Source organism: Fringilla coelebs (assembly GCF_963513975.1).
Source record: "Fringilla coelebs genome assembly, chromosome: 18".
Lineage (NCBI taxonomy): Eukaryota > Metazoa > Chordata > Aves > Passeriformes > Fringillidae > Fringilla > Fringilla coelebs.
In genome coordinates, this window is record NC_140044.1 from 15,102,977 (window position 1) to 15,242,896 (window position 139,920).

General features: G+C 43.0%; 2 protein-coding genes across 12 annotated transcripts in view; one reads left to right on the forward strand and one right to left on the reverse strand.

Moving 5' to 3' along the window:
- The first annotated feature begins 1,572 nt into the window (after positions 1–1,572).
- NDRG3 (NDRG family member 3) lies at positions 1,573–69,277 on the forward strand. Of its 4 annotated transcripts, XM_084217937.1 has the most exons (17): positions 1,573–1,631; positions 33,704–33,808; positions 40,654–40,689; positions 56,904–57,009; positions 57,696–57,816; positions 58,304–58,366; positions 58,707–58,767; positions 60,331–60,417; positions 60,943–60,999; positions 62,170–62,273; positions 62,662–62,727; positions 63,179–63,230; positions 64,533–64,580; positions 65,234–65,269; positions 65,360–65,411; positions 67,212–67,250; positions 67,751–69,277. In XM_084217937.1, exons 2-17 carry the CDS (start codon positions 33,752–33,754, stop codon positions 67,927–67,929), a joined length of 1,164 nt encoding a protein of 387 aa, XP_084074063.1. In that variant the 5' UTR covers positions 1,573–1,631; positions 33,704–33,751; the 3' UTR covers positions 67,930–69,277. The 4 variants fall into 4 exon arrangements, with proteins under 4 accessions (XP_084074063.1, XP_084074061.1, XP_084074064.1 ...); XM_084217935.1 differs by having other exon boundaries at positions 65,234–65,411; XM_084217938.1 differs by lacking the exon at positions 67,212–67,250.
- Positions 69,278–75,916: 6,639 nt separating this feature from the next.
- Positions 75,917–139,920, reverse strand: part of PHF20 (PHD finger protein 20) — a 70,038-nt gene continuing 6,034 nt past the window's right edge. For 4 of the 8 annotated variants that reach the window (XM_084218074.1, XM_084218075.1, XM_084218076.1 and 1 more), the window contains 19 exons: positions 138,278–138,326; positions 132,125–132,239; positions 126,050–126,221; positions 125,750–125,834; positions 124,957–125,036; positions 121,136–121,523; positions 120,639–120,746; positions 119,438–119,614; positions 118,455–118,628; positions 111,226–111,504; positions 102,729–102,908; positions 99,082–99,180; positions 97,372–97,533; positions 94,972–95,141; positions 89,777–89,876; positions 84,844–85,039; positions 82,021–82,420; positions 80,013–80,196; positions 75,917–78,582 (listed from right to left, as the gene is read on the reverse strand). In XM_084218074.1, coding sequence (XP_084074200.1) covers positions 78,440–78,582; positions 80,013–80,196; positions 82,021–82,420; positions 84,844–85,039; positions 89,777–89,876; positions 94,972–95,141; positions 97,372–97,533; positions 99,082–99,180; positions 102,729–102,908; positions 111,226–111,504; positions 118,455–118,628; positions 119,438–119,614; positions 120,639–120,746; positions 121,136–121,523; positions 124,957–125,036; positions 125,750–125,834; positions 126,050–126,221; positions 132,125–132,207 — 3,180 coding nt within the window. In that variant the 5' untranslated portion in view covers positions 132,208–132,239; positions 138,278–138,326 and the 3' untranslated portion in view covers positions 75,917–78,439. Of the gene's footprint in view, positions 78,583–80,012; positions 80,197–82,020; positions 82,421–84,843; positions 85,040–89,776; positions 89,877–94,971; positions 95,142–97,371; positions 97,534–99,081; positions 99,181–102,728; positions 102,909–111,225; positions 111,505–118,448; positions 118,629–119,437; positions 119,615–120,638; positions 120,747–121,135; positions 121,524–124,956; positions 125,037–125,749; positions 125,835–126,049; positions 126,222–132,124; positions 132,240–138,277; positions 138,327–139,920 lie in introns of all 8 variants that reach the window. The other 4 variants (XM_084218078.1, XM_084218080.1, XM_084218079.1 and 1 more) reach the window with 4 other exon arrangements.

Genomic DNA, 139,920 nt, shown 5'->3' on the forward strand with positions numbered 1-139,920 from the left:
TGTCCAATTAGAATAAGGTTGGTGGGTTGTAATACAGATTGTAGGGGTCTGCCCAAGGGACAAGCTACTTAAAAGCCAAGGTCCATTCTGAGCCAAGCTGAGAAGGCACAGCTGGAGACGGGCACCTTCCTGTTAGTGAGGCAGGGAGGAGGGCACTGGGCTGAGCCGGAGTGGGCCTTCCAAGGGTGGGGTGGGGCTCCCAGGTGAGTCTGGCCAGGGCCATTCAGGCGTCCATGTGAAAAATGCCAATCACTTGTTTTTAAAATTTTAAAGGTTTAATAGTAATAAAATGGCTATAAAAATAGTAATACAATTAGAGTAATAATAATTTGGACAATTTGAATTAGGACAATATGAGACAAAAAAACCAAAGAGTTACAGACGTCCGGGTACCTTTTTCTGGGCAGCACAAGCCCGAAAAAGGACACCCGTTAACAAGGGATTAACCCTTAAAAACAACAGCCTGTTGCATATTCATACACTTCATACATGATGCATAAATCCCATTCAAATAAAGGATTCGGTCTGGTCATCGTCGCCTTCTTCCTCCTAATCCTAACAGCGCCTTCGAGGCGGGAAGAAGTTCGTTTCTTCTGATAAGAGGGCAATAAATTATTTTTCTCGGAAAGATTCAGGTGTCCTGTGGCTGCCAGCTCGCTGCAAGTCCTTTCTTTAAAAAAAGTATCTTACATAGCATAGTTTCTATTTTAACATTTTGTTAAAACCCAAAACTATATTTAACACACTACTTAAGAGAATTAATACAGCATTACTTTCTAACACAACACATATAATATTCATTTTAATATTTGCGAAAAGCCAATCGTAAGATACGCATTTTTCACAGGTACGCTCAGCTCCACCACGGGCCTGTCTCAGCCAGTACGTTCGGGGACTGGCTGGTACCCAGTGATCACTTCGTGCACACTTCTGAAGAGGGAGCTCAAAGAAAATGCCGATGCTCGTAGGGAGGCGCAGTCAATACAGCTGGTGGAGGCTGCCTGAACTGCTGTTTACTCCAAGACTTGTTCAAGGGCAAAGACCACAGGGTGGCACCAGAAACCAGGGCGCAGGCTAGGTTTGGGAAATACCTCGATCCTAAATATGTAGGGTAAAGCCCTACCGAGGGTAAAGCGAAAGGCCCTGGGAATGCCACACTACTCCGGGAAGGGAGTGCTTCCACTTGGAGACGTTCCTAGAAAGGGGGAAAGGCAGCAGGAGGTGGAGGACAGCAGGCGCCCGCCTCGGAGCGCTGTCAGACTGGCAGCGAGCTTGCTGTGGGACGGGTACGGCTGCGGCCCTCGAGCGGGGACGGAGGGACAGCCGCGCTCACACCAGGCCACCCTATCGATCCACGGCAGCCCCGGCGCGGTCCCGACAAGCCCCAGCGGCACGGCTCCGCCCGCGGTGCCCTCACGGCCGGCGCGGGGCCGGGCCGGGCCCGGCGGGCGCGCACAGCGGGATGGTGCCATCTGCCGGCGGGAGGGGGAGGCTGCAAGAGGCGCCGCCCGAGGGCAGTGAGGGGCGGCGCCATGTTGTTTGTAGTCCCGACCCCGCGCAGAGGCGGCTTCCGCGCAGGCGCAGAGGGCTCTGTGCCGCGACGGGCGGAGTGCGGTGGTGCCGCGGTCCAGGTGAGTCCCAGGCCAGCCCCCACGGGATTGCCCCCGCACCCGCGGGACCCCGCGGAACCGCTGCGGCTCCGGGACGCGCGGCTGCTCCCGGGCAGCAGGTGCCACGCGGCAGCGGCGGGCGGGCCGGAGTCAATGGCAGCCGCGCCCGCGGGCGCTGTGTGTCCCGCCGCGCCCCTGCGCCGGCGGGGTGATTTCACCGCGAGGGGGATCGGTGCCGCCGCCGTCCCCGCCGAGACGCGCCGCTGAGCGGGGGCGCTCAGCGCGGCCCGGCTCCGCTGTGGGGTGCCGGCCGGGAGACCCGCTCCCCCCGCAGGAGTGGGAAATGATCCTCGTCACACCGGGCTGCGCTGGGAGTGGGGGAAACGCCTCGGAAGTGCCCGAGGTTATTACGGAGATGGTTTTTTCATGTAAATAACGGACGGGAGTGCGTCGGGCGTTCTGCTTTCTCTCGTTTATAGCTTTTCTTTTTGGTATTCAGATCTCAGAATTCTAGTTTGTATTATTTAGTTCGGACAACGCAAACTGGGTGTTTATCTTTAATTCGGCCCAGCCTTGTAGGGATGTGAATGGGAAAGGAATAGCTTTTGAAGATTTTCGTTGGCTTGATGCATCATGTCTCTTTTTTCTGTTTAATGAATATTTTGGTTTTGGTGTAAGTCACAAGGAGTAATTAAAGACGTCTCGAAATCAGAGGCTTGTGCTGTCTTAAGGAGCATCATTATAAAGGGCCCTACAGAAGATGGGGTGTTACAAAACGAGCGAGGCCGGGAGCCCTGTCCCGGCGGCTCGGGGCGCCGCCTCGCAGTGTGGCATGGCCGAGGGAGAGCCTGGGGTCTGCACCGTGCTCTGGTGCCTCGCAAGGAGGTTGGAGCCGGTGTGCGATAGTGTCGTGATAAAGTACAGTCACAGCATGAATTGCTGTGAGGTTGTGACTTGGTCACGCGCCTGTTTGCTCCAGAGAACAGGAACTGTCTGGGAAGGATCCAGGGGGTTTTGTCTGGGAAGTCCAGAAGAGTTTTTGTGTTGGAATACCGAGGTGATGGGAAGATGGGGGTTACAAGTGGAGAAGAATGGAATACAAGTAGGTAAGGCTGGGTTGGACAGGGCTCGGAGCAGACTGGTCTAGTGGAAGATGTCCCTGCCCATGTCAGGTGGGTTGGTATTGAGTGAGCTTTAAGGTCCCTCCCAACGCAGGCCATTCTATAAGAATCTGGTTCTGCTGTGTGTGTCAGGCATGCTTGTGAGTGTCCCATGTTCAGAGGTCTTGGAGGCTCATTGCTCATTGCTTTAGCTTCTGCTTTGCCTTGTCTGTTGTCTAGAAACAACATTTGTCTTCCAAATGATGGAGTCTGGCAAACCAGGTGCAACAGCAGTGTGTCAGTCTGTGGGGAAAAAGCAGAAAGGTGATGTAGAGTGAGGGAGCTCAATTTAAAATTAGCATGAAAGTTTTCTAGCACAATAATTTCCTTGGGCTGGGTGAGCAGAGCTTACCAGATGTCTTGCTTCTTGAACTGGGGTGGAGTCCTGAAGAAGCAAAGTGATCAGTAGGATTCATTTGGATTATGGGCCACTGGACTTGGAATTGTTGAGGGGGCTCGAGAGGGGCAATGGCTGTTCCAATTTCAATTATTTGTTTGGGATTTTGAGCCTTATGTGGCACACAAAGCACTGTGTCTTAGGGCAGCAGCTTCATGTGCCTTATATTTGCCTTGTATCAAGATGTTTGTAAAGTTAGAAGCTGGAAATATTACACAATGAAAATTAAACAATATTATACAATTAAAATTATACAACTGCTTGAAGCAGCATTATTGAAGCCTGTAACTATGTTCCTAGCTACTCATTCTGCATCTGAGGTTAAAAATTAATTGAAATTAATAAATGGGTTTGATTTGGATTTTTCTGATCTCTCCTTCAGAAACCCTCCAGTGCTCCCATTTGCAGCTCTTATTTCACATTTGTCATACACAGTCCTCAGTGTTTTCCATTGGAAAGTATAAGTGTAGTGGTACCTTTAGATTTCAGAAGTTTTATTACATACAACATGTATTATGATTCCTTAAAGATATACTAGAAAATCTTTGTAGAGATACTTTTGAGACTTCTTTTTTAAACATTCCTTTGTTGTATGCTCAAGGTAAGCATTACGGCAAAGTAGTAACATATAAGTATTTCAGTGAGAAGCACAAAAAAATATAATTGTAGTATAGTTTAAGGATGAAAATAAAAACAAAAAAGAAAGCAATTCAGCTTTAAATTTTGGGGGGGATTTTTTTTATGCGTAAGAAGAGACTAGGGGTTTTAATTTTTAATTGCTTCATTTTAATTCTCACAAACAGTATCTTACTTTCTTCCTGGAAAATGGCAAAGCCAAACCCTCAGTTCTGTTTCCATGGGCAGTGCTAACACCATAACCCTGAGCAGAGCTTATTTTGTGCTCATCGTGTCAGCTGTGTCTTGGATAAAAGTAAATATGTCTGTGCTGCTCATGTGGGGCACTGTGCAGGGCTGGCTCAGGCTATTGAAGTCTGTGAATATTATGGCCTGGTTTAACCTATGGTGGTTTCAGGAGCAGAGGAGTGGTTTGGTAGCTTCCTTGTGTAATGTTGAAGACAGTGGTCCTGATAGGTGTCTCAGTACTCCTCAGTGGTTTCATATTTATGTGAATATAGTTTGGAAGGAATAATAAAATCCTGTATTGCTTTTCTCTGGGAATTCTCAGTATTCTGGCCAGTCCAATCAATTATTAAGCAGAGCAGTTGTAATGTGGTCCTGCTGTGGAAAGGTCTGGGTGACTGTGCCTACTTCTGTGCAAAGCAGAATCAATGAGAGACTTAAATAACCTCACTTGGTTTTCAGTTCTGCTCTTGTAAATTCTGAATTATAAATGGAATTTGCTGGATTTTTAATGATCTTACTGATCACTCACCATTTTCTATCTGGTCATATCCCATTGTATTCTGTGACTGGTATAGCCCCATTTATTATGGTAATCCAGTGGGTGCTGTGGGAAGCATGGAAGGTATAGCTCTGTTTTCATTTGGCTATTGTCCTCCAGACTTGGATGCATTTCTGTATTTACAATGGGCCTAGTTCCCCAAAGGGGTTTTCCTTATTTACATAATGTAAAACTAGGAGAGGTTATAAATGTAATGTTTAATTTTAAAGTAACCTTTACTATTTGGTCATGTATAAACCAGACTCTCTTTGTAGTTAGCAGATGGACTAAAGATTTGAAGCTACACTGTTTTTTCCCTCCACAAGAGCTGGAATTGTGGCTTTAACCTGTGTGTTTGAACAGAGAAGATAGGCAATCAGTTGCTTCCTTTTCATCTCTGCTTTGGTGATGAAGCTGTGTGTTACATCTTAAACTGATCAAAAGACTGGCTGCCATGCAAAAGGGGTGGTCACATATTCTAGCTCTGTCTTATACCACCTTCAGCATTTACTGGAGGTTTTCCTGATCCAGTTCAGTTTGCTGAATAATCAGAGTACTAATCCAGCCCCACTGTGTCCTCATCTCCCCAGAAGATCAGCTTTTGCCAGGTAAGTAAGCTGAGTGAGTTCAAAAAAGGTCTGAGGAGTACCAGAGACATACTTGATTTTTGTCATGTAAGAACACTGTTCTTTTCTAACAGTGACCAAAAAGAGAAGATCATAAGATCAGGATGTGTGATATAAACCTTTGACTGATGGCCCTCCTGTCTCTTGTCATTTGTAGGGCATCAAGAGGTAGATGTTGTTTGCTTTTATTTTGTTCATGATTAATGCATTTTTCTTCTGTGAACTAGCCCATGTCTCCCATCCACTTAAATGTAAGGCACTGCCACATCCCATGGGAGATTTTCCAGAGCACAGAATCAACTTGTAGGTGCTGACTATCTCTGTTTTGTTTTGAACTTGGCAGCTGCTGGCTTCATTTCCTATCTCTTAGCTGTTGTATTGTTTGGACACAGTGAAGAACTGATCTCAATTTACCTTCTCCATTCAGTTGATGATTTTACAGATTTCTGTTGTATGTCACTGCAGCAATCTCTGTTTCCAGGCAGAAGAACCCTAGCCTGATTGATTATTTCTCATTTGTATTTTCGAACCTTGTTTCCTTTTAAAAAATATTTTCCTTTCTGTTATGTTCTCTTGAAAGGAAGGAGCAGGCACTGCATCCAGGATTTAAGACGTAGCCATTCTATATTTTTATATGGTAGTTTTATTACTAATAATTTTCTAACATTATTTTTTCATGCATTGAATGACTTTGAACTGATGCTTTAATCAATCTGTTCTGACTCCAGCAAGATTTTCTGAATGTTAATGGTCAGTTTGGAGCACACCACTCTATATGTGAAATAAGGACAGTTTATCTTCAGACTGGAACTTTATTTGTGCTGAATTTAATCTGTTGTTTTATTTCTCCATTACTTCTCTCAGAGAGTTTTTCTGCAGCCTTCACCTAGCCTTTCTCTTTGTTCTCAGAATAGCTTGTATTCTCAGGAGACTTTCACTGCTCCTTGCCCCTTTTTCTGGACTTAATGAATACAGTGTATAGTAGAGTGCTGCAAAAGGCTCCTTGCAGTCTCTCTCCCTGGGAAAATTGACCACTTACACCCACCCTCTGTGGTCTGCTTTCAGCTGCGTGTTAGTCCAGGCAGGGGCTTTCCCACTCAGGGTTTTCTGAAGCTGTCTGGGTGTTGGCTGTGCAGCAGTTCCGCCTGTCCTGTGCCCCTCTGGCACTCCTGCTGCCCCTCAGCCTGCAGACAGCTCAGACTGAAAATGAGCCCAACAAATTACAAATTAATGCTGACTTAGTAGTGTTGTACTGGCAGATATATATCATATGGCCCTCAGGCAAGCCAGGGAAGATTTTTTTTTTCTCATTTTACAATGCATTTGGGCTTTATCCATTGGCTGACCTAAAGAAAGGCACAGAGTTTGGTGAAAATCTTCATGTGGATTAGCTCAGCCACATAATAAAACTATTACTTCCTGACACGTTTTAAGTAGTTAATTGGAAGCATTCATTATTGGGAAAAAAAAATCAGTGAGAGATTTTTTTAAATTACTTCTAGCAGTAGGTGAATGGAACGCTCAGTAGGTATTCCTTCCAATTCATGTTTATTAAACAGTCTGTGAGGTCACAGGTCAGTGAGTGGCCTCTGTGCTCCATCCCCACACAGGTGAGCATGGTCACACTGCTGTGAGGTCGCAGTGCCTGTGGAGGTCCAGGACTGCTTTGGAGTTGGGAGCAGAGCTGAGGGAGCGCCGGGCTGCTGGTTGGCAGAGAGGACATTGCTTTAAGAGGAGGGATATTATTCAGCATTTTAAACTGTATATCGTGCAATCACTGTAGCTGCTGCTCTGGTGTTGGAAGAAACATAAGGAAGGAGGTGTTGTGTAGAAAATTGTCCGTCACGATGTGGCGAGTCCTTGGCTTGCCTGTGTTAGCCTGTGGTGCTGGGCTGTAGCCTGGGTTGTCTGCCTGGCCATAATGTGACTTGATGGTGTTGGGCACCACACTAATTTGTGCTGCTGTGCTGTAGAACTGAATTATTGTAACTGAAGAGTTGGCATAATCTAGGGCTCTCAACTGATATTTTTCAGTTACTAATCTGTCATTCTCAAGATTTCAGCACAAATGTCTAAGTTGCAAAAGGGCTGGACTTTTCCAGCAGAGTGACTACAAAAGCACAGAGGTCTGTAGCTTTGTTTGTAGAAAAGAGTTAATGGAGTAGTTCAGGTCATCTCTGCCTAAGTGTCATTTTGTTTTTTCCCAGTGCCACACTGAAGAAAAGCAAGGCCTCCACCGCAGAGAGGAGCAGCGCTGTGGGCTGTGTACTGTAGTGATCCAGGTGTACCCCAGCCCGGGATTGCTGCCATATGTGGGGGGGGCCTTGACATAAGAGAGTAAAGGTTTAAAATATTCTTTTTGCCCCACTGAGCAGAACCATTGTCCAGGCATTCAATACCTTTTGGACACTTAATTTCTGTATTTATAACTGTTTTAGATAGACCTGGCGCTCATGGCTATCCTGCCCCTGGACTCAGTTGTGGGGTTGACCACAGGAGGCAGGAGCCAGAGACAAATTCCCTGTGATTTCAAGGGATCACAAAGTTTTTCTAAGCTTCTACTAAAATGCCCCAAACAACTCAAAGTATTTCCCTCTGCCAGCCAAGCTTCAGGAAGCACCTCCACATGTGGGCGAGCTCTGTTGCTCTCCAAAAGCTTTTTCTCTGATCTCTTCAGCAACAGTTCAAATCATAGAAAACATGAGCATTTCTCCCGTTTCCAGCATGCAAAAAAGTTATTGATGTGGAATTGCAAAGTGTGATGCTTGCAGTTGGAGAAACTTTTGAAAAAACTTAAGGCCAGGTTGGGTTGATTTTTGTTGTCCTGGTGTTTGAATATGTGCTTGTCTGGATGTATTGCATGTGGTCAGAGGATCTGTGACCAGACTCTTTGGTCACAGTAATTGCTGACTGATTTCTGTTTGGCTATGCTCCAAGGGAAGGAGCCATCTCAGGTCTCTCATGGTTACTCAGAGGTGTTACTTGCCTTAAAAGTAGTTGACTGTACTGCAGCACTCCCTGTCACTCAGCCAGTGTTCCAGTTCTCACCCCAGACCTGCAAGGAAGTTAAAAACCTTTGCTGATCTGATTTCCTTGGGGACTGTCCTGGTTCTTCTGAAATTCTGTGGTGGCATTCTGGGAAGCATAGAGGTGGAGGTGTAGGGATAAAAAATACTGTCATATTTGCTTCCCCCCCTCCCATATCTATACTTTGGCTGGTAACTGGAAGATTTTTTTTATGATTTAGTGTTTTAATTATTTGGCTGAATGATCTTAGAGGTCTTTTCCAGTCTTAAGGACATGCCACCTTTCTGGTCTCTCTCTGGCCTGAGATAGTCATACCAAAGTAGTAACAGAGACTTCTTGCACCTTTCTTAACCAAATGTTTTTAACTGGTTTTGGTTTTTTTTGTTTGGTTGGTTTCCTATTGATGTTGAGTATGTCTTCATTAATTCTTTGTAAATGCATAGGAATGTTGGCAACAGTTTCCGAATTTTAGGTAGCCTGACAGTCCTGTATCCAGGTATTTGAGCAGTTCTTGAAATCTGGAAAACAACAGTGTCAACACCAGGGCTGCCTGGTCACGTGTACTCCAGAGGCTTCAAAAGAATGATGAACGCATCAAGCCCTTTGGATAGTGATTGAGCTTACACTGTGAGAAATCGCTTTTGATGTGACATTTGGTAGTGATCACCTAAATGAAGTGTTCTCAAGGGGAATTCTAGGCCGCTATAATTATATGTATGCTACACTCAAACCAGTATAAAAATGTCTTTAAAACTATTTGCAGAGCTTGCCAGTTGGTTTCTCCAGGAGGGGGGTCCTGTGCCTGTTCCATGTGAATGCATTCCATTTCTGGCAGTGGTTTTAGGTGTTAGAAAATTATCTTTCCTTACTGAACATTGTTTAAGAAGTCTGTCATTCTGTCTTTTTTAAAAATTTAATTTATTATTATTACTATTATTATTATTAACTGTGATATCCTGAAGGGAGCAGGATTTCTGTAGGAATTCCAGCATCAGCAGTGAAGAGCGGATGAGAATGTGCAGTGCTGGGAGGTAACGCAGAAGCAGCTTTTGGGAAGAGCCAGTGAGCTGAGTGCTTGTGTCACTTGGGGCTGAGCTTCAGGAAATGTCCTCAAGAGCTGGTTTGATCCGGGGAAAAAACTTTCATCTTCTTTTTTCCTTGTTTAAAAACATGTTTTGTTGAAGTTGCAAAACAAGCCGAAGACAGCCTTCAAATGCCAGCTTTGGAAATTGTGCTGCAAGGATTTCTCAGACAGATGGAGGATACATTTACTGAGCATTTTATTATCTTTTTTTGTCAGTAGTAGAAGAGTAATGCAGGTTTTTCCTTGGGCCTTACAAAAGATAACTGCTTTTTTCACTCTTGACTTCAATTGTTTTATTTTTCTTTAATAAAGACAGGAGTTCCTCAACAATAAAAGTAATAAAACAGCCAGAGAAGCCTGTGCTCCCTTTAAAAAAAGGAAGAAATAACAAAGAGGATAAAGTCCCTTGTATGGAATAGTAAGCTTTGAAGAAATTCACAGTAGAATAGAAATATGAATTTTAAACTGTGTATAAATGTAGGAAAAATACACTACTTCAGTACTGTATGTCAGTCCTTCATTTTCATAAAATAAGAACTGTTTAGGCACATATTACTCAGCCATTTAGGGAGGTTTCCAGAATATGAATCCCTCTGCTTTCTCTCATTGGTAGATAGTAGTTCTTGGGGGGGAAAAATTAGAATGGCGTGAAATACATTGCACCAGAAAGCTTAATTTGTTATCTGAGCATTGTCTGAACTGAAAAGTGTTGTAATGCAGATATCTTGCCTTCCAATAGTTTTATTCACTGATGTGATATATTAATGTTTTCTCAGATCTCTAGTCTTCAACTGTTCTGGGCTATGGATTGGTTATAAACATGGCACTTATGCTGCTATTTTTGTCCTGTCTCCCTGTTGAAATGAACTGCTTATGCAGAAGCCATCATCAATCACCTTGTTGGCCTAAAAATTACTTAAGCAAATACAGTCTTTGTATTGTCAAAGCATTCAGTAAGGAAAAGCTCACAGAGTTTAAATCCTGATCTTTAAACATTTCATTAAGTGAAGTCTGAAGTATTTTTAGCCTATCACTAGACTCAAATTTTCTTTTGTGTTTTTAAGGAAACACCAAGATTTCTGAGCAGCAGTGATTCCAGGGTCTGGGACCTCAGCTTTCAAGACTGGCACTTAACCTTTCCATCCATCAAGGGACTTGTTCCATACCCTTGGTCTCTGCTTCCCTGCAGCAGGGTTCAATAATCTGAGTGGATCAGAGGTACAGGGAAAGCCAGGTTGGGGGGAGCAGAGGTCCCTCCCTCCTGTCGTCTTCTGGTGCCTCTGGACTCCTGGGTGTAGTTGCAGTAGGAGGGGGATTTATTTCTCTCGTCTGGCCAAGCAGACAAGGCCTGCAGTGGTTTCTGAGCAGCTATGAGAAAGTTCCATCCTTATTTTACTGGCATGCCTGTATACTCCTAATTTTTAAGAGATGAACAATCACATCTTACAATGACAGCTACTGCTTCTTCCTCTGAGCACCTGCATTAACACAGTCACCCCAAGCTGGTAAGAAGCTTGGTCAAGTGGTGCTGTGCTGCCTCTCTCCTGCAGCGGCTAGATGAAGAGCCATGACTTTTATTACTGCTGATTGCATAGCAGAAGGTAGAGAACAGCTTTCTGTAAGTGATGGTGAGGGTTCTGTTTTCCTCCAAACTGTCTGCAGAGGCATTGCAGAAGTAGCCTTGGAGCTTTTGCCTTTTTCTTGGTTTCTTCCCTGATTACGTCTTCATTTGGAGGAAAATCAAAACTTTTCATCTCTGAGGTGAATATTTAACAGGAGTGTGTCATGTGCCACTTTATTGAGTGGAAATTGTTGGTCCCTTCATTAAATGCAAAGTTATTTCACACTGACTCCAAAGATCCCAAGAGAAACAGGACTGCTTAATCCCAATGTGTGGTTTGGTGAAGGAATTTGGAAAAAAAATTGTGTTCCTGCTAAACAGAAGGTTCAGGTAGATCGAAGAAACTGATCTCTGTCTTCACTGTATTGAGTAATATTGATATGAGAAGCATTGCCTGAAGGGTCCAAGAAGACTAAGAGTACAGCCTAGAAAGAGATAATGAAGAAATTACTCAACTAAACCAGATAAAGCCATTGTTTTGAAAAGAAATGAATGCCTGAGCCTGTGGATGATTCCCTCTGCACCCTTTGTTTCATGAAAGCTCTTGGACAAGGAGAGGGGAGGGTAGGATTTCTCTGCAGTGGATGGATATGGATACTTTTTCTCTTTACAGCTTCTGGTGTAGCTCATACACAAATGGAGCAAATATACATAAAGGGCTAATTAAAAAAAAAGTTGTAGTCAACTTGAGGTCAAGAGAAAAGTATATGAGTGTTAGATTTAAAATTATGTAGTAAAATATTTTTAATGAAATTCCCAACTCTGGGAGGGATGGGGGAAGCAGGGCATTATGTCAAAGGTTGCATAAATATTTATGAAGGTTTGTGGCAGCATTAAGGCACACTTCCAAAGAGAAACTCTGATAGATCTCCCTGAGGAAGTCCTATAAAGCAGTAAAATCATATGAATAATCAACACTGGAGCTCATTATCAGCATAATCAGCAAACTCTTGAGTATAAGAGAACTAGAAAAGAGAGAGAGGTGATGAGAGAGCAAAGGCATGGGATTAGAAGAGAGAAGGAGACGTTAAACGTTTTAGGACTTTGCTCCTTGGAAGGAAGCCACTGGAAGGACAAAGGGAAGTAATAAAGCTTTATGAAAGGGTGACTGGTGCAGGAGGTGAGTGAAGAATAACTGGCATTTCTGAGACCATGAAGACTATTGGGACATCCAATAAAAATATAGCTATAAATTAGACAGATGGAAGATCTATTTTATACAGTGTTTTCACAATATTAACCATTGCCAGAGAATGATGTGGAAGCCAAAAAGAAAAGCACAGAGAAGTCAAAGTTAGAAACTGAAGACAAGTGACATTTTATTTGTATCAATAAAAATAAATTATCATAGTTAGCTTGAGGAAACATGAAAAAAATCCTGTGGCACTAAGTGATAAAGCAGCATTTTAAATTCGGCAGTGAAGTAATGCAGCTGGACACCAGCCCACACTGTATGTGTACAGTGATGAGCTCTGAATTGCTTTTCCAGTCCGAGGCAGAACTGGGGTTTATAATAGGCAGCTCTATCAGAATATTATCTCATTGTTTAGAAAAGCAAATTGAAGGTTAGATGCTAGTTTGATCACTAACAGTGATCAAACTAGGAAACAGTGGTGTGTAAGGTCACAGTGCAGCTGTGTTGGGAGTGCTGCATGAGTTTTAATCCCATCGCTCTCAAAGACCCAGTGAAACTGGGAGAGATTCTGAAAAGGCTGATGTGAATGATCAAAGGTGTGCAATGAATTCCTTGTAAAGAATGATAAATAGATCAAAGCTTTTCAGTTTCAAAAAAATGTCTTTGAAGAGGGTATGATGGAAGTACAGTCTTAGCAGCATGTCATGTATGTGAACCCATTATTCACTGTCTCTTTTGATAAAAAAATTTAGACCACCAAATGGAAATAGTGGGTTGCAGGCTCAAAACAAAATGAGATATTTCTAAAGTGGGAGCAGGACTTCCTTCTTTCTCTTTGGCATCAAGTCTTTAATCTGTTGGAACAATTCCCTGGATTTAAGCTGATTTATTCTGCAGTTAACACTTCATCAGAACGCTTTTCATGGGGCTTTGTAAGCTTAGCTCTAGAGCTCTGTGCACAAGAGAAATCCTTTCAAACAATGGTGTAGGTATATGCAGCCTGGCAGGCTAAAATGGGCCCTCTGATCAATTTTCATTGGGAAAATCAGTGCAACTTCTTAACAAAATATTATAGTAAAATTGCCTAGTAAAGTCAAATACAGTTCCTGCAGCTCAGGACATACAGCCTCACCTTGTGTCTGGTGTTTTCAGATTGTGGTTGGAGTATTAAAACGTCTGTGACAGCAAGACCTAATATACCCTCTTTGTCTGACCATTAACTGGGACGCTTTCTTACGCTGTGGTCATAGTTCCAGCTGCCTCTACTGCAGAAATAATATGACATTGAAAACAATGCTATTGCAACTGGTTGGTATTTTATATTGCTCCCCAGGAGTTAGAAGAGCAGGTGGTTTTGGATTCATGGCAACTGGATATGGCTTCAGTGTACAGGTACTATTTATTTGCAGTTTGTCACCTGTGTTTTGTTGTGTTTGCATATTTATTGGCAGAATTAATTTCTTGCAGTTTTAGGCTGATTTAGCTCCTTGCTAAACATTTCTTTACTGAATTATAAAGACTGACTTCACTAACTTAAACTCATAAACTACTCAAGTGAACTGTGTTTTTGAGTTGTGTTTAGTATCTGCTCCTGACCTGCAGAAGGGCATCTAGTCACAGAAGCATCATTATTTCCAGTTCATTAAATAAAAGCTGTATAATCTACAAATCCTTGAGCTGTCTGGGGTTTGAAGGCATAGGGAGTGGAGTGGTGCAGTTTGCTGGTATTGCTGAGCTAACCCCTCATGGTCACTTGCGGCCTCAAGAACCTTGTGTCTCCTTGGGGACATCTTGTTCCTGAGCAGGGCATGGCTTTGCCCAAGACTGAATCTGACTCTTGAGCTGCTGAGGAAATGTTTGGTGGTAAGGTGAGTTACTATCATTTTACTTTTAAAGTGTCATTGTTATTATGATCCAGAGTAATTGAATTTCTGAGGTTTCACAGATAACTAAATGTCCTGTGCTCTGTGGGTGCTTTCAGACCTCTCCACTAGTCAGCTAAAGCTCATTAGCTGAAATTGCTGTGGAGAAGGCTCAAAAGAGTACCCACTCTTTGGTTCCCTCATGGTGGCTTAAACAAATATGATACTCTTTACAATTGGGTTTGGCACCTGATTGTACCACAACTCACCTGACTCATACTGTCTTTCTTACATCTTCTGGTACGACTACCCTTCTTCAGAATATTTTAAATATATTCTGAGGATTTTTTTAGATACCCCAACTATAACATTGCAATACTGGACATGGGGTATGTAATACAGCTGCCATTTTCCAAAAGGATATGGCAATGAAGCTTGGAAAGAGAGGAAAAAAGAGTAATGTTGGAGTGAATTAAATCAATACACAAGTAACTAGGGCTTTCATTTTATGTCTTAGATGCCTGCATCAGCTTAAATTCTGCTTAAAGTTTAATATGGGAGAAATGTTCAAGTAATGTTATGGAAAGGAAATACTACACCAAGTAAAAGTATTTGATAATTTCTCTCCAGGTGAGTGTTGGCAACCCAGCCTGTCTCTAGAGAAGATTTTGTCAGGCTTTTTTAGGGTTGACGCTGGGGTTCTTATCCTTGCTGTTTGCCAAGGGCATTGGAAAGTTCCTTCTCTGGACAGCATGTGTGGGCAATGGGAGTTGTGACTGCTCAGAGCTGTTCAAATGGTCTGTCAGAGTTAGTTTTTGGTAAAATCTTCAGGGTATGTTACTTTATATTGCATATTTTGGGGGATTTTTGTAATAGTGGGGTGAAAGAGTATTCTGTATATAATAGGTCAAGCTCTTGATAATTTTTGTGACTCAAGGAAGGAGTCTCAATATTTCATGGGTGATTTCATGGGTGAGGCTGCCTTACTGTTTTTCTGCAGCACAAAGTGTGACAATAAATAAATTCTGTGTTCACAAGGAACAGCAGTGTTTCAGTGCACTGAAAAGAAGAAGGGGAAGAAGCTTCTACAAGACTCAGGAGAGACAGACACTGCCTGAAGTACAGGTGGATGTACGAGCAAAGGGGAGTTTTTGTCAGGTGCTCTTCTTTTGCCGTATCCTAGACATTTGCTCTTGAACTGAATCAGACTCATGATGCACTACTCAGATCTTGCACAGTTCTTCACAAGTTCTTTTTCTGCAAAGTATTGAACATTTTTCAGAGTTGGCAATCAATTTAATATTAAACCTGTTATTTTGATATATTAACATCTGCCCTGAAAAATTTACCAGGAAATTAATTTCTGCTCCAACTATGTCTTTAATGTGAAGTATCTGAGTTGACTCCTTATTCATTATAAAACAGTATTAGAAAGGGAATTTTTAAATTCTTCTGATGTGTTCATTTTCATTTTTCTTTTTATTCTGGCCTGTAATATTTTCAGGTTAAAAATCTCATTGATTATGCCATTTGCAGCAAAGGAAATTCCTGTTGGATAAAAGGAAACTACTTTTGCAGTGAGAATGGTATGTTATACTAGAATCTACATCCTTAGAGATTTTTAAATCTATAAGGACCTGAACAACTGGATCCAGCTTTGAAATTACTCTTGCTTGGAGAGTAATTGCTCCTCCAGAAATATCTTCCAGCCTTCATGGTTCTGCAATTGCATCCAGGTCCCATAAACAGAAACCTTTCCATGTTCCTGCTGTGCTGTCCTTACCTACAAAAGAGCTGTGAGCAGGCTTCTGAGAAACTTCCTCTTAATTCTTAATTGATGAGCTAGTTTTAGGCTTGGGTGTAGTCAGCTTTTCCCTTCACTGTTGCTTTGGTGTGGTGCATCCTCATCTCATGCTAATTTCTCGGGAATGAAATCAGGAATTGATCTATTGTAACCAAGTCCTTGTAAACATGGAGGGGTTAAACATGGAACCCATGTGATGGTCCACCAGGGTTCAGGACTGGAGGATTAGAACTAAATCAATTGTATTGAGATCTTCAGTTAGTTTTGAAAGTAAAATCTTTGTGTTTTAACATCTTCAGGGGTCTGTTTACAATAACTGCGTGTCCTAGTTGGCAGTTGCCCTTGGGATCATGGATTTCCATCGAAAGATATGTGATGTGAAACTCTGTTAAGCTTGTGAATGTTTGCTATATCCCAAATGTACCAAACTGAATTTCACTTAATAGGAACCACCTTAACTTGCACTGTTACTTCTTAATGAAAATTAAACTCTGAGTTGATCTAACCCATGGACTTCGGTGTGGAGAAGTTTGGGTGAGGAAAACAGAAGTTACTGCATTTACCTGGTAGATATTGCAAGCAAAAGCTATACAGATTCAAGCAAAAGTTACACAGATTCTAAAAACTGCTCTTTTTTTGGTATAAGTTGTTTACCCAGTTCAGTTCACACAGTAGATAGCTTTGGTTTCTGGTTTTGATCACTCAGATTTTAATGGGAATTGGTGTGGGGGTGAATGAGGAAATGGGGGGGAAAGAAGGATGGAGAAAAAGGGAAATAGAACTTCTGTTAGCATTTTAGGAAGGCAAAGGCTTGGATCTTAAAAATATAGGAGGATGTGCCTGCTGTACTTTTGCAGATGTCAGGCAGTAATGACCAGAGCTTTTGCAGGAAGAGCTTAACTCACAAGCAGCCAGAACCAAGAACATCCACTGGAAGTCTGTAGGGGGCAAATTTGGTTTGGGTGAACATGGAACCTGGTGAGTAGGTCAGTTTCCTCCTTAGGCCTGTCTGACAGAATTTGGGAGGACATGTTTGGTAGAGAGTGCCACCTGCCTTTGGCTCCCAGCTGCTTGCAGAAAAGCATTCCTAATTCTATGAAAAACATCACTTGCCTTCTAATGGTATTTTAGGTATTTGCTTTATATGCAGTTCTATAACTGACTTCAAACACAGGTCATTCTTATGAGTGATGTTTGGCTTAAGTAGCTGGTGTTTTCTGTCCTGTGTCTCTATTGTATTTATGCATGTGTTTGCAAACTGCCCCTGTAATTTGTAAAGGAGGATGCTTACAGTGGCTGAAGGAAAATGTGGTCCATTGCTGCATCACGGAATCACAGACTGCTTTAGGTTGATAGGGACCTCAAATATCTCATTTCAACCCCTGTGCCATGGGCAGGGATACCTTCCACTAGACCAGGTTGCTCAAAGCCCCATCCAGCCTGGCACTGAGCACTTCAAAGGGTGTTTCTACCCTCTGTGAAATATGACATTATTACCTGGTTTATCAAAAGGCTTCTATCCATTTCAGAAACTTACAACATGAATGTCCATGCTGATGTGTACTCAGGTATTCATTTACAGCCCTAGTTACTTGTTCCATAGAGCGCCATGAAGACTCTAGTGAGTTTGTGAATATATTTCCCTACCCTTTTGTGTGTGATCCTCAACTTAGACTGCAGGATTTGGAGGCAATTCCAGAGGTCACTGCCTGTCTGGTCCTCATTACATGAATTGGTTTTAGTGTTTATGTGACTGTCTGATAGGCTCTTTCAGCTCACTAAGCCAGCAGAAAGCCAGCCTGGCAAAAAGTCTGCATTACACCTGCTCATGTTGTAGTCAAGCATGCCAGACCCCAGGGCAGGGTTTGGGTCTTGGCTACAAGGGGATGGAGCAAAGGAGAGAGCTTCAGGGTCTGGGTTTTCTCTCAGAGGATGTGTGGTGACACTCTAGTTCCTCTATATGTCCTGAAATAATACCCTACAACAGGGCAACTCAAAGTAGCAAAATGAGAGTTCTGTCCTATGTTCTGTACACACTCTATCTAGATGGATTAGATTTATCATGCCCTGAAGCTAAGTGCAGGCCCCTGCATATCATCCAGCAGTGTCCTGAGCATGTACATTGTCTGCTCCCTGACACAGCTGAAGAGCTAATGCTGCCCAGACACATGGTTTCTTACAATCCAACCTCAAATTGAAATACTTGACAGATTAAGGAAGAAAAGATGGCACACAAGGAGCCTTTTTATCAGTCAGTTCACTCATCCAAGTGAAAGGTAGCCCTAGAAAACACACATGAGGGAGAGAGTAAAGAGATCTGATTTGCCATGTTACAGCATAATCATCAGCCTGGTGCAAGGAAAGGAGAGGTAGGAAGTTCTGTCTGGTGTAGGGAGGGAGGACAGGAGCATCCCTTTTGGCAGAAACTCACAATTGTTCTAAATGAATAATGAAATTACCTCCTGAATTGGTCCTGAATTGTCCGTCCTATATCCATTACTGTTTTTAACTGTGCTAAGTGAAGTTGCTTCTCCTGGCCAGCTGCCTCAGGAGGGACATGCAATTCAGCCTGATATAGACAAGGATGTTTTCTGCTTGGAAGATAATTCACAGACTGGAAATTATGGAAGGGACAGCTGTGTGGCAGTCACAAAGAGTCTGAAGTAATGGCACTGATACTTGAGAAGAGGTTGTCCTTCAATGACACAGGCTGGACCAAAAAGGAAAGAGCTTGTTCTGAGAAGCTCAAGGAGCAGTACTACACGTGTAAGAGGATTAATTTATTAATGAAGAAGAAGGGACAAAAAGCATGTAATAAAAATCTTATTTTAATAATTTGTTTTTCATACAATGTGGTCTTAAAATTTGTGTCAGTCCTGTGAATGCCCCTTTTGCAAGCAGCCTGCAGCTAGAGCAGATTAAGATAGTGAAACTGCATCCCAAGACTTATGTCTGTCTTCTATGTTTTTCGATACTCCTATTAACCATCAATATTTCATATTGAACAATATATATTTACTGTGATAAAACTTATGGACTCTGCCATGTCCACCATGGTGGATAACTTGAAATTGGAGCTCTTGAACTGTTTGATCAGCTTTTGCCTGGAAGTATACTACTTTCTGATGGCCAAAATTATTTTTTTCAAGTTTGAGTGAAGAAGAAAAGCTGCAAAGACACTTGAAGTGATTTAGATGTATATACATGTACTGCACAGCGAAAGGCTGTGAAGAAGCATTTGTGTCGTCTTAGCTGTTGAGGAGCAGAACTATTTGTTCTTCCTGAACTTTGCATGAGTCTGTGATGATTTTTAAGTTTGGTTTATCCAGCCTGCACATGTATTTGTGTGTGTGTGTGTGTATATATGCATTATACTGTTTGTGCCAAGACATCACCTTCACCAGTGAATACATTACTATGTTGGGTTTAGGTTGTACAATTTGTATATTTGAGTGGACATAAAGTTTAAATAAAAGTTACTCTACAAATATTTTCTTTTTATTCCAATATTTTTCTTCTGTCCCAGTAGCACCCCACACAAATGAACTAAAAAATATCAATCAAAATTGCATTCGAAAATATGAAAACAGGTCTAAATAATTCTTTGTTTAGCTATACAATAACTTAAATACTGGTATCTCACCGTAAGACAGCAAGAAGGCTCAGTTTGGTGGAATGGTTATATTATGGAATGGTTTGTGTTGAAAGGGCCCTTTAAGTCCACCTTCCACTAGACCAAGTTGTTCCAAGCCCCATCTAACCAGGCCTTGAGTCTCTGCAATTTAATGTATAGTAACCGGTGAAAATGCAATTTTTTCAGTAAGATAAATAAAATGCAAAATCAGCATTAAATTTCAGTAAATTGAAATGTGGTATTTAATGATAAAAATAATTATTCAAATCTCTTCTAAACCAATTTCCAATCCACCTTGCTCTGGAATGCTTTACTTTGCTCAATGCAATATATATTCACATTTGATTAATTTTTTTTCACTTAAAGTGTGAAAACGCAGTCGGTTAGTAGGAAGCATGGCTGAAATGAAGCAGAAACAAGCCTGAAAATAAAAGTGCAGAGGAAACTGAAGGATCTGGTGGAAAGCAGTCAGATTTCATCATAAGCTGCTTAAAAGCATGTTCCTGCTGAAGACATCATTTTCCCCACTTGCCGTTGGTGGGTGTGTGCTGGGGAGCAGTTGAGTTCAGCTACACATAGTGAGTGCTGAAGGGTGGGGGCACAGGACAGGGAGGAGATGTCAGGAGGAGGTGCTGTGGATGCCTTGATGGTGACAGTGCTGATTGTTTTGATTTGCATATACATCTAGCGAAAACCCTCAGGAGCCCTCACCGGTGCCTGGGTGGGACCTCCTGAACTACAGCACCGATGGAAGTAGTTAACCCAGTAGATGTGAAAGCATCTTGGAACAGATCCATTTGAATATGTCCTTCACCATGTAACTGGCTAGAAGGGCTCTGTGGTTTAGTCTGAGCTGTGTGAGCTCTGACACTGGCTAACACTGGTGTTGCTTTATTGTGATGCCACTGGCCAGGAAAGGACATAGAACATCATGTGAATAATGTGACTTGTCACTGCTACAGCTGGTCCGAAGCTGAGCAGATAAATGTGGCCATAACAGAAGCCAAATTTGGCTAGCCTGGTTTGTTATAGAGGTAAACAAGTCCCTGGGTAAGGCAATGATAGGTTGGATTGGAACTCGAGCTGGGGACCCCAGCCAATCCCATTCAGTGCTGAATGCAGATGTATCATTGGCCAGTGAGATCTTGACCAGTCAGGTGTTCAACTGCAGGAATTTTGAACCCCCTGTAAAAGGGCAGGTCCATCAACAAATCTTGGCTGTTGTCTCGTGACCTTTGGTGTGCTCAGTCCTGTGCCTGTCTCCGAAACTGCAATCGTAACATGGTAACGACTGGTTGAAGAGGTCCTGGTTTGGGGGGCAGAATTCTTGCCAAACTATGGTTGGTAAATTGGTTCCCCCTCTTCAGGAGGGTCAGTGTTTTCTACTGAGGCTTCCATGTGATCCATTGGAGCACTAAGGGCTTCTAAATGGTAGACTTCAGGAGGGGAAGATGAGTTTGGAATTAGCTTGCAAACCATGTGCTTGATTAGCCCAAAAACAATGCTAGCAACTACAATAACAATAACTAAAATAAGCAGTACTAAACCCACAGTTTTCAGAAGAGATCCCAACCAGCCCGAGAGTCCCCAGCATCTGAACAGTCCACTCAGCCAGTCGTCAGTTTCTCTCTTGATGTTGCTCACCATGGTTTTCATCTTGTCGATCGTGACATGGACGTTCTCTGCCTTTGATGACAGGTTGAGGCAGCAGAGACCTTCAAATTCTTCACAGCGATGGTTGTGCAGAAGGAGCAGATAGTCTATGGCTGCCCTATTCTGAATGGTGGCTTGCCTGGTAATTTCCTCGTCTGATAAGAGGTCACTCAGGGCAGTAGAAGTGAGGTTTGGCTGTTTTGCAACCCAGCATTCCAATCTGCCTAATTCCCCCATGCTTTTTGCTGCTGAGATCCACGTCAGAAGAACTGGGGTTAGAACAGGTTCGCTTAAGTCAGAGCAAAGGTTATTTGGTGTCACATCTGGTGGTGGACCAGCAGAAGTGGTCCTTGAAGCATCTGCTTCACTTAGAGAAATGTTGCTGCGCGCTTGGTCTTTTTTGCTTCCCTCATTCCCTTGGCCTGCTCTTTTTGTGTCTGTATGCCTGGCAGGCTGGCACTCCCCATTCAGTTTTTTTGTTGTCGTTGGCCCTCTGGGAGTGCTTGTAGTTCTCCTTCCCTGCTATTTCAAAATTCATCAAATTGCTTTTTCAGGGGACACTGGTTACTCCAGTGCCCAAGGTTATTGCAAAGCAGGCATGGCTTTGTGGGGTCAACCACTGCTGGTCTTCGCTGCTGCCCAGGGCATGTGTGCTGAGGGAGTGGGCACAGGGCTGGCAATTGCTGTGGTGGTCTTGGCAGCAGCTTTGTTCTGGTGTCTTCAGCTACACTCATCAGAGGCACTTTACTGTTACAAACTAGAAGCATATATTTTAGTGTAGGGGGGGTTCTAGAGGCAAGCTTAAAATTGCTGCTCAACACTGTTCATTTGCATTTGTAAATGCCATTCCCTCTAAAACTTCTTCCCTTGCATTCTCTTTTTTAACTTGGATTTCAATAGCTCTAGTTAACCGTTCTACAAATTTCAAAAAAGGCTCTGATGGTAGCTGTTTTATTTTACTATATGGCTCAAATGGGCCTTCAGGATGGAGGGTAAAGAAGGCTTTTTCAGCTGCGTCTTTGACCCTTTCAAGTGCCTCTACAGGAATAACTGCAACTTGGACTGGGGCCAAAGACCATTGGCCCTCACCGGAGACATGCTCAGTGGTAATTGGCAAGCCATTGGCATCTTTTCCTGTGTTTGGATCATCATGCAAGTCTGGGAGAACCTCTTTTAGCAGTTGTTTCCATGCTAATTCTCATAATTTGAATTGAGTAGAAGTCATGAGGCACGAACAAAGCTGTTTTAAATCATGTCTTACCCAGTTCGGCATTTAAAAGACCACGGAAGTATGGGCTATATGGGCCATATGCTTTGTTGTGCATTGCAGACATTTTTTATTATTTGTTGTGAAAAAACTCTTCAATTAGCAGTTGGGGCTCCTCCCCCTTGCCCTCCATGCTGATATGTAACAGGGGCGAATGAGAAAGTGGGGACCCTGTGGTGGGTCTGTGGTTCCCTGCTCCGTATCCTTTGAATTGGAGGCATTGGGATCACAGGTGCAGCTCCGGGGCCAAGCAGGGGGCGTGGCCCCACCGTGGGAACGCGGGGAGGGGGCGGGGCCACTGTGGGAACAGGGGCGGGGCCAGGGGCTGGCAGGGGGCAGGGATGCCCGGTGATGTCACTTTGGCAGACGCCCCCTGGGAGGGGTAGGGGCGGAGCTGAGGGAGGGTAGGTGTCATGAGTATCAGGGGGTGAAGGGTGAGGAAGGATTTTTGGGGTGCTGAGTAGGATCATGGGAAAGGGAAGACCAGTTAGGGCATGGTGCCACATGGCATCTTCCATTTTCTTGGCTCCCTGTGGACTGGGAGCCATTTTGGGGGTCACTGTTCTCTGAAAAGCTAACACGTGCTCTGGGTTTCTAAGCAGGGGACACGGGTATGGGGAGGGTTCCATGCGGTCTGGCCAGGACTTTGTGGACAGCTGAATTCAGGCATTTTAAGATGATCAGGGAGCCAGCTTCCCTGGGCATGAGCAGAGTCTGCTCTCTTTAAAATACCATGTTTTGGGGTACAGGGTTCAGAGCTGGGGGAGGGAGAAATAGGAAGAGCAGAGGACATTCTTGTTATTTGGCTTTTCCTTCACTTCCCTTTGCTTGAGTAAGGCTGATCAAACTTGTAAACTCTAAAATACAAATTTAGCTGAGGACGTGTCCCCAGACTTTCCCAAGGTTATCAATTCATGCCCTACTTTGTCCCAGAATTGGATATTGTGAACTTGTTCAGGAGAAATTTGTGGGAAGTGTATAAAAAGCCACCTTATAAACCGTTTCAATTTTCCCTTAGAAAATGTTTCATTTCTACTAACTAAAATTCCAACAATCTGATAATATACTCCTTTCTGTGCCGTGCTTAACTTAGAGCCCATTTTAGATGTAAAAGGCACAGCACAATCTCCCACTGACTGAAAACAAAACCAAATCAGCTACCGATTTCCAAGAACCATGGTTAAGAAAGGAAACACGCAGATCTTTAGCTCTGCACAGCGCAGGTGTCTGTACTGCTTTTAAAAGTGCCGCCGGCAGTGGCATGGAATTGGGATTGTTATAAATGAATTGGATCCGCAGCCAAATTAAAAAAAATTTGACAAACATTTATTAATTACAAATTGAAAAAAAATCTGCCACAGCCAAGACAGCGTCAGCTCCGGAAATTGGCGCTGGGTGAACCTGGATCCGACTGACAGAGTGCCAGCGTTTCCCTGGAGGTTCACCCAGATCGCTTTGTACTGCCCACTTATATCCCCTATATTCTCCCTGAGGCCTGAATAACACAGGATGTCCTTTGTGTTTGTTCATATGTAGAGTTTGAACATAGGGATGCAAAGATTCACTCACAGTGCTCCTACAGTCCTCTAGGTCCTTCCTGGATGTTCCTTTCACATGGATGGCTGAGTCCATACAGATGCAAAAGGCTTGCCTGATGTCTGTATGGCTGTCTTTCACATGTATTAGGGTGTTCTGAAGCCCGATGTAATCAGCTCCTGGCATCGCCTTCGTGAATGGCGGTGTTCATGGCCCGGGAGGCTCCTTTCATAAGCTAAAGACTTGATGTTATCTTTAGCGTGTTCCGAACTGCTTGAGTAGAAGTGAGACCTTGCTCCTGGCCGGAGTGTTCAAGGACATGTGGTGGATCAATGTAATATTTTATACATACATATATTCACTAACAGCATGAATTAATCACTCATATATAACAGGATGGACAGAGCCCCCCGGCCCGACCGCGCTGCACACCCAATGCCCGAGCCACCCCGCCGAGGATCCTTCCTGCACCACACTGCAGACTCGAGACGAGCAAGCCGTGCCGAGAAGGCCCGAAAGCCAAGGCGGCGCCGTGCCGCTGCACAGGGGAGCGGCAGGGAGAGCCTGCCCCGCTCCGCTGAGCCGGCGCCACTGCCGCGGTCACTGCCGCGAGTTGCAAAATTGGCCGTGCCGCGCCGCTCTGGGCTGTGCCTGATGTTATATTTACCCAATTGACCCATCAAGGAGAAGCCAAACAGGATTCAAAGTAGCAGCAATTTTAATTGGATAGCTAAAAAGAATGTATTCAATTACACTTGATACATTAAGAATATAATTGGGTTAAAATATGAGGTACTTTGAAAGGAGAGAGAGTTTGGTTCCAATAATAGCGCATAAGCAAATCTTTGCACGGGTTACGCAGTCTGGAGGTCCGGCACCTTCAGCGCTTGACATACAAGTGTGCCAAACCAAAATTCTCCCTTTTGTCTTATCTGTCGAAGCCATCTCCTCCCATTTTTGCTTCATCACACCTCTATCTCTGCCCTATCACCACCTTCTAGTGTGTGTGCTCCACCACTCGTTTAGGTGGTCGCAGCCCTCTTTGGGGGTCGCCACTGGATGAAGGCCCTCCTCTTCATCGCTGTCCTCCCATTCACCTTTGAGTTATACATGTGCACCAAGCTAGTGTAATGTGGGCCAAAACTAACATAATACCATGTTTCAAGCATCAAAGCAATAAATCTCATATAATTAACATATCCTTGAAACCTAACCAGTTTTTCCTTCTCTACTGGTAACTTTAGTATCTGTTACCTCTTGCTTCTTCCTGCCTTGAACATCTGCAGGAAAACGGGGTGGGGGGGGGATGGAACCTCTCCTCTCTCTTTCTTGGCATTACTCCTTTAACTGCTTTATTATTTCCAAATATTGATTACTGTTTCAATTTTATCAGCACGAATCACACCCATTTACCACACTAACGTGCTATTGCTCCTGCTCCGCGGGGCTGGACAGCCTTTATGTGCTCTGAATAAGAGTGAGAAAGAGCAGATCTCTCGTCAGAGACTGTATTTGAGCTTCCACCCCGTATGGAGGGGAGATACTCACCCCAAATCAATGTGATCGGTGCTGTGGTCTGGCAGGATCTTCTCTTCAACCTGAATAGGACTCCTCAGAGTAGGAGGAGCTACGCTATTCTCCCTCTCAGAAAGTCTGCTCACCAAAAAGGAGCTGCGCTTTCCAGAGGCGCAGAACGTCCCCGAGGCTTCTGTGGGATAAGTCCCAAAGTCTCTGCTGGAGAGTTATGCCATCAAAGCTCTGCCAGTGGACACTAAGCTGCCTTAAAGTCTCACTGTGGTCTTCTGAGGTTCCGGGAGCTCCGGAGTGTCCTTCGGGGCTGCGGGATTGGGGCAGCCCCACTTTGGGCGCCAATATATTGGAATAAATACCAATATAGCCGGGTGGGACATGCCTGAGCTTGTCTGGCCCTTGCTGCTTGACCAAAGGGTGGCAGCTGTGGTGTTTTCACCTCAGAGACACTTTTGGCTAGCTGGATGCTGCAGCTGGGCACTTGGAGGCAAGTCAAGGTATGCAGGAGCTCAGGTTTGCCTTGGCGGAGAAGCTTTAAGGTGATGGTGAAGGAAAAGGAATCGGTTCTGATGGAGGGTTTCAATCCACATCTTTATTCCTGGCCACAGGCCTCTGAACCCAGAAACAGCTCCAACAGAACTCTCCAAACCCGTAGTTGCTGTTCCTTTTAACCGGGGGAGAGGGGGAAGGAAGGAACACAGAGGACCACCACCAGGTATGGGAGGGCAGGGAAGGCTGAAGGGCAAAGGACACCTGGATGGCCCAATGTCCCTTCAGGGGTGGAAGGCATCTTTTGAATTCTGCCAATCACTCAACGCCCTTCTGCCAGGATTGACAGACAGTGCTCAGCAGGGGGAAAGGGAGGGCAAGGGAGAGGTGACTGACACACCAGGGGAAGAAAGCTTCAGGGAGAAACCCGGGGTATCTGAGGCAAACCATGACATCACACTGCAACAACTGGTGGTAACAGTCACAGCTTTTTTCATTTGCAAAACCATTTAAAAGGGATACCATGATCAGAAGAGACTTTTTCAAAGACAATAATTTGCACAATTTTCATCACAGAAATTTCTCATTCCAGTTTATATCCTGGCTGTCACCACTCTAAAACTTCTTGGACTGTCCTGTGTAGGGGAGCTCAGCATAGTTCTTTGTTTTCATGGGCACTGGTCCAGGTAATGTAAAACACTTCAAAGACTTACAGCATTCTTGCTTAATCAGCCCTATAGTCAATGCCTGTTAATTCAGGCAATTGGCAGGAACAGTGTCCTGCTTGCCGAGCCCAGTTACATCCATAGTAGTATGACATTGCTTTTAATTAAAATTGGGTTCATCCAGAATTAATGGAAAGCTAGGCGCAGACCTTTTCCTTACAAAACCATTGTTAAATGTGCATCTTGTTCGAACACCTTAGGAATTATATGTACCACCTGACATTTCTGTCCTAGGTGTAGGTCAGATTCCAGGGATGTAAAATCATGGCTTAGGAAGCTGCTGTTGCTTTGCTCAAATGCAGTGATGCTTTAAAGAGCTAAGAATAAAACAAAACACTTTTGAGACAATATTAGTATAGGAGGTAATATACAGGCTGGTCTTTATTGGGGGCCTCCAGGGGCAGATATGGAATAATGCCAACCCCCACATAGGGTGAATACAGCTTTGTAAGTTTAGCAAATTAATATAAATGACAAGAATCCCCAATTAGAGGCAGAAGTGATGAGGTAATTCCTCCCTGGTTCTACCCTTTTCTGATTTCTCCCCCTCCTTAGATAAAAACTAAACTTTGTTGATGAAAATGTGTCTGGAAGAGCTGGTTTCTGTGGAGGCCCTGGATTGGCTCCTTCCCCTGTTCCTATGCCTGAACACAGGTGTTCCTGAGCCACTCCCTCCCTTTTCCCTGCTTGGGCCTCACCTTGATACTGCCCGAGACCAAGGTCAGCTGGGAGGCGCCAGGGCAGAGAGCTGGACCCTCTGGGGGAGTGTGTGTCTGAGAGAGGAGCATCTCACCACGCCGCTGAATTAAACATCAATGGCTGTTATGCAAGAGCCTTTCTTGCTTCTTTACCTTGGACTTTACTAGCAGCAGTTCAGGCTGCAACAGTTTCAACCTTGGCTCCCAAAGAGTCTGACCTTGGGCCCCACGGCTTGGAGCCTCGGGAAGGTGTATTGTCTTTCTGCCTATCAGGGGGAAGAGTACTGGAGTTAGCTAGGAACTATATAACTATGCTGCAATAATCTACAGAGCTACGAATATATATGAAGGAAATATAAAAGCAAAAATAATTTTGGCAGCAGCGGAAGCTGGGACTGCACCGGTGAAGCAGAACACAATTTCTTTCTGTAGGCAGGCAGTTTATCTTGGAGGTGGAGCACCATGTGGCACGGTTCCAAAAATACATGAGCTGGAATGCAAAGTAAGCAACCTTGGAAAATATTTTGAAACTGAATTTGGGCCCTTTGCTTGTTTCTCTGGAAGTTTACCATGTCAGTTTACCATACCATTTTAGTATAGAAAACAGAGTAGCCTGTGCAGGTTTTGGGACGCACAGTGCTGTCCAGAGGCTTGCACAGGGCAGAGGAGCAACAGAACAGGAATGCCCAAGGGTCTCAATGCCCATAAATGAAAATTTGCTGAGATCTGTATGCCAAGAGTGTGGTCTGCCCGGCTAGGCTGAGGAGCCCTGCCAGGCAGCTGGTTTTCACCTCTGTAGGAGAGCAACACAGGAGGCACAGGAAGTGGGAATCCCCTTATAAAGAAAGGGAGAAGTTGCAGTGGTGTGTTACACAGCAGAATGGCTTAAGAAATAAATGCCTGAGCAGTAAGCCTGCAGACCATGGGTGGTGTACTTTGGTTCTGGCATGGGTTGTAGATTGTCGGTTTGTTCCCATCTTCATTTGCATACCTGGGAGCAAAACTTCTGCTTTCCATCTTAGAAGATGTAGCTGGCTTGTACAGGGAGTGTTTCTCTGGAACCTTACCCGGATTGTCATGGCTGTGAGTCCCAAGAGAGAGCTTCTTCATCTTGCCTCTGTTGTGTGCCAAATGAGGGAGCTTATGTTTAGGTACATTTAATGCCATGTTTTGTAGCATAGCTTGACAACTGATGGGTGTAATTTTGCCTCAGTGTGGTTAATATACAAAGTAAGAGTGTAAGTGGTGATGGAGGTGACACATTATAAGCTATAGTCAAATTGAGGTGAAAACCCAAGAATTTTTAGCCTCTGAATGCAAGGTTTTGTTGCACTGAGTTCCTAAATAGTGTGGTGAGATTGTATCTCCATAAGAAAACAGATTTGAATTCAAGATGCAGCTCTGCAGCTCCTAACCCTGCAGGAAGCAATTGTGCCAGAGCTTCAGTGACCAGAAAGCAGAGCCTCAGAACCTACAGATATTGCAGCTCACACTCAGTGGGTCCAGGCTTGTATTACTCATGGTCTTGACTTCTGAACTTAACTCTAATTTCTTTCTTTGTATATTGAAATGATGTTAATTGAGAGCAGCCTTGTCTCAGAGTAAATATGCAAACACGTATTAAGATCTTATTTATAGGTAGATGGTTTCTTTCTGAGGTTTGCCTGCCTTGTTTTTTTTGTAGCCTTCTGTCTTCTACCCTGATTCTAGTCTCTATGCTTAATAATTCACCACATCTTTCCTGGATTCTTGTCTTACTGGTTTTCAAAGAACATAGAATCTACTTCAGCCTTTAGGAACCTTTTGGAAAGGGATAAATAGTTTCAGTTGGGGGATTTGAGTGTATTTATAGTAATATATAAATAGAGGCAAGAGGAATACTTGCAAAGCAGGTGGTACTGGACCATTTATAGAAAAAAACGTATGATTTATACATGGATTGTTTCAGGCAAATCTTTTGCTTTGCCTGTGGCCTGACTTCTACAAAAATCTTTTCAGTGTTATGAATATTTATGCTGCTTTGTTGTGATATTTTAAACTTGCTTTCAGCTTATGAAATGACATGTTTGTCTCTTTAAATAACAGGAGGAATGGAGGGAGAAAATTGGCTCCCAGGCAGACAAGTAAGTCTGCAGAGCTTTTACAAGGAGTCTTTAGCATGATTGGAAGGGAGGATAGCTCAGCTCACCAACACCCCATACTTTCCTTTGCCTCTGCACTTGGAGATGTGCTCTACAAAGGTCTCTCTACTATAAAGCATCCTCTTTTGAGAATTTTTGAGGCCTTTTTTGCTCAAATGTGCCTATTTGCCATGTTTCAAACCAAAACACATGTTGCTGTTGGCATAGCAGGGTGCTCAGGTGAAGTTGTGGCAAATAGTCATATAGAGCTAGTAGATTTTATGCTGTAATGACAAATTACCCAGATTTAATCTAGGGCAATCACACTGAGCTTGCTACGATCTTGGGAAGAGAAAAGTACATGCATCTGCCAATGGAATACCCTCTGATCAGATTAAAATGAAGTCCTGAGGCTATGTCAGCCATTTTCTGGAGATCTCACCAGTGAATGGATTGGGAAGAGCTGGTTCAGCAAGCTAAAAAGGCTGTTTGCAAGGAGTGATGGCGATCCCCTATGCCTTTTCCTTCAAAAAGCCTTCAAAAAACTTTACAGACTAGGTGATTAGATATAGAATCTTAATGTTTAGAAAAAAGTCCACCATCTGAGGCTATGCAGGTTTAATCTTTCTGTATGATTTTGCTCTCATTTGAGCAGTTGCCAGTGACTTCCTGGCTCGCCTTAGTATTTGAGCCCCACTGGAGGGACCCTTCATAGTTCTCACTTCTGAGTGAGAATGTCCTGTGAGCTGAAGAGCTTCCCAGGCAGACTGTGCTGCAGACTCTCTGTAAAGCCAGTCTCTTACTCTTCTGCGAACTTCCCTACACAGGTTTTCACAGCTATTTGAGCCCAGCTGGTGTTAAGGAAGTGTTATAAATAAGAAGCTTGACTAGGCCAATATTCAAGCAACAATCAATTTATTAATTAATTATGGTAAAGTATGAGCAAAACAGCACTGGGTACAGTGGAGGCAGTTTTCCCTCCAACTGCACACCGATATTTGGGCTTACAGGTATTTATAGGGGTACTCAAAAGCTTTCTCAGCAGTTTCTATTTCTACTTGTTTACATCACAATTCTATACACTATTGTGATTTAGTTTTTCTTCGAATGTGTCCCAAAAGAAAGAAGATCCCCAGATGGTGGTGGCAGCCTCCGAGATGTTGGTCCAGTTTCCGCAAGAACAATGACGAATCCCCTCTGGTGAAGTCCAGCTCCCCAGATGTGGGTCCCCCTTGTTATCACAAGGACTGTCAGTGATGTCCAGCTTCCCTTGAAGTTGTAAATCCTTTAGAGGATGTCCCTCTTCCTTTCTCAAGCTGTTTTTCTCAGTTTTGTTAAGGAGTGAGATAAGCACATTTCCTTTCTATACATTCCAAAGCTATAGTTTCAAGGATACAAGCAATATTCCAAAATAATACCTAAAAAGGTTACCATTACAGCACTCTTTAAGGCCTGACTACAAGCAAAGAGCAACATCCCGAATGCTGTAATTCAAATGCTCCTACATTAATCCAGGCTAATTGCAAACACAGGCTGGTTCAGAGGCCTTCTTCCATGCTTTACTTTCCTCAGTTATTATTAGAATTTGCAGTCGTCCCATGGTTGGTGTCCACACATATCACAATCACAAATACACACATTTCCTTTCTGTGCCAGACACGAAACACAGCTTTGTATTTCACAGAAGGTTCTTTTCTGTCTCAAGGAAGTTTCACATAAATCTCAGCATCTAAATCTGCAGCCCTTTTTTGTTGTTGTCCAGCTTGCTTTAAGGAAGGGGCAGCACATATTGCACATTATGGCTAACAGCAGCTTGCCCTAGACAACCCGTTTTCCTTGAGACAGCGTTTGGAGCAATAGTGGGCTAGGAAGATAAACATCAGATTAATTTCAGAGTTGTTTCAATATTGCTTATTGTGTGCACTGTAGTTGTATCTAGAGACCAAGTATTAAATCAAAGTTGATGAGATAAATGCCTTTGATAATCCTTGTTTTGAACCCTTACTAGGTTTTTATTCTTCTCATATAATAAATGATTAACAATGTAGTGCATGGACACAAAATGTGTGTCTCTCCTGCTCTAGACTTTGCACACTTCATGGATGTGCTTGTATTGACAGCAAACAGTGTACCTGGGCAGATTTGTGTAGGATACATTTCAGGCCTCTCTGGGACTTTGTATAGCTCAGGGGAAACTAGGAGAAATATCTGCAAGGCTGTAGCAAAAGTTTCTTGGAGCAATCTAATGCAGAGCAATTGGTGCTCTGAGATGTTCTTTGGTTAGCCACAGCTCAGTAGAGAGGTAGAGAGGGATTATTATATTGGTGTCTTGCTTCTCTTTAGACTCTGGTTTAGGCAAAAATGCAAAGTGTGAACCCAAGGTTCAGGAAAACTCCCGTGCATATAAAACACACAGGAAAAAGTGGCTGGTGTGTGCACAGTTTTTTCATTCCTTTGGGTAGAGTGGATGACTTCTTTATCTCTTGGGTGACCCCAAGAATAAGTATGACCTTCTTGCCTGCCACCAGTAGGTGTCTTTTCAAAGGAGCATAAGAGAAGGGATATGCTCTCCCACTAATGAGGTGAAGGTGGTCATTCTAGTACTGTGTCACCTGTCTGCACCTTATCTGCTTGTGATGCTTGTTTGAAATTCCTTTTGTGTCTGTAACCTCGTGTGATGCTGTTCTGGAGAGAACCTGGTAGATGTTGAGCTCTTGATTAGTCCCAGTATATATGGAAGTTGTAATTCCTTAGTAGATTTTTTTTTTTTTTATTCCATATTATCTCAGCAGTAGGACAGTGAAGAGCTTTCCTCTAGGGCTTACAGTGCACTACATAATGGCTCTTACTCCTCTTCTGAATAAAAATTCATTGTGGAGTTAGGGGGTTGTTGCCTGTAGATTAACTGATTTCTTGAAACTCTCACAACTGGTATGTTTTACAGCAAAAGAAGTTCGAAAAAGAAAAATAAATGAGTTTCCCAAAGCAAAGGAGCTAAAAGAGACAGGTGTTCCTATGGCTGATTTTCAGAAGGAAAGGCATTTTGTTTTTATTTGTTTTGTGACAGACTGGCTTCATTCCCCCCACCCAGTGTTAGTCCTGGCACAAAGGGTGCAGCTTTGCCCATCATTTGGGGTGAGGGGGACCCCTCCTCCCCAAATCGTGTTGAATTAAGGTGGGTGGCAAACACAAGTGCTCTTTTTCCACTCTTTTTCTTCTGTGGTTAGTAGCCTGTAATCTCTTAGACAAAGAATTTGGTTTGTGACAGTATTCAAAAGTATTTTCCTGGCACACTCAGCTGATGCCCAGGAAGTCGACCACATGCTTACTTCTGTTCATCAAATGAAGTTGATGACTTTGTTTATTTCATTTGCAGTAGCAGGTACAATTTTCCTGAACAACCAGGTAGTCTGCACCATCAGGTGTGATCATCTCTTGCCAGAGCCCTTTTCATGTTGCTTGCAGATGCTTGTACTAAAAAGTCTTCTGTCTAGAAACACAGCTAGAATGTCTAGAGTAAAAATTAAATGCCTTGTAAACTCAGCCATATTATTCCTCCATCTTCATTGCTGTATTTATACTTGAAGATTTCTCCTGGCTCCGTGGCAGCAGCAATTTCCCACAGCCGTATGGCAGCTTCTTATACTGTTGCTTACATTTTTTTTTTCCTTTGCTGACTCTGCACCATCTGATAGAGTGATGGTTTGGGCTGCCAAGCTAGCAGTGTTGTCTGCACATGTTTCACTGGACCAGCACTATCTAGGGTGGTTTTTATATCTCACCTTGTACAGCAAGGGCTGCCCTGAGTTCTGGACTCTCTTATGTCCTGCCAGCAAGGAGCATGGATCTCCACACCTCTGTCTCCTGTGTGTGGATGTGGTTTTGGCTGTATGTCTCAGGAATACAGCACAGCCTTGCCTTTGGTGGCAGGATGCTGGGGTTTGGGTGTGTAGGGCATGGCAGGGGAAGTCAGTATTACCATATATTAAACAATTTTTCACTCTGCTGATCAGGTAATTTCCAGTTCATTTCCAGAAAAGCTATGGCTGAAATACCAGCAATGCATGGAAGTAGATGCAGTTTCTCACTTGAAAGGCCTGAGCTTTCAGGGGCAGCTTTCAGTGGGCAGGGCAATGAGTAACTAGACTGACACAGAGCAGCACAGGGTTTGCCTTCTGCATGTACAGGTGCTTTGTGTTGCATCAAGAACTAGTTTCTTGTAGGCTTAATTTGAAGTACAGACAAGTCTAATGAAAAATCTCTCAGCGTTCTTTGATTAGCATATCTTGTAATGCTGTTTCTAACAATATGCCTTTGTTTCAGAATCCCTGTTTGCTGCTTTGAGGATTAATTGGCTCTACTTCCAGCACAATGGATGAATTGCAGGATGTTCAGCTGACAGAGATCAAGCCACTCCTGAATGACAAGGTAATGCTGGCTGCTGCTTTGTCCTCACAGGTGTCCTCAGGATAACCTTGTGTCTGGCAAGGAGCCCTAGGTCCCAGAATCTGTCCACAGATTGAAGTACCTTAAGTACTGAAGCCCAGTAAATTCTTTCCCACTCTGGTAATTTACCACCACCCACTCTTCCAAAGTCTCCGGGAAGGACAGACCACAACAGTTCAGGTAATTTTGGAGTCCTGGCCAAACAGTACATCGTGTCTGTACTGAGGATTTGCAAAGGCTGGACAGCAGTTGGAAAGGTGATCCCATTCCTGACCTGGTGTAGCTGTAGAACCTCTAATAAGTTTGTCCTTGTTAGAGAAGTGCTGTATTGTATCCTGATTTTTGTTTGGTTGGTTTGGGTTGTTGTTGTTTTGTTTTCTTGTTTGGTTTGGGTTTTTTACTTTTTTTTTGTTGAAAATACTCTGTCTTAAATGATCCTTTAGTGTTTTGACCCCTAAAATAGCCCTGTCTCCCTGGATTTAGTAATGGAGAGTAATTTCCTTTTAATGTCTGCAGACCCCAGTTAGAACAGCCCAGATTTATGCAATACTGAGACTTTGGAAAATCATTGTATTGCAGTAGCTGTTTAAGTCTTTCACTCTGTCTTCTGTGGGCTGGGGAAGAGCCATCTGGGCTCAGTGGATTCTGCCACAAACTGTTGTCGAGAGTGTCTAAGTTCATTACAGGCAACATCTAGCATCTTGCATCTGCAAACTCTGATCATGAGCAATGTGCTTTGGTCACTTTCCATAGCTCACAGCCAAGTCTAATGGTGTGGGAATGAGTTCCTAAGGCTTTGCTGTTTGATGGCTGATGATCAGGACCTGGCTTGTGCTGCCAAAGGACTGTCTCTGGTGCTTTGTCCACTCACTGTGTACTTGCAGAAGACTGCATTGTCCCCCACAAAATGGGTGACATCTCTGGAATTCTGCTATGTTTTAATCTGTACTGATTAGTTTTTTCTCATTTCTTTAGTGTTCTAGCATATCTGTTTTTAGTACCTGTGAAATATAAAAACTCAGCTGAAATCTGCCAGCTGCCTGATCTGACAGATTAGTGCTCACTACTGGGCTTCCTCCATTTTTAAAAAAAAAATGTTTCCTGGAAAGGTGTCATGCTTTGATGCTGGCGCAATGCCAGTGCCCCCATGAAAATATATTCTCCCTTGTGTCTGCTGTGAGATGTGACCAGAAATAGAGCAAAGCAGGCTCCATCTTAGGAATACAGGGAAAAAAACTTTATTAACTTTCAATATGTAAAAGAAACACACACACAGAACTCAGAATGAAAACCTTCCAAAAACATTTCTCCTCCCCCCACCAAATCTCCCAACACAGCACAGTGAGACAAAACCTTGGATTATCAATCAAGTTACCACCCCTCAGACAATCAACTCTCAGTTCATCACCACCCTTCAGATAATCAATTCTCAGTTCATCAAGGAGAGAGGAGTCCCTCTTGTACCATGGGCTTCTCCAGGAAACACAGTTGAAACCTCGTGTGTTTTCCTGTCACATGTGGCACCGCCCAGAGATTGTTTTGCCATCGTGACATCTTCCTTCCATGCCCAGTGCTCTCACCACTGCTCATGGACCAGAGCTGCTTCTAGGGTTTTCCTTTTAAGGGTGCTTTCCCCAGTTCCAAAAAAGCAACAGTCTCTCACTTCAGGGACACCTGTCCCCCCCAAATTCACCCCCTGGAGCCGAGGGGTCTCAAGAACAGAGATCTTCTTCTTCACTGAAGATCGAGGGCACCACCTCTCTCCTCACCTGTCATCTCTGTTCATGCACTCCTTCACATCACATCCCTGCACTTTCTTGGCTCCAAGCCATTGCCTCCCCCCTAAATGCAGTCTCTGTGTCACAGGAAAAAAATGGTTCTGTCCATGGCTATACAAGAAAAGTCCAGCTAAAGGCTACTCTATCATCTCCTCCCACCTAGGATTCTTCTCAACTCTTCTGACATCTTTCACTTGCATGAACTTTCATCACACTTGCCCATTTCCTGTTGTTTCATCTCTGTCTCTCTTCTCATTCAGATCCAGGAGGATCAGTATTTGTAAGGTTTCTGTCATCCAAAAAAAGGGTGAAAAATCTTGGGCTCTGTCTGCCCAGAACTCTCCCAAGGCTGCTGGGCACCTTCTCGCCGCCCCCTTCGCTCGGACTCACGCGCTCTCGCGCGCTCTCTCTCTCTCTCTCTCTCTCCTCTGGGGAGGGCTGCCCGATGTCTCTCAGGGTTCCTCCACCCCTCCATCCTGCAGGGGCCTTCTCCTCCCTCCTCTGTCCAAGGCCCCAGCCTACCTCACTCAGGCCTCGTGGCTTCCAAGCCCAGCTCACAGCCTGGCAGGGCAGGTCTGAGCTCTTTCACCCACCAGAACTAAGAGAGTTTCCCCCTGGGAGTTCTCTGCTTTTAAACCCCTGTGTTCTCAGGGGCGTATCCATGTCCTCAGTGGCCACACCAGGTGCCAATATTTAGATCTCAGCACTGATTGGTTTGACCACAGACTCCCAAAAAACTCACTTCCTTATCAAACCAGGACAAAGGGCGAGTCTTAAAAGTACAAAATCAGTGTAGATCAGCAAATAAAAATATGGAATACAGGCTTTAAGGGCAGTTTATAATTTCAAAACAAGAAATAAACATTTACAGAATACAAACTTCCTAAAGGCAGTGGCCCAGATCTTGCTCATGATTCTCCTGGGATTTTCTGTGTTTGAGCTGGATAGACTGCCCTTGCTTCAGTCAGCTGACCTAAGTCAGAGGCATTGAGGCATGGTAAATCAAAGTGGTTTTCCCTTTATAAGTTTCCAGTCTTTCTCTCAAGTATTGCCTGGTCAGCCCCATCCAGTTCTTACTGTGGTGTCCATTGTGGTTCAAATGCAGAGTTCTCACCCAAACAGAACACCAGGTGGTGTTAACCAGGGTGCAGAAGGGCACACAGAAAATGATGACTTCTTTGCTTGACTTAGTGTTGAAGGTACAGAAAATATTTAGTATCTCAGTAGGGAGAAATATGAAGAGTAGCTCTAGAATCATCCTCAGTACTGCATGGGAAGAGAAGTATGCTGTGGTTCTCCTTTTCACACTTTTACCAAAATGAGTGCCTCAGGGAGCAGCCACCTCCAAGGTCCGGCCCTCATTAGGGCTTTCAAGCTTCAGATAATACATGTGTACTTTTTAGACATAGTTATGGAGCATGAGGGTGTGGTGGAATAACCTGCTGTTCTGTGCAACATATCAGAGTCCAAAATCTATTGAGCTGGCAGTTCACTAAGGTTTTTATTGACAACATACTTTAGATATAGGAGTTTGAGCCGGCATGGATTAATGGCCAGAAATAGTACAGTAACACTCTTAAGGTGCTAATGAGTGAGTGCTCCTGAACTCCTCAGACACAAAGGCTACTGTGCACAGAGAAGGAGTGTTGTATCTTGTTCACTTGTCTGAACTATAGGTAATGGCACTGTGGACCACTGAGTCCTGGCTTTTTTCTGCCTCAAGTCAGCAAAAAGTTACAAACTTCACTTTTGAAGAATATAAACACTATTTTATTTGTGTGTAACTTCAACTTAGTTAGTGTGTAACTCATATCAAGTGCAGGAAAGTAAAATACATTATGTTTGTTCACCTCATTCAGGCTCACTAAAATGCAGTGACTTTTTACTGGGGAAGCAGAGGAACTTCAAATGTTCCCATTTAGTTGAAAGAGAGAGAAAAAGAGTATTGCCTGACCAGAAAAACTATCCCAGTGATGTTTTGTTATTCTGGCACCTTTGACTCGTGTTAATTCAGCCTCAGTGAAAAGTTATTGAAATGTCAGAGCCAGATTCAGGAAATTAAATGGGCAGCCCTTAGGCTGGGTTGAGTCAGCCAAGCCAGCTCTGTGCTTTGAGGTACAGCCATGGCATGTTCAGGGCCTGAAAAACTTGTCTTAAAGTTTCTCAAATTAAGACAATGAATAAATGGTTTAAAGTCAGATTTTCAGTGTGTTAAAATCAGGTATGTGAGAGTCAGGGCATGTCAGCTTCTTTTGCCTCATGGGATGCCTTGACAACAAGCAGCCCAATTCAGAGCCTTATTCCTTGCTTTGTGTCATTTCCTCCACACTCACTTGGGGAATCTCAGACTTTTCTAAGTACAAATTCAGATCACCTTCTTTTTTACTTAACATGCACCAGCCAAATCCAGTGCCATATACAGACGTTTCTCATTTCTCCAGGAAGAAATGGGTGACTTAACTGACCTGCGTCATGAGCTGGTGATGGTATCAGGAATCTCAATTAATTTCAGGGTCTCAAACTGAAATAAGAGGAGACTGCTTTTTATTTCCTTTTCCCAATACTCAGGATTTAGTGGTTTTTGCTATGTCCTGCTCAAAACATGGCCACAGTTCCATACTTAACACACAGGAGGAAAGACAGGAATGGATTCTTAGAACAGATTTGCAGATATTTCAGATGTCTCAAAGTGCAGAATATAGGTAGCAACCCTTGTTCTTATTAACATGGCAAGGCTCTGCAGCAAGGGAAACACAGCCATGTGTTTACACATGGGGAGGAATGAGGGTGCTCAGCCAGAAGAAATGTTTGGAGTGTTTCTGCTGTCCATATGTGATCCTAGTTTTCTCCTATTTAGTACTAAGGTGCTGTGTTTATTTGACACAGCCTGGTTTTTGGTAGCGAGGAAGGGCCACAGGAGTAGTTTCTGTGAGAAGCTGCTAGAAGCTTCCACCATGTCCAACAGAGCCAATCTCTGATGGCCCTGAAGATGGACATGCTGTTGGCCCAATTAGAGAGGTTGGCAATGCCTCTGTGATGACATAGTTAAAAAGAAAAATGGAAACAGCATGCGCGCAGTTTTCTTCAGGGGGGTGAGGCTGCTGCCATCCTGGCGCAGCACGTGGCAAGCCTCCACTGCCTGGCTACAGCCAGCCAGCAATGCTGTGGGAAGGGCAGGGGCAGTGGCAGCAGCTTCTCCTTCCCGGTGCGCTGCAGGAAGAGAGGTGTTAAATAGTGCCAGGGCCCTGGTGGCCGTCACTGCCCGCTTGGTGGTGGTGGGGCCACGTGGCCAGCAGCAGAAATATGGTGAGAGACTCTCTGGCACAGAACCCAGACAAGATCGACCTCTCGGAGCTGCGGGATCCTGTAGGAATCTTTGGATTAGCAGAACTTGTTATCAAAAGTACCTATGAGCAGCAGTCTGACTTCTTGTCAGAGAAGAGGAGGGGTGAGCACATGTGAGGGAGAAAAACAGGGCAACACCAAGGTCAGTGGAAAAAGAGGAGGAAGAGGTGTTCCAAGTGTCAAAGCCAAGATTCCTCTGCAAGCCATGATGCAGACTATGGTGAAACAAACTGTCCCCCTGTGAGGCACGAAGTTCATGGGGGATGCAGAGATCCATGTGCAGCCCATGGGAGAAGTGCTCATGCCAGAGCAGGTGGATGCCAGAGAAAGCTGTGATCCAGTGGGAGACTCAAATGGAGAGGGAGCCCCTGCCTCCAGAGACAGAGCCTTTGCTTCCAAACTAGAGCAGCCCATCCTTAGAGGACTGCGCCCTGTGGACAAGTGATCCACACCGCAGCAGTATTGGGAAGATGGTTTGCCTGTAGGAGTGACCCATGCCACAGCAATTTTGGGCAGACTGCTGCTCATAAGATTAGAGCCACGCTGGAGAAGTTCATGGAAAACTGTCTCCTGTGGGAGAGGCCCCATGGCATAGCACAGAAAAGACTCCTCTTCCTGAGCAAATGAGTGGTGAACTGACCAAAACCCCCATGCTCTGTCTCCTTGCACTGTCGGTGGGAAGGAGGAAGGGGTTGGGGGAAAAACAAGATGTTTTAAAGACTTCTTTTACATCTCATTATCCTCCTTTGTCTCTGTTAATAATAAATTTACTTGACACCTTTAAATTTGAACCTGCTTTGCCTTTAGAGTGTTTTCTCCCAGTCCTCATGAGTTGAGACTCATAAGCCCTTTGGTAATTTTTTTCCCCTCTCCTCTGCCCAGATGAGAACAAGAGAGAGTGAATGAATGGCTTTCATGGGTGCCTGGCATTTGGCCAGTATCAAATCACAATGGGTGCTATGCCTAAGACACATCCCTGAGCTGGGATGCCATCTCAAAGTGGTTTGCTCAGCCTTCTGCTGACAGCTGTCAGTGATGTAACCTACTGTGTACTGAGAGACAGTGTTTCACAAAGCATGTGGGCACATGGACAGGTTCCTGCAGATCTTCCAACCTGCAGGAGGCCAAGTGGGTGCTTGTACTGACCATGTTCACCCGCATGCAAGGGGTCACCCTCTGGGAGGAGTCAGTGGTGAGCTACTGTGTGCAGTTCCCATGGACTCGGGTTTCAGGAGCTTGCAGGTCCCTGTGTCTGTTGTGGAACAATCCCATACCTGCAGCAGTGGCTGCACAGCTGACTGCATGGCTTGTTTTCCTGCACGCAGTATGTGAGATCCCAGGAGTAGTCCTTTAGGAGTTTTGCATCCAAATTGTTAATGGATGCCAGGAGTAGACAAAACCAGTCCCATATGCAGCCCAGCTGTGGCCAGTGTCCTTCCTATGTGCATCTGTCCCTGCTTGTCCCTCCTCTCAGCTATGCACACAGGTACTCACTTCCCTTGGCTGGTAGCCTCCGTACAGCCCTATGACCTTATTGTATAGGAATGGGCAGATCTTGCATTTCACTGCTTACCTGACTGCAGCCAGTCTTAACTGTGCTATAACAGAGTTCTCTATGGGAAGCTTTCATGCTGTTATTGGGGGTGTTCTGGAGTATTGTGCTGATCTCCTTTTTTATTTTTTTTCCCTGTTTTTCATTAACAGAATGCAGCTCGCAACTTCCAGGACTTCGACTGTCAGGTAAGATCGTGTGTAGGAGACAAGGATCAGTTGGTAACTCCCCATAGCTCAGCAGTAATGTTGAGAGAGATGATTTTAATTTTAGCTCCTGTTAAGGTTTGTTCAATAAGAATGGGAATATATCCAGTGACAGAAATTGCCCTTCACCCTTACATGCCAAGCAGCATGAAGGTTCTGGGTTCTGAGGTGCTGACTGCTCTGCCAAGGCTGCACAACACCTTGCAGGATGGCTGGTCTCCTGAATAACAGTTTCTTGGAAAAATGCAGCGTGCCGAAGAACTGCCGTTCTTTCATGTCCCTTCTTCTTCACTGGCTGGGAAAGGAGGAGCTTGCATGCTCTACCTACTTGTCTTGAGAGGAGATGGAAGTAAGAGAGCTGCGCCAGGTACAGCACACTGCTCTGCTGGGCCTGTTTTGACACAGCCGTGGTTGTTTACCAGGAGTTTAATGATGGTACAGAGGTGAGCCCAATGGCTCTGGTTGCCATAGGAATAATCCTTTCATAGAAGTGATTGCTCCACCAGCATCCAAGACAGAAGACATGCTCTGTGATAGGCAGAACAGAGCACTGAGATTCTGTGGGGCATTTTGTGAAGCGCAGGCTCATTTCCCGTACCAGATTATCCTGCTGCCTTCTCACTGAGCACGTGGGTATGCATCTAGTGGCTGTTGTTTCTCTCTAGCAGTTGGAGGCTGCTGTGTCTGTAGTCCTCTGCTCAGCACAGGGCAGGTCATACAGCACTGCTGTAGCACACTGGGGGCTGGCAACATCATGATACATTTACTAGAAGTCTGTTGATGTAGGCGGTTCCAGAAAAACATTTGCAAGCCTATGTACAGCAGGAACGTAGTAAATCCAGTCCTGTGAAGGCAGTCCGTATTTTTTCCTTCTCTGGAAAGCAGCAATAGTGTTAAGCAATGGTTTTTCCTTTGAAATAAAGTTAGATAATTGGTTTAAAACACTTTCCTGTCGTGTCTCCATCTATCTATCTATATCTTCTCTTACCATTAGAGGTAAAGTTTGCTCCCATGTCAGATGGGTAATGGGTAAAAATAGGTGCAATGCCTTTAAGTGTAAACAGCAGAGGCACTTCCTACTGTGGTCTATGTGCCAGGATTGGGAAGAATATGAATATATTGTGTATTGGCCTCTGCTGCCAGTTCTCTACTGACCCACTAAAGCTCTGGGTGTGCCCAGGCCTTGCCTGGCTGTGAGCAGCATGGCTCGAGGGAGCCAGAGCAGAGTGGGAAGGTGTGAAAGAGGCCCTGGCACAGAGCTGTGTGTAGCTGCTGCCTTTTGGCTCTACATTTTCCCTCAACAAGCAAAGCCTCTTTGCACTTTTCTTTAAACAGAGCCCCAGATCTGAAGCTGGGCAAACCCCATAGAAACCTGGCACTGCAGTCACCAACCTGCACTCTCAGCATGTCCCAGAGCTTGGTTGTCCTCTCCAGGGCTGAGCTTTGGGAAAAGCTGTGTGGTCTGCAGTCAGGGAGTGGTACTCTGGGGAGTGCTAGGCCAGGAAGGACAGGCTTGTTGCTTCTGTGCTTTACTGTAGATCCCCAGTGAGCTGGTGGCCGTGGCAACATTTGGGCAGGAGGCAAGACGTTCCTGCCTGGGAACCCATAAAATTTGTGTAGAATACCTTTTTCTTTTTTTTTTTTTCTTTTTTGGAAGGTGTTAACTCGGTGTCTCTCATGACTGTAAATATTGTCCCAGCCTCACCTTACTCCAGCATCTCTCCTGCAAGATGTAGTGTCAGGGCACACCTGCCTTGACATTCCCCCACATCATCGCTGGAGAGTACTGCAAGGGCTGATTTAAGTCTCTGAAATCTGCCAGAGAGGACAGATGCTGTGTTGGATCCTTGGGTTTTCTGTCTCAGTTGCTAGTACCAGGAACTGTGCTTACACGTGGAGTCTGTCCTGTGAAAAATTACTGCTGCTTTTTAATTTAGCAAAGCACATCTGGCTGCCACATCCAGGCCTCTGTGAAACTTGTGTGACTTTACCAGTGTCAGGGGAATTTGAAGTGAAGAAGGTTACCAGGGCTTTCAGAGGAAGCAACATCCTCTTGTGCCCTACCCACTTATGCTGGCAGTGTTTTAATTTGTCCTGAGTTTCACAGGGAGGAAGAGCCTTGGGGAGGATCTCAGTTTGACAAGAATAGACACAAACTGGCCACAGACTGATGAAAGCTGATAACTGGAAGATGGTTTCCAGTTACAGTGCAGTGAAGTTCTCAATCAGCTTCCAATAGCAGCAACATCTGCAAGGGCCCTTCTGGGTGTTAAGGCAAAACTTAAAGAATTTGAGATAGATTTTATTATCTTATACAGTGTAGTGTTTGCAATATGAGACATCAGTGATGTGAGATCTGTGTTTCAGACCTTTTTATTTTTCTAATAGCTGAAAAAAAGCTGTTTTAAATGAAGTTAAAGCTGTACCTTTGACTGGAGCTGACCAGATCCTGAGCTGTGCTTGCAGGGCTGCAGGCAGTGCAATGAGGGAAGGGGGTGGTGAGGGAAGGGTGAGCCTCTGTCAGCACTGTTGATAACTCTGTTGGCAGTGCAGGTCCAACGTGTTCCCTGTTGGAACGTGTCCTGTTTTATTTGTCTGTATTATTCTGTGCCCTTGGCCATGAGGTCATTTGCTGTAAGTCTATGCTAGAATTTCACAGAGTATGCTGAGTTGGAAGGGACCCACAAGAATCATTGAGTCCAACTCTTAAGTGAATGGCCCATATTGAACCCACCATCTCTGGTGTTATCAGCACCATGCTCTAACCAACTGAACTAACCTCAGGGTTCCAGCTCCTTCCAGCACTCACTGGTGTCCCTGCCCTAGCTTCTCCTTGGATACAGCCACCCTCAGTGTTAGTTGTGTGATGCTTTTAGACCTCACTCTGTCTGAAATCTGGAATTTCAAAATATTCTCTGCAGCTGGGCCATGCTTATGAATGCAAGAATTGTTTAGTTTAATCCCATCTCAGAAACATGTCACTGGCACTGTCACTGACTCTAGGAGGTGTGTAGGGCCAGGCACACAGGTTCCCCACACTGTTCTCTGTATATTTGACATGTGTTACTTTTCAATGGAACATGTATATTTAAGGTTTGTAAGTGCTTTCCTTTGATGAAAAGGGATGATGCCATTGTGAATTTCTATTCATTTCCCTGTATGTTTGGTTTTATTTTTGAGTAACTTTCCGGGATCAGATCTGAGCAAAGTCAACAGCACAAGTTTCTGCTTCTTCCTGTTTCTGAAGTTTGTTACTCTGGGATGAACGTGTGTGAGGAAGCTTTTGGCTTTTCTGGTACAGTTGACTTCCAGATACAGCTTCCTAGTTTTCTTAAACTGTTCATATGCAAGCAAGAGAAGCTAACCCTGATGCATAACAGATTGCTTGGGTGTCAGTTAAACAGCCCCACATAATCTGGTAACTGCCGAGGAGATGAAGTGGAGAGCGGGCATGGGGGCTTAAGCAGTCTTTATCACTATGAATTTAGGTTATTCTCAGAACTAAAAAGTATTAACCTAAATCTGAGACCTTAATCTGAGACATTTTACTTGACAGCAGTATGAACCCTAATGAGGTCTAGGCTTGGCTTTTCCCAATGTCCATGGGCAGATGGTCAAATAAATGGTCTGGAATGCTGATGGACAGATGGTATGGTGATCTGTTCATTAATCTGCACTGTTAATAGAGCTGTGCCTGTGCTTTTATTGTTATCTGCAGACCCTCTGCTGCTTTCAGAAGTAGATGTTCTGTCTCAGCCTACATCTCTCTCTTCTTTTCCAGAATATTTGCTTTAAATAGAAATGAAGGAATAGGCTGATATATTTGTAAAACTATCCAACTAAACCTGTGTTATGTTTCAGTCTGAAATAAGCTGGCATTTGATCTGTTGAGTTGATTTGATCATTTGAGCTGCCTCTGCTGCTTCCCACCAACAGGAAGGCAGAGAAGTGCTTGGCTTTTCAGCACTCACCATGCAGAAGGGGGCTTGGAGTGTGGAGGTGGTCTGAGATTTGGCTGAGCTCTCGAGGAGGAGGTGTGAATAAGTAAGTCCAGGGCATGCAGGGTTCATCTGAAACAAAAAGGACAAGGCATGCATAAACCCTCGGGGGAAAGAAATTGTCTGGTATAAAAATGTGCTGTCTTGCTGGCATTAATGGAAAATGTGGAGTTACTCAGTTGCTTGTGCCCAGAGTAAAACACGGCACAGTGTTTGCAGAGTTACTCTCTGACCTTGATAAGGAATTTTTTGCTACTTACTTTCACTGAAAGTGTCACTTTTCAATAAGCCCATGTTTGTACTGATTCGGTTTTGGAGAAGTTCTTTTGCAAGTATGTAAGCTTAAAAGTAGTTTGAAGCTTTCTGAATGTGCATTTTTAAAAGTATGCTTATCCTTGCCTAGTCTCTTTGCTTTATTTTTACTTGCTCTGCTGTGAAAAGGCATGTGCTGCTGGGAGGTTATTGACATATTGTGTCATGTGTGTGCATTTCCTGGTTTGGAGAGGTTGCGTTTAAACTGCCCTCATTTTTTGAAACTGTGTTCATTTTTCATTTAAGACAGCATGTGAATGCTACCCAGTGGCATTGAATACAAGATGTTTTAAGACGTCTTCTGTTTACTGTGCTGAAATAAAATAGAATGCTAGCACTTTTGAAGAAGGGTTTGCTTTCTTTGTGTAAATAATGGGAGCTGTTCTCACCCCTATTGAAACATTTTGTCTGGGATATTGGGGACCATTGTTCCTCTGATTTGTACGAGTTCTTTTGATTAAAGTTCTAGAGTGAAATTAATTAGAAAGCAAGTCTATTTAATATCTGCTAGATTAAAGCTGCTCCTAATCTTATTAAAACTAGCATCACCACTAAAGTACTGGTTTTGACTTCTGACATCACAGCAAAAAACACCGTAAAGATAACAATTACTAAAATAGAATTTTATTTTGGCCTCCTTTTTTTGCATAATTTATGTTTCTTGGGAAGCTTTTCCTGTGATTCCTCCCATCTGGTTTTCTATCTAAAAGCTCACTTTTTTGGTAAAACTGCTGTGTTGAGTTCTGGAAAGTTTTAACTAGCTGGACTTGGACTGAAACATGACTCTTATTTCTAAATGTATGTGCACAGTCCTTCCTTGAGGTTTACATAAACATTAGTTTTGCTTTCTGTATTCTGTGACAACAGTGTGATGAAGGGGTGATTATGCATTTGTAATACTTGAAGTTCCTGTACTTTTTATGTTCTTGTGATGTAGCAGACACTGAGATGGCTAGAGCCCCATGGAGGATGGAGGCTTAGAGATAAGGGAATGCTGAGTCCAAGTGGCTATGCCTGAAGTCCTCACTCAGGTCCTCCCAGCCGAGCTTATCTCTCTGTGACCCCACAGGCCATTCTCCCTAACCCTTACAGTTGGTCAGTTCCTGAGCCCCCCAGCCCTGCATAAGAAGCCACCCTGGCCCATTCTGGTAGAAGAGCTGCCGTCAGAGCCCTTTGTGAACCCTGCAAATAAACCATCGTGGAATCTCCGGGGCTGCCTTCTCCTCTCTCTCCGTCTGCTTTCGTAGAAGCCACTGCCGGCCGGCCGAGCACCTTAGCAAGCAAAGAGCTGAAACTATAAAAGAGCTGAAAATCATTAAGAGCTGATAATCACTGAGCTTGCTAAAGTAGCCAAGGCTGCTGGGTGCTTAGGGCTCGGACACCCCGTAAGGCTGAGCTGCCCGGCCCGAGACTGCTCGCCCGAGGCGCGCTGATCCGCAACGGCCTCGCTGTCCGGCTAGACACAGCCCAGGGGCATTTCACATTGGGAGTGAGTTTTTAGAGCAAAGCAAACAAGCATGCTTTAGGTTAAGCCGTTTTCATCCATTATGCAACATCCATTAATGGTATTTCACAGCAATTAATAAGTAACTGTACTGCCAGGTTTAATTCAATGCAGTTCTAGTTCCCAGGGATGTGGAAAGTTTGGAGACACAGAACACAGCCCTGCATTCTCTTCTTCAAGAGATTTTAAGATGTTCACTGTCTTGAGCAAGGTACTGAAATGCAGACTGGGACATGGTGTTAGTAGGAGGTCTGTCCTTGGCTAGAAACATGGCCCTTGGCTTACTTTCCAGGTTCCTTGAGGAGTTAAGGTGGTCTGGGGTCTAGCAGTCACACAAGCTGTTTCAGGCTCACCTGTGTATTAGCACATTCAGATCTCCATTGTGCAGGCTTCAGGTTTACAAAGGCTGTGGGTCTGCAGGTGGTGGCACTTTTAGTCCACCGGCCAGGGGATGGGAGAGAGCCAGAGGTTCTCTGTTCTGTTTGCTGCCCATGGGGAAGGCTGCAGACTCACACTCTGCTGTCTCAAAACAAGAGTGCAGAGTGCCCCCCTGCCAGCCCTGCACAGGGCAGAGCTCAGCTGCCGTGGTTTAATTCACCCTGAATTATTACAGATCTAGGCAGGTCCAGTTTCCTGCCTTAGGTGGGGAAGGGGGGATCTATTCTCAGAGCAGGAGTAAGAAGCACCATCTATTCCTCAGTCTGTGCTGGGTGCCTTGCTCATGACACTGGATACTTGACTGGAGTGCAAGAAAATTGTGGTTTTAACTGCTTCTTGTAACACATGGTCAGGGCAGGAGATGGAGAAGCACATCTTTCTACATCTCAGACATGTTGTTGTGAATTGCTTACTGGTCTCTGCATTGCATGGTTGTAGGCGTTCCTGGTTTCTGCTTTGGGAGGACAAACCCAACCTGCCAGCCGTGCTCGTGTTGTAGCTCACTTGATTGAGTTCCTTAGCCTGTGAAGCCAGTGTCTGTTCTCTGGCAGGATCTGTGTTCAGAAGTGACTTGCCAGTTCTTGCTGGCTGACACTAAGCATTAGCAAGGGTCACAGAGAGGCACTGGGTCCATCCTTCACCGTTGCCTGCCTTTGGAATTGGTGCTTGCAGCTCTGTCTCCTGATGCTTTTGAGTTTGTGTAAGCAGATTGAATATCTCATTCTTCTGCTGCTCTCAATTCTCACACAGAATTTCTCTTCTTTAACACTTAATCCAGTTACACAGAGTACCAGAAACTATTGCTTGCCTGTATAGATCATATTGTGTTTTCTGTTAATAAATTTCTGCTCTGTATGGAAGTGAATAATTTACTTCAAGATGTTGTTTTAAATCTGATTTTGATTTGCTTCCCATGCAGCCATCTCCTTCAACTCTACCATTTCCAAAATAATTTTGCGCTGAGAAGGAGCTGGGAAGCACTCAGTTGCCAGCTGCCTTAAGTATTATAAGGGGAAGAGTTACCCCATAATGGGAAGAGTTTACAGTCTTACAATATTTTTTTCTTATCTTACAGTCATGATTTATGGTATTGTTTTAGTAATGTGTAGAAATTTGAGGGCAGCTCTTGCCAAGAGCAAGACAATGGAATCTCTGCTTTCATCTCTCTGTAGTCAGTAGCTGGGATAGGCTGCCCCAAGAGCATGATGTGGTTGTTTTTCACCTTTGCCAGGACTGGCAAACATGACATAAAGTAAATAGCTGTGGCCACAGAGTTGGTGAAAAGGGGAAAGCCTGCCCTGAGTAATCTGCATCTCTTCCACCTTATAGCAAAGCAGCAGAGGGAGTTCTCTTTTCCTTGGATGAACCCGGAACTGAATGTCCTTAAGTTGAAAGATTTTTGGGGATGTTTCTAGCCCTGTGCTACTACAGACATTCAGCAAGCTTGAGCAGAGTGCAAGCAACAGATGCCTTTCTGCTCTGTGTTCTCCCAGGTTTTCATGTTAGAAAAAATTTTTGAATGGATTTCACAATGTGTTCTTTATTGCCAGTCTCCAAATAAAATAAAATCCCAATTTTTTAAGGAACTAATTTTGAACTTTGACAGCTTCATATTGGGAGTAAAATTCATCTGGTAATGCCAAAAAGGAAGCTTAATAAATTAGTCATGAAAAGCACTGGTAACATGAATTCTAGTCATTAATCATTCCCACTGTGAAACAAATGATTTCTTCAACCTTTAATAACCTTTAAAACTTAAGTACTGGATCACACTTTGACCTGGGTTTGTGGGTGCATAGCTGGAATTTGGACTGCTACCTGTGCTACCTGTGAGTTTCTGGAGTTCAAGGCATTGAGCACCTCTGGAGCTGCTGTTGGATGCCTCACTCTTTCACTCAGAAGGTTTTTTCTCAATATGGGAATTTTTTGGTGGTGTTAAGGAACCTTCCCTGTCCAACCCTCCCAGAGCTACTCTGGCAGTTACTCACACCACCTGAACTGGGACCAAGCTCCTGGCAGCTCACATCCAACACTCAGTCACAGCAGGTTTCTTACTGCTTCTACTCCAGGTTTTCCATAGCAGAGTCACAGATGTCTAAATCCCTAAGATAATCAAAGAGGGACCCCAAACAAAGGATCCCCTGGGCTTTTATCCCTTCACAGCACAGGAAAAGTCTGAGGGTCCTCAGCTGCTGCAGTGTCTCTGAGTCTGGGTCCCCTCTCTGGGCCTCAGGTCCTTGGCCCCTTTTCTGCAGAGGTTCTTGAGTTCATGGCCTCTTGCTGCGAGCTTAGGCTTCTGCCCCTCCAGAGCTCAACCTGCAGTTCCACTGCAGCTGTACCTGGAGCTACTGGCACTGAATGGATTCTTTAACAGGTAGAACCTGTCAGTGGCACTGTCATTGTTTCCCTCTCTGGCCAAAGGCAGAGGGTGGCAGTCAGAAATGGTTCCTACAATTTGAACCTTTTTACCATGTTTTTACTTCTTTCTGTAATCATTCCCACAGTAGATTTAGACTTTGGCAGTCACAGTTGGGTTTTGCTCTTTAGTTTGAGAAGCATTCAGAAATGTTAAGGGCAAATGGAATAATGCCCGGCCTTGTCTGACCTGCAAATGCCCAGCAAGGAATGCCTTCCAGCAGTTCTTGTTTGAGTTTGATCTCAGATATTTTAAAGCTTCTCTTGGGTTGCATTTTATCTCCTTCCAGTATCTGAGCCACTGTGGTTCACCCACACTTCTGAAGTGCTGGGCTCTTTGATCAAGCCAGTGGCGCTTCGTCATGAAGTCAGCCAGTCAAAGTTGCATCTGTTACGTGGTAACAACACTTCATTTTAGCCACAAACTTCTGTGGAGCAGCAGGTTAAGGAGCTCCAGAGCATGAGAAGCCATCACTGACGTGATTCTGAGGGCAGAGAAATGTGCCTTCCAAGAGCTGCTCTGCGATGGGAACCATAATGTATTCCAGATCAACATCCTTGGGGAAAAGGAAAAAACTAACCAGCAAACCATAGAAAACTTTACTAGTTTTGCACTCCAAGTTCAGAACAAAGCCTGCACAGAAATATAGAAGATTGTTGAACACACACTGAGCAGAGAGCAAATGCCCACCGTCCATTGCAGCAGAGGCAAGGAATGGTGCCAGAAAGCCAGCATGTCTAACAGAAGGAAGGGAGGTTAAACAAAGCATTTTTTAAAAAGCTAGAGAAAATGGAAGAGGTTATAAACTCTAACAGATTAAATATATGAACAGAGGGGTTTTTGAGAGATGATTTGCAAAGCAGAAAACCCCAACTTTCCTGTTTCAGATCTGTCAAAATAGAACCTGGAAGGGATGCTTACAGCTAGTCATAGCAGAAAAACAAAACATAATTTTTCTGCATGCGGGCTTGGCACAGAGCAACTCACAGAGAGCACTGTGCTGGAATGCTCTTTGTGGGGAGTCAGCGCAGACTCTGCCTTACCCCACAGTGCCTGCTGCAGAGGCTCTCCAAAAATAATATTTATGTATTTGTAGCAGGTTGCCAGAACTGGAAGTATCAGCCCAGGAGTTTTAAATAAGTTTAAAGATTAAATAGTTGAAGCGTTAAGTGAGAGGTTATGCTCCTCTCTTGAACCTGCCATGTGCCCAATAGTTCATCTGTCAGACATTTTATAAGACAAATCAGAATTCAGAGGAATTCTGGAAATTCACTGACCAACTATACCAGACAGACTGATAAAATTAGCAGAGTACAGTGGATCAATGACGCTGATAAATAATGGGAAAGGATAATGTAAATTTTAAATGGAAGAAGTCCTGCTCTGCAGAGCTGTTGGAATTCTTCATATGAATCAGTAGTGATATAAATAAAGATAATTCAGTCAATGCAGCCTACTTGGATTTCCAAGTGACAGGACCAAAAAGAGTCTTAAGACATATCTCTTAAGGGACTTAGGAGGTCATGCAGTCAGAAGAGAATTCCACTGATGGATGAAATACATACTAAAAAAACGCAGCATTTGTCTTCACAGTCGAGATCACTTGAGGAGCACTCTAGAGGTCTGTACTGGGAACTGTGCTGCTTAAATGTACTTACTCTTTAGAGGTATGGAAAAATGATGGAAGGTGCAGTGACAAAACTTATCTGCCTTTGGGTAAACAAAGTGCGCTGCACATGGAGTCAAATCTTCCTAGAGTGGAAAATGAAAGCATGGGCTCAGGGCAGATGATAACCCAGAGGCGTGAGACCTTAACATTACAGGGGATGAGTGACAATGTCAGCACAGGGCTTGTGGCTTTCAGCAAAGCAAATCAATCCTTGTTCATCAGGAACAGAGAACCAAGCAACTCCATTGTGCTGCTTAGTGCATCCACAGCATGTACCTCCATGCATTTGGCATCCTGCCAGTCCCTCGGCTCAGCAAGGATGGCGCTCCCTGGAGCAGTTTTGGAGGACCAGCAGTATGGTCAGGGTCAGCTGCTGTAGCAGTGTTGGCTGCATAGTCACAAGCACATCAGCCCAGAAAGGAGCACGTGAGGGTCACGAGCTGTTAGGGTATCACTTCTGGGGAGTATGGAAATGGGATCAGTTGCTCCCCAGCTTCCAAATCAGCAGATACGAGATGGGGAATTATGTGGTTCTTTACCCCACACATTAATAAAGTTCAGCTGCTCTGGTCGCAGGGGGACAGGGGTACCAAAGGCACAAGTGTTTGGCAGTTGCAGCCCCATCCTCAGAAAGTTGAAGACCACACCTCCAGTTAAGGAAGTCTTATTGAATTTACCGATTGCTTGAAGCTGGACAAGTTACAAGATGGGAAACTGTTACAAGATGCAAGTGTTTGAGAACTTGTATCGCTTTATCCTTTTCCCCACACAGGCTCCTGAAGTGGTCCCAGCAGGCTACAGCTGCAGCTGGTCTCCACGCCTTCCGTTCTTCCTCCATCATTGCTCCTCTCATTCCCGACCTCCAGGCACTGCTGGTGTTGGAAGCTGTGAGTCCCAGGTGCTCTGGGTGGTTCGATGGCAGCTGCCTGCCCAGCCTCAGCGCTGTGTCTCAGCAGCAAGTGTGGCACGGACAGTGCCTGTACTGCTGAGAGCTGGCTCTGGGAGCCACACTGCCTCTGCTACCCACCTCCTGTTTGCAGCACATGGGCTGCAGCTGCTGTTTATTTTTACCTACCAGAAATAAAGGCAAAAGATAAAAATATCTTTTTTCAGAAGAAAGACTTTTGATAAAGTTTTCAGTCCCTAAGTGAAAATTGAATTTTATCCAGCTCTTCAAAACACAACCGGTGTGGATCATGAGCTCCTCTTGCCTTCATCTCCCTTATTTTAAAGATTGCAGGTTTGCAGAAGTCTGGCTGTCTCCTGGCCACATGTTTTCCACCTGCCTTCTCACATCACAGCTTCCCTGCACTAGACCACATAAGCTTCAGATGTTAGCTGGAATTAGACACCTGTAAAGTAACAAACCTTGAATCTCTTTTCAAACTACGCTGATATAATGTGTCATAGCTGGCCTGAGCAGAGAGCAGAAAGAAACCAAGCGTGCCAGAGTCTGGAAGTGTCTGTTACTTTCCAACGCAACACTTCTACACAAGCAGAGGGCAAATACCAGGAGTGAACACGCCAAAATTATGATTTAGAACTGGGCAGCAGTTACAGAAGCATCGATGCAGTGTGACACAGGCAGGACATCTCAGTAGGCAGCTGTGAAGGGTGTCTACAAGAAGGACATGAAGAAAGTGTGTTTGTCACAGGCAGAGGGTGCACCCTGCCAAGTTCCTGTTCTCTCACTGAGTGCTCTGGTACCCACTGTAACTGAGTTATTCTGCTCCACATTTCAGCGAGTAATAAGCCAGTAATAATGTAACTAAATAATAATTTTTGGGGGGCAGTTCAAGGTAGCAGTTGTAGAAGTGTAGAAACCGTTGTTGTCATCTAAACCGTAATACCTAAGCTTGGCTTAAGCTTCCATCTCATGCTGTCCTGTGGCTTTGATACATAGGAGAGCTGTTGTGGAGACAAACAGGTGATGGGGAGTCACATGTGCGCTAATTGTGTGGCATCTGACAATTATTTTGTCCTTTGTAATGACAGATTGAGATAAAAACCCTAAAACTCCAGGGAAAGTTGCAGAGAAAATAAAGTTTGCTGGAAAAACTGACATTGAATCACCGGTAGGGAAGCTGGGGGTAAAACTCAGTCTTATTTCTACAGATGATCCCGAAAAAGAGATCAGCATGATAGCCATTGTGCAGTTAAAAAAGTAAAGGTAGAAACTCTTATGTAGTTGTACTGTCTGCTGCTCCCTTTGTAGAAAGGAGAAAGCCTTGGGAAAAGGCTGTAAAAAGTAAGAGGCTTTATTCAGAGCAGAGAAGAGTAGCTGCTTCCCAGAAGGAGAATTTCCACCTTGCCAGGGAACTAACAGGAGAAATAAGAAGTAGTCTTAAGAGCTCCCATTCTGAGGCACTGGTGCTGTACAGGGCGGAGTGAGAAGTTTGCACATTTAGCATCTTATATTTTTCAAGTGCTGCTTGCTGAGATTTGTTAAAGATGGAATTCCTTATGTTGCTGCTATGTTCAGTTCTGGTTTGAAGGACAGGTGTCTGTCAAGGAAGCTGGAAACCTCCCTTGAAATGGAGAATATGACCCTCTTCCCTCTGAATTCTGATAACTTTGAAATGACAGGGCTTTCAGGCAAAGCTCTGGGGAAAGGAATAGCAGTTCCTTGCTAGCGAGTGCGTGTATAACCCGGCAGACAAACCCCGAGGCCGGCAGCAAGGACGAGCAGACGCAGAGCCCCAGCGCCGCCCTGGCCCGGCTGCGGGCACCTTCCCCTGCGCTGCAGTTCCGGGCACGGCCAGCAGGGGCGCTGCTGGCTCCGGGCCGGGCGGGGCGATGATTCCCCCGGGGCTGCAGGGGGCGCTGTGGCGCAGCTCAGCCGCCTCTCTGCACACGGCCCCGGCGGGCGGGCTGGCGGAAGGGATGGAGAAGGGGCTTCCTTTGGAACCCTCAGGGACGGCCGGTCCCGCTGCTGGAATGGACTGCAGCAGGAACCTCGGAAGCAGCTGGAACAGCAGAGGCAGGCACACCCAGGGTGACAAATAAAATGTAAGAGAAAATTCTGCAGCCCCCAGCTAAGTGGCTGCAGCCAGCTGCACCCCTTTCCACCACCTTGGTCACTTTTATGTCTCTCTTAATTACTGGTTATTATCATCTTTTAGGCAACATATGGGAGAAAATTCCCTGAGAGAAAGGAAAAAAAAATCCTAGCCTCTAACAAGTGTACATTCCTTGTATTGAGTCACTAATGTGACTGAAGGAGTAGCAGGGTAGTCCCCTTTCCCCCAAATTGCAGTTTACACAAATTCAAAGTAAGCAGGAGACCAAAAATTGATTGTCAGCTCAAGTAAACTTTTCCTTCTCCACTTGAGAGCTGAAATCCAAGCTCAGCTTTGGAAAACATTAATGCAGGGTGCTGCAGTGTGGAACACAGTCCGATGCTTGGATAGAGGCTCTGGAGGTTTCTATTTCTAATAGCTTGTCCTGTAGCTTACCTAGTAAAGGTATGTGTGACCTTAGCAGTAAGTCCAAATGTAATTACAGAAAAGACTGTGTTGCAGACATATTTCGATATCATCAGCTCTTTTGTTGCTTTTTGTGCTTTTCTCAGTATTTTCTCACTCTAGTGTTTGTGCTTCTATTTGATAGTTGACCTTTTGCTGCTACCTATAGACCCTCCCTCGGCCCCTGCAGCTGTCCCCCCTTCATGAGTTGTGAGTTTAATTGGTCTTGTGCTCAGGGCAGGGCTATTCCTTCTGCCACCCCATGCACTCCCCTTGGGCTCTGAACCAGAACCAGCATTTGCCAGACCACTCTATGAGCTTCTTAACTCACTGACCTGGCAGTAATCTAACAAAGCAAAATTAATTAAAAAAGAAAAGGTAACTGGATAGCTGCTTATGGAAGAGCCTAGCAAGTGCCAGAGCTGGCAGAGAGACCTGCTCTTAGTGGTAGTCCTTAGTCCAGCCCTCGGGGCATAGGCGAATGCAGGTCAGGGTGGCCGGCTCTGGCCACTTGGGCACTTGCTGCGCTCTCCATTGAGTTCGCTGTGTTTTGCCCTTCTAGCCTCCTGCACTGCCAGTTGCCTTCTCCAAAAGTGGCCACTTTATTTAAAGGACTCATGTGCCAGCGATTGTAGGATCCCAGGATGAGGGAAGAGACGAGAAAGTTGACTCCATGTTTCAGAAGGCTTGATTTATTATTTTATTATATATATTATATTAAAAACTATACTAAAAGAATAGAAGAAAGGATTTCATCAGAAGGCTGGCTAAGAATAGAAAAAGAATGACTAACAAGGCTCAGACTGACCGAAACAGTCCGAGACAGCTGGACTGTGGTTGGCCATTAATTAGAAACAACCACATGAGACCAATCCCAGATCCACCTGTTGCATTCCACAGCAGCAGATAATCATTGTTTACATTTTGTTCCTGAGGTCTCTCAGCTTCTCAGGAGGAAAAATCCTAAGGAAAGGATTTTTCATAAAACACGTCCGTGACAGACTCATTAACACCTGCAGGCTTGGAGAGCACTAAACTGGAGTCCAGTGCTGTGGCTGCCTAGCACATCCTTCAGAAGTACAGGACAGAGCTTTGTCCAGCTCAGCAGAGCACACCTGAGAGCTGAGACATGGGCAAGGGGTAGAGCCTGGAGGTTTGCTGGAGGCTGAGGAAGCAGGGACTGCAGCCTGGGCTGCCTTGTGCAGCTTTGCTGTGAGGACAGGAGTTCCTGCCATGTGGACACATGCTCGCTTTGCACACACAGATGAGTCCTTTCCTACCCCCAATCTCCTCCTAGGGGAAAGGGAGCCAGGAGACCCTCAGATAAGGTAATGTCATCTGCAGATGGGTCTCTGCTGCTTTGTAGATAAGTACTCCAGCTTCTGCACAAGCACAACACAGCAGCTGCATGCAGGCCAAACACAGCCCCATTCTGAGGACAAGGACAGATGGAGGTGTCTTGTTATCCTTCAGGCACAAGCCTCAAGAAGGTTTCAGGCTACCTCATATGATTTGGCTGGGCCAGCGTCCTCCTGTTGCCACACTCCTGGAGCAAGGGAAGAGAGAGGCTTTGGAGTCCTTGAAAAGAAGCACAGCTAGGTGAAGGAGGGTCTTGCACTGCAATAACTAAATCAGTCTGCCCCACAAACAGTTCTCAAGAGTGCCCAGAAAGTGGGTGAGGTGGATTTCTGATGTGCTGCAAGGCAGGTACTCTCACCAGTCCTGTATTTGATTTAATGACTTTCAGGTTGTTCAAAATTACTGTTTAAAAAAATACATTCATATACTTTATGTAAACTAGTAAAACATATTTCTGAGGTTGTTCCCATCTTCAAGCTGAACCATGTGGCTTTTTCCTAAGCAGATGTTTTCTTAATATCAAGAAAGTAATTGGTGCTTTTTGTAGTTACTGTAAGAGCATGTCTCTCCATTGATTTCTGTAGATGAGAGAAGGGATCTACAGGTGATATTGTGTATCCAGCTTTCCTGACATCTCCACAGCTTTTCCAAAGTCGATAGTTATCCCAGAGATCTTGATCATGAGAAGATGCAGCCCCAGACCATTTGCATATCTCTACAAAAGCAAGCTGCTTTGGGCAGTGGTTGGACATGGAGATTGGATACAGAGGTTTGACAGGGTTGTGAACTGGCCAGGTTGGATGGGTCTTGGAGCAACCTGATACAGTGGAAGGTATCCCTGCATGTGGCCAGGAGGTGGAATGAGATGGTGTTTAAGGTCCCTTCCAACCCAAACCATTCTGTGATTTCAAGAGCTGTACTGTGGGTAGGAGAGCGCTGTTAAAGTGGGAATGAGGCCCTTGCTGCTGGCCCTCAGTTAGGGTTCCCTGTGAAGGCAGCACATGTAATACTGGGGCTCCTTCTTCTCTCTCTGCAGGAACATGACATTGAGACAGCTTTCGGAGTGGTTCATGTGACCATGCGGGGCACACCCAAGGGGAACAGACCTGTCATCCTCACATACCATGACATTGGCCTCAACCGTAAGCCCTTGCATTGCCAGGACCCTGAAAAAGTGATTATTCGTGGTATTTGCTTTTGAGCATGGGGAGTAGCAGGCCTGGTGTGGAGCTGAGATGAGGTCATTCCAAGGTGAAAAGATAAAGATCTGCAGGAGAGAGAGCACATGGCGTGCCCCTGTCCATTCCAACAGCCCTTGAAAGGTAGGGCCAAGGTGGAAAGATGGAAATAGGTGCACCCAACACACTGTAGTGCTCTAGCTGACTTGCTGCTGCACTGTGTGATAGGGCATCCATTTCGTGGGTGCTGGGCAGGTGAACTAGTCCCTTCTACATGGCTGCAGCAGTAGTGTAGTGTTCTGGTGGGCGCAGTCGCTCTTTTGATATTTTCCCACCCAAAATGTACTGTTACATTCACACAGGTACTTCTCTGTGGGTGCTTTAAGTACCCAGGTGCTGTGAGGCCCTGCTTTCCGGGGCATTGCAGGCTGACTGTTGTTTGTCTGCCTGCCCTCCAGTCATGGTAATTCCATTGCTGAGACTCACTGCTGCATTGCAATTTTGAGGCACAGAGCATACACCATCCAGCACCCACTGCCCTGTGGTCTCAGTAGGGGCTTGAGCTCCTGCAGGTGTGTGCCGTGGTGTTTGGAGGGTGGCTTGCAATTAAACTTAAAGAAGTGTCTAATTTCTTCTTGTTGTTGTTTCAGACAAATCCTGTTTTAATGCATTCTTTAACTTTGAAGACATGCAAGAGATCACCCATCATTTTGCTGTGTGCCATGTGGATGCGCCAGGCCAACAGGAAGGAGCCCCCCCATTCCCATCTGGGTAAGAGCTCTTCAGTGACCCATGTTGTTCAGTCTGGACTGAGGCAGCGCTGGGTTTAAGCCAGCTGGGACTGCCAGGCTGAGCGTAGTGGTAAGCAGGTGCCAGCAGCAGAGGAAATGGCAAGATGAGGAAGCTTCCCAAGGATCATTCAGGGAACTCTCCAATGACTGAGACATGGGAAAAGCCCTCACTAGGGCTGAGTCTGGTACCATCTTTCTGACTTGAACATGAACCCAGCACACTGCAGTCGAGCTGGCATTTCATCTGTCCATCTTGCCACAGAAGTCTGACTGCCCAAAGGACCACAGCTCTGTGTTAGTCTTGCTCTGAGGGATGGGATCCACACAGTCAGCCGAAACATACAGTATTGTTGCACATTAATAACCTGTGCATGTCTGCCATTATGTTCTTTGTCCCTCCTACCTTGAGGGCAACTGGAGGGTAACCTCTGTCAGGCTGTACTTGGAGGTGCTCCCTTGCTTTTCAGGTACCAGTATCCCAGTATGGATGAACTGGCTGAAATGCTGCCTGCTGTTCTGACACACCTAAAGTAAGTTTTTGAAAGGAAATGGGGTGAGCCAGCTGGATACCTCTGTTCCAGCACCTACTTCTGTCTCTGCTTGCCATGACTGATATGCTCACTGAGGTGTCCCAAGAGGCACAAATATCTGCTGACCAGTGTCCCCAGCATAAAACTAGACCCTGTCTAGTTTTATGCTGGGGACACCGTCTGCTACATGAAGCAATTTATGGCTGCTGCATCATTGCTGCATTGTTGTGAAAACAAACCATAAGTGCTCAGCTGGATTCAGAGGGGAAATGCTTTGCCTCTAGGGATGCTTCAGCTGAGCTAAGTTAGTTGTGCTGACTGTAAAATGCCTGTATTTCAGCCTGAAAAGCTTCATTGGGATTGGCCTAGGCGCTGGTGCTTATGTCCTCAGCAGGTGTGCAGTAAGTATCTCTTCACTGCTTGTGACTCAAGTGGGCTGCGGTCATCCTTGTGGGGCACGGGTAAAGTAACACTCAGTAATTACAGCAGGGCTGCAGGGAACCATGGGAGAGCTACCTCCATCCAGATGGTTATGTTGGAGCAGTCAGGGATACTCTGAAGCTTGCCAGGCATGGAAACATTGTAATGTGATGCCTTTGAGTCAGCGGAGCCCATCCTGAGTGCTAGGAATAGTCAGTCTTGAATCTGACAGAGACCGGCTGCACTACTGTGTGCTGTGTCCACTGTGACACCGAAGAATGGATGTGGTGATGTACTTCAAACTGGTGTTGATGTGGAATGTGCTTTGTCACTGGAAGGAAGCAGATTTTGCTCCACCCTTACATAAGAGATCTGCTTCTATTTCAGTACCAGCTTATACATTTCTCTCTAGTGTAGTCTTCATGTGAAATCAGTGGGTATTGTTTAGTACGATACAGGAATTTATCAGGAATGTGCCAGGGTCTTTCCGAGTTAGTGTTAAAAAATCCAAGAAAATCTGACATTTTCAGTAAAATTTACTTCAGGTTGTTGCGTGCAGAGAGTTGCCAGTTGTTTAGGCCACTATCATTTCTTCAAGCCACTGTGCTGGACAGCTGCCCCTCCTTATACAAAATTCTCTGTTTCCCATTCCCTGCAGTCAGGATTGAGCTGGGGCAGTGTGAGGCATTGGTGTTTCACTGTTCCTTGCCTTCTGTATCTTGGATAGTTTTCAGCCTTGCTAAAAAGTAGTTTGTGCAAATCAGCCTCAGTGAAGTGCCACAATTGGGCCCTTGACACACTCCCTGGGCTGCAGGCAGTTTGCTGCTGAGGACAGAGATGTTTCCCTCTCCTTCACATCAGTGCAGGAGAGCAGGAGAGCTGCCTTGGAGCGAGCCCAGAACTCAGCAGAGGCTGGTTGCCTCTGATTTCTGAGTTTGTATTTGCAAGCAGTTCTCACACGTGCTTCCTATGTGTGCTGCCCAGGTACAGCCCGAGGTACACTGGAGGGTTTTGGGTTGCTGGATGGAGCAGGGGAAGGGGTGTTTGCAGAGTGGGGGGGCAGCAGGGTGCTGCCTGGGGAGAGGGTGCCCCTGCAGCTCAAGCTTTCCATACTGCAGGGGTTTGGAGGCCTCAGCACTAGCTCCCCTGCCATTTGCCCCATTTCCACTGCGCAAACTGCCTCTTCCTTGAGAAGAATGAGGTGCTCTCCAGGCACTGTAACGTGTCAAGGTTCTTCACAGAGGTGCTGGATTGGAGCAAAGAAGGTTGCTGATCCCTGTAACACACAGGCCTGAGCAGGACCTGCAGCTGTGCCAGGCACACAGGTCACCTGAAGGCACTGCTGAGCCTATTGGTGCTGTGGAGCACCTCAGTGCCACAAGTGAGTCAAGTCTGGTCTTGATGGGAGCCACTGGCAGCCCAGCACAGAGGAGCTCCCTAGTTTGTCTTGCACCTTTTGCAAGAGGCTTTCCAGCTGCTGCACCAGCTGTTGACCGCTGTGTGGACTGAATCATCCTGAGTGTGCCTCTGCTCTCTCCCCACAGCTCAGCCATCCTGACCTGGTGGAGGGACTTGTTCTCATTAATGTTGATCCATGTGCAAAGGGGTGGATTGACTGGGCAGCATCCAAGGTGAGATTCTGCTTTCCCACACATGTGCTCTCCACAGCACCTAATGAACAGTGTGTAGAGAAAAAACAAAAGGACAAAATACAGGATTTTTTCCATTTCTGGCAAAAACTGCACAATTTCATTTCTTGTCCCTGCTGCATTCTAAGTCTGGGTATAGTATGGCCTCTGCCATAGGAGCATGGGTGGGTGTGATCATGTGAATGAGAAATGCAGATAAACTGCTTGGATCACTCAGCTTTCCTCTGATTCCTCTGCTTGCAGGCTTCATTTGATTGATATTGATTGGATCTCTTCATTATTCTCTTATTCTAGTCCCTTGAAATTATTTGAGGTTTCAGGTTTCAGGAGAGCTGGGTTGTGTAAACACAGTTTCTTTGAAGCTTTGCACGTCCATCCCAAGCTTCAGGGATTTGCTTCCTATATAATATGAATGGTTTCTTCATTGTTTCCTTTACTCTGAGTCGCTGTGCATGATGAAACTGCATTTTCCTGTTACTCTCCTCCTCATTCATGGTCACTCTTCAGTTTTCAGGCTGGACAACCAACATAGTGGATATTGTCTTGGCACATCATTTTGGCCATGTAAGTACTCAGCGGGTGCTAATGTTGCCTGTGCAAATGTGCATGGAGCTATAACTTCAGTATGTGTCTGCTCCCAAATAGTTCTGGTCCATCAGATAAGGGTTGCCACAAATAGTACATTTTCTCTGTGTCACGCTCACATTGGGGTTGGCATGCTGGGGGGCACACACATCCTCACTCTTGCCCTCACTGTCTCCAGGCCATGCACTGGTGATAGAACTCCATTGTGGTGCCCAGGACACTGTCCACAGAAACAAGTGGCAGCCAGCATGGAAGCCTTTGGACTGTGTGTAGAGTACAGGCCAGCTGGGAGCTTGGCAGTGGGATCTTGTATCTGTCCAGATGTTGAACTGCTGCATTCTGCTCTTCATCTTACCCTTCAGTTTCAGCAGAGGCAAACCAGCCCCTCCTGAAAACTTTGAATACAGCAATGCCTTCTGTTTGGGATTAGCTGTCTCAGCCAGCAAGCTTCCTGGGCAGTGACAGGGATGGTGCCTTGTGCACACTGTATATGCCACACAGCAGGCCAGTCCCTGACCTGGAGTCTTCTTGCAACAACACATCAGCACTGAAAGGAATGCTTCCTTCTCCAGCACCACTTCCTCCTGTGCACATCCTACTCTCTTCCCACTGTCAAGCCCCTTTATTGTATGTAGTGCTTCCTCGCATTCCCTGTTCTCTCTGGCTCTCTCAGAATGGAGTTTCTTCATAGAACTGGGTGCTGGAATTGAACTTTCTCCTGGTCACAGTCTTATAACTTAAGTATTTTTTACTTTATTACATTTATTAGTATTATTACGTACTTTGCTTCTTAAACATTAAGCGTAAGTGGAAGATCTGCCAAACGCAGAGTCATTTGTATCTGTGTAAGCACTACTGGGGCTTGGGAGTTAACTTATCCCATCTCAGGATACTTGTATTCTGGCAGCAGCTTGTGCACTGTCAGTTGTAAAGTGTAGTCACATCACCAAAGCAGGGCAGGTACCAGCACATCACATGGACACCTCATGTCTCTGGGATCCTTGTGCAGTGTGGAGTTGCTGCCCTCTGTGTCAGTGTTCACAGGGAATGACGTGTATGGACGTGCTTCAATGCTTTGGCATTTTTATGACTTGTTTCTTTACTTGTGAAAAGTGTTTCCTGTTCTTCAATTCTTCTGCTTTTGTACAGGAGGAACTGCAGGCAAATCTAGATTTGATCCAAACATACAGGCTTCATATTGCACAGGACATTAACCAAGATAACCTTCAGCTGTTCCTCACCTCATACAACAGGTATCGGATACCTTTTTGCCTGACAGACAGCTCCCATAGCTTCCCTGCTCAGTAGATTTGCTGCCATTTGTATGATCCTGTTGGGTACTGCATCAGGGGAACCTTTGTCCTAAGCCTAGTTTTCAGCTGTTCCCTTGAGGCAAACCTAGCCCTTGTGTCTGCCTGCAGGCCCTGTCACACCTCAGTAGCTCATCTCAGGGCACACAGCAATGCCATGAGAGGATGAATCCTGTTTTCTGGGGATGACTGCTGGGGCTCCTGATCTGGGCATGATGCACAGAGTTGTCTGGGTGCTGGAGCCAGCACTCATGGTTGGATTTTGTGTGCCACCTTGATAATCAGTTTCCTCTGCAGATTTAATGGAGAATTGCTTTGTTTTGTCTTTCAGTCGTAAAGATCTAGAAATTGAGAGACCAGTTGTTGGTGTCAATGAAATGACTGCTAAAACGCTCAAGTAAGTTGTCTGAATCAGCCTATCTCAGTTGCTGTGCAGTCTCTTCAGCAGAAAAGACGTCTTCTCAGCAAGAACTGCACCAAGCTCAAGCACTGGGAAGACTGTCCAAGACAGTCCCAGACTGTGGTACAGGACTGTCAGCTGCAATGGGGCAGAGGTGTCTGGAAGTCCTCTCATTAAGAGCACATTGAATTTCTCCAGAAGGCAGGGTCAGAGGCACATGTGTGCAACAGCAGTGCCAGTTGGTGTGCATGGAGAGAACAGTCTGGGTGTATCTGCAAGCTCTGGAGAATGATTTGGTACAACAAAGTGCCAAGGTGATGGCAGGCAGGGATTTTGCTGAGCCTTTTTTTGCTAACCTTTCATGATGGTGTTGATTCACAGAGCTCAGCCTTCTCAGAAACCCTTTTGTTGCACTTGGAGTAACACCTCTGTTTTGGCTTTTGACCAGGTGCCCTGCCTTGCTCGTTGTTGGTGACAACTCACCTGCTGTGGAAGCAGTGGTATGTATTCATGAACCCTTTCCTCTTGTGACATTAGCCCCACAAGCAACCCTGCAGTGCTTTCACCTTGCTCAGAATTAGTTACAGACAGTGGCCCTTTGTCCCAAGCTTTTTCAGTCCTCCAGCTACTCATGGGAGAGCCAAGGCTCAGGGGCCCTGAATGGCTCTCAGGGCAACTCCAAGGTAAGGATGGCAGAATCTGAATGAGCACCCTGCTCAACAGGTGGTGCAAAGGACCCTGTTTGGGATCGTGCATCCTTCCCTGAGCTCTGCCAGGCTGCTGCCTGCAGTTTGGTTCGTCTTGAATTGCCGTTGTTTTGCTGTTACTCTGGGGCTACCTGGGGATTAAAAATACCTGAGTGTGACTCCAGTTCTTGTGGTGGAGAGTCAGGTAGAGCTCTCTTAGAGCAGTACATCACCAGGAAGGCAGCACTTAGGAGCTCTGTCCTTTGCAGACACCCATAACCCACTTCCTTCCCAGCACAGCTATAAGCAGGGCATGGCACAGGGTAGTGGGATTGTGGTGGATGTTGCTCCTCCCTGTCAGCCAGGAGGTTGAGAACAAAAGCAGCTGTCTAAAAGTGTGGAAGAATATAGGAGTCTCCTGAAGCAGTAACTTGAACCTAGGAGCCATGCATGGAGAACATTTTCTGGCCATGGCTTGTTGCCTTGGTCTGTTTGATGTGGAAGTCTGAAATTAAGTCTGCAAGTTTTGACTTTTCTAGGATACTATCCTTGAAGATTCCTATTGCTTACTGGCTACAGTACAGTACAGGATAGGGTCTTCTGCATATAAGTGTGCCTGTCTGGCTGCCCAAGTTCCCTGCCCAGAATAACTTCCCCTGCTGAGGTTGCTTTTCCTACAGAGTCCCTGCCTATTCTCTTTTTGCAGCACTCTTACAGAGAAGAGGTGGTTGTGGCCTCCTTGTCTGGCCAGGGGACTGTGTGGCCTCCCTTATGCTGCATTGCACAGAAGTCTCCTTCCCTCCCAGTCTTGCTGTCAGAGCACATAAGGTGCTCCAGGGTTTTATAGTCCATCCCAAAACCAGGGGATGATTTCAGTTGAAGTCATGACCTGTCATCACAAGGTCCCTTAGATGGAACATGTGCCATTCCTCCCTGGATCTTTTATTCATTGTTCACTTCTTACATGATCTCTGCTTTCTTGCTCAGTCTTTCCTGGCTCCTGAGAAGCTATCATTGCTGAAGACAGCCACTGCTTCTGGTGCAGCTACTCTACATTTTACATTTGAGTCTTCAAGTTTTCTGTGTGACACCATGTCCCTCTCTTCTTTTTTCTAGGTTGAATGCAATTCCCGTCTTGACCCAACCAAAACTACCCTTCTGAAGGCAAGTGCCACTCCAGAATCATTCTGGCCAGCATAAAGATACTATTTGTGCTCAGCTCTTAGGTTTTTGCTTTCCATACATTTGGCTTTGAGAAGTTTTTGGACAGTCATTCAGGGCTGTGCTCTCTCCTTAATGGAGCCAGGGCTTGAGATGGAAGAGTTTGTCAGGGAGTCCCCCAGTCCCTGCTTTATGGCCACCTTCCACTGGCAGGGAAGACCTGTGATAGTCAGCAGAGATGCCCTGCCTCCACCCTGCTCTCTGCAGCAACAACATCCTTTCTCCCAGCTTTGTTCTGGTCCTTTCCACCCTCACCTGTGGCCCCACGATGTGCCTGACAGTGGCTGTATGGGAGTGCAAAGTGACAGACTTGGGCAGAGTGGCTGGGGGAGAGGTGCCTGGGAAGGTGCTGGGCTTCTGGAGTGTGGTCTGAGATCTCCTGGTGACATGGTCTCCAAGGTGCAGGGTTCTCTCAGCAGCAGGTCCCTGAAGGTGTAGCACCTTGGCCTTGCTCTGGTTGTAGAGGTGAGGTGGTGGAAACTGCAGTGTTTCCACTGAGGAAGCTCTCAGCCCTGGTGGGTGGGTGATGCTGGCTTGGTTTGAGGTTCTCCTGGGCAGGAAGGACAGCTCACCCTGCCTTTTGTTTCCTGCTGCAGATGGCCGACTGCGGGGGCTTGCCCCAGGTGGTTCAGGTGAGACACACCTTGGCTCTCCCATGGCATTTGAGGGCAAAAGAGCCCTTTGTTCTGCTTGCACTAAAGCCACCCTCTCTGTTTCCACAGCCTGGCAAGCTGACTGAAGCCTTCAAGTACTTTGTGCAGGGAATGGGCTACAGTAAGTGGCAAACACAATTTTGTGGTTTGGAGCAGGGTTGTCGTGAAGGGAACTCAAGCTTTCTGGTCCGTCCTAACCCACTGGCATCTATGTTCCTACCCCTGAGCTAGCGTGGTTGCCAGGAGATCCATCCATGCTGGAAAATCAGTGTGCTGACATGCCTTAGCAAGCCAGTGTTGTTCCCTGACGTGTTGGTGACTCCTTTCTAGTTGCTGGTGTTGGTAAAATCCTTTAAGTCTGTCTTTGTGCCGATGCAGAAAAATGCGTTCGCAAGAACAAAAAATCTGTGCATACCTTCTCCAAAGGGGAAGGAGGCAGCAGTGCAGCCCCATGACTAGTCCGGGTGTGGGAGCTCCCCCGTTTCTCCTCAGATGTTCCTGTTTCTCTCAGACTCACCAGGGTTAAGCCATACTCCACAACAAATCCCTCTAATGGCAGAACAGGTTCCTGGGTGACTTCTGAGGCCCAGAGAGAGCTGGGCTGTGCACCAGTGAATGTGCTGCCTTATAGCTTCCTCACCATGCTTGGAGGCAGAAGATCCTGTCACCTGAGTGTGTCAGACTAACAGCTGCTCAGCTCCCTGCCCTTGGTGTTCCTGAGGAATTGGAGGAGAAGGGCTTCTTTACTTCTTTATCTCCAAGAAGGGCTTTACTACTCATGAACATCAGGAGAAGGGTTTCTCAGTGCATTACACCAGCTCTTTCTTGCCTGCGGGGGTCAGGAGTTCCCTTTTGTGGATGATGAGCCTTCAAAAGCTGGAGTTGGGGAAGGGGTTGGTTTGTGTGACTGGCTGACCACTTAGCATGGCCACCATAAGAGCTGGGACACTTGCAGTGGTCTCCTCACAGCTTTGCCAGATCATGGTCAGGGCTTAGCAGAACCTGTCCTTTTTCTGAGGGCTCTGCAGGTAACACACACATGTAGGACAGTCATGTTCTCCAATGTTGGCCAAAGGAACCTGATCCTGCAGGGGAAGATGCTGTGTGAGGACAGTCCCTCAGCCTCACTGAGAGTGTTTCAATGTTCATGTCTCTTGTGTTCCTGGAGTTAATAAAGTCAGCAAGTGCTGTTGTCAGAGCAAGGGGGAGCAGCACTTTGGGGGTCAGCTTTCTTGTCAATAGGACATGTAGCCCTGGAGAAGGACAAGCCAATTTTCTCCTTCTAGAATTAGTAGTTGGTCCCACAATAGTTTTCCCAGCTTTCATGGGCAAGACTGTGGGACACTGTGGAGTGTGGTCAGTTCTCTTGGGGAGAACAAGGTAGAAGCAAAATACAGCTGGGCGCTGCTAGAAATATAGAAACCAGTTCTCCAACAGCTGTTCCTGTGCCTTCTGTACATGGGCTGAAGCAGCTGGATGTACTTCTGCTGACACTGCAGGTGGAAGGTACCAGCCTTGAAGGAGACTTGCAGCAGGAGTCTGATGCTGTCATCCTAAAGACGTGAATTTCTGTCCCATATCTGGAGTTACACAGTATACACTGGGGAAACCATATTTCTGTTGAGCAGGTGTGGGGTGTGCTGGTCACCCGGCGGGGAGTTATTGTCACCAGGTACAGTGTGATTTTCAGCTAAAGGCGTTGAAGAGATCTGGCCCTGATGGGTTTTTAGGTGAGCTTGGCATCTCCCCGAGATTAGCAGCTGTTCTTACAAATCCTGGGAGCTTTCAGTGCAGTGTATGAGCTGGGAATGGAAGGAAAGGTAGCTGGGGGTCCCAGGAGTAGTGCAGCCACTAGTCACACACCACAACTAATGGGTTCTTTCCTGTACTCATCCCTTTCCTTGTCTCATGTTGTTTCCAGTCCCTTATGTGCAGCTCAGCCACCTAAGCACTGAGTCAGGTACCTCCAATCGTGCATCCACCTCGGCCCCGCTCTGTGTGCTGAGTAGAATTGTTCTCCGGGTGCTTTGCTCTGTCTCAGCATGTCCTGCTGTGGGTGGGCTGATCGTTGTACTGTGCGTGCTATGGGTTTCCACCTTTCATTTGTAGTTTGTTGATTGTTGCATGACTTCAGCTCTGTGGTTTTCTAGAGTGATGAGACTAACTTTCAAAAGGTCATCCATACCAGAGCTGCCTTGGTTTGCACAGACACTGGCCGTGGCTGCTCTTGCACAGGATCAGTTACACTGCTGGCATTTTCTCACCTGGGACCTTTTGAAATTGGGCCTTAAACATCTTGCTTTAGACATGCAGACACTTACTTTTGGCAGTAAGAGTGAGTTTTCTTCCGAAGGGTACAGCTCTTTCTGTGCTTACCCAGTGACACATACCTGAGTGACTGTGGTTTTGGCTCCAGGAGCTGCCTCCTTGTCTGAGTCCCACATTTGCTCTCTCTTGCAGTGCCAGCAGCCAGCATGACCCGGTTGATGCGTTCCCGTAGCCACTCCTCCTCCAGCGTGGGCTCTGGTGAGAGCAGCCGCAGCCGGTCCCATGCCAGCACCCACGGGGAAGGGAGTGCTGGAACCCCAGAAGGAATCGACCTCCAGGCTGCACCTCAAACCATGGAAGTATCCTGTTAGGCAGGAGCCCCTCTTCTGGATTCAGACAGCTCCACTCACCCCACTGAACCCACTCAGAATTTAGCATTTCATCCAACATGGCATTAATTGTTCTCTTTAACCTGTGCATGCCCATCCAAGCAGCCACCTCCTTGGTAGTCTCTACTTGACATTACTTTGATCTTTTCTGTATCCCCTTGGCATCAGAGTCTCTTTAAAACTCGTTGACATTCCACAGTCTTAGTAAGTCCCATTACTGTACCTGCTGATGCCATCTCCTGTCTGTGCTGTGTATCAATCCAGATGACAGCCGTTGTCTTCCCTCTTCATTTAAATATAATTTCTGTGGCTTTGTGAGGTTTAAAATTGCTTTCTAGTTGTGCTTCTGCTAAAGGGCCCTTGTGATGCAGTTGGAATGTCATTGGTGAGATGTGGGAAAGACCACGAGGATGTGGCGCTCAGGCACTGGAGCAGGCAATGCAGTGTGGAGCTGTACCTGGGACACAGAACCCCACTGTCCCCAGGGCTGTTTCACATGCCATGCAGCCTGAGACTAACAAATAGTCAGGAATACTGTTTTGGTCTTACCTGTGTATGTGTGTTAAGAAGGAGCAAAGTGATTTCTTACCTGAGCCTCCTAAAGAAAAGCAATTAACCAGTAAACTACACTAACAAGGTGCACTATTAACCCAGTACAAGGGATTAAACTCCAGCAGCCCTGGCTCTAGACCACTTCTGCAACCCTCTGCTGACCCAGCAGAAGGACAGGATGCAGTGACACATGGTTGCTGTTCTCCCCTGGCACGGGTGAATATTTAATATTTAATGAGTAGGTTGTGAAATGGGAAGCAGTGCCCCTTGCCAGGTGGAGATCCCAGAATCTCCCTGCACTGCCATCTCTGTGTCCCACTGCCACTGCCCCAGGCAGGATCTGCACAGGGTGCATTTGCATGGGGGCAGGGAACACCAGTGAGTGTGACAGCCAGAAATCACACATTCCTGTGAGTCGTGTGAAGGGTGAGTAGTGAACACCTCTGTGCATATAGCAGTTACTGTCTTTGTGGAATTCACAACTGTGCTACTTTTTACATCTATCTGGGTCACCAAGGGTGGACAGTAGATGCCTACTGCCAGGGTCTGGTGTTAATGGGAGAAAAGGGATGAGTGGTCAGGCTGCTGCAAGTCTCAATTGATAAGAAAAACCTCCTTTCCACACTGCTGAGCAGCCCTGACCAAATGGGAGCCAACTTCTCCCAGGGTCATGCTCACGTTCTGCTTCACTTCAGGTAGGGAATGGGACTGGGAGGCTCTGCCTGAGGGGGACTTTGTACCGGATATTGAATAAAGCTATAACTGAGTTTCATTGTTACACTTGTGCTCTTGGTGTTTCCCTCGGCACGACCTGCACCCCTGGGGGTTTGGCAGTTTGAGTGTCTCCTGCTGCCTACAGCAAACTCAGCCCCAGGGCAGGGAGAGGACTGGGCACCTCTGCACCAGAATCATGTGGTTGGTAGCCCTGTGGCCCCTGGCAGAAGGCTGTCGGAGGGCATTGGAGATCTGGCCTCTGCCAAAAGGCAACTAGAAACATCCAGAACGGAAACAACAGCTTTGCAGCAGCACAGGCTACAGGGCTGCTTCTGGCTGTTGCTGCTCCCCAGTCTGTGCTGAGCTTCTGCCGCGGGCCTCAGAAGAGCAAACGGCGATCAGGTTCCTGCAGCTCTGGGTCACACAGAGAAGTGATGGGACTTGGCCCACAAAAAGTAACAGGGCCCCATCACACCCTGTGAGGAGATTCTGCCAGGTGCCACTGGGCAGGTGGCACCCCATGTCCCAGCCATTCCCTAGCACCTGCATTGCTCTGAAGGTGCTCATGGCATGGGGCTGGCACAGGGGTGCTTGCAGCCACAAGGCCCATGGGAAGAAAGGTGATGCCTGCCGCTTCTGTAGGATGGCTGAATCCCTGTAGCGTGTAAGAGTGCATCAGGCAGCGGGGCTGAGCAGGACAGGGTCCTGGGACAGCCCAGCCAAGTGCCCCTTGCCCTGTGCCTGCCAGGCTGCTATTCCCTGTTGGGGCACTGTGGCAAGTGCTGCCTGAGCCTCACTGACTCGCTACCACATCCACCGGCTGGATAACGGATGGCATTACATCTCCCCCAGCCTGCACAACTCGGTGGACCACTACTCTGGTAATGCCCCACCACCCCCCAGCACCCTGAGCAGTGTGCGGGGAGATGTCCCAGGCCCTGAAAAGAGGGAGGGGGAAAATGTGGCAGCTGGTCCCTCTCCTGCCCAGGTGCACCCAGGCTGGGGGGCAGGGCTGTACCCTGCTGATGCTGTAGGCTCCGTGCCCAGAGCTCAGCGAGGGACTCTGCTGCCCCTCTGTGAGCCCTGCCCCATGGAAGGGCCAAGAGCAGCCCCAGCCCCCACAGCACTCACCGTCCTTAGGAAGCCATCACTCCACTGGGACAAGATTGAGAGGTGAGGGTAGCTGGGACAGGGGCTGGGCCTCCCCCCACCTGACCCTCGAGGGGCTGTGGGCTGCCTGCTCACTGCCTTTTCTACTATCAAGCAGCTCCCTCCTGTTCTCAGAGGCCACATCCCAATGGAAGACTCTCCCATCAGCCACGGCCTGAGGGAAGCCATCAGCTCTTACCTCTCAGGGACTGACACCCCCGAGCCAGACCCTACAGGAAAGGTGGTTGTTAGAGATGAGCAATATAATAGCTAGCTCCCACAGTTGATGGATATGATGTGGATGTATGTGATGTTACTGTAACATGTCCTCCCGTAGACCTCTTTCCCCTCCCCCTTGTAATGGACTCAGCAGTGAGGGCCTTTGGGAGGGCCCGCTTGTTACCGCTGGCCTCCAACCTAGATGTAGGAAAGTGACCTCCATCAATGGATGGCAGAGATGGACTTGACTGACAAAACTTCGGGAGGAGCTAAGGGTATAAAAGGCAGAGCATCCATTTTGTAGGTGAGCTAGTTATGGAGACTCCCAGCACAGAAGTCTTTCCTTATTCAGTCCTTTGTTGTAATTTTTGTTAAGGTTTAATAAACCTATTGAAATTTTTACAGTGAGGATCGTTTCTCACATAGTGAGGAAGAGCTGAGGACAGGGCTCTGTGGTGGACACCCATCCCCCAGCTCAGCCTTCTCCTACTTTCAGCCACAATCTCTTGTTCGTGCTTGGGCCCACTGACCGGAACTTGGGACAGCCAGGACCAGTGTGGAGCCAGGCAGGCAGCGATGCTGGAAGGAGGCAGCTGCTGAGGGCCTCTTTCCCTCACAGGACGCTTTGGGACAGGATGCATGAACACCAACAGGATGCATGAGCACCAACACCCAAGGGGGAAGGAGGCAGAGGCTGCACGGAGAAGGAGCCCTGGGTGCCCCACAGGCTGCAATGGGGCCCCAGCATCTGTACTCCCACAGCAGCAGAGAGAGGACAGAAATATTCAATAAACCGAATCATGGCCCAGGTGGAGGATCAGCCCAAGCCTATCGGAGCTCCCAAGTTCAAGCACAACTGTTTTAGGCATAGGTGTCTGTGCAGGCCTGTGAGCAGCAGCTGTGGACCATCAGAGTGCTTCCACCCCATAACTCACCACTCTGCTTGCTGGGAGCAGCAGCCAGGGGGGAACCAGCCCCTGATTGTGCCCAAAGCAGCTGATTGTTAGACCTTTTAACACATAGATTGTAAATACTATAAAACAGGATCCTGCTGGACATGCAGCAAGAACCATCTGTTATCAATTAAAAGGCACCTTGTTCACAGCTGAGGTGAACCTATTGTGACTTGCCCATGGGGCCAATTCACTGCCACAGCCTGGGGGGGATTTGCTCCTGCCATAGCCCTTGGCCCCAGCTGGAGTGAGCAGGCAGCCACGGGCTGGTGCTGGTCCTCAGCCAACTCTCTTCAGGCAAATTCGTGAGCCCAATAGTTTTAAATGTGTAATTTAACATGCACAACTGCTTTTCTAGGAACAATGGGGAAAGAAATGGGTCTGTGCCAGAAATAGATTATTCAAAGAAGTAGAATGCAAATACTCAGGTGCAGCCCTGATCCCAGCTACACTGCAGGGCTGAGGGGCCTGAACAGCAGCAGAAAGGCCTCAGAGCAGCCACACTTACAAGCCTCTGCTTTCAACAGGCTCTTATTAGCAAAGCTGGAACTTCCTCTGTGGCTAGAGGGGGTGCAGAAGCAATTTTGCTGCTTGGCACAGTCCCCCTCTTCCTTCCCTCTCTGCACCTTTAGGCCGGTGCAGCAAGACCTGCCCCTAACCCAAAAGCTGCAGGTGTCCTGCTTGGACATGCTCCAATCCCTTCCTCCTTTTCCTGTCTGATGACCTCAATCGTGCAACCTACCGTAATTTTCTTGTTTCCTTCTCCACCCCGAGCTTTACAGACCTGCTCAGCCCCAACCTCCAGCCCAGGTGGCCTAAGCACAGAACAGGCTGAGGTTTGTCCCAGGCTTGGTCCTGCTGTTGTCACGCTTGGGGCCCCAAGGTAACTCAGAGGAGTTTCGTATGGTTTATTTTTGCTGTTGACCCACGTTGTGTGAACCAACGTGGCTCGTGGGTTCCTCCCTCCATCACCAATCTGCACCCAGGTTGTTTGATGCATTTACACTCTGCCATTTGTAACCTGGAGCCAGGTAAAATGGGACAGATGTGGTTGTAAAGGCTTTTCAAATCCTTCCCCATGACCATCAGCCTCTGAGCCCTCCAACTTCCCTGTCCTGAAATTGTCCTTGTCCTGGCCACGTGCCAGTCATGCTGGGAAATGTCTTCCCAGGGCACTGCCAGGCCCATTCCCTGCCTCTCATGGCTGAATGCTGCTGAACACCACAGGCACGAAGCAGATTTTAACAGACAGCTGAAGCAGAGTGGGTCCAACAGCTCCCAAGAGTAGCAGCGCTCAGCCAGCCAGAGGAGTGCAGAGCAAGAATGCTGACCAAGGGCTACTCTCCCAGGCAGCAGGACAGGGACGCTGAAGCCTCTGGAGTGACAAGCCCCGGCAAGACCACAAGTGCTAGGGCTAGAGAGGAGCCACCAGCTACCCCAGTGTGGGCAGCTGTGAAGACACAGCAGGACTTCCCCAGCAGTGTTCCAAGTGCCCAGGATCCTCACAGGGGAGAGGAGCTTCCCAGCTGCTCCCCAGGGTTCAGGGAACCTTGCAATTGGGACTTGCGGCCACTGAGGCCAGATCAGCCACACCCTGGGCAGCACACACCGCCCCAGGAGCCAGTCACCACTTCCTCTGGAGAGACAAGTGCAAGTGTTACAAACTTGTCCCCAGACATGGAGTAACCCAGATTCTTGGTAATAGATCCCTTGGGGTGCATTAGGGTGAAACGATATTGAAATGCTCAGCGTGTATAAACATATGTACACAGGTTTATTTTTGAACAATTTGGCTGCAAAGGAAAGCAGGCATGTAGCTGTTGATTATTATTATCTATAGTAATATAACAATATGAAAGCATTGCAAAATTGTCACTGTAACTGCAGGAATTAAAGAAACTCTCAAGTACCATCTTTCAAGTGTTAGAGAATCAGGCATTACTTTATTCCAGACAGGATGTGCAGTAGAAATCATGTCAGCTCACTTAGTTCTTTGCTAGACTTTTCACATATTTATACATTTAAAACCCAAATAAATTTTCATTCATTGGGTTCTACATTATACAAATCTCAGCACTTGATCTCCTATTGGATCTCTTCACCTTTGACTCTAATTTAGTCCTCATTCTTTGGTTCTCTTATCAATCTTTTTCCAGATCAGATGACTCCAGCCTAATGAGGGCTGTTAATGTCTGTTTATCTTCTCTGTATCTTCTTGCTACTCCCAACCTGTAGATGTTTATTTTTGTTGTTTGAAGCCTATCAGGCCTCACTGAAAAAAATTCAAACCCTCAGTGAGTAGTCTTTTGAAGAGAAACCTCAATTCCACACCCCCACCCCGACCCTTCCCTTCCCCTTTGGCAAAGGCAAACACATGACTGAAGTTACTTCAAAAATTGTAGAAGTTACATCATTTCCAACAATATAAAACTACAAAAATATCACTCAAGGACACGTATAAGGGAAAAGTGAAAAAGAAAAGGAGGGAGGGAGGGATGAGAAGGGGAAAATCTCACCACCCAGTCAGCCTTCAATGAGTCTTGATAGTTGGGCTGGAACTTAGCATCTTTCCCTGCAGCAGCATTTGCTGGGATCAAAAGGAATTTCAAGGGGCTGCAAAGCAGGCAGTGTCTTCATCAGCTCAGAGTGTCTGTGCAGAGGACATGGCTGTGCCTGAAACCCAGATTCAGAGCAGCATCCACCCAACCTTCATCCCACCTGTTCAGGAGCTGGTCCTTCCCTCGTGTCTTTGTCATGTCGGTATCAAGCTCCATGACTTACTCTCCAAGTCACCATTCTGGAGGCCCTGAAGGTACACACAGTTTCCACTCCCAAGCCCCTGTAGCCCCTCAGAATTGGGTATGGAGCACTGCAACACTCCATGGTCCCTTCCAGCCTCTCCTTTCAAACACCCCAACAGCAGACAAGCACCACCAGCAGGAAAACTCTGCAGCAGGACAGGATGAATTCCAGTTTTGCTGGTTTGTTCTCAGTTTTTTTCTGTCCGCTTCTATGTTGTAAAAGGAAAAAAAAGTGGTATTTACTGTTGAACAGTTTCAACAGGACCTTGTTCTGTGTTACTCACAGCAGGTATTACCCAGATGGGAGCTGTACAGGCTTTTACCTTCACAAGAACCGCTGTGCAAAGCAGAAGGGTTAGCACAAAGCTGCGAAACGCTGCTGAACAACTGTAATGGCCTGCAGGGCACCAGGACCCCACCGGGAAATGAGAGCAAGGAGCACCCACAAGCACTCCCACAGGGGGATGGAGCAGCAGGCAGCAGCAGCACAGATGGTGCACTGGCCATCTGAGTGGGCATGAGCATGAGCCAGGGGCTGGACAATGGTCAGCAGCAGGTCCTGTAATTACAGATGATGTTTTGGTGGAGTAACTGTGAGAATATGGCAACTCTACCCACATGAAGCCCCACTGCTGACTGAGAGCTGCCTCCTTCTCTGAGTTTGCATCTACAGAAACCTTCCAATCAGGCAAGTAAATAAATCAGAAAGCACCATAAAAACATGACAAGCCACAGCACACATCTCATTGAATTATTTCAAATCCAGACCACAACTTCAAAACCCCATTGTAACATTTGAATGATCATCAAAGACCTGCATGATGACACCACGCAGTGAGACACGCTGAGATCTGCTGTCAGTGGCTCAAGTCTCTCCAGGCTTCACACATCAGGCTCCAGCAGTGATGCATCCTCCAGCCTTAAAATCCAATTTCACAAGAATCCTTCTAATTTTTCTTTTTGAGAATGAAGTTAGAAAGCAAAACTTGGTATGACAGGGGAATACATCTGCTTTCCTCCCACTGGGGAAACTGAGAGGGAAGAGATGAAACCTGAAGGTTCCCATGGCTGCCCCTGCCTTCAGGCACCCTGGGCCAGGTACACTGCTTCTCCAGCCCTCCCCAGCTTCCTCCTCTTCCCATGCATTTTCTCTGTATGGATTGTTCAACTGCATTGGGAGCTCCTTGCTTCACACCATCACTAATGCTGTGTTTCCTCTGCCTTGAGCTGCTGAGGCTGCCCCTGACAGGCTGCTCATCCAAACAGAACAAAAATTAGGGTCAGATCACACAGACTAGGAACTAATGTATTACATATATTGGCACTAATATACTACATGTATTAGGACTTGGGAACAACATGTATGAGCTCCCCATTAAACAATATCCAACACACTGTTAAGGATATTTATATAACACAGTTCTGGAAAATAGTAATTTCCAGACTCTAGCAACAGTTAAGAGATATATATACCTGACAAACTACAGTACTTGCATTTCAAAGCAGTGTGAAGGAAAAAATTCCAAAATTATTTTATTGAGTTATCATTAATTGAAATAAAGACTTTACTAAGAATTTAAACAACAAAAACCTATTTTTTATTTATTCCAAACACCAAGATACAGAAGTTTTCAAGTTTTGCAAATATTGCTCCGAAACAAAATTCTATGTACAGCCCCTTGGTTCTAATAGTGCATCAACAAACACGTGTGTACCCACAGTGCAATGTTTGCTCAGTTCATCAAGGCTCCACGTTGCATTCACTTACCAGTGATTTAAAGAAACAAAAAAGTGACCTGTCAGTCTGAACAGTTGGTCCAGACTAAAAATAACAATGAGGAAACTTGCAAAAAAAGGGACAGAATTGATTCCAGGCAGAGCACAATGAAGAATCTTCCCTGAATACGAGAAGTACTACTCTATTTTAAATAAATATTTTCAGTCTTTATCTGCAAGGGCTTCCCCAGCACTACTGCAGGGATGCAAGTCTCCAGGGTCTGCAACTTGATCTACCCATGGGAAATGCCTTTTCTGCCAAACCTCCAATACTGCCCTGAGCAAAAATAAACTAACAAGTGAAAATACACAATGAGCACACAGAAGCCATTGCTTGAGAAGAAATCCCCCTTTGGAGCAAGAAGCCAGCTCAGGGACTGAGTGCTTGAATGTCTGCAGACTGGGAGTACAACCAAGCTGTTCCCACACAGCAGGTCCCGCTTTACAGACTGTAACCAGGGAACACTTTTCTGGTCTACTTCACCTGAAAATCACCGCCTGCCTGGGAGGCTCCTCTGATGCTGTTCTGAGCTACACGAGCTCAGGTACCTTACAGGAATGAGCCAAGGTATAAGCACTGGTCTCATCTTCAGAGAGCCAAGTGATCCTTAAAATACAATGTAAGCTTTATTCCAATTGTGTTACAGAAAAGAAAGTTTGTTTTTCTGCTGTGTGTATGCTGTATTCACTATATACCAACACAGTACTATAAAACTGTGAGACAAATTATTTCCTGAACCGAATCTTGGCATAAGTCTTAGTTACTACCTAAAGCAGCCTAATTATTTTGTTTTCTGAAGGAAATAAAATATTCACCATGTAGAGACTGTAACTCCTACAATAATACTGGATATTTCAAGTTTTCATTATTCTTTGCAGAATAAAAACATTACAGATATATATTCCAAATTAGTAATTTGTACAGGTATGGGCCTTTCCATTACAACTCTGTTTGAATGTTACCCTTTGGTAGTACCACTGCACACAATAAAATAAGGGTAACAAATCCAGCTTTTTAAGGACACCCTCTCACTGCAAAACCAGCTCACTGTGTTCCATAGGGAACTGAACTCAGCAACACCTGTGAAGGAAAACTGAAGTTACAGCCGTTATTTCAAGAGCGGTGATCTGCAGCTGAAAGACTCCGAACCTCTCAAATGCTCATAACATTCCAAAGGTTCTGTATAACCTGACTAAACATCAGCAGCCTTGTCACCTACATCACAAAGTAAATACAAACTGAAAATTAAAACTTAAGGTATAAAAAGGGACTTTGTGAACACAGAGTACTTAAGATAATAACCCACTCACTGTCTGCAAGGACAGCACCTCATGCATAGATCTTGAGGCTTTATTTACACAAAAACTGATTCCCAAAACCACACATTCATAGCAAGTCTTTACAATGAACACATCCAGAGTATTGAAAAAAAATCTAGATTTCCAAATATAACCGGAATGGCAATTATTAACAAATGGGTAGAAAATATATCACATCCATGACAGACCATGCTGCAGTCTGAACTCAGAGCATGGCTCCAGTCCTTTCCTGGCTGCATTCCATACTACTGCAATGAGGGAATCCCCCCAGCAACTGCTGCAGGAGGCACAGGATGGCCGGATTGAAGAGCTCAAGAATACACATAAACACCACCTTCATGGTCAGTACCAGGTCATGTGACAGTGAGAGGATAAATATGGAAAACAAACATTTATTCTGAAAATAAGTGCAATCCACCTGTGACCTCCTGCTACACTATTTAATGTAACAGAAGTGTGGGTCAGGCCACTGTTACTTGAAAACCTCAACATAACACTTACAGTCAAGAGCTGGACATTCATACTTACTAAGTCTGAAACTGTTATAACATCTCCTAATGATTAAATACTGAGTGCTAGTATGCATAAACCAGAAGGAATAAAACATGACATGAGTCACTTAAACTACACAGTTATTTACAACCCCTGTCAACCAAACTTTTTTGGCTCTTAGAACTCTGTTCTTCAGTGGCACAATTTTTAGTCAATTTAATGATGAAAAAGTCTACCATTTTGATGAGCAACTTGTAGGGAGTGAAAATTTTAGTCTAACTTATCAACCAACAGGCAACCTCTGGAGACAAGAGTATGACCTTTTCCACAGCATTTTAATTGTCTAACAGACCTGAAATAACCCTTTTGGTCTTCTTTGAACAACACTTCTTCACAAGTCCCTGAAGTCAATCTGCATCCCATGCAAGCATCATGCTAGTTTAATGTACAGGTTCAGGTGTGCTCCCATCAGACACTGCAGCCTGGCAGGCAGTCCCAGCCCAGAGCTCTCCAGGCTCACGTGGAGCAGCACAGTGCAATCTGCTGCACTTTGCCCAGGTCCGTTATCAGCTGCTTTATGCAATGTTTGAGCTGGGGCAGTCGAGCCAGTGGTTCTGGGGGTTGCAGCTCTCCTGTGTAATCCAGCCAACTCTCCAGAACTGCAAAGAAAAAATCTGTCACTACTGCAGGTCTCAGCAAACAGCTCATCTGAAGTCACAAAACAAGAATTCTTTAAATCTTTTGTAAATCTTGGGAAGGCAGTGGGCAATATTTTTAACAGTTATTTGAGAAATCATAGAGCTGAAACTCTCACACCAATCTTTGCTAAGTAACTTTTGATACATAACCAAATAATTCACATGGGGATGAAGGGAGAAGGTGCTGCTCCAAGGAAAACACCGTCAGAGATGGGACTATGATCATGAGAGAGATCTGTCATCAATACAGAACAAAGCTGACCAAGACAGAACTGGGTAACTCAAAATGGGGATGAAGATCAAAAGCACAAAGCAGCAGAGTGCTCCACAAGGAAAATAAACTCCTGCTTTAAAAAGCTTCTCTGTGGGAAAAAAGAAATCCCACTGAGCAGAAAACAAGTCAAGGGACAATGTAACATGCTCACAAGGAAGGTGGTCAGGTTGGACTAGGATGAGTTCTGGGGATGTTGACAGTACTACAGATGGAGACTGAAACCTTGAAGACAGAATAAATACCTCTACCAAGAGCAGCCACTGCCACAACCAGATCAACAGGTACATTTTACTTATGGGCAGCACCTGCTGCAGAACCAGCAGCATCACTCCCTACTGACACATCCCACCTTCGAGTAAGAAAGTTCTTGCTCAAAGCAGCAACACACTGCACAGACCTCTGCTCAGCAGCAGACAAAAAGTCTAACTTTTTGGAACAACAGCTTCTTTAGACAGTACAGCCCTGACTGATCTTACCTGAAATAGCCCCTTAGCTAACTTTTCAGTACCTTACTTACAAAGAGAGGGGGCTCTTACTTGGGCAGAAGTTGGATTCCCCTGCAAGTAAAGCTGCTGTTATAACCACTATACAACCAATGGTCAGACTTAACAATGTAAAAAAGAGCTATCCTGAAGCATTTAATGCAACACAAAGGATTTATAGGTTTTTCATTACTACAAAAATATTAAAAGACATTTAAGTGAAGAATTTGGAAGAGACAGGAAAGGATAAGAGCCTTGTGCACTGAAGAGGCCACTCAGAACGGGCTAACATAGCCAGCAAGGCCCTGAAGAACAGAGAAATGCAGACAGACACACAGAAGAGTTTTGGAAAATGACAAAAACCTAAACCCAAAAAGACACAAAGATGTTCCAGTACAACACCTGATGCGACTATTTAGAGATGACCTACCTAGAACTTCTCCTGTGAAATTCTGGTCTTTGTTTTAAAATCCACCCCCCCACATAAGGAGCATGTCTATTTTCTATTTAGAAAATGTGATAATGAAACATTCATCTCTTTGTAGGTCTGAAGCAGAAAAATTCCAGTTAACATGTTTTAAACAGGTAGTTCAGCTAAAAAAAAAAGTTGTTTTTTAAACTAGAACACTACTTACCATCTAGCTCCTTCTCAATGAAATCCATTCTATGTATGACTTCATCTTGCAGAGATTCCACGTGAGCTAAAAGATTGAGCTGCCACTGCAGCTGAGAGTTCACTACTCCTTCTTTGTCTTTTTCCAGCAATTTCATTTCAATAGCTTCCTCTGGAGAGACTTTCTTAGAGACAGACTCTCTCACCTAGCAGAAATACACACATTAAATATTTGTTACAGTGAAAGAGAACTGGGAAGCCAAACTGCCTGAGTCCTCCCAGTCCCCCATAATTGCTGAACTCCTCCCAGGCCAGTGAGCGATAGAGACACAGACCATATACAGACACTGACCTGCTTTGGGCAAGATGATCTAAATACAAACATATTTTTATGGGTATTTTGCTAAAAACTGTTTGTACTTTACAAACATCTGGTTTTCTGATGGTAACACACACATGTGTAGTTATCTCCCTGCCACTTTTCATCTTGAAGGTCCTGCACTGAATCTGTGCAACTCAGGGAATGCTGAAGCTGTTCTTCACCTGACAATAATCAACTAAAGAGCAAACAATTCAGGAGTGAAAAGGGATGTTTCCTTAAGGAATCTAATCTAAATTCTACTAAAACTTTTGCTGAACCATCTCCAAACAAACATTACCACTCCTTACGAAACTTGACTACAACATCAGCAGTGCTCATTCTACTCTCCTACTTTTCTCATCCTTCTGCTGAAATATGACCCTTTAGGAAAAGGCTCTTTAAGACCAAAGAACTAAAATACTTCCCTTTCTAGGAAACATAACACAATCTCAAAAGACTGACAGAGAAGTTAAAAGTAGCAAATTACAACTTACATATGGATGAAGTAAGAGCTATCCTAACCTTTAATCTAAAAAAAGGGAGCTCAGTATTTAATGGAACATAAAATTGTACAATAGTTTGGGTTGGAAGAGGCCTTTAAAGGTCATCTAGTTCCAAACCCTGCCATGGCAAGAACACCTTCCACTATCCCAGGCTGCTCCAAGCCCCGTCCAACCTGGCCTTGGACACTTCCAGGAATGCAGGGGCAGCCACAGCTTCTTTGGACAACTTGTGCCAGGGGCTCACCACCCTTACAGGCAAGAATTTCTTCCTAATATCCCATCTAAAATCCAGACTACTTCATCCTAAGGCAGTTCCTTTTTGTCCTGTCCCTCTATCCCTTGTCCTGGTCCAGTTCTCCAGGAGCCCTTTAGGCACTGGAAGGGGCTCTCAGGTCTCCCTGGATCCTTCTCTAGGTAAACACCCACAGCTCCCCTAGCCTGCCTCCAAGCAGAGGGGCTTCACTCATTTCCCAGAGGGTTTTCAATATTTCTCAGCCCACATTTCATAGGAATTGGTACTAAGAGAAGCAAAATTTTTGCACTGGAAACCAGAAAGGTCTCTACTAGGCTGACAGAGCTGACAATGAGAAACAAGCATTGAAAAGCTAAACCTGAAGTGCTCCAGTAGGAAGAAGATACAGGACTATTCCATGGTGATCAGTCTTTAAAAAAAAAAAAAAATCACTTCAGGCTGGTACCTTTTCTTTTCAATCTTGAAATGCTGCCTGAAGAACCCAAAATTAATTTAGCTATTAGAAAGAACTATACAACCACTGGTTGTACAAGATGGACATAATCAGAAGCTGGCCTACCAGTGTATTCAGTAATATCATACATGCTTGGCCTGTTCTCTCTCTGCCAGTGTTTATGTTTCATTTAAAAGTACATAAAAGTAAGCAGCAGTGAGCTACTAGTGGACCATAATGCATGGTCCACACTCTTCAAACACCTTGAGGTCCAGAAGTCAACCTAGAGTTTTAAATTATAATATAAAATGAAGGAGTTGATCACATTTATCATTTTAGTTGTTACTGGCAACTTAAATTTACCAGTCTAACAAAAAAATAAACACAAACAGACCAAAAAGTATAAAAAAAGGCTGAGGTTTGCAGGTTACCAGGAAAACACATGCTCTTTGCCACAGAGGGTTATTTTAATGAAAATACCTTAGAGTAATTGTGTTTAGATTCATTTTCCATCTTGCATATTTCTTGGTCCAGATTCCAGCCAAACCTCTCTGAGAAGGTATCATCCCCATTTTCCCTTATTCTGTTTACTCCATCATCCATGGCTGAACCTCTTGTTTCCACAACCAGCCTCTGCTCGATGGCAGGATAGTAGGCCCGAGGCTTCTGGTAACAGTGTTCACTTGTAATGTAAGATTCCTCCACAGAAGGAATTGTTGAGGGTTTCTCAACTGTCCCATTCCAAGTTCTATAACTTGCTGTCTCCTCTTTGCAACAGTTTTCCTCGAAGTGAATTATGTGTTTTGTATGGATTTTTTCATCCACCGTGATGTGCTTCCATGGATGACACCAAAGCTTTAAGTCAGGGTGTTCTTTATTTCTGTTCAAACATAAAAAAGTAAACCATCCAATTTAAATGCCAAAGTAACTAAGTAAACTATCCCCTTGCATACAGAAATTAAGAATAATTAAAGCAAAAAAAAGCACCAAGGTTTGGATTAAGAAAAAACTTGAGGAATAAGTTGCAAATAGACACATACGACTTTTCACCAATGTTGGCCCTTCATGGAACATTTTGCTTCAATATTTGCAATTTATTAGCAGAAGAAATTAATTTTAACAGGGATATTTTTAGTAAAGGTATGCTACACCAACATTGCACACTGTAGTGGCATCCCACAGTGGCCAGAGTTCCCTTCATTTGTTCTTAGGAAAATTCTTATTTTAATTGTCTTCAAATTGACAAATACATTATTTATTCAAGCAGAAGGGACAACTATAGGCATCAGATTATTACAGATATAACAAACAAAAGATTCAGAGTGAGCATTGTAACCCATGTTCTTCCTTGTGTAAAGCATCAAAACAACAGTAAAAGGAGAGCAAAGCACAATACTCTGCCATCTTCAAAGGGCTGGCAGCTCATCTGCTATAGGCTGCAGGAACACAGCAGAGCAAATCCTGGCTCTAAAGCCCCTGCTGCATTGGGCTGCACAGAAAGGGGGGGCTGCCCTCAAGCCCCCCCCTTCTCTGCTTCCTTGCAAAGGTGGATGGATTTATTCTATTCATCTGATCCAGCTTTTCTAGCTGTTCACCAAACCACTCAACAAAACATAACCAGCTGACTTTGGTAGTAACTGCTTTCTAATTCACCCTGCAGCAGCTCAGGTTTCTTCAGTGTCTCTCAGAGGAAACCAAAGTGAGTACAGCTGCCAAGGATATGCTCAGACTATTTCATAAAAACATCTTTGCCTCCAGTGCTGCCTAGAGCTCCCTGGTGAACCAAACTGAATGCATGTCTGGAAAAGTGAAAGCCAGGTGTTCATTTACCAAAGCTTTCTGCTTGAGCTCCACTCATCTGCTACACCTAAAGAAACTGTATTTTGCTCAGAACAGAGCAAGGGATAATTTTAAAAAAGACAGAATCTTTTTCTGAAAAATGATGCACCAGTTACTTAAGGATGAAAATTCAAATGCTAATACTTGAATAACTTTTAACTCCTGCCTGCTGAAGGTTCACCCTCCCATGGCACTGCCGGGGTCACCATAGGTCCTTTGCCACCTCCTTGAAACACTGAGCAACCTCCCTGAAACACTGAGCAACTCCTAATAATTTCAGGCATCTGTGAAATCATCTTCTCTCTATCTGTTGATCTGCATCAATAGTATAATAATTATTCTAGTTCAGCAATTTTTCAAATCCCTTCTAATTTATCATGATAAAGAAAACAGCAGCTGACGCTTATAACCAGATGATCCAAACAGGACTGCACCTCACCTTTAATTAAGCTGGGCCATCATACTGGGAGAGAAAAGGAACAAAACCTTCAGCAACCATCACATATACACCCAGTGCTCCTTACCTCAGTACTGTACTCTAAATCTCAATTCACAACTGGAAAGCCTGAAACTCAAATGTCAATCTTTAAAAAAAGGCCCAAGGAGTGGCCTTAAAATATTTTTTTCAGTCTCCAAAAAGGAAAGAGATTACTTACAGATCTAAATAAAAGGATCCCATAATGGAAAAGCAAACACCCATGTTAAAATGGCTCCTCTCTTGATTTAAGCATTATTTCATGTCAGTGGACCTCCTGCATTACCACAGATTTGGGGGAAAGGTCTAAAGAATGCCAAAATCGCTTTGTTTTCCAAACAGCTGCTGCCGTGCAATCTATCAAGTAATAAATTACAATTATGGAATTCAGTAAATTTAAAACTGCTGGATTTGAGTTAATTTTTTTTTTCAGTCATCAGAACCCAAGGATGACTTTAAATAGGAAAATACACAAAAAAGATGACTTGATAGAAAAAAATCTTTTTTGTAAATAATTGTTATTTTCTGTAGATATAGCTGAAATAACCTTTTAGAAATGAAGTACTGCAGCTTGCTGAGAGTGCAACAACTCTCCCACAGCACCAAAACAAGATACTGTACCAAACAAAAAGATCTGATTCCTCTTGGAGAAGCTATGACCAGATTTCCTGGAATGGAGAAAGCAAGTGCTGCAAAAATGGTGCCATGGGTTATAAGTCTATCCTGTTCTTACTTAAAATCCATTTGGGTGATTTAGGAAAAACTGTCATTAGTTTCACTAGTTTAACCCTTTCTATACACATTGTCCATTTACACTCATCCCACTTAAACAGTTTTCAAACAGCCAGGTCCTTTCCCAAGATCACATCAGCAATTCAAACCATGTTTTAAATCCACACATCAATGCAAGTCTGAATTTCTGGTTATTTTTCCACTTGCAGTCTAATTCCCGACGAGAACATGCCAGCTGGTACTTAAATCCTGCTTACTGTAAGATGCTCATCTTCAGCTGCAGCCCGTGCAGAACTTCGATCACTCGCTGTACATCACCAAGCAGCTGGTGAGTGGCCACTATCTTCTTGGCATTCTGGTGGGAGTAATTTTCTTCCAAAAATGCTAAGCCATGCATGTGACCATTACTTAACCACTCCTTTTCATACCAGTACTTTAAGCTGGACCTCTGACCTGAAGTGACAGTAACAAGTGAGTTAAAATGAAATGCTGACATTGCTGGTAGTAATTCTGATTATCTCTAGGTACTGCAACAGCTTATTTGTTCTTATCAATAGAAACAAAGAAGAACCTGTAACAGCAGACATAACCAATGAAGAAATGAACTTGTAAAGTAGGAAGCCAAAAACCTCTGCCCAACTGTAAAAACATTCAGACACCAACTTCCACCAGAGGACATCCACAACAGGCAGTTACAGATGAGGCTGAGAAAGGTGCATTTTTAGCAGGGTATCCACTGTCTACTCTAACCGTGGTTATCACAGAAGTTACAGTCTGACTGCAGCTCTCTGCAGACAGTAAAATGCAGAAAAAGGCAATCAGCTTCCCAGTGGTCTTGTTTTTAACATCAACATGCACTAGTATAGTTGTGCAAAAATACATTTTGAAGGACTCAAGGCTAAAGTTCCAACAGAAAACTTGCCTAAGTCAAGCCATTAATAATGATAATTCTATCTTAAAAGATATCAATGCTATCTCTTGATATTGAATATCAGCAACAGCTGAAATGAAAGTGTTGAATGTGATAAATGCATCAACAGAAATAACTTAAACTGCCAAACAAATGGCATTACAAGAAAAGATGCTTACTAAATTGCAAACACACCACAAAAAACCCCTTCACAATAAATACCTAACAAAAGCTCCCCCACACCCTGTAAAAAGTACATTTAATACAGACATTCTCAGTGGACAGCTCAGCACCCAGAAAAACAACTGCATCAGTCATTGCCTATGTACAGCCCAGGCAGCAAGCCCAGAAAACTAGAGATAAAACTGGAGCACAGACTGGGAACCGTAATTGCAAAAAGGTCTCCAGTATAAGCAGATTAAAGTCAACTAGAGGAGAAGCTAAAAAAAAAAGAAGAAATAGGGAGTTACTAGGCAGCAGAGTAAGACTGAGGCTAGCACTACGTAGAAATCAATGGGTATTAGGTGGCATCAGAAATCATGAGAGGGTAAAAAACAATTTTGAAAGGTGTATCAGCTCAACCTTCCAGGCAGATACACTGTATCAAGCAGGAAGGCAAGCAGAATTTTTGGAATCATCAGAACCACACTGCAGACACTCCTGGCCACCTGCATTGGCCCTCTCTCATTAATTTCTGCATTAGAGAAGCTGATATCTGTGACAGAAAGTACAGTTCAGTCCGCAAGAATAAAAGAGACTTTGAGAATTTCATGGTCACCTGAACAACTGCGATGATGCGCACCATGAGATAAAAAGTGCTCCCTTTTGAAGTATATAACCTTAAGAGGAGACAGCAGACTGCCCACAAGCAATCGTGCTACATAATCATCTTGATCATGTTTAAGCAAGGGTAAATGTTAACAAATCTCTTAATCCTACCCAATTCAAAAAGTCTTTAGCAAAACAGCAATTAGTACAGTTTTTAGACAAAATTACACTAAATTTGCTTTTTACTTCTAATAGAATGAGTGGTGCTGTTACAAGTCCCAGCAGTTTAGACTGGGGAAAGCTCCTAAGTAAGAGTTTGCTGAATAGCCATACTCAGTTTTAAAAGCCGCTTCTCTGTAGATTCATACAGCCTATCAGCTCACCTCAGCCAAAAACTGTCACTAAAGGACACAAAAGAACACAGGCACACACCGCTGCTCTCAAGGTGAAGAAAAAAGGGGAACGTTTATTTTCTGACTCCAATATTTATAGTTTTCCAAAAGTGATGACAGTGGATTGGAGGGTGACAGTGCCACCTCTGTCCAATGGCACTGGACAAACCAACAGTCTATCAAATTTCTCCTCTTTCATAAAAGAATGCAAAACAATGAGTTATTTACAGAAAGTGTGTGAGAAAGTTCATGACAAGAATGTAAACATCAGAAAGCTTAGAAAATCTTAAAAAATCAAAGCAACAAAAAACAGTCACTGAAAAGCCAGCTTTGCAGTCAAAAAGTTGGACATGATTTCCTTTTTCACAACAGAAGTAAAATTAAGTCAGTGATAAGAGATAAAAATTAAGTCCCCTCCAATGTAAACTTCAGAATCTTGAAATTAATAGTTAATGATGAATTAAACAAATGAAGCTGCAATCACTTTCTGCACAAAAGCACTCATTCAAGTGTGATGACACAACTTCAGTTTGCAAGTGCATTTTGGTCCCATCTGAAACTACCTTCAACTGACATAAAGCAAAATAACTTTAACAGAAGGTTAAAATTCTAGAAGTAAGATACTCTAAAGAAACCTTAAATATATTGCCATCTCTGTAGTAAAAGTTTGAAATTTAGGTGTAGCATGTCTTCATTGCTGAAGAGTACAAACAAAAGCAGTAAACATACTACACAAATCTAGGACTTATAGTACAAAAGAGTTAGTAGCTTTCAACAGCCAAAAAACCCTCAGATGACAGTCCAAATATGTATATAAACCAAAAACGTCTTTTAATTGAGAGATTAAAAGAAATTCTTTATTTTCATTCTCTAAAAGAGACTCATTTTCTTGCCATGTATAACCATGGACTCATGTCCTCATCCTTTTTACTTTCGGCAAGGCTTTGTAATAAATACAATAGAAAGTCAGAAATTATTTGCTTAAATGTAATTTTACCTCCTATGTAAGATGGACTAAGATGTGAGAAATGGATTTGTAAAGGATTCTCAAAACCTGACTGAAGCTCACACAGTCTTGTACATCTGTATGCAAACTCTGAGATAAGGTGTGCTGACTTAGGAAGGCCATAGAATAGAAACAACATTGTTGAGAAAGTGACTGAACTAGAAACACGTTTCAAATGATGGCTTGTAAAAAGACCAGATATTTTTGAGAATTAGAACTGTGAGAGATGCATTGTAGGAAGAGCACGTAGGGTAAAGTAATAGGTGATTGGTGTTAGAAGCATGAGCAGCACTGTGTGGCAAAAGCTAACAGGATGAAACACATTTCTAAGGTACTCTAACTAGGAAATAGGTTGGCTTCTGATGGAATAGCATTGAGTTTTACAGCTCTTATGTCTCACGAGACTGATAACAGAATAAAATCTTTAAACTGCCTCTCAGTTGCCCCATCTCTGTAGAGTTGGGATTTTCCAACACTAAGACATTTCAAAATATCTGCTAAGGAGGAGAGAGCGTATTGCCTAATCAACTCTGAGTGTGTTACCCCAGGTAAATACCAATACATAGGTTATTGCAGGTTATTGTGTTGGTTTTGCCCAGCCTGCTTTTGGTAGTGGGAGGGAGGCAAGCTTTGTGGCCACAGAGGTGGCTTCTGTGAGAAGCTGCTGGAAGCTTCCATCATGTCTGGCAGAGCCCATCCCTGGTGGCTCTGAAGATGGACATGCTGCTGGCCAAAGCTGGCCTAATTTGAGAGGTTGGGGATGCCTCTGTGATAACAGATTTAAGAAGAAAAACAAAACAAAGGTGCACAGTTTTTTCTTTTTGTCCCAGAAGAGGAAGGGGTGAGAACATGTGAAGGACACAACATGACGACACCAAGGTCAGTGGAGAAGGAGAGGGAGGAGGTGCTCCAGGTGCCGGAGCCAAGGCTCCTCTGCAGGCTGTGGTGAGGACCACAGTGAAGCAGCTGTGCCCCTGCTCCCACGGGGATTCACCGGGGATGCGGAGATGCAGCCGCAGCCCGCGCGGGAGAGGCTCACGGGGGAGCGGGTGGGTGTGTGGAGGAGGCTGTGATCCATGGGAGACGCCGTGGAGAGAGAGAGGGCCCCTGCTTCCAGGCTGGAGCAGCTGTCCTTGGAGGACTGCGCCCTGTGACGAGTGATCCACGCTGCAGCAGTTTTGGGAGGCTGTGTGCCCGTGGGAGGGGCTCACGTTGCAGCAGTTTTGGGCACACTGCTGCTCGGGAGATTGGTAAGCCACGCTAGAGAAGTTCCCAGAGAGCTGTCTCCCGTGGGAGGGACCCCACGGTCTCACACGGGAACAACTTCTCTCCCTGAGCAGTGGAAGAAAACCTTGAGTGATGAACTGACCAAACCCCCATGCCCTGCCTCCCTGCACTGTTGGTGGGAAGGAGGGAGGGGCTGGGGGAAGAAAAGGTGTTTTTAAGGGCTTATTTTATTTCTCATTATCCTCCTCTGATTTTACTGGTAATAAACTCACCTTGTATTTCTAAGTGAAGCCTGTTTTGCCCTTGGAGTGTTTTCTCCTGGTCTCAACTCATGAATCCTTTGTTAAATTTTTCTCTCTTCTGCCCAGCTGAAGCAGGAGAGGGTGAGTGAGCAGCTTCTGTGGGTTGCTGGTGTTGGGCCAGCATCACACCAGGACAGCAGGTAATGCAGTCAATTACAAGAGCCACTGCTCAGGAGAGCCAGGAGCCTTCTGCTGACTTATTTTAAAGAATGCATCAGCCCAATTTGTTGGGGGAGAGCTGCAGCCACATTCCCTAAGATGTACACATGGGGAGTCTTTGCTTGAGCTTCCTGAGTGTTTTCTACATTCATTTTGCCATAGTCAGTACAATCCTTATTACAGCAGATACATGAGAGATGACCATCACAGTAAAAACAGTCTTTTCCATTCCTGTCCTTTAGCAATTCCATAATATTGACTCACGGACATTCACATAATTTAAACTTTCTGAAACTGCTGAAACTGAAACTTACCACACGGGGGGGGGGGGGGGGGAATAGTGTAGTTTTTCAGAGAGATAGATATAGATAAACTAGCAGATTTACTACATATATAAAAAGGGTCTGTAACCTTAAATTTCTGTACCTGGAGGATCTTGGCAAATATAGCAGGTATATTTCTCAGGTATATTATCTTCCAGTAAGCCCATACAGACTCCATGCTGCCAGCACAAACATTCTTCACACTGTTCAAAGTCAAGAAATGCACTTTAATAGAAATGAAGGCTAGAGGAGCTCAATACTATTATGTCAATTAAGAAACGCAGGATCTACATATTTTAAGACAAAAAGGTCTATTAATATCCACACCCTACCTTCCACTTACAAACAAATACATTACAGAAACAGACTATAATAAAATGTGAGCCCTCCCCATACATTTTTCATGTGTGTTTCTAGAGAATGACAATTAAGAAGTAGAAGCTGAGATTCTGAAAGGTGCAAAAACACTCCCTTTGGAAATGAAAATCATTCATGAGATGCATGTGCATGGAACGAGGATAGCCAACAGAGCAATCAAGCTTTCTTCACCAAAACAGATCAATTTTTATGAATTCAAAAGCTTTCCCCTTGAGAGAAATGACAGATTTGTCTTTACAAAAAAACTGTGGGTCTGGTGGTAGATAAAACTAGCACTGAGAGATGAAAGAAACAACGGGGAAGGATTCCACTGATTGATGAATGGAAAAAGATATTTGCCTTTACAAACAAACTGGTAGGTTTGCTGATAAATTAAATTAGATATTGAAAGATGAAAGAAACAATGGGGAAAACCCCTAAATCCCATAAGAATTAAAAATTAAAAGGGAGGGTTATAGATTAGAGGAAAATCTTTGGTATCAAGCATTCTGGGAAGTCTGAACCTCTCAAGTACCTTAGCCAATGGGGAAAGAGAGAAGGGAAATGCAGCCGGGAAACGCCCCATGGCCTCTCCCTTTATTCAAATAAAGTAAAAGGACTCCTCTGTCTCCTTTGTGGACATAAACCTCTGATGTTTGTGGATTAATTTTCCTGACACCCTCAAACAGTAATCCACATGCAGTTATCAAATCTCAGATATTTATGTCACACAGGAGTAGGCAATATTATGTTTCACTGATTCTTGTACTTCCAACATTTTATCCACTTCAAAGGTAGCTCTACTAACACAAACCCGCAGCGCAGATCAGTTGCACCAGCTTTAGGAGCATTCAACATCGTTCCAAGGCAGGACAATCATACTGGCAATGACTGAATGTAACTAGTATCTCTTTAGTATAGTTACACTATTTAAAATGCAGTCACTGTTCTTAAAGCCACACTGTTCTAGAGCAGGAAAAAACCATTCATGTTTTGTCATTTTCTCCCCCATCAGTATTTTAATGAGACAAAATTGTGACTGTATACTATAGACCACTGAAACATGGAACAAAACCCCAAATAAGAATATTAAGTCTATTTTGATTGGAAACTGTGATGTCAGTTAAAAGTTACTATCTTCCCAAGCAGTGAGACAAGAGATCATATACCCTCTATTTCTCAGAGCATAACCCAAAAGCAGAAATGTTGTCAATGTAGAGAACTGCAGTATGAGCTAAACTAAACCCTAACAGCAACTGCAAGGAATCTCACATGTTGCTCTTCATTGACCTACAAAGATGCCAACTTGCTAAACATTTTGTCTGTGCTCAATACCACTTTGATTAATGCTCTTATCTCCCGCCCTTCCTCAAGCTAGGAGAGACAGAAAAGGACAACCAGACTTTGAATATTCCCTGCATTAAATGAGCAGTCTAGGTGTGGAAGAGATGGGTGCTCTGGAATTGGAGAATATAAAAGGTTAGAGAGAAACAGGTTTCTGAAGGATGGAACCAACAAGGTTTTGCCTTCCAAAACGGATAAACAGTCCTAATGCAGCTGGGAGATGTTTTCAAAAAAGGCAGACACAATCCTCCTTTCACAAATGAGAGGCAGAAAAAGGCGTTCTAAAACAAAGAAACAGATTAAGAGAAACAGACTGTGCTAAAAATAAGAAGGGAGCTCCTGGATCTAGTTAAACCTGCATCCTGTAGATCATGCCAGATTGTACAGAGCTGCACTCAGTGTTTTTCCAGGCAATTTTGCCCAGAACTCTGGTGAAGCACCTGTCCTAGGTTACAAGTGAGGCTGTAACCAAACTATGCATTCTACTCCCATCTACATTATTCCTGACGAACTGTTAATGGTGGGTCGGCAGGCTGCAAGTGTTAGATAAAGGAAAGAGGCACCACTGCCAACCCCTGCCCCGCCCCCCCAAATCCAGGTACATCAGGGTAGTTTTTGTCTTCACAAACAGACTTCACTGTGATAACTACATCCAGCCTAAAGGGGTCATCTGCCATCTCTGCCAGTGGGCCTTAATGCCCCAATGGGCAGCTGTAAGGACCTAGGCCAACAAGGACTCCCCAAAACATCCTATGACTCATAGAATTACCTAATTCCGTTGTGAAATTCCCTGCCCTGGGGGAGGTACTGAGCATCCTGCCCCTATCTGACCATAAATAATGCGGGTGCTTTGGGGATTTCGGACACCACACTACCTGACAGATGCAGAGTAGGACCTGAACTTCCACAGGAGGACTAGACCTCCCAGAGGATTGCTGCTCTCAACTTCAACCATCATTTTGCAGGACTGCTGTCACTATTTGATAGGACTGAGACCACCATACTGACCAACAGGCCGCCAGGCTGGAGTCTGACTTAAAGCCAGTTTTTGCGTATTGTTGCATTTACTGTAATGACATTGTAACTCCGACCTGAAATCTCTCTCAAGGTATTTGTGTGGGGCTCATTTCTCCTGTTGGTTTACTTTCAAACCAGCACAAACATCCCAACTTTTTAAAATTTTACTCAACTGATATTGAAATATTCACCTCTTTGGGGTACAGGCGCATTCTTTAACTTGCAGGTTCTACTGCACACCGTGGCTGCCAGGCTACACGTTACTGCTGTGGCACATGCTACTGGGAAACTACTCCCTGCCCACGTGGTAGTAGGGAGTTTCAAAGCATGCCAAGCAGGAGATTTAGAAGAGAAAAAACAAACAGCATTGTGCAAAAATATTTAAATTGAAATTCAAGTCACAAAATAAATAACCAAACCCAAAAGATGTGTATTTAAAAGCAGCTTTTCACCTTCCAGAACAAAAATATCTCAAGTCTGTTTACATCCATCACCTCTGAGGCCATCAAATCCAGACCCAGATTTTTCTGCATCATACACAAATTCACCAGTGTTTCGGTATAAAAACTAAAAAGAAGGGACAATAACAGTCTGTCTGGATTTCTTTGGGCCTCACCACAAAATCGGAGTGCTGTGCCTCCAGAAGAACACAGGGCAGTGCTACACTGCTGCTTTACAACAGCTCCATAAATGAAGTCTAGTAACCTCCCTGCAGAGTTACAGGAACTGGAACAAAACAGCACTAAGCAACAATACACTGTTTTTCTATACTTCTTTTTCCAGATGCAATGAATGACATCCTTAATGCACAAACTGCTCAAGACAATTAATTTAAAGCAAGTACAGGTCAAAGAAAACTTTTATAAAATCTTTTTAATGTGGTGGCAAATGACTAGTTTCAATACCTAAAGGAACTCCCATTTTAACTGTGTATGAGTTTCATTAAACTTTAATGTTCCCCAGTCTTTCATGGGCAAGGTGCTGATGTGTTTAAAATTAACATTTTCCAGCATTATTTCTATATTTGGCACATTCATGGCAATGAACACAGCTGAAAGAGAACACTTAGCATTCTAATCCCTCTTGTAAGAGAGAAGGGGATACATGTATATTGGGAGCAATGGACCTCCAGCCAGATCCATGAAGAAATCGCCCTGGCTCCTCATTCTGGTACCAAGATGGGTATGCAGCAAAGCCAAGCAGATATCCCAGGTGCCAGTGTATTTCCTAGCACCTCAATCCCCATCAAGAATGCAGATACTCACAACACTGCTTATCTGCATCTCTCTTCCAGAGACCAATTCTTTCACAAATCAATTCAAATGTTTAAAAGTTTGCAATATGCTAAAAAAGCCCACCCAAACTAGTTCAAGCTAGCAAGGTAATTTTAGAAGCAACCCACGAAACTTTAAAGGAAAGGCATCCATAGGCTGCGTGCAGAGCCAGCTGAAAGCTCCCTACATTCTGCAATCCTAACCTAGTGTTGAACTTACTTCTGCCAGTTATACTCCCAGGCTATTTCTTTGTGATTTTCTGTAAGCCATCTCCTCAGAGGACATCTACCCCTTTTAGTCACCACTACTGGACTCCTTTTTCCTCCTGTACAGTCTGGTGCTATTTACTTACACCTGACCACTGCCCATCACTTCACCCTTTCTTACTAATTCATAAGGTACTTTTTGCCCTGCATTATCAGGATCCAACACTAAAACAAAGGTGTGTGAACTCACTAGTAAGAGAAAAAGCATCATACCTTCCACAGCAAGGCTCCATTAAATAGCATGGAAACTCAAAGAAAATTAAGAGCAAAAAATTATGAAGAAATTGAATTGATTTTTTGACTTCACCTCTTGAAATTAACAGGAACTGGGTGGGATAGTTAAAGCAGCTACGTAGGAAAATGATTTCCAGATAATTTACAAACATCTCAAGGTACATAGGCAAGTAACTTCCAAGGAGGCTTCTATCAATAGTTTTAAGCAGGAGAGATAATAGAAGCCTCTCCAAGTTTTCAGTGAAGCTGGTTTAAAAAGAGCAGATACATGTGGAATGGACAGATGGCCTTAGGCAGGTTAGGAACTCTGAATTTGCAGACTACTGCAGAATGGACAAATGACAAAAGCAGTTCTGCTTTAAAGCAAAACCCTCAATTTTTTTTTTTCCAGCCTGTCTGGAGAATATTTTGTGTAATCAAGCTTCTTACCAGTGCAGAGGAATGGGAAGTAAAGTACTATCTCATGGCAATGTTCTGAACAGGATCTATATTAGAGGGAGCCCCCCAAAAAAATTACTGATTTCAAGTATGTTCTCAGAATAAAGAAAGTCTTCTATGTTTAGAAAAATTCACAAATGACAAACGAACAATTTTTCACTTGGAGTGAATGATCCCTCTTTCCTTCAATTCAAAATCCTAATGAAGCAGAAGTTAACTATCGTAGCAGTCACCCTGACAATTACCTCAAAATATGTTATGCCTTTGGAAGATAGCAATACTTTATTATTTCATGTACAAAACAAAAGTTTCTCTACTGACACCTTCACTGCATTCACTGAAATGTTCATTTACCCTCCACTTCATACCTGAATCATGAAGTCATTTTCTTCTTTTACTTCACAAACACACCGAACAATCTCAAAATCACTTTCTTCAACCTCTTCATCAGGGTTGGTGGTTACATCAACATCCTGACTGCAGTCATCGTCACTCCAAGGCAAGCTATCCATAGATGACTCACTCAGGGTGTCATCCTCTGTACAAGAAGTATTTACAAAAAAATCCTGAGTAATTATTAGAAAAGGTCCCTCAAAAATCTCATCCCAAGTATGCAGACATACATTCCAAAACGCATGAGTTCACAGTGTAATTTAAGGAATATCACAGTTTTAACCGTTTATTGAAGGTTACTGCATAATTAAGTTTTATAGTCTCATTAATGGCTCCCTCAAAATATCCATCTTAAGAGCTTTTGTCATTACAACTGTAGTGTCAACATACAGCATCTCAAACCAAGGAATGAAGTCTCTTCTGACAAAACTATAAGCAACAAAACCAGGCTTGTACATTCAAATAGGACTCATGCTAGCTGCTGCAAGTGGTACAGAATTGTGACTTGGCACTTCTAGTGTAGAGCTCTCAAAGAGAGGCAAGAGGGTTCTGTTTTATGAACCATTCAATCTCAGGATGCGATGTTTCCATGACAGAAATACTGGGTCCAAAATAGAATTTAATCCTGCTTCAGAAATTATTATTTTCCTTTAATCTTCTGTTTAGGATGCATTTCTAAACTCACTGGCAGTGCACTGCACAAGGTATTCTTCCAGAATGCACACAGACTACTACTTAGCTGAAGCATTAGTGCATCCTAGATTGAATAAAACTGCCAAGAAAATTTTAACTGAACAGCATGCTGAATTGAGAATCTTACCTCAGTAATATTAAATCAATGTCTGCATCTTCCTTGGGGTAGAATGGGAGGGTCAGAGGAAGATGATGAAGTATTTTAATTATTTGAAAATAATGAGTTAGAGGGGAATGGAAGGTAAAAATTTTAGTCTTAAGTACGATGGTGGGGTGTCACCTACATACTTTCATCATTTAGCTCATAGAATCATAGAATGCAAAAACAGAACTACTAGTCTGTGACAAAGTGTATCTTTTGGAGAAGCATCTGTTGTCAAAGGGGTGAGAACCCAAGCCACTAGTTTATTTCCATGTTTGAAAGTTCTATTCCACCTCTGAACTAGGATGCTCTCTCCTAAAGTACAGTGGAAGTGACAGGTTAGGCACACTGCACTTCCATATTACACACGAGTTTCACTTTTGTTTACACCAGATCTTGCTTATCTAGGCACAAGTTCCACAGATACAAAAAGCAACAAAACAATTCTAAAAGGATGAAATAAAATAATTTCTGACATTTTTCACCATTTTCAATATCTATCAAATGATCAAAAGAAGTCTGAGCAACTGATGGCCAAGCTACTTAAACTGTATGTCCTATGGTTGATATACTCCAGAAACACAACTGCTCAGACTTGCAAAACGTGTTTCAAGACAATACCACTATCTGCACTTCAGCAGTTTCTAACGTTTCCCGTTTGACCTCTAAAGGGGAATTTAACTGAAGTTAAATTTTACTTTTGTCTAATAACAAAATTATGCCACCCCCCCAAAACCTCAAAAACAAACAAAAAACAACCCCAAAACAAGCTCAAATGGTTCTCAACAGTGTATCTGTACAAAAAGGAATTTAAAGTTCTTGTATAGAATCAAGATGTCATATATTTTCAATTTCCTTCATATCTGTGAGTTTTAAGAACAAGAGAAAAACCAAACGCTTATCTTTTTTATTGTACCAGTTTCTATCAGTAAGTAGTAACATGGAGAAGAACACTGAGAATTATGAAAGCTGGTACACAGCAGCCAGATTTTTATGGGTTGTGTGTATGAAGTACTATGAAGACACCAACAAACAGTACTCAAGAGCTTCTCATATGAAGCTCAGGAAGTCATTATAACCATATTCATTCTGTATCAATACAACTGCACATCACCACACCCAAGGGTCTCTCGAACACAGCAAGCTCGCAAAGCACCCATTTTTAACTCTGAAGGAGTTCTTAGATTGTAGAAACTTTTGGAAATATGAAAGAATTAATTATTAAGTTGTAACATAGTTATTTTAGGAGTTAATAAGGCACTGGAAAAAAACCCTGCAAAATGAGCTTGATTTCTGAGATAAGGGCAACAGTCTTGAAGTGTATATGAAAGTAAAGCCAAAGTAAAAAGCAGCAACATCAAGCTCAGGCAAACAAACTGGGCTCAGTCTTGTCAAGCAGGGGAAATAAATACACGCAGCCCTGAGTAAGAATAGCCAAATTTATACAACAGGAATCAGTTTTCAAACATGTTAGCGCTGCTCACATATTTACTGGTAATGAAAGACAGAACCAGAAAGCCACACAGGAGAGTTCTCTCACCATTTGCTTTTGATTTTCCCTTGTGCTGTCCGGAATCAGTGCAGTGAAGCAGGGTACTTGGATGACCAAATGATTTATTTGAAGAATTAGATTTTGTGACAACTGATTTTTCAGGTGAAAGTTCTTGTGAGATATCTGTGTTCTCCCCAGTGCCTGAATACCCTGTAAAATTGTAGCAAATCATTAAAAATCTATGGTCAAAAAAAACTGACAGAAGAAACAGCACCATGCATGCCCACAGCAGAAACGTGCAACTCACTGAGCCAGTTCCCAGTATGCTAGAGCTCTGGGACTGCATGATGCTGCTGCAAGATGTGCAAGCTTTCCAGGGGCAAGAAGGTATTTTCTGAACCAGACAATTTTATGCTGCTCAGTCACTGTTTACTGCTGTCAGAAGTGACAAAGGTCTAAGTGACTGACCTTTCCAGGCCAACTATACTCCAGCCTGAGTAGGCAGTAGGCATACAAATACCACTGCTTTACAGGCACTTCCACACAAGCACCACTAGCTGGAGATCTCCCTCTCACATCCCACTCTTACTCACACGAGGCTATACACATTCCCCAACCTCACAGACTTCAAAGTGGATAGAAAGCACTTGTTTTCCTAGTCTATGTATGGAACAGAATGCACATGTGGACAAGCCCAGATTAAGAGTGTGTGAAGAAAACACCTTGAAGCTTGCCCTATTCATGGCAGCAATCAGAGAAGTAAGGTATTTTTTTATCTCAGAAACTCCTCCTTAGGGAGATCTAGTTTCACAAATGATGCCTAGCAGATTGAAGTATGCCGCATGCCCATCGATAACAGAGGACGTTGTCACATTTGATCCTTAAACATTTCACCAAAGAAATTTTCCAGAATCAGCTGCATTTTCAGCAGTGAAGAATCCATTACCTGGAACACCTGGGCTTCTGCCTCAAGTTCAAAGCTTGAAGTGGCCCCAGGAAAGCATTCCCAAGCCTCCATAGATGAAACCAAGAACACACGTTGCTACTACAGCCATTTTAATGTAGTGCAACAGCATGTTATGAGACATGAAAGAGGAACACAGCTGGAGTTTAGACTTTAAATCAGGCTTTTACTAAATCTCTACAGAAAAAAGATTAATTTCTTTAAGAAAAAAGATTAATTTCTTTAAGAAAGAAATTAAAGCTGAGACAGGTCTAATTGGGCTCATTGTTACAGCCCACTCGCCCCCAAAGTGAAGGTGTAAGAAATAATAAGGTTAGCAGAAAAAGAGGACGGAAAGTTTCCAAACTCCAGCATTCATAAAGCAGTCCCAGAACTAATATAACTGAGAACAGCCTGTACACAGGGAGTCTGCACCCTCTTAACTGGGCAAAGCTTGCACAGAAGCACACTTACTGTCGAAAAGCCCCACTTACAGACTGATATTCATTTAGGAGTGATATTTATTCTGTGCAAATACAAGCATTGCTACAGACCACCATCCAGGATTACTGAGGAAGCTTAACCAGGAAATAGATTATCTTGCCAATCACAATTTAAAATCAATTATTTAATAAAATAAAAGCTAAGTGAAGAAAAAGGCTGAAATGCAATGCCTGATCTTAAGTGATCTAAAGTGATTTTTTGGAGGTAATAAAACAAAAGAATGAAGCCAGATTCATCTACAGTGATTTTTTGGAGGTAATAAAACAAAAGAATGAAGCCAGTTTCATCTACAGAAGAAAAATGAACTTTACCAGGCTTAGATCTCTTTTTCTTTTTTTTCTTTTTCTTTGACTTGGATCTTTCATAGTCTTTGGACTTTTTTTCTTTGTTCTTCTCATATCCTTTAACAGCTGAAATGAGACAAAATTCCAAATTAGTTAAAAAAAAACCAAACATTTTTCTACTTCATAATGTTCTTAAAAGCCCCCCATTCTTTTGGACAATCAAGGCAAGTTCCCTGAAAATAACAAAACAAAAAACCTAAGAAGAAAACTTATTTTTAAGAATTCCCCAGCTCTCAACTGGAATAATCTATTTTAAGTCCTAATTCAACTGTCCCATAACAAAATATAAGCATCATGTAGGAGAAATCAAATGTACTGTAGTGCCCACTTATTATTTGCATGCTTCAAAGATCATAAAAAGGACTGAGGGATTTGTTATGTCAACTTTCTAAATTATTATGACTGGACATTTCACTAGCATTGTAACAGAACAAAACCCCAACACCCCAAACTTCAGCTCAGTTCCCCAATCAACTATTTTATTTATATTGAAAATGGAGTAACTGGTTCAGCTGGCTTTAACTACTCTCTCAACATCCGTTCTCCACCCAATTTTTATGGGATTAAAAACACACCATAATTTCTGAATGACTGACAGCTGTTAATCAAGTCTATCCTCCAAGCATGCTTCCAGAGCATGCACAATTCAGTAGAAGCCTGTTGCAAGGGCATGTACACAAATCCCTGCTTTCCAGACCTGAGTGTTTGGTTACATCCTGTCTTTCAGATTTAGGTCCCAGCACACAATTTCTAGATACTTAAGCAGTCCCTTATGTAAATTATCCTGAGTCAGAGATGTAATCAACAGCTATGATGGAAGGATGTCTTGTATCTCAAAACAGCTCTGCTCTCAGAGTGCTTTGGCTGATTAAGCTACTCACCATCCCATTCAGAAACCTAGTTCAATGTCAGATGATAGAGATCTGAATAAGCACTTGAAGACATCTACACTGTAAGAAATCTTCACTTCCACAAACCATTTGAGAACCCTAGGTTGTCTGTAACCATTTATGAAGTAAACCAGCAATACCAGCATATTATGTCAACCCCTTTCATACATGTCAACAGTGAAGTCCCCGGTTCATCGGCTGACTATGGCACAAACAGTTCATTGAGAAACTGCAAATGGCAGTCACATTTAATCAGCTCTGCTAAGCATGCAGGACAAGCTTAATAGCTTGTCCCCAGGAGACTCTTTAGCTCTGCATCTCCCCATCCCTCTCAGTCCTCAAAGATTTCCTGCTACTTTGCTATTTCTGTGCCCCTCTTAGCATGAGGTTAGCAAAGGCACCTCAGTGTGCTCGTCCACATGACTCACACCAGGCACCTGGGCAGCACAGAAGTCACCTTCTTCCACCTCTTGGTGTTGATGGAGATTAAAAAAACCAAAACAAAAACCAGGAAAAGAAAAGGCGCATATTCAAATGTTGAACACGGTGCTTCCAACTGCCTTCTTACTTTCCTCTGTTCCCATCTCCTGTACTTCAAATGGTCAGGATCCTCTTTGCTTCTCTTCTCTTTGCTCACAGGGATGCAAGGAAGTTCTATGATTTTATTCTTCCAGAAGGGCAAAGAGAGAATAACTGAGCTCAACAGAGGTAGGAAAATTTTCCTTTTCATTTGAAAATTCAAATTCATATGATCAGATTACTCGATTTGTCTGAAGATATCCAAAGGCAGGTGGTAAACTTTCTCAACCGCTATCAAAACATCCAAGATAAATACCAAAAAAACTGTCACTTTATCCACTTTGTCCCTGTAAGCTTCCCCATGTGTCTTAATATTTGAAAAAAATCTAAATATTTGCAAATTTCTTTGTGGAGCTATCTTTTGAAATGCACAGCACAGTTAATGCATGTTTCCATGAAAAAAAAAATCTTCAAAGAACGAGTATTCAAGTATTATACTAGAGTCTTCCAAAAAAACCGGTACTAAACAATCTTGTTGTTTAAAGCTGTTTCTTCTAAGTGCCCTGAAGTGTAATGACTTTTCACTACATAAGACAGATAGAGGGACATGTCTAGGTAATCAAACAGAAAGATACACTGAGAAACATAAACCTAGAAATTAAGCGCAAAACAACTACCTTTTAAAATGGTTTGGGGTTTTTTTGGAAAAACAAAGGATTTCAACTTCCTTGAATGGCAGAGACTCATAAGAACTGGGAGGAGTGCTCACCATCCCCCATCACATCACCACTGTAAAAGTTCATTATAACCTCTAAATGCCCCACCTGCACATAGGACACATCCCACTGAGTGAGGAGCAGTGAGGAGATAATGACGGATCTCATTCAGACCTTGCTACAAGGAAGGGCAGTGAAGGACACCCAAGAATAAACAAGATGCTAAGTACTGTCTGTCTGCTATGATCAACAGAACAACACAGACACAGGCAGCTAAGGAGGTGATCTCCAGGACACAGAACATCTGTCATAGATACAGTAGTCTAACCTCAGATTTTATTTGTGTTTTCCTCATCACTGTGATTCAAGCTCTTACCAACAACTGAAAGAAGGTGGTGATGTAGTAATCCAGAAGTATGCTGGGAATTATTTATATACATACAAAATTTTAAAATATATGTATTGTTTTTATGAGTGTGTGTGTATACATACATCCCCCCATCCCATCTGGCTGTTACCCACCCATACTACAGTAGATTTCAGTATAAACAGAGTTTACACAATACCACTGAACAGTCAAAGCTCTTCAGACATGTCTAGTAGCAATTGCTGATGACCAGAAGTGGTCACGTGCTATTGAGAAAAATCCCCTACAAAATATACCACCCTACGTCATCGTGCCTCAGGCCCACCCCCATCTGCCTCTTCTAAGTTTAGGTATCTCAGTAGGTACAAGATTACTTAAAATATTTAATGATTTGGGCAGCCAGGAGTTTAACAGAATTAAGACCTACAACCTTTTAATGACCTTTAATACTTTAGTACTCTTTGCATCCTATAAATATTACCAAGTGACTGGGAAGAATAAACCCCAGTGCAGAGACCATGAAAACTTAAAAAATGACAGTGAAAAAACACTGCCTACATCTTATGCCACACATTTATACAAAATTACTCTCTCTGAATGAAGGTGTGAGAAACAACTTAAAAAAATCTAAAGGGTTTATTAAGTAACAAAAATACAACAAAAGGACTAGGTAAGGAAAAGCAGGCCTGGGAACTGCCCTCGTGGCTGCCCACCACATGGCTGGCTCATCTTCAAGAGGGATGCTTCAGCTTTTGTATCTCTAGCCTCTCCTACAGCCTTGTCAGTCAACTCCTTCCTTGCTATCCAGTGGAAGAAATCACTTCCTTGCATTCTGATTGGAGGTCAGGTGCTGCCACAGTAACAAGCACCCTTCCCAAATCCCTGGATCACCAAGACCATCCCATGATAACACATACTGGGGGGAACACATTGCTGTAACATAACTATACATTTATAAAACTTCTCAACTTCCTTTACCATACATATAATGTTTACCCCTTAATTGTGAGAACCAACCATTTACTCATCTATAACAAAGGTATACAGAATATTATCAGTTCCTTACAATGTTTAAAACTTTCTCAAGACTTTTTCCTTTCCATGTTAAACCAAAAGCCGTACCATGTTGAACTCTTTCTCTTTCCCGAGGCCTCCGCAGCGCTCTTGCTATGCGGTTCCTGGTTTGGTCTCTAAGAGAATGTCGGTGACTATTTAGTGCACTTACAGGAGTTGAAGTTCTTCTCTTTTCTACTTTTTCATCTCTATATGGGGTACTCCTGAGGGTTATGTGTAGAGGAGCATCTACAAACAGAACAAAGACCAAGTCCAAGCTTTAAATACTTTTCAAAGTCAGTCTATTTCAGCAGCAGCAGCTCTGACAGACCATGTGGAATGTTTCTGATCAGACATTGCTCAACTCACTCCTAGCCCTGACTAAAATGCTAAAACCTCCAATGCTTTTGGTGGATTTGCTGATGGGCTTTTCTTTCAAAAATAAACAGGGGATGTCCACGCATTCCCAAATCTCTATTCCTCCAGAAAAACTCTGACTTTTTTTTTTTTTTTTTAAAGATGAAAAGAGAAACAGTTCAGTTTGGCAGAGATATTTATTATCTCCTCCATGAGAAAAAGTGCCCAGTTGGTTTAATTAGAGGACCCACAGCCAGTTCTCTGAAGTGCGCTTTGTAACACACACAGAAGTGGCCTAAAGCAGCTCTGCACATATAAGGAAGAACAGTTTTAAAATACATTCCACTGAAACAACAGTGTTTCAATCAAGAGTGAGATGCAAGAATTCAGAGCCACTACCTAAAATTCATAAAAATCCTAAGATGCAGACATGGCTTCATATGAGATTATATTTTTTATTTAAATTAAGTCAAACTCTTTCATCCTCCTAACTGCAAGGAGCAACTCCTCCTGAAAGACTCCTGGACTCAGAAAAAGAGCAGTGAAGGTGATAAAAGCTAAAAACTGCACTGCAGATAGGACAGCAGACTAAACAAGACCAGTTGCCATTTTGTTCTGGAGTATTACATCAAGTATCCTGGTGAATGAGACCCAGTAGCCAAGGTGACAGACTGCTGGCATTTATCAAAAATGTCCAGTTCTATCATCATATGCATCTCAAAAGTACAGAGGATAAGAAAGGCAACTTGTTTCTTATCTGAAGATTACCATGTAACACTTAAGACACCTTTAATAAAACAATTGTGAGCAGAACCTGAGAGTGAAAAGGGAAGGGAAGTGAAAGAGTCCCAGAGGGCACACTTAGAAGAAGAAACTGGATCAAGCACCCTGCCCTGATCAACATTTCAAGCTAAAGAAATAACAAGGCACATTAAAAGATGCCATTGTTAGAGCTTTCAGAATCACATGGATCTCTTCAGGCAAAAGAAACTCCAAGATGGAGAAATCTGATGACATTTTCCCTCATCCTCTCTCTCTAGGAAGTTGGAACTGAAAGGAAAAAAAAAATCCAAACAAAAAAGAAAAGCCACTTGTAACTATTTCCACAACCAAACTTATCTTCTAGTCAATTGCCCTAGTGCTCTACAGCAGCCACAAAAGACAGAAATTAGACCAAAACCCAATTACCATACAAGACTCTCTAAAAGTCCAGACAGGCAATTTTTTTTGTAATCTTTTGTTTGGTTGGGTTTTTTGGCACTGTTTTTATTGACTTGTTTGGTTTTAAGTCAGGTCTATTTTGACTTCCTGCTCCTCTGAGGACTCCCATGACTAGGGGGTCAAGATATCATCAGTTCAGATGACAAACAAAAGAAGAAAAGTTTCAGAAGAAAATTTTTTCCCATGGTACACAGTAGCTGAGAAATAAGATTCAGATACTACACAGTCTCTTTGGGAACACCAGTACCCTAACAAAGTTTATGAAATGCCAATGTAAATTTCAGTCCAGGATGAAAAGTCACACAAACAATATTTTCTGCAGCTTTCCTGTCTCCTACTCTGGAATAATTTTCCAAAATATTTACAGAACATCACATCAGTGAAACTCAAAATTACAATACAAAAATACACACCTGACAGCCTTCATTTAGGCCCCCAAACTTTCCCTCCTCCCAACAGCTCAACTTAATCTAATGAATTAACATTTAAGAACACCATAGCCACCTTGATCCTAGCAGTCTGCAACAGCACAAGGCCTCAGCTTCGTGTGGGCTGACACAGATGCACACAGGGTTTTGGTGGAGCAAAATTGTATTTCATGTCCACTGGGTTTTTGTAGCTTTATGAGATTTAATTTCAAGATTTTTGCCAAGAATACATCCTCTCTTTTATGACACATGGGCTAATATGTTTCTGCAAGATTTCTCAGCAAGCTGTAACACTGTACTGGTGGAGGGGCCATAGTACTCTCTCATATACTGGGTGCTCCCCCCCCCCCCCCCCCCAGTAACTGACCCAAAGATGCTAGGTTTTGAAACATCTTTGTTCCATTGAAAAGGAAGTTTAGAGGGTCTACAAGATCTCTGAGCACTCTGAATACATTTTAGAAGTTGTGAGTAAATTTGAGATGGTGAGATTAAAACTTGGAAATTTATCCTAAACTTTCAAAACAACAAATATTAAAACTGATGCCATGGACATGCAAACTTACAAGCCTTCCACACTAAAGTGTCCTTTTCCCCCTTCATTTGGAAGTATAACTCAGGTCAGTTTATAAAATCATTCCCTAAAGAACACAGAGCAATTATTCATAACAAACACAACTAAGACCTTATATTTAGGCATGTGGCTTTAAAACTTCTCACATTTGGATTTTCTGCATTAATACCACCTGCAGAGTTGTGCCGCCTTTCCATTCTCTGGTCTCTCCAAGCCAACCTTAACCTCCAGAAGGTTTCCTACTCACCTGCCTCCTCCCAGTCACAGAGTATTGGGCTGTGAGGCTGCAGTGACAGCAGGACCACGCTCATAGAGATTCCTATGAGGAGTACACAGGGGAGCCCTATGTGTTTCCTAAAGCTGCTTGTGCAGGCCCCACGAAGACACATACACCAGTGTCCCACCTCAGGGAAACCACAAAAGGCACAAAAAGCTTCCTGATACCCTAGGCAATGTCACTTTCATTGTCCTTGAACAGTAATGTTGTGATTAAACATCAGAGCAGATTAATTTCCAGCTCAGATGACATGGAATACCACTAACAGAACAGGAGGTATGTTCACAAGATACTGGAGATTAACAGGATTGCTGAATAACTGCCTCCAGCCTTCTTCTTTCAGGCATCTCTCTCCTAAGCCTGGAAGAAGTATCCTCTGTCACATGAAGAGCTGACCCAGAAGCTGTGAAGGATCTTAGAAACACATACAAACCCTAAATATGAAATTACCTCAACCATGCAGAAACCACACAGACAGAGCTTTAGAAAACTTACTACTGAACATATCGAGGTTCAGTGAGAGACAAGGCAGTAGCTTCCTGTCCCCTGGAACCCTGATGTAGGATCCTAGGTAAGGAGACAACTCAGCATTCACAGGAAGCAGAGACTGCATTCCCAAGTATGTGAATCAGACAAAGGTACCATCCACAGCTGTAAGATCACTGGGAACTTCCAGTGGTATTTTCAAGAACTGAAAGACCATGTTTCATCTTTACCTACAGCCACCCCCCAGAAACCAAACACAGTACTGTCTTGATAAGCCAAATACAACCAGCAACTGTGCAAACACAGAGGGTGTTTATGCAGATCTTCCCTGGCTCCAAGGAAAAAGCCCTACATTTGTAGATCACCATGCACACCCACTGCCTAGTGAAGAGGCATGAGTCAGCCAGAATCAAGAGGAAACAGGAAAATTTCCCAAAGGATTAATCTTACAACCACTACACAACAGGCCAGAGGTTTGCCTGTGAACAGCTGTTAGAGACAACCAGATGCTTGAGATGTTTTAAGATGTCAAAACAAGTTTGCCAACCCCACCCACACACATCAGTAACACGAGTAAGGACAAAATTCCTATTTTGTTTACTCATGTAAAGAATTTATGCATGGAGTCGTTTATACACTAACAGGACATACTGTAATTAGCTCTGAGTAGGCAGAATTTTCTAAAAATGAGGTTATGTAAAAAAATTTAAATCTACTGACAAAATGTTTTTTCCTTCTTTAAGTGATTTATATGGACTCCATAGTAAGGACAGATTTTTTACAGTAAGCAAACTAAAAATTGCAGGTCTGTTCCTTTAGTTTCCTCCTCATGGCAAAGAACACAGGAGAGCCAAGAGTGGCAGCAACTTGCCAGACTGAGGTTACTGCACTACAGCCACACTCCAAATCAAAGCCTAATATTGTACAGTGCTTCTGAAGTTCCAAAACTGAGTTTAGCTTCCATTATTACCAAAACTCCTGAGAGGAGCTAAACTATGTCCTAGGAGTCAATGGGTATCGACTCATGAGATCACTGTCAGTACAATTGTGCTGACATCAGTACTCAGTAGTTATTAAAAGCACACCAATATCCTCAGATGGCAACTGCATTACCAACTCCCCTACTTGTTCATGAGGTTTGTGACTCCTGAGAAATCTTCAGCATCCAGCAAGTACAGAGCTTCACCAGGGTATGACGTGGGGGCACATCAGCAGTGCAAGCACTCAAGTCTTGACTTTCAGATTTCAGAAGGTATGTTCAGCCCAAAGGCATTAACTAATGCTAGCAAATCTTTTAGTGAAATGGATACATTTCACTAAAAAGATTAAAGTCACCAATACAGAAAAACTCCAAGTCAAGATGTCAAAATTGTGACTTGCAGGTAACAAAGAAAAAATGAAACTATTCTATGCCTTGAGCCCTTGAAGTGGTCTAAGTCAGGAAAAAAACATTTTTATAGGTCAGGAAACAACAATCTTTATTAAGAAAAACCTTTTGCAAGCACCTTACACAAAATAACATGGATGGACAGACACACATATCTGAAAGAGAAAACTGGTTCCCTCAGAGAAAATTGTTTACAGTGTCTGCGAGGCACAAGTGACAGTATGGGATGATGTACTTTAACAGTAAACTAAGGGGTTCTGCAGCAAAAGAGAAGGGACCACAAAGAAAGAAACCTGTCTTAAGGTTAATGCATATGGGCACAGAATCCAGTTTTACTCAAGAGTTGGACTCATTGATCCTTGTGGGTCTCTTCCAACTAAGAATGTTCTGTGCATCTGTACTCCATTTTTTTTATTACAGCAATCAATACATAGCTGACATAACTTGTCACAGATACTGTACCACATTTAATTTCCAAGCAATTATTCTGATAGAGTTCTCTATTTGAGCTAGCACAAAATCTAAGCAACTCTTTCATCTATGACCAACACTGAAGTCATCTGCAGCCCAGACTCAAAAAGCCTCTTTTAGGTTTAAACGTCCACACATTTCTACATATCTCGATTCTCCTAAGAGAGGCCTGCAGGTGGCTCTGCAAGGCACCCGAGGTGTAATGCAGCCTGAGAGCTGAGGGCAGGAATACCTGCATCACCCCTAGCCCAGGAGGACACAACAGCAACTGCCTTCTTCTATGGATTGACAATTCTTTCTTGAAGACCAAAGCAGCAGTAACTTAAGGAGATAAGTATTGTAACATGCACTTGGGGGAAGAGTTGCTTCATCATAATGATCTCATACTACTTTCTGATAAATTTTAAAAAGGTATTGGCTGAACATATCCAGTAGCCATGAAGTCCTAGTCATTCTGCATTCTGTTTAGGCATATTCTGTAAGGCATATGTAAAATACAAGCTGCAGGCAACAACAGTTCCTTCCTCTCTGTTCAGAGCAACTACAGAATTTACAGACCTATCTGTCCAGTTTGCCACGGCAAAGGTAAGATCCTTCTTTGGAGAGAGCGGGAGACAGTTCAAATCAGTCCCACAATAACCCTTCCAGTCACTCAAGCTTTGATTCCAATGTCAAGTAACACAATTTACATACTGGAAATTTTAATTTTGGAGTCTCCACTCCAGTGCAAAGCAAATATATTTGAATTGTTCTTTCCCAAATCTCACAACATGGTCACTGAACACCACTTACATCCATCTTCTTTTCTATGTGTTAAAATTTTAATTTTAAGCACTGCAAAGAAAAAGTTTTGCAATTGTTCTAAATTTTGCACTTTTTCCTATAACTTCATAAGCAGTAAGTATTTTCATTTTAAATCCAGCACCAGACAACCCCCACCATTTATTTTATGTGTAGCATAAAGAGTAAGGAGTTCCAGAGGTCTAAACTAAACTTGTGAGATAAGTGTGACACAGCTCCTAAAGCAAGAGCATCTTCAATTTTATGGAATAACAAAAATCACGATTGCTGAAATTTTTATCTGTTAGAAATTGCCACCTTTTCTTAAGCATTAAAATCTACCTAATATAGTGAAGTACAAGAAAAGCCCATTTGTACCAAAAGGCAAAATGATTTAAATGTATTCTTTTCAAACAGGAGAATTTTTGCTCAAAAAAGGATCATAAAGATGAAAATATACCCACCACATACCAGACTGAATTATGGATTCAAAAGCTTTCACTCTAAGCAGTACCTTTTGAAAAGCCTTTTGAAAAGGTGGCATAAGTGCTCAGTAGACAGAAGGTCTTGCCTAGAAGACAGGCTTTCTATACATGCCATGAAAACAGAAGAACAGAACTTCAAATACAACTTCAAAGTAAGAGCTCCTGAATCTCATTAACTCTGCTTTCAACTGTGTAGCACCACCGAACAAAAATTAGGGTCATTAAGAACACACTGAGATAGCAAACAATGGCACTTGATATCAGACATAAAACTAATATATTACGACATTGTCTCTCCCCATCAAGAAAAAATGTACTATAGCTCCACAACAGCAGGCTTCAGCTGTCAAGGAGACTTGAGAACTTTACAGCCCCTTCCTGTCACCTTGATGCTACCTTCAGCTGCTGTGAGCACACCCCAGGCACTCTGTGCAGAGAGCTGCTATGGAGTACATCATGGAAATGATCCAGGTGAAAAGTATCCACCCACAAATGTGGAATTAGAGGGGTGGAGGCTTAAAATAAGCAAACAGAGTTACATCTCAGCTCCACAAGGAATTACCTGCCAGCGATGATGGTGCATCTGACCGCATGCACTTGGAGGAAAGGATAAATGGAAGGGTCAAGATCTTGAGTCACTAGTCAGTGCATTCAAGACAATCACAAAAAAACCAACTTCTCAAATCAAAAAATAATTACACAGTTTGAAAGAGCCAAATAGAAGTCTGGTTGTTGAAAAGTTCATGACATGCACAAAGCCTGTTTTGATCAATTTGCAACTGTCAGCAGCCAGTCTTCACACCATGCCTATCTCAGGTATGTTTCTCCGGGCAACACTTGGGTTCAATTAAGCCGCATGCAGAGTACAATACATACAAATCATTACATCCTAATGCATTCAAAGAGAACTCCTTTCCTACCTAATCCAAGTGTATGTCTTTGCATTATTTAAAGATACTGTAACTACATATGAACCCCAAATACTTCTGTATGTGAAGTCACACTTATCTGGTTAGGAACAAGCAGTAGCACCTCAAATGAAAACTCATTTTCTGGACTCTTAAGAAAAGCAGCCACGAAGCAAGGTAAGGCAGGATATATCCTGCTGTAGTGAGCTGGAGCTCTGCGAGCAACTTGCAATACTTTGTAGTTCTTAAACAACGTATCAATGAAAGATCAAGGGCAAAGACAAAAGATGTCAGGGAATTCAGCAAGGAGAAAGATGGATTTTCTAAAAAAGGCTCAATGAGAAGACAGAAGACGACTAGTTTCATGGACTTGCAGTACACAGCGACAGCACTCCACAAGCGCCAAGTGTGGACAGGTTATGAACAACCACTGCAGTTCACACTAGACCTAGTCTGCCACTCTGGCATCATGCCAGGCAGAGAGTGCTTCAGAGAATGAGGGTGAAGCAGAAGTGAATGTGATTTTGCAGACTGCAAAGCAGTTAAAACTTACTTTTTTTTGGCTAACCAGTAAGTTTTTATCCCTTTCCACTGACCATCTGTTGTGTGAAGATGTTTTTCAAGCACAGTTGAAACAACTGCACTTGTTAAATACTAGGATTTTTCATGACATAGAACAGTAAATACTGCAGAAACTCAAACTGGATTTCCAGCCAGGTATGTGCTTGAAGGCAGTAAAGCACAGAAAAGTAAAGTCAAAATCTAAAGATAAGGAAGAAATAAGAGAGAACTGGATGTACCCAAACTGTTCCCTAATACAGAAAAGGACAGAGGTCTCCAACCAATACTATTTATAAGCCAGGAGAAAAATAAAAATCAAGTCAGAAACTCAGGGAACTGGGGTTTTTAAAAGGGAACAAAGGTTTAATATGCAAGTGAGCTGCTACAGAAAAATAAGAGAAGCTGCACAGTGGGATCTTTACCAGAAAACGATCTTGAATTCTAGAAGAAACATCTTCATACCTTTCTACAACATGATGTGCACACGTATTATGCTTCTTCTCCACACAGAAACATGCTAAGACACAGCACTGAAAGAGATTCCTTCAGCCCAAAAGAAAATTGATTTCTGGTATTTTCTGTCTGTCCTGACTGCTGCTGTTTAAAAAAAGAAAGAGATCAACACCATACTTACACAGTGAACCAGCTGTGGTCCGTCCTCTTTTTGACCTTTCTTGATTAGCTTTTTCAGAAGCCAAAGAAGCTCTGGTTTGAATATTTCTTTTTACAGGGTTCTGCTGTGATTCTGCAGCCTTCTCCACTCCATGAAAGTATTTCATGTGATAATGCAATAACTTGGCTTTGCGGAAGGATTTTGAACAGTCCAAGAACTTGCATCTAAACTTGTGATCTTGGTCAACAGTTGCAGCTTTTTTTGATGCAAGAAAATCTGTTCTCCTACAAGGTTTTGTTACTGTAAGAACAAAACAGATAAATTGCCCCATGCATATGCTATATTTACCACATGGTTTCCTAAACTTCAACAGCAAAAAGAAGCATGCATTCACACATATCAGCTATGAAATGCTAGAAATAAAATGTTAATGCCTTATCTGCCTTTAAGATTAGTAACTTTAAAGGGAAAACTCTATCCTACACTGCTCATAAATCTGGTTGTCATGACGCCACTGTTTTTATGAATGAGTTAAAATATTTTGCTTCCCTGAGTCCTTGCCCAACAGCTGATATCACTGTATGGTGCTCCTGAAGATAAAAGACTGAATCACACAGAGGTTACATCCCTATGTCCGAACACTAAAGATTATTTGTTCGCAACTATTCACATCTCTGGTGAAAGCAAAAAAATAGTTCTGCTTCTCTGCTTACAATTATTTTGCTACCTGCTTTCTGAGTGCACAGTTCTGCCACCAAAGCCTGGTTACTTCCCAAGACAACAGAAGCAGTATGTCAGAACATTTTAAAAGTAAAATTGAAAGTTATTTCAATTTTTAAGCAGCAATGAAAAACAAAATTGTTTGCATCTGTTACAAAATGTTCCCTATGAGCTGTACTTAGTTTCTCAAAAAAGTAAGGAAGTCTAAAGATTCAAATGTAAGAATATTTCAAGACACTTATTCCACAGAGCACTGCTCTCCAACCCAGGGCTGTATCTATCATGAATTTCAGGAACTTTTAGTTCATATTTTTTCTAAGAAACATACAAAAGAAACATTTTGAACTAAATCAAATTACTGTCACTAGTATCTGTACTCAATACAACACGAGAGGTAAAAATGAGGCAACAGATCTAAATAGATCTATGCAATTATCCACCACTAATACACACACAGCATCAAAAAATCCCTCTCCATCTAGAAGACAATGGAAAGGAGGTATCATTTAAAAAAAAAAAACCAGCTTCCAAATACAATTTTTCAATTTGCTTTGCCAGTACTAAAGTGTTATTTCCTTCTTTACAATAGTTTTTGACTTTCAGGATTAAGAAAGCAGTGTTTAACTGCAAGACCCAAACCTAGCAACCGTGACTAAAACTGAAGGGATGCAGCACATGAATGAAAATTAAGACACTGTATTAGAAGCAGCTGTAAGCAAGAGACAAAAGTACCCAGAAACATTATGAACAAGAGTAAGATTTTCTGTAAGTGCAGTAAGGCTTTGAACAGAAGGACTGCTAAAGGCAGCGTCAACATGATCCTGGAGTAAAAACACAGTACAGCTTGTTTCCATGCTTTTAGCATGCAGTAACAAAAATGGTGTTACTGAGCAGCAGACTTAAAGGTTGTCACAGTGCAGAGAAGCATCTGAGACAGCTATATCTGAGGCACATCCAGCCTCTGTACTGTGTACAAACAAATCTTTAACATGGAGAAAACACAAGTAGTTGTACCCGAATGCACAGGGAAAGATTAAGACATATGCAACACCAAGCTGGTTAAAAGAAAGAATATGCAATGAAATTGGAGGATGAAATAATACAAAGAAAGACACTAGTTTTGGGTGTTTCACAGTGGCAATGACCAGGAGGAAGACACTGTGGCATAGCCACATTAAGAACATGCTGACAGGAACATCAATAAGACTGCAGCAAATCCAGACTCACACTTGCAGAGTGAAGTTTGCCAATACCAAAATCAAAATATACTGCAGACCACCAAAAGCTGCATTCAGGAAGAATGAAAAAGTATTTCAGGAAGGCCCAGTGCAATGGTCTGTGGGTTTAGTGAAAGCAAACACAGAAAGGTTCTCTTGATTGTAAAGGAAAAAAACCAGCATTTGGGACTACAGATGCTGAGAACTTGTTACTATTTAATAACCAACATGAAGCTGGAAAACAACTGCAGCAGAAGGGAGTAATGGGGTCCAAAGACTTAACAAAAAAACATTACAAAGATGACAAGGGAAACTATTACACCATCACACAACTGTCAGGATGAGGACCCGCATCCAAGCTCAGAGCACTTCCCCTCCACTGAGCAGGACAGATTCTGGAGAAGACATAGGGAATGGCTTCTAACTGATGGGCTACAAGTTAGAAAAGGAAAGGATTGCATTAGCTAAAGTAAGAAATAGGGATAACAAAGACATGGGGCAAAAGGAAAGGAAGCAGACAAAAAACTTACTGCAACGTGCAAAAGGAATGTATTCAGAGTAATAAAAATAGAGACGATCCCACAAAATTTGAAACAAAGCTTCAATCATTCCCATCACTACATTTTCCTTCTTTACAAGTAGCACAATAGAACTCCCTGTCACCCAGGCACAGTAGGAAACTGACAACCAACTCTGCCACCGAGGGGAGCCTCTGGAGAGTCCTTGCTCCATACACTCTGAAAACAACATCCTACACCAACACCTGAAGGGGCAGCTACCATCCTTACACGCAAAAATTTTGCTCACAACATATGACACTAAAATTGGTTTCTAGTGAAACAAGTTTGGTGTACTGTCTTCAACTGCCTTTACAGAGGCACTTGGTGGTTACTTTCTGTGAGTACAGAGGAAAATGAATGGTAAATTGAAACTGCTATTTCTCCCATTATTATAATCAAAATTCAAACTCTTCTGTCAGCCATTACAACAGTAAGCAGACACTCATGGTCAAACATCAGTGTGTCCTTTAAGTTTCAGCTACAGAGCAACTACATTCACTACATTTCTTCAGTATTCCCATCAGTAACCATTCTCACTTTTCACTAGGCTGAATTATCCCAGGGTTAAGCTATGACCATGTTCAGCAGTAAGTTCACTGTAAAATGCACAGTGTGAAGCTTCCAAGTCCACCAGATGTGTTTTTACACCATGACAAATTCTTTATTTGAGATGAGTCCTGCTGGGACAGGAATATTTGGCAGCAGCATTGTACCATGACTGAAGGTCAGCCATCCTGTGGCATCTCCTCCAACACCCTGGAAAACAATCCAAGAAGCCAGCAGTGCATAGAACTCTTCCCATTTTCCCCCACTTTAAGATGTGCAGTTAGACTTACTGCAGTTAGACTTCCACACACAACTGCTGGCTAAAATGAGGAGACCTTCACTTTCTATTTCCTGGTCTCCAAAAAAATAATAAGTGAAGATCAAATTATTTCTTCACTTGCTGTTAAATTAAACACATTGAAACTCTCTCTAAAACTCATGTTCTCAGGCACATTATCTTCATGATAGGTCATGGTAACACACACACTTGATCTGACAAGTTTCCACGCTGTGCTTTGGATCATTTCACACCACTGAGCAATGTCCTCACTAGTTACTTATTTCATCTGAAATCTTCTGAAATCGAGTTCACCAAGTCTTTCATCATTTAGGGTCTCAAACTACATTTCTTCTTTTATTTTCAAAAATCCTCTTTCTTTCAGTACGTCAGTTGTGAAACAAAAACGATCTTGCTTAATTGCTCTTCTCAAGCTAATCTAGGTAAGGACAGCATTCAAGAATTTCCAGTGCATACAGAATCCACAGAAGGAGATTCCCAGTGTAAGAAATACATAACAGCATCAATAATCACTGATTGTTACACATTTATAAACTTGTGGGGCTTTGAGCTGTAACATTACTTGGCATTGCAGGAACTACTCAAGACACTATTTCCTATAGCACTCCACTCACCAGTTTCCCCCTGTGCTGGAGACAAACTGGTGCCAATAAAAGCAGCCTGCACTGGGCAGTAAAGCACATAAGCCCTGCAGTGCACCACTCACACCTCAAGGTACCTTTGGAGGGGCCAGGTGCCAGGTGGGGGGGGACATGAAGGCTTTACCTGTATTTTGACCTGTAACTGAAACACTGCAACCAGACTGTGGTGCCCCACCCTAGGGAGCTTTAAGTGAGCAAGGCACAATGGACTTACTTACCTACCATATATTGTTAGGCTCAAAACTACAACTTTGACATTACCGTGAGGGATTAAAGCTTACTGAGGTAAGCTTCAGGAGAAACCGCAGCTCTTTCAAATTGATGAAAAGGGCTTGTGCTTCTCCTTAACTGAAACCCAAAGCTAACAGAACAAAATCAGGAACGCAGGTGTAAGTATAAGGCAAATAGAATCCCTGATGCCTGTCTATGCAAATAAATAAGTAATTTCAAGAGTGCTAATAAATACAATACAAACACGACAGCACGTGTGTGCAAAGCAAAGGCAGCTCACCTTTAAATTTAAAGGAATTTTTAAGAGTAAACTCACATGAACAGCCATTAAATGCTTCTGTTTTCAGATGTATGCAGAGCTTTAACCAGCTGCAAAAATTTGCCAACTGACTGTCACATATTTTTTGGAAAGACAGCTTAATTCAGCTGAATTCTGATCACCACTTCTGGTCCCTTGTTATTAAAGGGACAAAAGCCAGCAGAAGAGGATTCTAATCTTTCAGTACATGTAATTATTCAGAATTTTGGTGAAGCTTTTTAAAAAGGAACTTCATTTTTGACAAGCAATGCTATATTGCCCTTTCAGAACACGTTACATTTTAAAACACCTCAGTCACAGGAAGACTCCAGACTGTGTTTGCTGTTATAAATGTCTGCAATCACTATTAATCTTGAATCATCTACCAACCACTGACTAGAAAAACACCCTTTAAAAGGAACGCTCAAGTCCTTAAAAATTCTTGATATTCAAATGCTATAAAAATAATGTTCTTCCTATACATCATGCAAGATAAAATTTGTCCTACCTGAATGTACTACTCAACACTACCAAAATGACGCTAACAAATCACACTGAGGGAAACACAGGTTTTACAGTATTCTCCTACAGGAAGATAATTCATTCTCACTAAGTAACTAGAATTGAAATCTACAGACAAATAATAATGGTAATACTGGGCTACAATACTGCCTTTTTTCTACATATGGAAAGCTACCAATGACTAACTTCCATGCTGTACTTCATGGGAATTTCACATGCAACAGACACCCTCTTCTCCCACACACCTACTCTCCAACAATGTACTCTGCCCCCTGCCTAAGACCCAAATCTCTTTCAAACACGTGGCAAACTAATGAACCTAACTGTCTGACACATAGTTACTCTATCTGGAGCCTATCTGTTCCCTTGATAATCATCCATAAATTATTTAATTCAGCTCCCAGTCTCCAACACCAGCTATTTTTGGGACAGCATGTCTGGGCTCTGCAACATCTCTACCCCTCCATAAGAACAGAAGCCACCAGTGATTTTCAGAGGTATTTTCAGATCCCACCTAAAGGTGCCTGTCATTGTCATGCTGCTACACACATGCACCACTACCAGGTAAAATACCAAGCCCTGCTGTTCCCCCATCAGGCAGCTCATCAGCACAGGGGTGCACCAGTACAATCCCACAACCAAGACAGAGCACAAAGAAGGAAACACAGATCCACTTTTAACTACAAAGGATTTATCTGTGATAAAAGATACAAATTTTCTAAAACTGCTTGTTAATAATATTTTTAATGTTGGTTAAGTATGGAAACGTAGATTTTTGCACTTGGATTTCGTGACAGTATTTACTCCAAGACCCTGCATAGCTTTTATCACCAATCCTTAAGAGTGCTTGCTCTACAATAAAAATATCTGCTTGCCACATCTGGATGTCCACTGAGGTGCATGTCTGATTTCTAATGTTAACTGAAACTACTTTCAGCTAAATAAAAGCCACACTCAGAAGTGTGAATTTTTACACGAAAAACAGTGTTGTACTTCAGGTCAGAATTCAATGTGAGTGAATATTCCCAAATTTACTTTAATCTAGCTTGCTCAAGTCCTGACAAAAGAGCCAGGAACAAGAGTGCACAAACACTATCAGAGCCTTTGGGCAGGTGTTAGCCAAGCCCTGCTCCCACAGCTTTGCTGCTTGTATCCAATGAAGCAAGCTCAGGCCACATCCCACACATTCCATTAATGTGAATGGCACTACACACACAAATATTAAACATTCAATTGGAATTCTCCTGAGTTTAAACCCAAATTACAAATGCTCAGCAATAGCTGGAGGAGACCAACATCAAAAGAGCTCGTATTTCTAAATAGTGTAAATTTTCATTTACACATCCAACCGAAGTGAAGGGAAGAGGTCAGTTCCTGCCAGCACTGAGGGTATCCAGTAATGGAAAGGGAGAGGACATGCCACTTGAATAGTTACACCCAAGTGAGTGAGAGAAGGAAAGTGCAAACAAGAGGTAAATTTAAAATAACCAACAAACAACACAGACTACTCCAGCAATGCTGAAAAACTGTAAATCTCTCCAAGTGCTCTATTACACTTAAAATTAAACTTGTTAAATAGAGCATAAGCTAGGAAATATGTACTTGACGTTGCCCCAGTTAGCTGTAGATCCAAGGATTAAAGTTATGAGAAATAATCACAGGACAGCACCATGTTTTGACAGTCTACTACCTGCACAGGAAATTTTAATTTGAAAAGGCAAAGTAAGAGCACTCCCCAGCTAAGAGAAAATAGAGTAAATATATTAAGACAGTTCAAACTGAAATGTTTGAACTCTTTCATAAATTTGCACTTAAGTTTTCAAGTCTAAACACAAGGATATAAAAATACACAATCAGGATTTCCGAACAGCAGTAACAGCATATACTTGCAGCACATTAAGGAGAAAAGAACCTGACCTTTTATGGTGTTAAGTTCAATTTAATCCAGAATTCCAAACACTGAAAACAAGCATTTGTTAACTTCATTGTCATGCTGAAAATATTACATCCAGTCACTTAAAAACTACAATTTCCACTTTTAAGATTGCTGTCCAACTTGAAAGCATAAGATCAAAACTGAGTCCACAAGGAATAAAAATATGCATTTTTTAATCAAGGTTAACATTGCAAAAATGCTCAGTTTTAACACTTGTGCAAGTACAAGTGGTGTCAGTTGTCTTAAGAAATGCATCAACATTAAATATGAAAAACCTGAACCTGTAGCAGCCGAAGGTTCTTGAGTTCTGACAGGAACACAGGAAGACTCAGTGTCTTCAGCTTTTTCTTCCTGCAAACTGGCATCTGTACTGAGTGCTGTGCTATGCAATGTGTTTCCAGGTGATGCTTGTTCACCAGAACTTTGGTCAGATTCAACAGGAATTTCTAACTGGACTAGAATGAGAAAAAAATTTCCCCTGAGTAAAATGCATACAAAAGCATATTTCACAACACTTGGGGGGTGGGGGGGAAGAGAGGGGGAATCCATCCTCATCACATTATAATGGAGAAAAATACCCATCCATGCTCTTGACCACACAAAATTTTTGCCACTTCTATAACTTGTAGTACCCCTCTGAACTTACAGCTGCTTAGAAACACACAAGCTAACTGTTTCTAGCCCGAAATAGGACAGATCTCGTACCACTACAAGAGCTCCCTCAAAAGGGAAAGGCAGTGAAGCACAGGGCACAAAAGGGAGTGTTATCTCAACCCTGTTTAAGCACAAAAGCATCCCATTTGATGCTTTTTAGTGTTCAATAACAGGATTAAACTGTAAGAACTGTAAGAGGTCAGTACTAGGGCTGTTACTTGTACAATCTGAAAATGTTAAAACTTTGAAATTACCTCATTTTCACAATCAGAACCTGCATTCCCTACAAAAAAAAAACCAACCAATCAAAAAACCCAAACCAATTATTTACTTGGAAATGTTTAGCCTATGGAGCTCTCCTTTGCTGGAAAAGCTCCCATCACCCAAGGGAAATGCTGAGGTTACTGACAGAAAGGGAATCAAAAGCAAAAAGCAATCAGGGCAGCAGAGCAATAGAAACTTTCCCTGAGTTTTCCCTGCACTGCTGATGCAAGCAGGTTTTAATGGCAGATATGGAGCCTGCAGGTTAAGCAACTGAAAATATAGAGCTTGCAACAACTACATGACCACCTCATCACAAAAATCTGGGGTACACTGTGAAGGCACTTACCCTTCTCAGATTCATTTTGGTTAGGTACTGCATCTTTCCAAGTCTGAATTTCCGTGGAAGTTGTGACAAGATCTGTATTTAAAATCTCATGGCTAATACTGGATGAGAGTCTTGAAGATCGCCTCCTGATCTGGTCTCTCTCAGCATTATCTGAAGAGTTCTTAAGTTTTTCCTGAGCTGGAACAGTTGTATTTAATGGTACTATGCAGTTACAGGAGTACAAACTGATCACAAGCAAACTTTCAAGTTCTTCCCTCCCTGTGACTCCCTTCAAAGTGGTGTTTTTTAAGGATTAAGGCTAACACCAAAAGCTAAAATGCCTGGAAAATTAGGCCTCTGTAAAAGCTACACTAAGCTACAAATAAGCATAAAAATATAGCAAAAGCTCTCAACTTTTTTTTTTCTAGTGACAGATTTGAAGAATTAATACAGATCAGTATCTTAACAGTTTTCTACTGAGAAAAAAAAAATCCACTGAGTAAAATGCACACAGAAGCCAACTGCAGAGCAGTGGGGGTGTGTTCATCACCTTATAGTGGAGCTGGTCTAAACAAACTGCTCCATGGACATAAATAGTATCAGGAGTTAGATGAGACAATTCAGACACACAAAAAGCCGTGACTGAGCTGGATAACCTACACACACTGAAGTATAAGACTGTGGTATTAAAGAAAGAGTTTTCTTTACATCTTCATCTCCTTGGCCATGACACCATTACAGAGAATATAACTTTCTTTCCTCATCAACACACTTGAGTTCTTCAGCCTCCACACAAAGCACACAAAGATAAAGTAGAAGCTATTCAACTGCAGTGGCATGAATATTTACGTAGTAATTAAGTGCCCTTGCTTTAATCCTCCATCTAGTAACTGAAGAGCTTCTACAACTTCTAAGGCTTCTATAGCCTTCCATATATTGGAGCCAATATAGTCACTGCCACCCATACCTCTACGAACTTTTGCATCAAGGCTCACAACTTCTGCCTCCTTTATCCAAAGATTTAGAGGGGAATTCCAGCATATGATGCCACATGTGAATGGCAAGTTTATGAAAAACAGGTGCTGTATTTCAGTCAATGCATCTATCACAGTTCAAGATTAATACCACAGCTGTTTTATCCCTCCCCCACCCACTAAGCTTGAAGAACTTTTATATTTATACATATACACACAGTGTGAGAGCTGAATATCAAAAAACTCACACAACGCTTTTTCAATCCTGGGACGCTTCAATGGAACATCACATCCTTTAGGTATTTTCCGACGTCTTAACTCCAAAGTTATGGGCTGCAGTGTCTGAGAACTTGGCTCTACATATTTACATAACAGAAGAAAAATCAACTGAATACAAAGCTGTGAAACACTTTAACACAAATTCCCAGGCCTCACAATCTAAAATACTGGACTTGCATAAACACAGCTTCATCTGGTCTTCTAAAACCCATACAGTAGTATTTAACCCTACGACAGGTATGCTTTATATTATGTGATGGTTACTTGCCTAAATCCAATCTCTGACCAAACCACTGAGGCTCCAAATTTCAGCATATTCCTGGCTGTCCTGAGCAAGGATGAACTTAAATTTTTTTAAGAGTTTCTAGAGATTTAGGATGTGATAGAGCAAGACACTGCTTATTCCTTTAGGTAAGTTTTAAAAGTGTTCTGGTACATGCCTAGACATTTAGACTTGGCTACATACCCGTGGGAGGTGTTATTGGTGGTCTGCCACGCTTTCGCTTAGTTTCTTTCGCATTTTCCTGTGGACTCTTTACCTTGTCATTCTCTGGCTTCTTCTCAACTTGTGTATCTACTGAATATTCCATATCATTCTCTGATATATTCTCTTTATCTTCTTTTCCATTCTTAGATATATTCTTTTCTGAGATCTTGCCTTTTTCCGAGATGACTATAAATTTTCCCTCTTTATCGGGTTGTTTAACTCGTTTCTCAGTCTTTAATGTCTTTTCATCTTCGTCTTTCTTTGCATTACCTGTTGCTTTCCTCTGCTCTTTAAATTTCTCCTGGTTTTCTGGAGATGATGGAATTTCATTACCTCTTTCCTTAGGCTTAGCATCACCCACAATATTCTAGAATAAAGAGAATGACAGGAAAATCAACTCACTGTAGTCTAAAAGCCACCCCTCCCCTTTTTATTTAGCAGACCTGCATCTTTGTCCAATTTTCCAAGTGATAAAAGTACACACTCTATTGCAACCCACAGATTAAAACTTAGAGGCACCTGAACTGGTGAAGGACCTGTGCAATGTGAATAGAACACAGCAAGAAATCCATTCTTCACCACGCAATGACAGAGGACATTTGCTGTTCCTTTGCTCCCAGAAGGAGGCTGGGTCCCTCCTAGCTTGTGCAGTACTACATAAAACCTACTTGGGACACTGCATTGGCACACTGCAGAAATAGTGGGAGTCAGGAGCAGACAAAACGGCAGACAGCTCAATCACTTGGATGTGCAAACTCTCTTCCTTTCACAGAAGAGTCTCATTCAAAACAGACATGCATTAATCAGTGCTGCTAATATTGCTAAGGCTACTCCATGTCCCTCCCCTTCGGTGATCAGGCTTTACACCACTGGGAAGGGGCAGGGAGGATGATACATGCTGATTATGGCTTTTTCCCCTTCCAACAATCCTGCTACAGGCTGTCCTAGATGAACAGAAATCTTCTACCTTTGCACAAGGATTAATAATTTATATTTGGTCATGTGTCAACACTGCCTTTAGTTCAACTAACTTCTCTCTTCCTTCAGTCTAACTGAAGCATTAAAGAGCAACCATGCTCCTTCCCAGACACAGTTCTACAGGGCCCAACAATCTTGAACTTTGACCCAGGATCAGAGAACGGGAAAGGCTAAATACCTCAACACCTTCTTGGGGAAAGGAAGTGGAACATGTGATTCAAGCCATATGAAATTCTGAGAATCTACTTAAGACTGACTGTTTCCTTGGACTGCACTACATCTTGCCTTGTCTCACTCCAGTATTCCTGTTGATCTGTGGCTCACATGAATACCTTTTAAAGCATTTTCAGACCATAGCCTTAAGAAATAATACTGCTGCATTAAAATGCTGAACATGCAATCTGCTTCACCCTCTATAATATTATTTCAACCATACTTGGTACAGATGTGATTTTAAAAAAAGTCACTGTTTAAAAGCATGAAATGAAATTGCTGTATATTCCATGAAAACAGGTAAATAGGAAGGAAGTCTTTCACATGTCTGAGCACTCCTTTTACCAGACATCCTATAAGTTTGTATTCTGTAAATTCCTCACTGGAGAAGCTTCAGGGGAGAAGCTTCAGCGGCAACTCAAACACCAGGGGAAAACAAACAAACAAAACAAAAAACCCACCCCAAACAAACAAATGAACACCTACCACCTCAAAAAACAACCCTCAGGCATCTACATTTCAACACTTTCCATGCTTACAAAACCATCTGATTTGAATCAAGTATGTGGTACTGGAACACTCCTAAGTCATCCTAGTCAAAATATTCTCAAGAAACTGAATAATGAATACAGTATGTCTGAATTACCTCTTGATGTAACGAGTGCTCCTGAACTCTTAAAAAGTTGTGTGTCCTTGCAAAGGCACATTCACACTGTTACAGGTCATTAGCATTTTACCATCATTGTTCAACACAGCCAGTTACACACTCTACATGTGGACAGAGTAATACTGTAATTAAAGGAATTATGACCTGCTTATGTTGCTCCCTTCAGGAATTGTGTGGTTTGGAGCACTTTTTTTAAGATTTGAGCCATGTCTGCCTTCATGACTACACTCTCTCCTCCTGAAAAACAGGAACAAGACAGCTCCCCTCCACTTTCAACATGCTGCTACACTACTGCTGTACCAGGTTTTTTCCAATTCTTGAGCACTCCAGCAGCTAAAGTTTGGTTTGTTTTTTTTTTCAAACTTTACTTTTGGTTGTATAAGTAGAGCTCACTACAAAATTCTCACTTTATGCTTTTTTATGCTAAAGAAAAAATGTTCTAGCATAACTTAAGAGATTCTCTTGGGCTTAGAGAAATCTTCTTGAACAAAGGATAAAAGGAGAAAACTGAAAGAACCAACTAAAAACCCCTTTCATCTCCTTTCAAAACCTTTCCAATGCTATGCAGTATCATGAAACTTCCTAAGAGAAACAAAATATTTTTGTTTACTTATGGAGTGTTTCTTCAGATTGCTCAACTCCATTTATTTAACTCTAAATATCATAAAAACATTTCTCATGGAAATGAAGATTCTGCAGTAGTTCACTTGTGAGTATTAGTCAACTTTCCACCACACACAATGATAACCATTTAAAAGCTATTAAGGGCAATTTATGACAAACATGAAATTGTGTCCTGATCCAGCCTGGCAGATACAGAAATCTGGAGGACTGCCACACCTCTCCACAACAGTGACAAATATGAATTATACCACAGAAATTTATTACTGGAATCTGTGTTTAAGACTTGTACTAGGAAGACAGATTCAATTTCTTTGCTCAAACTTAAAGTTTCAGAAAACTAAAGGCAGGGAGCATGACAAAAGACCCCACATGCTACAGTTACCATACAGGAATGTGTGGCAAGACATAAAACCCTGTCTGTAATGAAAATTATTCTGAAGCAGGTATTTAAGAAGTTTTAAGCAAGTTACTCAAGACCAGAACTTGACCATCCTTTCCTACATGCCTGTACATGAAAATCAAAGTACAGAGCAGCACTTCTTCCTCCTTACCATCAGCAGGACAATTTCTGGTTTTTTAAATGTAATGGCTCACTACTACTTTCTATCATGAGGTGAACGTTGAACCCACTGCATTGAGCAAGTGAAGGGTTGGTAAAACAGCCAAACCACAGAAGGGAAACAAGGAATAGTTAAAAAAAGCTTATCTTCTCGAAGCTGTGACGTGAAATATTAATAGCCATACTCCTTAAGTGACTCAGGAATATTAAGCAGTTACTTCGGGAAAGAATAGTTTCTGTCCACTCCATAGCTGTCACTCCTTTTTTTTAATATATATAGACAGATAGATAGATATAGATATCTATAGGCAGATTTACATATATATAAAAAGTAATCTCGAACAGGTAAAACAATCACAGCATGATTCAAAACCTCACCACTAGCTTTAGTATGTACATTCTGAATTTTCCAATGACTTTTAGAAATCTGTTTTGCTTATATACCTATGACTTCTTTAATTCAAGAGGTTCATTTAAAGAACCTAAGAGCTTTGTAAATCATACCACAAAGAGTCACATTTCATTTTAAGGGATTCCCATTAATGAAGGAGAAATGAAGTCCCATTTTCCCCTTTCTGCGATATCCATCACCCCTTTTCATTATAAGGGACTTAATTTCAGACATACTGTATTAATTTCAGACATACTGTATTTTAGCTGTAAAGGTTTTTCATTAATTTCACATTCTATAATTCATCAAATCTAGCCATCTGAACTGCTCATTTAAGAATATACTAGCTGCACAAACACCATACTTACCTGATCTTTGGAAAAAGCTTTGACATGAATGTTTTTGACTGTCTGAACTACACCATCATAAAATTTCACAGTGTAGGTACCTAAAATATGAAAACAAAGTGTAAGAGTTCAAAGATCAGAAGGTATTTAACACAGCACCAGCTAATAGCTCCAATACTCCAGCTGCACAATTAGCCCTAGATGAAAGCTGCTTTACCTGTGTTGTCAGAACCCCCAACACAGAGTTCCTATCACAGGCCAGGGAGACACAACAAAGTTATCCAAAACAATTCTGGTCAAAATAAAGGTGCATGTCTAATCTTAGAGTTACTCCCCAGATGTGCCTTACTCACAAAACCCCAAAATATTTTTGGTGGAATATTGCAATATATAATTACACAGTCCTTTTCTCCTTGATCTTACAACACAGACAATCTAAAGCAAGCCAAATATTACAACAAATCATTCACAGTTCCTCCTCCCCTTCTGATTTTTAAGGGGATTTTGCAGCTCTGACAATAGCTTTTATTGCAGTTTATAAGCAATAACAACAAATTTAAGAAACAAATTTTCCCACAAATCTTCCCACATATATACTTAAAGCATGTACTGACTGGATAGCCCAGCAGAAAGCTTTTTTCTTGTAAAAAAGGTAAGAGGTTTAAAAAGCTAATGACAGACTAAAACACATACTTGAAAATGCAGTTTTTCACAGCTGTTTTCCATCTGCCATAGTATCTATCCACCTAAACGAGGTTTCTGGCACAATTAGAAATACATAACTACTAAGTGTGACAAAACCAGGAATCCTTACCATCTTTGTTAACAGAAGTAACTTTGGCTGGATAGAAGCGACAGTCAGACCAGCATGCCAATACCCGATCATTGATATGAAATCCCTACAAAACAGTAGTTAAAAGTGTCTTCATCTGAGAATTACTGAAACACGCAACTTTATTAAAACATTTCCATTACTAGCTTTACTATGTTTAGAAGAAATCATAAAATTAACACAGCAGGTAACAAGGCAACAGTGAAGCATTTTAAAGGTCATCATTCACACAAACGCACATTAAACTGGTACACACACAAATTTTCTCAAATTTCCACTTACTGCACACCCTTCTTCCTCATGCAGTCCTTCTTTTCTTAACTGTATTTTCTCTAGGGGGCGCAAATAAGGACTATCCCAACAAAACCATTCATCATATCTGTGGTTCCAGCGCTTGAAATGGATAAGTACTTTCCCCTCTTCATAATCAATTTCTTCAATGTGTGCTGGATACCTAATCAAAGGTAGATTAAAATATTTTAATATGAATAAGGTAAGCTGTCTCAGACGCTTTATACAAATTAACCTTGGTTTAGCTTCTCCAATTGTATTAATTTGATGTATGCCACTAGTATAAGCAATAACGATGCTACATAATGATGGAGCAAAGCACATAAGAAAACCCAAAACTGAACAGCAAATGCAAACACTGGCTGCAGCAAGAGAAGACAACTAAGGAGTTCTTAGTCTGGTGTGGAAAAAAATTTAACTACAGATATTTAACTACAGATTCAGAAGTCAGAATCTTTCTTCCCTACATCTAGACATATCACATTTTACAAAATCAATAGCTTCAGTTCACTCTTATCAAGAGTAACACTTGGGTGCCAATACACTCACTTCTCTAAGACACCCATTACCAGGCATCATAAATCATCTACCCAATGTAACAGCAAAAGCCCAGCAGGCACACTAAACATAATTTAAGTTTTAAAATCTCAAAGTTAAATTTCATCTGCAAAATCCTGGGATTTTTAAATATAAACTTCTTAGTACATTAGTAGTAGGGGAATCTGAGATGAGTCAAATTCAAATGTTTATGATCAAGAAGACCTTGCAAACTCTGTATTTCTTTAAATTGCATTGGTAATTTGTAACTTCAGTACAGATTTCAGAATCACAGCTATTTCACTATCACAACTGAAGGTAACATTCCAAGTACAAAGCTTTCCCTTCCACAATAGTAACATCAAGAGAAATTTTCCATTTGTTGGTGTTTTCAGTATTCTGGAAGAAAGACAAGGCCTCAGTGAATTCTTTAACAAAGAGCTGAAGACAAAACTCAAATCCACAAGTATTCTTTATCTGGTAAACCACACTTGAAAGACAGAACAAGTGGTAGAAAGAAGTGGCATCACGAAAAGATCAAGCATGATACTAACAGTAAAGACTAGACAAGTAAGAATTAAGACTCAAATGCAACCCAGGCTACTGTTCTACAACCCTACACAAAGAGAAAGCAAATCTACCTACAGCTGAAATCCTCCAGCAGATCTAAGTCATGTCCAGTCATGACTTCACAAAGAGCTGTGAATAGGCAATACTAGAGACTTACACTGCAACTACAGACTAAGGATACTCGCTGCCACACACATCAAGCTATGCCATTAGTTCATCCCCATGTATTACCAAAATGCATGCAGCAAAGGCTGTGGAGGAGAGGAATTCCAATGAGAGATATTTATAGCAGGGACATCTGTAACCGGCTACCAACTTCCTGGAAAAAAAAGAAACTTTCTTCCTGTGACAGTCAAGTTACTTTGTCTTTAGGTAACTCAACAACTGTCCTGCACAAGCTCTTGAGGGGGCAGTAGTCACAGTCACAACCTAAAGAGATTATTTTTGGATATCACTAATACAGGTAATGACAAAAATCACCCTCCCATTCTCTACAATCTGAGAGCAGCAAAAACAGGTAAGAAATCCCAGGTCCTCACAACAAGAGAGCAGCCAGAAGGGTGCTCTTGCCATTGGGAGTGCAGTACGCTTAGGACTAGTTCAGATTTTCAACGATGAAGAGGGAAGCTAATAAAAAGGACAGAGTGCTGACTCGGTATGAAGCTAATAATCCTGTCCAAACAGATAATCACCTCTAGGAAGCGCAATCCACTTTCTATCACTGAGATGAGACAAGCCCAAGTTACAAGAGCAAATTAACTCAATGATGCAAGACAGCTCCCTGCTTCATATCCAGCAAAAGAAGGAACTTTCTCCACCAGAACTGTCATCCCAGAATCATACATCAGCACCATCTGCACCTATCCCACTTCACTAATGAGAGTTAAGATCATCAAGAAAAGCATATCTGACAATGAGACCAAATTTCAGTCTACCTGAGTAAGTGTGGTTGAGCTAGAGCTTTCAGTTCTTGGAGAACATGCTGCAAAGCCTCAACACCTTCTCCTTTTGAAGCAATAAACATCAGTTAACATACACTCAGTGCTCTTGACTGAAGTAGTAAACCTATTACAAGCTGTGCTAGACCTATCCATGAACTCTGACAGACCTTGACATTTTGACACCACTTTCCTTTCAGATGAGAGCACTGGCAGCTAAAAAACAAAGCAGAAAGGGTCACAGAAAGAGTCATAGGCTCTCAACAGCCCAGAGCATCACACACTGACAGGCCAAGCTTCCTTCCTCCTACACCTTTTGTAGAACTGAGGAAGAGCACCACATCAGGAGGCACAAGTGCTCACAGACCTATACAGAAGAGTAACAGAACATTACCTATACACTTCCTCCAAAGAGCCTGTGAACAAACAGAGAAGTAGAGGTAACTTAAAAGAAATTCAGACTTGTTTATTAAAACAAAAAATACTGTGAGAGGATATACACTAAGTGAAAGGCCAGTAGCTGAAGCCTGGATAAGGCCCCAGAGAACAACTAAGATATGTTCCAGGGTGGCCCAACAGATCTTCCCCCAAACCACAAAAGAAGTATTCAGCTGACTCAATGGATATTTAAGACAGCTAAACAGATCCTGGGTAAGAAAACCCCAAATGATCCTAATTTAAATATTTATCTGAAACACTGTGAAATTGGAGACAACACCTTGCAGCAAAAGGGAGGGCAAACCAAGTTGTTTTATAGCTCAATTTGAAAGAAATGATGTGCTCATACCTTTCAAGGACTTACAAACTGGCTAAACAGCAAGGGAAAATCTCTAAGATGCCCAAACTACTGGCGTTAGTTTTCTAAGAACCTAAGAGGCAATCAGAAGCTCAAAGAACTAAATAGACTATGGTTAGCAATGACTAGCAACCTCAGACTACAGCCATCAAAGCACAGCAAACAGTATGAAAACAGATTTATGGTAGATAAATGTAAAGCTATCCTCTTCTGGGAAGAGGTAAATATCTGGAATTCCCTGGACTAGGTCTGTTTCCCTTCTCTTTTCCTACATACCAAAGCAGAGTTGCTATAAACCCCCACCCCCTTGGAACTAGAAAGGGACAAGCTTAGTGCAGTCAAAGCAATGCAGAGAGGAACCAGCACAGGGAAGGACAACAGCTATAGTGGTTCATCTTTTTAGTACTTAGAGACCAATTCCTGACAGCATGAACTGAGCTCATGGGACTGACAACCTGAATCTTAACCGGGTAGCACCATACTCTCAGCATTACTCAACAGCTCTAACTAACCATAATCAAAAGCCCCTTCACATCCATTTTACTCAGACAATACACAGAGAAACTTGGATGGGTCATTACAACAAGGTAACAAAAGGTAACATCATTTGCCTATTGCAGGCATCCGTGCAGTCATCCTCTTTTCAGTAAGAGAGGATGTAGTTAGCCACCACTCGATCAGTTTAAATGATTCAATGCAAAAGGTTTCAAAAAGTCAATTCAGCTGTGACAGTGTGCCCATGTCCACGGCTAGAGCAACCCCTCTGGGATCCCTCCACTCAGGGCTGCCCTACTGCAGCACTCCCTCTCCTTCATCCTCTGAACTCCTGCACTATGAGTCCTCTCAGCATCCACAGAGGCTCTCTCCCTATAGTAACCTAAAGCCAACAGACAAATCTTTCATGACAGTTTTGATGCATCAACTCAAGCCCTAAGAACCTAAAGTGAAACACTAAAAGTACTCACTGTGCTCCCTGGAGTTCAAGTATAGGACATGACAGACAACTGCACCAGGAACTGCAGCGCACTGCCAATATGCTTTGATTCCAAATACAACAAAGCAACCTCTGGGATGAGCAGTAAAGATGCAAAATTCACTTTGCACTTTGAGAAGAAGAAGGCTCCACAGTGACTACCCTGCTGGCATAGAGTGTTTTTTCTTCACTAGGGTTGACAACACTCTGGAAGTCCTTAACTAGCAATTTGGAGCACAAGTCATTGACATGAAAGAGAGGTATATGGCACTCTGACGTGAAATATTTTCCAAGGCATCACTGCCAACAGACTGGCAATGGTGGCCACATGAATTGACTGATGTATTTGGTACTGAGAACAGAAATCAAAGTCAGCACTTTAACTAAACAGGAAACTTGTGACTATATTTTAACACCAACAGAGCAACAAAAGTACACACAAGAAAAGTCTGGACCTCCAAAGGTCTAGCACTGAGAAAAGCAAGTGTCAGCAAACAGAAAATCTTGTGCCCCTAGAGGAGAGCCTGGTAACCACACCACAGAGTGGGCCTGGTTGCACAGGGGCAGATGAAAGCAGCAGAGAAAAAAACCCCAGTCTGCTGACCTCTACAAATCCACACCCAGTGAGTAGTGTCAGCACTGACAGCTTTGCTAAGCCCCCAGCTCTTAAAAATTTTGACTGAGAAACCCTGGAAGTACAAATGCACACAATCCAGGGTTCAAAGCTTAGCAAGGAAACAGAAGATTTCAGAACTGGAGAGTTCATAACCAAGTTGTGAGACCGGAGTTGCAAAGCACTGTGTGTAGGACAGGTAATTTAAGATGAAGTGTTTCCAAAACCAAAAAACATGTAACAAATAGCACATCCAAAACTCAAATTTAAGCCAAAGGATATGTAGAAAGCAGAGCAGGTTGTTGAATTCCTCCCCACAAAGTTTTCCCATGCAAGAGTTGTGTACATTCAAACACTGTTGTTGAGCAACCATCAGAAGGATAAGAGTCATGGACACAAGTTATAAGCCTTACTCAAACAGCAGCTACACCAAACTGCATCTTTAAAAAGCCTACACTGCAGACAGGCTAAGAGATCTTATTTTTGTAAGCCTATTTTTTTTTTTGCTGTACTAACAAAACTCAAGAATATCAAAAATGGAGGCAGGTTCAGATCAGTGCTTACCTACACAAGTGTTGCCTACACAGCTAAGCCAAATTAACATGTGAAGAGGATTTAATGCTCATATTTTACGTTCTTTATGGAAAGAGCTATGCTTTCTCATTTTCACAATTCCAATGCCCTTGTACCTGGAGAGAACATCCTCTGCATGCAACCAAGACCTTTTGGAATAAATCCCCTGTGTCTAAGGCAGTGCACCATCTTCCTGAGATGCCCAAATAGTTTTCAATTCTGACTTTGCACACTTTACCTGCTGGCAGATTCCAGAGCTTTAAGTTCAACCCTATCTAACCCACACAGACTTCTTAATAAAAATCAACTACAGATGACTTCTGGAAAGAGAAGTTATCTACACGAGCTAACAAAACTAAATTAATTCATGTATTTAAGAAGTCTTTGTCAATTTTCATTTTATCTCTCATTCACTGAGAATTATTAAATGCTAAGTTTTGAGCTGACTACCTGAAATGTACAGAGTCAGAAAATTCAAAGTTAGCCTAAGTAATTTGTGGGATTTTTCATCTTCCTAATGCAGTGGTTTGTGAAGAAAAATGTTCTTCCTCACAGCTGAGAGCTGCAAGATGGGCACCAGACCAGACTTGTTAGCATGGAACATGATTCTCCACACAATTCTTTAATTCTAAAGCTGACCACCATCATATGAGCACAGGCCTAACAAACTCAATCAGATTTTAGAGCCTAGGAATTCACAACAGCACCGGGAAAGGAAGCAGCAAGGACATTCTGTACTGCAAAGAATTTATTCTTCCATAAAATCTGCTCGGCAGTATTAAGTATAGCACAGAACTTAAAGGGTGAATTCAGGAGAATGAGAGCCTGAAGTCCAACTAGATTTAGGAGCGGTCCTATTCCCAGACACAACACCAGTACAATTCTGGAGGGCCAGCACAACACACCAGCATCTATTGCCCATCTCAATCACTGGTATATAAACTTTTATAAATTAACTACTTTCCTACAAATCAATGACTATGACTCTAAATATTGAACCAATACAAAATGTTAAAGATAGTAAAGACTTAAAATTAATATAACATGAATGGTTTTAAAAATATACCAGTTTTTTAATCTGTCACGGGCTTCCAACTGGGCTCCCACCTCAAAGTTGATCCCTCTTCTATTCGGAGGATGTTTTGTCATTTTGTAATATCAACACTGCTGATTTTATTCCCCTGAAAAATGCAATTAAATATCAATCACTAATCAAGACATACACAAAATAAGCTTATGCACTATAATTCCCAGAAGCCAGATGTTAAGGAACTGCTGTAATTTTCGTTTGCAGAAAGTAAGGGGGGAATTATCTTTTAAACAAGGGTTCCCAAGTGACAGTCTGCAGAAGGATTCCAAAAGTATGTTCAAAACGGCAGCTACTGGATCATGAAAGAGTGAAGCTCAGCCTCTGTCCATTGGTCCAAGTTCCAGGTCAATTAAGAACCATGCAACCCAGTGTTTATTCACAAATGAGACGGAAGTTTTGTAATATTTTCTCCCCCCTCTCCATTTTGATGAAAACAAGGAACCCAGTAAACAGGAGGTGGGCAAAACAAACACAATGACAATCTTTCAACAACTACGACATCAGTGAAACACTCTGGAACGCTATGTCACCTCATCACTAGATGTGCAGTAAAGTTCAAAGACATTAGAAATATGTAGTTTTTTTAACCAATTTTAGAAGACTCTCTATACTCCTTGCATGTTTTCATTGTTTTTGTCCAACTTCTCCACTGTTTTAACCAGAACATAAAAAAAGTCTTCATTAGTATTTGTTTCCAACAGATAATATAAAAGTTTAAGGAATCTTGCTCTAGTAGTTTCTCTCAAGGTACATACAGTGAAAAAGTCTGGTCAACAGCTATTTTTCCTGATTTTTTTTGTCAACTGCTTCCCACAATTTTGAGATACAAATTATGATCCATTCCTGCAGTCTTCAAGCTCACAAGATCCAAAACCACAAGTAAGTCTTACCCAATATCACTGTCCTTAGAGTAAGGTTGTATCTTGAACATTCAATTACAGATGGACAAAACTGATTTGAGTTAAAATAAAAAACCTATTCTTACACTACAGGAACAACGAGACATGCACAGAAATAAGCACTAGCATTTTCATTCACATAAGGTATAAATAGCAATGGTATCAACTAAGCTGCATCTACAAAAATACTAACATCATGAAGAATTACTCTAATTTCAAGAGTGGTTCAGAAATCAAAGATCTTTAGGAATATCTTAGAGCTTTTACAAAAGGCAAAAGCTACTCCTTCACCACACTTTTTAGGCCAGGCCATTTGCCAAGGGCTGACCACAGAGACAGTCCAACCACCTCCATTCAACCACCACACTGCAAAAGAACTTCTCTATGAAAAGCTCATCTGCTGCCTTCCTCTAAAACAGTGCTTTTAGACTGATCCTCACCTCTATTAAAGCAGCCTGCAAGGGTATAGGGGAAAAATACTATTGCCTGTAAGTCTGATTCATAGCAGAAGACAAAGTATTCTAGCCACCTAGGAACTGAAATAAATTAATTTCCTAGAGTAATATCTGATAGCAGACTGAGGTCTCACAGTATCACACCGGATCTGAATCAGCCCAGTCTTCTAATGGTTCAGGCAGGAGTCCATAATTTTTAACTGGGAAAGAAAATTAAGAAAAACTCAAGATGGTTGGGATTTTACAGTTTATGTTGCATCAGAATGTAGATTTTGAAAAAAAAGAAAGACAGCAAGTGCAAAGCTATATTTCAAGAGGTTTATCCACAGACACATCAAATATCCACTATTTTCTTTGCAGATTTACATCATTAAAATATCCCTTTCTCACTCTAGCATGGGAATTTCATGCCTCCAAACACTGAGCAGACATACATTTTGCTTAACACTTGAAGAAATTATATCTGCAAAGTGATTCTTTCCCTAGTACGCTTATTTTTCATTTTCACCAAGGAGAGACATGCAAAGCCAACCCAGAGACACGCTCGATGCATTATTTCAGCTTCCCACAGTGGTTCTCAGTGAGAGCTGCCATCTGGATGACAGGGATTCAATCTCAGCTCACCTCCATGGGGCTAGAGAGGAACATACACATCTCCTGACTTCAGTGACAGGATCACACACAACAGGGCCTCCATAAACGCATTCATTTTGGCGCAAAAGGTCTTACTATAGTTTCATTCAAATATTTAAAAAATATGAGTATCACAGCTGATAGGAAATGTGAAGAAAACAGCCAAAGCCATTTAATCAGAGTTACAGAGGCAGCACATTCCATGGAAACCTGAACACAGCTAGTCATAGTCAGCTAACACCAACATTAGTTAAAGCACACACATACTGCACTTGACTAACTCAGCAAGGCTTATTAGAAGGCAGTAGGTTACAAAGTTGAAAGAGAGAAAGAATTTTGTGAGCAAAAATCTCGTATCATTAGCCCCTCCTCTGGGCTGCTTTGGGTTTGCTCTCACACCCTACCACTGGCTTGCACTGTGGTCCTGCTCCTCAGACCATGGAAGTGGGCTGGCTTTTCCATTTACAGTCAATTTCAGGAACAGCTTCCTCAAGCAGATGTATACTTGGCAGAACGTTAAATGAGGTAAATTACTCAGTAGAGGGTCTCAACCATTTTACCCCAAAATATGCAGCCTTACAGCAAGACTTAAACCACGAGACACAACTTTTACTGAGAACCATAACATGGCTGTGCACAAACTAGGCCAAGAGGCAGTGCCAAAATACACTTCACCAGCATGACCATGACCATACTGATAACTTCATTTCTCAGAAAGCAAGCACAGAACACAGGGGCTAGCCTGCTTTGAGGTTTTATGTTTCTGCCCCTGACCTCTCCAGCAAAGACTGCTTAAAAACCTTGAACTACATTAAAACAGCTTGTCAACAAACAACCCTAGACTGATGAGACATTCATAGCTACAACTTGGAAATAAGAATACTTTGCCAGAATATCTCTCCTAAAATTTTCTTCACCAGAAAATTAATTTGTATTAACTTGGTATCTAAATCAACACATGAACAGGATTTCCTCTCTGGTAACTCTGAGAATACATTTATCCCATGTATTCAGGACCATGATTAAAACAAGAAGACTAGGCCTACCCCAAGAGCTTTATGACTTTTCTCCAAAACCTCTTACTTCTCTATGAAGATCAGATCTGTTTCAGGACCAAATACTTCAGGATTTGGATAAGTCACTACTTCCAAAACAAAATGTTTCTAAATCTATATTATTGAAATACATGTTATTTAAAAGACATGGTCTTTTCTTCTTCATCAAAATCATCATAAGGTAATTTAACTTTTAAAGACTATTCAACTATTCAGACAGATATCAGTGATGAAGGTACACTTATCTCAGGGCAATGCAGAGGAAAACACATTAATATTGATCCCTTCAAGGATCTTAATTTTTCACTCCTAGAACAAGCTTTCTGCTCTGCTAACAGTGCATGTCCTGTACACCTTCACCTGTAGCTGTTCTTACTCTCTCCAGAGCTCCAAACCTGGCATCTCACCAAGTTCTAACAGAAGTGGGTTCCTCTGGCAACTGAAATATTATCAGACAGAGCAAACCCAAGCAGTTACGGCAAACTTTCACTAATAACAGCCTCTCCTTTCCTCAGTGGAAACTGCAAAATCACTGCAGCCTTTTCCAAACCACACCTACCCTGGCAAAACTATTTTCCAAATCCCCATGGAGTGATTAAACCATTCCTTTACAGTGTCACACCAAACCCCCTTCCTTAAAATCACCCCCACTTTCAAACTTCATTCTCTCTCAGTGCTGCTTCACAAGCAGTGCAGAAGGAACGCAACCCGCTTCTACAATTCAGCCTATTTCCTTCATTCTTTTGTGCATCCATGCCAAACCCAAGGATTTCCGTCCTTCTGCCAAACAGATACAATAAAGAAAAAAAGAGGAATACCATGGAAAAAAACCCCCATAGCTCTCTGACCTGATAAAGAGACACAGTCAACTTTGACAGTTTGCATAAATATAATCCTACTTTGCACTGAGAATTTATCTTTTATTCTGGATAGCAAGCTTGCTGTCCCAATTCCTAGGAAGCACTCAGCACCTTGGTGGTGATTCCGCAGGACCACAGGGTAGGACAGGTAATAAAAAGCACTGGCAAAAACAGGAAGTAAAAGCAAGTAGCCAGAGATTGTCTTGTATTCCCTGGAGATGCAGCACAGATGTTGCTAACCTGGGGTACTGCAGGCAGCACTGCCACTCCTACACAAGTTTGTTTTGTTTCCTTCTAGGACAAAGCATGGTCACAGTTAATTCCACAAAGCCTAAGCCTAAGTCTGACTGCCATCCTCTCCAGCACCACTGCTCCAAATCTGCTTGTACATTTACGTATGAAAGTGCCAAGCACTAAGTCCAATCACATTTTGTACGTCAGGTTTTTCTTACTCATCAATGTAGTTAGTTTTGACCTTTTTTCATCTGCACCCATGACACCAGCCTCACATCTCCATCAGTGGCAAAAATTATTAAAGCCTCACCCAGTTCACCCCCTACAATATGCACGCCCCCATCGGGAATGGTCAGTCCAGAGAAGTCCATGGTCCCCACCGCAATCGGAACAACTTGCAAGTGGATGACCACAGCCATGCTGTGCTGAAACCACACACCTGCAGATCAGAAAAAGTATATCAGACTGCAAAACAGTATTTACAGACACCACTTATACTATACAATCCAAATGGCATCTTATGAAGACTAAGTGGAAGTCTCACAAGCACCACTTAAAAACTGTATTGGCACTGGGAAGCTGATTATAATAGAATTTTATTGCCTGCAGAGAAAACACCCTCTGCCTGGCAAGTTTTGACTACAGCAGCAGTGCTACCATGAAGTACGCCTTACTGTGTTTTGCCCTACACATAAAAACAGATAAAAAACTCCTATATTTGCTAAACATGTTAACCCAAGGACAGCCTCTGTCTGCTCCTGCCTCATGTTGGTTTTGTGTATCATTTCACAGGTAGTACTGTTTTCAGATGTGACCATAAGTTTCAGATGATATCCTTCACAGCAGTATTTCAAACCCCAATACCTAGATCTTCAGTCAAGTTTTTGGGTTTGGGATTTTTTTTTTAAGTAACAGGAGCAAGAAAGATTTAAACTAGAGAGGAAGACCTGACACTGCAACAAATTTCAAGGAATACTGCATCACCCCCCTTTTTCTATCCAAAAGGCACATTTCAAACAAAACACTGGACTATACGCAGTTCTTATTTGCATGATGTAGCATCCTCAACTACATATTCACCAGCACTTGGTTTAAAAGCTTCCCAGATTCAATTAACAACTACACAGGTGAACTCCGAGCCACACAAAACAGAAACTGACATCTCTGGACCAAGAATGCTAAACAGCTTATTCCTCACCATTGACATTCTATCAAACCATAAGACCTGAGCACTTGATTTCAGTCTCCTACTTTTTCCCTAGTTTATACAAGTAGATTAGGAGAACTGAGTAAAAATCTATACTTGCTCTTCTCCTCGGACAGAACCAAGACCTTCCCAAAGTATTCGGTGACAAAACTGAAAAGGTGTTATGTGAATGAGCCTCTGAACAACATCCTCACTCTCTCCCTGAGATTACAGGGCCTGGACAACATCATTTTCATCCCCTCAGCAACATCTCATGTAACTGTGCTGTAAGTTTCAACTGGTGCTGAGACTGGGATAGACCAACATGGAAGCAGAAATTAAGGATATAAGCAATTCAACGGAAAAAAAAAAATTTCTATTATGAAATCTATTTGAATTACCAAGTGCAATTAAAGAAATAAATAGTCCTTACTGAAAACAATTATTTTCAGTCATTTGATCATGTCTCATGTTCTGGTTTCCCCTTTCTTTTCCTGTAAACACTAAAGATAAAAAACAAGCACCTAAGCACTGCACAAACAAAGAATTTGGAAAAAGGTTTAAGTCACATAAAATAAATCAAGTTTTTCCTAAATAAAGTAAAATTAATAAAAACCTACTTTAATGAGACTGTGTATTATCAGTTTAAGGAAAAAATGGCAGCCTTTAAGAATACAAGAATTCAATGCAGATAAGTCTTGCAGAAGCTCTGTGGATAGTATATAAGTAAAACCTGAATTTTAAATAAAAATTTCAAAAGCTTAAGGAAAAGCCACAATTAAAAAAAGGATCTATGCTTATACTCACCAAGAAACTTGTTTATGTTGCTGCAATCATTCCAACCAGTGCTGTGTAACTACAGGAAAGGAAAAACAAAAACATGTGAATTCTGAGACTAAAAGTAGTTCAGAGTTCAAAAAAATACAGTCAACAGTAGCTCCATAATAGAATAACACCTCTAGAACAAAAATTTAATCTGAAAATATTTCAGTACAGGTCAGCAGGCAGCTCTGATCCAAATTAGAGAGACGCTTAAGAGACCCTTACACACAGACATTCTCTCTGCATATCCACATCATATTTCTCCATCATTTATTTATCTGTTGTCAACTAAAAGTCACCAGTAACTTTATTATTACTCCTCCTTTAGTGCAACAGGTACTACACACTAACTAAGCAGTCCGCTCCTGTCAATGAAGACATCCTCAACTGGATAATCTACATTCACCACACGGAAAATGGAGCTGTGTTTTGCTAATACAAGAATGAACTACAAGAGTTTCTCCAGAATTGCTTCTTCATCCACAAATCCAATTCTTGTCAATACATGCAGGCTTCCTCACACTTCGGAAGTGGGAAAGACAGCCATTTGAATTGTTCCCAGAAGCCCAATTTAGGCTGCAGATTTGGCACTCTAATGTCGCTGCTCCCAGTTTCTACCTGAACTGAAGGTGCATAGAACCTACTGCGGTTTAGTAATAGTATTGTTCCATTAAGTGTTCCCACTGAAAGGGGAATTAGAGGCACAAAAGGTAAAGATCACTGGCTGAGATAAGAACAGTTTACTGAAAACAGCAATGAGATAAGAAAATGAACTGTAAAAGTAATGGTATTAAGAAGAGAAGTGTAAAAGAGAGGCAAGCAAGTCACACTTCAATGCTCATCGCAGAGCCTGAGGCAACCTGACCACACCCAAGCCACCCGAACCTGGAAGGGACCCCTTTCCCCGCTCTCCAGAAAATGATGTGAGGTGGTGCAGAATTTCAGTACAGGTCAGCAGGCCACTGTAATCCAAACTAGAGAGATGCTTAAGAGACCCTTACAAACACACAGACACCCCTCCGCATTTCCACATCAGATTCTAGCCACACCCTCTTCTGGCTAATAGGACATTATCCATCCCTTATTCTGTACCACATACATCATGTCCAAACCCTACCCCTTTCCAACTATACACATACACACACACATATATATACACCCATTATATATATATATTTTTATATATATATACACACACACAAACACAGAGACATAGACATCTACAAGAGCACAGGTATCATTTCCACCATCAGCGGCTGTCCCTCCAACCCTGCAAGATGTCTGTTGAGTTCATTTAGTCCAAGACTGGATTCCATCCATCCTAGAGGTCTTCTATGGCAAGAAGGCTGGTGGCAAGCTGCATCAGGAATTTATGACTGCTATATCTGGAGCAGTCTATACACCTTGTCGATTGCAGTTACGGCACACAATGGCGCTATTTTTCACCAACCAGTATTATACAACTCAGCGTCACAGACTCTTCTCACCCAAAAATCAAATCCCTTTGAGGTACACATCATGTTTCCTTGTCCCTCTGCATTACCCACAAAGAGCACCCAGGCCCTTTAGCAAAACCAATCCAGCAGATGTGCTTGCCTTTGCCTGAAGTAGGACTAACCGAAACTGTC

What these genes read in the sequence shown, in the direction of transcription:
- NDRG3 (XM_084217935.1), top strand. Translation starts at nt 33,752, where the DNA reads ATGGATGAATTGCAGGATGTTCAGCTGACAGAGATCAAGCCACTCCTG. An exon ending in CCATGACATTGGCCTCAACC is followed by an intron (nt 57,010 to 57,695) that starts GTAAGCCCTTGC and finishes TTGTTGTTTCAG; the next exon opens with ACAAATCCTGTTTTAATGCA. An exon ending in TTGACTGGGCAGCATCCAAG is followed by an intron (nt 60,418 to 60,942) that starts GTGAGATTCTGC and finishes GTCACTCTTCAG; the next exon opens with TTTTCAGGCTGGACAACCAA.